The following is a 112,706-nucleotide window of genomic DNA, read 5'->3' on the forward strand; positions in this document are numbered from 1 at the left end:
TCACCAGTTGAACAAAGGAGCAGATTAAGCCTACCTGAGTGGTGCTGGTACCCGGAGGGGTGTGGTGGGGAGATTTTGGCTGTCTGTGAGTGTGCAGCTCCCGACCATTGCACACCAGCCCTGCCCTGCTCCCTGGGGGTGAACAGAGAGCAGAACTACAGAATGGGTGTTCAGAAGGAAAAGGCATTTAACATCCCGTGTTCCTCATTTTAATACTACAGATGGCTCACTGTGAAACATCTTCCAGGGGAAAAAAAAAATAATAATAAAAAAATAAAACAAAAAAACAACCAAACAAACCAACCTCTGTGACCCACATCACTGCTGCAGTAGCAGAGCCAGAGCAGCAGCCTGTGCCCTCCCCTGCCATGGGGAAAGGTCCCTGTCCCACCAGATGGACAGGACTCTGACTGGCTCAGAGAAGTTCATGGCTGAAAGGGTCAGTGTCTGGTTACAGCCAGGGTCACAAAGCAGAGAGGTGCTCTCCCCAGGCTCAGTCCAAAATGCCACCAACAGAAGTGGACATCAGTGCACGCTCAATTCTGCTCCTCTGTGGACCAGGTCTCCCTCACCTTCCTCATTCCAGCTCCCTGCATGTGCTCCCTGGGCCCCACCACCTGAGGGGAGGAGGCAGCGTGCCAAAATATTGTCTTGAACACTGAACAGAAGCAGCAAAAGAGCTAAAAATAATTTGGGGAAGAACTGTGTTGAGCTCCAAATGAGGTTGATTGTTTATTCAGGAAATAGCATTTCAGGTAGAAAGCTGTAAGGAACCCTTCAGTGCCCTACCCTCTTCTAAAGTAATCTGAATGGAAAAATGGCCCAACTCTGACAAAACCAGTTGAATTCTACCTAAGCCTGTTTAAAAGTAAAATATCACAGCATATGGAAAGATTTGTTTGGAAAGGGAGGGACACAGAAGTCCATGACAATGACAGAAATCTCTGTCACTGATGGATGACATGAGGTGTTTGAGCCAGGCTCCTGAGCTTTATGTGCAGTTCCAGCCCGTCCCTCCTGTCCGCTGCTAAAGGCTTGCCATAAAAACATTGCTTTTATCTGCCTGTCTTACAGAATCCTTTTTGCTTTGGACATTATCTGACTATGCCAGGGTCTGATCAAACCCTCATTACCTGCTACTTCTAGGAACTGGATCTGTCATATCTGCCAGTCAGTCAGCAGGCACAAGGGATGGCCATAAGATTTTGGAGTGAGCAGATGCTGTGTTATATCCCTACACGGTTCCCTGTGGATGCACCATCCTATAGGCATCCAAAAATATCACTTCACTTCCACATTTTGGCTAAAGATGAGAGAATGTGATGCCCTCTTGCTAACTAAAGGTCAAATATTATTAGAGTAAATGCAGACAAAGACTCTATCATCATTCAGTGCATTGCTCTAGTTCATATTGTGCTTTATATAATTCTCCACTTTTATTTTCTTTGCAGTTTGGGGTGCAGCTTTGGCCATGTCCAACCCTGGACCTTGCTCATCAGGTAGTTCTGCAAGAGCCACGCTGAGCTGTCTGTGACAAAAGCATCCAACCCTGGCCACGGCTGTGAGAACCATCAGACCTGTGCGAGGAGCTATGGGCCAAGGAGATGCGCAGATCATTTCTGAATTTGAGATCTTCACACGTACAACTGACACCATGCTACCACTTTATCCAAGTGATTGATATTTAGTTCTAGAAGTATGAGAAAAACTAGCTGAAGACTGCAAATGGTGGTTGTATCTTTGACAAATACTGCAGGCCAAATTCATTAGTATGCTTTCAGAGAGAATTGTTTAATTTTCCCATCATAAGTAAACAAAGAAATAGCATTTCTATCACCTCATTTCAGAATGTACCTGCTGGTTCTGGGGGTAATTATCATGTTTTTTCTGTGATGGAAAATAGCCCTAAAGCATCTTAACTACAAAATTTGGTTTTCAGGAAAGAACGGTTTTCTGAGGACATAAAAATGTGTTTCATTCTTACTAAGTAATTGGTTTATATTTGAATATAAATAAATGAGAAGCAAGTATGCCACCTATTTCATAGCATTTGATGTACAATCATTTATACAGTGGGACCATATGCATAATATTTCTTTTGTGTTATTAAAAATACTGATAAAACACTAGACATTCATTTGTTACACCACTTCCAAGTGCACGGGAGGATGAACAAATGTGTTTTCATTATAAGAGGTAATAATAATTAAGAGTGACAGAACCTTATCCTCAGGATCTGCCTCCCAGCAGCAGTTTGGCTGATAAAAAACCAGAAGTTAAGATAAGGCAGCAATTATTAAGACAAATCTTTTGAAGGGCTGTTTGAACTCCTGTGTCCAGCAGATAATCTGATTTTACAAGGTACTCCGAGGCGGGGGAGGCTGCATGGGAAGCAGTACCCAGGTGCAGGCCTTTAGCCCCTTGCACCGGCATTTTTACCTCTAGCCATTTCCCTGATCTCTTCTTCTTTTGTTTGCTACAGCTGTGGCACATAAATCAGTCTCCATTCTGTCTCACTAACACCAAAGAGAAACAGAACACAAACAATGCACAACAGCAAGCCCCAAATGTATTAATTTTTTTTTTTTTTTTTTTCCCTTTTTTTGTGATCTCTTTCACCTATTTTTTGGGTGGAGATTCAAAAATGGCTATGGGCAACTCTAATTCTTCCTTCATGAATATTAGATGTACACAGAGCATGAATATTTGAGTAGCTAATTCTGACTTAGGTGAATCCAATTGCTAATGGCAATTCATTTTTCCTTAGTGACATTCCACCAATAACCAGTGTGAGTGGAACAGGATGATGCAGTTTAGAGCTGGAAAGCAAAGGGGAACGAAACTAGGAGTAAAAACTGCTTTATTGATCTAGCCCTCAGGTGGGACTTGGGGCTGTGCCTCCTCCCTTACCCTGGGGAGAGTTTGAGCAGGGAGATTTGTGCTCAGCAGTTACGTGTGGATCTTTATGAACAAAATAGGGGAAAAGCTTTTAAACTGATTTTTATTATGTCACTGAGATTATTCCACTTGATGTGCTGTGCCCTTTGTGGTGTCACGTGCCTTGTGCAAACTGCAGTGGGAGAGGCTCAGTGGTGCCAGCACTCTGCCCCTGGGATACCCCCTGTCCTCACTGCTGGGCAAGGCCTCTTAGGGATGGGGAATGGCCTGTTTCTCCAGTAGGTGATCCCACCTTGCTGCACAAGGGCTACAGGGATATGCTGAAATGGCATGGGGGAAATAGGGCTGTCCCATTTGGTGATACTGGATTATATGGAAAGCTGCATGCTTAGACAGAAATTGTGACTTGATGTCCAAGGCATAGAAAAGAAATGTGGTGTGTCTGGACCTAGGGAATGGCAATGAGTAATCAGATGTCACCAGACCAAACCTCAGCTGAGGTTCCATGTTTATGTTTATATGGCCCAAGACACACCAGCAAGTATCTGACATTTTATATTAGTCTCGAATTTGCCATTACAAGATGGATACTTTATAATCAATTGCTAATACTTACACACTTTGGTCTGCTTTAGCACAAGGCTGCCCTTGCATGCACTTTGCACAGGAAAGATCCCACTGGGTCTCTGAAATCACCACGGAGCAGCTCCTCTCTCTGCCAGGGCTGGGTTTGGGTTGCCTCCCTGTGTCTGGGCAGCCAGGGCGTGTGACAGTCTGTCACCATCCTGACAGAACAGCTCTCACCCTGCAGGGGCCAAAAACCAGTGCAAAAGGAGCCTCTGCCATCCCCCATGCTATATCCCTCCACCAGGCAGCCTGGGCTCCAGTTCCACAGCACTAAAACCACTGAGGCATTGGTCAGCTGTCCCTGTCCCTCGCGCCTGCGAGGACACTGGCGCCAGCCCCAGCTCACAGAAAACACACTCTCAGTCTGCAAAAGCAAAGAAAGAACTGAACACTGAGAGAAAGTCCTGCTTAGTTTACAGGTTGCTTTTATTTACAAATATACTGAAGTGTAATCTCTCTCTTTTTTTTTCTTTTTCTGTTTTTGTTTAGACTATGTGTGTGTGTATTGTGTGTGTGTGTGTGTGTGTGTGCACGTGCACATACACGTGGGAAAGAACATGATGCATGAGAAACTCATGGATCTTAATTGCCAGAAATGGTGGCAGGAAAAAAACCAAAGTGAAATGAAATTTAAAAACACTAATAAATAATTTAATAATGACAAATAATTAAATTAAAAAAAAAATCCAATCTACATACATTATGGTGGTTTGTTTCCAACACGGAGGGAAAGAAGCAGCGAATCTACAGTGAAAGGAGCTGGTTAAGTATGAGAGAGCACAGTCATATTTTTTACAAGTTAAACAAATTGTAACAGACAGCTACAAAATACTACATTTCAATAACATAAATACAGAATATATAAATATACAAGTAATACAGCCATACACAGCTAAAAAATAGGGTGTTCACCTAAAAACAGAGTTCCCAATGCAAAGTATCTGGCAGCCCCTTCACTGCTGCTGCTGAACAAAACCAGAGTGCACTGAGCCAAGGTGATCCAGGCTGCAGCCACCAGGAGGGAAACAGCCACCAGCATAGTCAGATCGGCCTCAGAGAAGCAAGACCGTGTTGAAAGCCCACCAAAGCAAAAAGACTTGAGGCAAGCCAGTGCCCCAGCATGTCCCTAAGCAAGGAGCACAGGTGCCTAAAGCCCTGCCCTGTGCTCCCAGGTCATAGAGAGGGGCTGTGGAGAGACCTGCATGCTGGGAGCAGCTACTGGTCACAAATCCAAAATCCATGGGGTGGCTTGGGCACGGGGCTGTGTAAAGCATGATCTGAAACACTGAGACTCTGGGTACTGTGGCTCCAGCTCCCACAGCCCTGCTGTGCTTCAGCTGCCTCTGTCCTTTCACTGCTGTGACCGAGCTCCAGCTTGTGAGAATCCTTCCCTTCCTCATGATTCCGCTGCTTGTTTCTAGTAACTTTCAGGGAGAACCAGAGTACTTATGACAGGGTTCAGAGAGGTGCTCTTGTAAACCCAAGCTTGCAGCATCCCAGCAGCATCTCAGAGCTGGGTTCACTGGAGTACCTGGGGCAGTGGCTTGGGATATACCTCTGACCCTTAAGGAAACTGGAAGGGAATCCTGAGCACAGGAGGAAGAGGGAAGTTCACATCATCTCTGGAAGGTTTGCTGGCATGAAGGACCTTCCCCACGACATAAAGCACAGCGAGCTGGCTGAGCAATGACCCTTCAAAGGACCTGGTAATGATCATCCGAGTTCTGCAGGGTGGATTTGAAAAATCCACTCAGCAGCCACTGTGTAACCAACATGTGCCACATCTCAGGAACGGGCAACTGCGCCTGGGCCAAGTGATCTGCAGATCTTTGATGACACAGTTTAAAGAAGAAAAGGAGATCAAAATGCCCAGGATCGTGTTTCAATATAAGTGAGTGCAACCACCACCATTTATTTACAGCAACATAATTGTCTCAAATACTGTGACTGAAAGCCCAGGGTTTGCCCGAGAGTGCCGTGGCAAGGAGGGTCTGCAGACAGCAGTGCATGACCAGAGTCATCCCCTCAGCAGCCAGCCGTGCCAGGGGAAGGTGCTGCTGTCCCAGAGCCCAGCTGGGACCCAGCACCAGGGAGCTCAGAAATCCTTCATGCGTGCTGGGAACTCTCTGCCACCATCACAGGCCTGCAGCTGCACCAGAAGGACCTCCGAGCTCGTACCCAGCAGATTCATTCTGATCTCACAATCACCTTTTTTATACATTATTGAGCACACTGAAACCTAATCAATCATCTTTCACTTAATTGCATCTTGTCACCACTTTAGCTGCACATGTATTCCTTGATTAGCCAAAACAATATGATGGAAACACTGTGAAGAGCTCACTTGATGCATTTCTATTAGAGAGGGGTTAATTTCCTAGGGAAAATGATCAGTGTAAGGTGTATGTAATAAACTGCTGTCATGACCTCTAGCCTTTGAGCTCCCACATGAGCAATCATTGTTTGTGGTTTCCGTGGAAGTGCCAGATGCTAAGAATTTTTGGCAAGAGTTTATCAATTTGACTCAATGTAAGATATTGCTGTGATATGGCCCATTAAACGTTTTCCTTTCGCCTGATCAGGGACATTCCCTTGACAACAGAAGAGTAAAGCAGAAATCAAAGAGGTCAGAGGTTGCTGTATAATCTTTTACTGTGAGGTCCCAGGTTAAAACCACAATGATCACACTCCAGTAGGATAATTTATTCCACAAAAAGAAAGTGACATTTATTTTGCTTTAATGAACTTTGGCCTTTGCCAGCAATCGCAGGTCCACTGGAAATCCTGCCTATGCACCTTCCCTGGACCAGCAGCAGCCCACCATGGCATGGAAAATGTCACACACGCCAAGGGCCCGAATGTGTGTGTGTATGTGGCTCCAAAGGTGGCAGAACACGGGGCAACAAACAGCTAAGGCATCATCATACGACACACCAAGCGGGAGGAGATAGTATGTACAAGCATGAAAAAAAAAGGTGGCAAACAGTCATCCAAAAAATCAGCAAATTATACTTCAGCTATAAAATGGGATGTCTGATTTTTTCCTTGGAGATGGATTATTTTTCAACATCCATCCCAGATGCAGAGGTAGAGTTGGGACAAGGCAGTTCTCCAAACTGTAGGTCATGTTATAATTCTCATAATAGTCCCTGTAAACACCAAAAATGCCATTTTTGATCCTGCCAGTAATGAGATAGGAAGCAAGGCTGTGCCTGTGTGAGGAGTCTACAAACTGGTACATCTGAGAAGCGTTTCTATGACTGTGAAGTAGCACAGCAGAAGGGAGAGGAGGGAAATGATGAATCCATTGGGATCGGTGGTGACAAATGACAAATGTTTATATGTGCCATATGAAACCTGCTTGCTTCTGCCCTGCAAGCAGTGAGGATCACCTGAGTTCTTTATAGATGCTTGCTATCACGCGGAGAGAAAGGAAATTGTCATTTATTTTAATACACAAGGAAAGGGTAAAAATACTTGAACAGGATGGGTAAGAAAAGAAAGTCCTTTCAATTTCAAAATATGTCCAGGAGCTCACAATGCTCACTGAAACCACATCCTTGCCAGAAAGCAGGGAATGGTCACCAGGCAAAGCATATGGACACAACAGACCCACCTTCCTGGGGATGGCAGTGCTTGGAACTGACATGGACAGAGACAGGGACAGGGACATGGACAGGGACAATGATGTTCCTGGGAACCCTCACAGAGCCACCAGCCCCTTCTCTGACCAAGGCCGTGTGTGACACTCGGGCTCGGCACCGCCGGCAGTGGGAGGGCGGCCCTTGGGCTGTGCTCTGCCCCTGCACTGCGTGTGCACACAGACAGACACACGGACACACAGACGGACACACACACACAGATGGACACATGGACACACACACATGGACACACACACACAGATGGACACACGGACACACACATGGACACACACACACACACACAGATGGACACACACACAGAGACACAGACACATAGAGACAGAGACACACACATGGACACACGGACATACACACGGATACACAGACACGCACAGAGACGGACACACAGACACCCACGCACAGACACACAGACACACAGAGACACACAGACACACAGACACACACATGGACACACAGAGACACACACACAGACACATGGACACGGACACAGACACATGGACACACTGAGACACATGGACACAGACAAACTCACACACACAGAGCCACACACAGACACATGTGCACACACAGACATACACACAGAGCCACACACAGACACAGACACACAGACACACACAGAGCCTCATCCATGGTGCTCCCATCACCTCCGGAGTGAGAACCTATGCACTTACCCTGCAGATAAAACTTGGCTTTCTCAAGAAACCTCCAGCATGTTCAGTGCACACTTCCATGCTGGGGGAAAATGGTATTTTTTCCTTTGGACCCATCATCCTGTCCTTCCCAGCTGTGCCTCCGGAATGCCAGGAAGGCTCCATCAGCTCCCAGCAGGACTCCCCAGGGCTGAGGCTGCAGCTCCCCCAGCAGGGCTGCTCCCTCCCTGGGTGCTGAGGTACTGGGATCCTGCTCTGGCCTCCCCCTCCATGGGAGACCCACATCCCACAGAAGATGCCAAGCCCCACAGGGACACTGCAATGCTGGCCTGGTACCAGTCCTCAGCCTGGAGGAGTTAGATTAACCAAAGCTTTGGACTTGTTTTTCAGCTATTATGGTCAATATATTAAAGGTATTTATTTAAGAAGGTGCCTATCCTGCCAATCTTTCCCTATAAGCTCTATTTTGAACACACCCTATAATTACTGATATTACCCTGGCAAATATTCCTCATGAAGTTTTCTCCACTGAGAGCCATGACTGTACTTGTCTGCTTCTCCACATTATAATTATCACCAGGCAATATTTATAGCTATACTATTATTATTTATGATATTTTATGCCCTACAAAAATCTATATGACAAATGCTCAAACTTCAGCTTCATAGACAGCCTTCAGCTGGGCCATCCCCTTCTGTTGGTGCACCTGTTCTGGCACTGATCAGTCTGCTGGCACCACAGCAACGAGCCCTGGCAGGGGGGGGATCTGCAGGCTGTGGTAAAAATCTCAGCTCAACATACCTGAATGTCATTTCTTTCATAGTTTCCTGTTCCTGGCTGGTGCACATTTCAGGACTTCTGGTGTTTCAGGCTAGAACTGTGTATCCTTGATTCTTGCTGAGGCAAGGTAACTAAAGGAGTGCTTGATTATTCCAGATGGACAATAGAGAACAGCACGTTTATGCCTCATGCAAAACAAATAAACAGAACAGAATGAAAAACACTTGTTTGCCAATCATGGTCTAGACTTGAAATTTGGCACTGCAATACTTACAAACAAATGTAAATGTATTAATCTCACACATCAGAAAAAATTAAATAAATCTGCCTTGTAAGCACCTTTAATTTTAATTATTTAAGATTAATGCTAACCTAAATGCCTCTGCCCCTAACATGCATCTCTTCTCTGGGGTCATAGACCTTTCTTACTCTGAAAGCACTGGCTTTCTCACAAATACTGTTAACCAGTTTCCTCAGTATCATATGCATTAGGGCTATAAACTAATGAGCAGATCTAGGTTATGTAGAAAAAGTGTAGAAAGGAAACAAATGTTGAACGTCACATTTACATTAACTTCTCACAGTTCAAATGGCAATTTATCCACAACATAGTATGAATCATGCAGTAAGAAAAGGAGGAATCTCCAGTTTCTTTGATTTATTTGTCATATGGTTGACTGATGTCAGTATCAGTGGCTTAAAAAAAAAAAAGTTTAAACATCCAAAAGAAGGAGGAGAGAGAGGAGGAAAAGGTCTAGCTTTCCACAAAATCCATTTCCTTTAAGATGATGAGCTCAAACCAAACCAGATCAAAGGCTGAGGACGAGCAGGTTCTTCTGTTCCTTCTGTGCTTGTCTCGTGGTCTGGCACCAGATGGGAACCAAGGGAATGGGACGGGTGGATGTGTTTTGTGTCTCTATATATGTATGTATGTAGGTATTAAAATATATATACATACATACACATATATGCAAACAGAGACAGTCTTCCTAAAAAATCGCTCTTTGCAGTCCAGAGGCAGCAGAGTCACTATGAAGGAAGAGCTGGGCAACATATGGCTGTAGAGTCTGCACTGGAAAAGTCACTGGCTAAACACACGCCGGCTGTTAGTTCTCTTTATTTTCATGAGGCGAAATAGGAGCTCTGCATAGAGTACAGCCTGTCAATGGGGTTTCCTACTCTAGCCTGCATGGAGTTAACTTCGGAAGAGGCAAGAAAACAGTCGCTCAAGCTAGTTAAAGAGGTATCACTGTCGATATCATGAAAAATGGAGTCGTTTCCTGCAAATGAAATGTACACGTTAAGCTGGATGCTGCGTGGCCAGGGGAGGACACAGTACACACGGCTGCTCACATGCTGCATGCTGCAGCCACCAGGAACACTCCTGCTTCTGTGCTCACAGGTTAACCTTGGCTCTGAGGGTCTGACCTACAAGGAGGAGGGTTTGAAATCAGCCCACAGGGGTCAGCTGGCAGCAATGCGCCCAAACCTGCCAGCATTTGTTTTCAATTTCAGTCAGCAGCACAAAACTGAGTCTTGGCTGATCACAGGAGTTGGGTGCTGGGGAGGAGCAAGTCCACAATTTCTCCATAGGCTCTGGCACTCATGGGAGCACCGGGACTGTTGAGAAAGGTGGGACCAGATATTGAGTGCCCATGAGAGGGAAGCATGGTCTAAGAGCCATAATCATACTGGTCTTCATATGCACACAAGGTAAAAATTCTACCAGTGGGACAGGACCCAGTAAGAGACCCAGCTTCCCTGGCCTCAGGTGAGCTACAGCTGTAAACATGCTCTCCTTTCAGAAAATTCCACTCTTGTAGGGCTGGTTTGGAACGGCACCTTTTAACTCTCTTAGAAACTAAGATTTCAGCTTACTTTAACACTGAGGGTACCAGAAAAAGCTCTAGCTCAAGTCCTGGGGGCTCTGCAAAAGTGTTAGTCTGGTACTTTTCCCCACACGCTCATTCAAAACGGCTTTGTGCCATCCCCTGCTTCCTGAGGAGTTTTACTCAGAAAGCCAAGCAAACCAACAAAATCATGAGCCACCTAATGGTCAAGGGCATTTCATATGTCCTCAGCTCCTTACAGGACCTCCCAAACTTCCCGGTGTGCACCATGGACTTGTCTCAGTGGCAAAAGTACGGACACAGAGCCCAAGCAGATTTCCTGTTGGCCTGTGCCTGCTGTGCTTGGGACAGTGATGAGCCTGTGAGCCTCTACAGTGAGGTGAGTGAAGTGCTCCTGGTCAGCAGAAAGGAGTCTGAAACAGCCCCTTCAGAATCACAGTCTGAAAAATCCTCTGACATTCTTTTTAAATGCCACACTGCAATTGTCCAGAATCAATAACTGAGCGTTTAGTGCTTGTAATGCGTTTGATATGTGGTCAAGCAATCGTGAGAGCAGACCGTCATCTTGATTTGGGACAGAGAATAAAACTATGCAGGAGAAATGTCCTGTGGTAACCCATCTCTTAGGAGCTCAAGACTGTTCTTTAACAAATCCACGCATCCAATCTGAGTGGTCTTACAGGGCTGCTTATTCATTTTGTAATGAATAGATTACTTCTCTTTATTGAAGGCACTTTTTCCTCAAAGCTTCTAAGAAAAAAGGAAAAATTTGTGAGGGAGCTAGATTTTGGTACTGTTTATTTTTCAGTGTCTTGGACAGTGGTTTAAAAAAAATGGAGCTTGGAGAGGTGATATTGCTTGCTTATCATTTATCAGAATTATACTGTGAAATAGTTTTGAAAGGTGTCCAGAGCTTGAGATGACCTCTGTTCTACCCCCTTATGTGTACAAGAAAATACACACATAAAACTGACTGGTACAAATTCCCTGGTACAAATCCCAGAAAAAATATACTAAAAGCCAGTAAAGCTGCTGCCCCTGTGGTATGTGATCCAGCACATGGACTCAGCTACTCGGGATGTGGCAGAATGAGGCATGCCTTACCATAGGGGTTCATGTGGTCGCCTGGCATTTGTGGAGGGGTAAGACCCTGCTGAAATGGGTCTGTGCCATAACTGCTTTGCTCCATTGCTACAATCTGCTGCTGTGGTGGTGCAAGTGGTGTGTAAGATGTCATCATCCCTTCCATTCGGTTGGACATTACTTCTACAAAGCAAAGAAGAGGCACAGTTACTGCTGGGGAACAGGGCAGAATCAGTGGCAACAATGAACCCTAGCAAATGCAGTCAGGGGTATCCAGTCAGTCAGAGAAACTTTCCAAATTTTGTCTGAGCATAGAACCCTGAGCAATAAGCTGAAAGACTTGTAATTTCTGACTACATAATTTTTGGAGTTCCTAGGTCCTGGACTCTATCCTCCCAAAGTCTGTATACTCTGTATGACAGAGTATTTTCTAATTTCTGTTAGAAGTTATTTTCTAGTTTCTGCTCTGGGTAAAGTGGAGGATTTGAGGCTGCAAGGTCTTGGGAGCTGGAGATACTCAGGAGTACCCACAGAGCAGCACAGCAAGTCCCAGTGCCTCTGAGCTGTGCCTGCCTCGGGGGCCAGACCCTTGTGGGGGCATGGGGGGGCTCTCCATGCCTTGGCTGAGGCAGCAATGCTGATGTCTGTGCAGGTTCCAGCTGAGCACTGTGCCCCCCTACTGCAGAAGAAAACAAACTGGAGGATCTCTCTGGAGTCAGCCTCCTGGAGATTTCCTCCAGTGCAAACACCTCCACATGACACATTTCTACTAGAAATGAGGTAACAGCTTCTGCACGAGCACCTCTGGGGTCTGATCCCACCAGGAGAATTTGGAGTAACCTGGTGTGGGCACTCAGGCCCTTCCACTGCTGATGGACTGATGGACTCTGCTTTCTCTCCCACAGACCTGCATGTGCTCTGAATTGCTGTGCTGAAGTATCACGTGGGAATGGCACTTTCAGACAACTACAGATTGTTTCTCTCTCACTTTGCTTTTTCACAAATCCCCTACCTTGTCCTAGTCGCTGCGAGTTCTGTTGCTCCTGCTGCTGTTGGTGCCTTCGTGCTAGCTTTTTCATCTGATAAAAGCAGAAGAACAGAACAATCTCGTAGCTCCAAATGCAACAATTTTGTTTCCTTACAAAACTCTGTGAACACGTTGTCAGTTAACACAGACCATTTATACTTATGCACACACTGTTGCAGGTTCGGTTTCAATACTAACATTTAAACACTTCAGTTTCCAGTCCAGATTTGCATGCAAAATTTACTCCCAACCCTGAGTTGCTTTGAGCATATGAATTTAATGTCTGTGTTTGGAAGTTGCCTTTCTAGTGTGGATGTAGAGAGCAGAGCAGGCAGAACACGCAGAGCTCAGCCGTGGGACTTCTGCAGTGAGAGCTGCAGCCAGGGCAAGAGCCCTTGTTGAGGCACAGCCTGCATTTGACTTTTGAGAATGTGACAAACAGCCTACCTTTGCTCTTTGGTTTTGAAACCAGACCTGGACGACTCGCACGCTGAGCCCTGTTTCAGCTGCCAATGTTTCTCTGACCTGCAGGAGGAAATGCTTAATGATGCAATTTTTCATAAGTTAAACCCCCGCCCCCCCCCAAAACACTAATCAGTTTTGTTAGAAGGAACATTTGTATTAACAACAAAAAATTGCATGTATGGAATTTCTTTTAAAAATTCATCCTATTTTTGCATAGTGTTGTCAAATTCTGTCCCTGATGGCACTACCAGTTCTGTAACTACTGAACAAACAGTCTGAGTTGAAGAAAATGACACTAAATTTTACCCATAAAAGACTTCTGTGCAAAAAGAGTGCTCTGCTCTCACTCCAGAAGAACTGCTCTTGCCCCAAGGAGGGGGCAGGGCTGTCTGGGGCTGTGGTGGCCTGGTGTCCCTGGTGAAGCACCCACCTTTCTGCAGGGCTTAGAAGACACTTCAAAGGACGCTTTGAATGCTCGTCTCTGCTGTGTTGTCAGTATTGTCCTTGGTCGTTTGGGTCTTCTTGGGTCCTTCCCATCATCGCTTCCTTTTCCTTGGGTTACTTGGCCTTTGGTGGGCTTAACATCTCCATCTTCATCATCACTTTTGACTGGTGAAAAAAGGACATATAATTGCACTTGTTCCACCAAGAAAACAGGGTGTTTGAGAACTGCTCTTCAGCCAACACGTTCAACTATTGCCCCATGGTTATTTGAATGCTAAAGTAGCCGTGGGCAGGAAGAGACTATCTTAGATCTGTGTGCTCTGCCTAAATCAAATGCCACAAAAGCATAAAAATGTTTTCAATTTTTAATTGAGGACATGGCACTGATCAGGGGATGGAAACTTGGAACATGCTTCTGTATTTCCAGGAATTGGGCACAGAGAGACTTTGTGCCCTTCCAGCATCTCTTGGTCCCATGTGCTCACCTGCTCCAATCTCACCACCAGATAAACACCTTTACCTTCACAGCTGAACTCCAGCTCCTCCTGAAGCATTATCTGCAGACAGGTACTACTACCTGCACTGCTATGGCAGCAAAACAGCATAAAGCAAGTATCACACAAGTATCTCAAAGCCCATCTAACTTAATATAAGGCAGATTCCAGTTATTGAATACTGCTTTGAATGTTTTGAAGCTCCAGAGATAATATTAAATATAATCTTTTTCATCTCATTTCCACTTCCCACAGAAAACATCAGTAGTCTTCCTCTGTGCATTAAAATGTGTCTGTATGTACAAGGACAAACTCCTCTTTCTCCGTAAATACATACAAGTATCTATGTGCTTGCGTGGACCAAAGAGATTCTTTGTATTTTCTATAATTAAATTCTGAATACTCATACAATCTGGTGATATTACATGTTAGTATATTGTCTGGGAAATCCCAAGCATAGTGGCAAAGGTTGAGGGGTAAATACACATTTGATTGTGAAAATCAGTTTTTCAACTCAGCATATTTTATTTGACCAGACTACTGTTTTTTCTTCCAGAAAAACAGTATCACATTATTACAGGGACTTCAACATGAAGAAACACACTGAAATTTTGCATTCTGAAAGACTATATTTTGGGAATCAACAAATTAGACTTTAATTCATCTTAGGATGTGATTATTATGCACCTAGCAGTCTAATCACCTTTTACTTTAATAAGCATCTTTGGCCTAATGATTAAAGAGAAGTTCAGTCATTTTAATAACCATGACATTATTAATTTTCCAGTATGCCATTTCTAAGGAAAGGTGTGTGAGGATTAATATTGCTCATTGGAGAGTTACTTTTGTGTCCAGTGGATAAATATTTGACTGAAGCAGGACACATTCTCAGCCAGGCTCTGCAGATCGTGTGCTCTCACGCAGACCCCTGGGAGATCAGTGTTTTCACTGTGTTAGACAATGGGAGACAAACAACTTGTTTAATTTGTCAGCTTGTTTTTCAGGTTTGGGTTTGGCTAACAGAGAATAATGAGGGGAAAGAAAGCATCTCCAGGAGTTAGAAACTCCCCTTTGTGCCAAAGGGAAATGAAATTGAAACCAAGACTGGTTTGTGCTACTGTGGTAGCTCCTCACTGCAGATCTCAAGCCAGATCTCGTCCTGAAGAGGAGCCCACCCTGCTCAAAGCTGGTGCCAAAGGCAGCTGCCAGCACGGGTTGTGCGAGTGGGGACGGCAGAGGGGGAAGATGCCTGTGACCACCCCCAGCTCGGGGACAGCCTCGCAGGCACAGCTGCTCAGGGGTTTGGAGGACAGGAGGCAGGAGCACAGTGCGGGGCAAGGGATGCTGATGGTCAAGGAGGAAACTCAGGTGCCTCAAGCACATTCACCAAAAGCCCAGACCCAGCACTTGGGGTCCTGCAAAGGCAGCGTGACAATGACCAAAACACTGCTCCAAGAATGGCCCTGGTCCCACGCACTGCCGAGGCTGCAGAGACCCTTGTCTTCAGGCATTCCTGATGTGGAAATACAGTCTTTGGCCATGTAGAGAATATGACTCTCAGATTAGAGATTAAGAATAATTTCTGCTCCCAGTTAAAATGGAGTAACACATTTTCCCATAAACCAGAGGCAAAAATGTCATTTGTACATGTAATGGAATGGTAACTGTTGATTTTCTTACATATTTTCTTGGGAAACAAGTGTGCAATTATGATGGCACAAACCCACATCTCAGATTCTCTTCAGTACTTCTGTGTTGCTCTTGCAACCTTTCTTAAAGGTACTATTTGTAATTGGCAGAGAGATTCCTCTAGAAAATCGTATTACTGCTGCGCCCATTTTCCTAGTTGAGTGCTGAAATTTTATGTGCAGAAGATCTCCTGAAAAATATTTTAAGTGGATGGAAGAATGCCTATGGAGAACAGCATGCTGATGCCCCACTTTAGTGAGACCTCAGGTAGCTAAAGTCAGTCTGGTTCATGCTTTATGATCTTATAGAAAAACACTTCAATGAAAGCAAAAAGATTTTGTCTTTTACTAAGCAGGAAGTTAAGGAAGAGAGTTAGTTTAGGGAAAGCAGACTGCCAGTAGGAATGTTTTCAGCTGTGCCTGCAAATTTGCATAGGTGGCACAGGCATATAGATGAAGTGGATGTGAAAATGGATGTACTTCTCTACACGAAGCTCTACAGACCTATGCAACTTTTCCAGTCAGAGCAGTGTGGGAAAAACTCACCTGAGTCTGAGTCGTCTGGGCTGACCGAGCTCAACAAGTCTTTCTCTTTCTCATAGTCACTTTTGCAGAGCAGCTGCCCTTCCTTGAGGACAAACTCATCCCCTTTCCTCAGCTGCCGCTCACACACGCAGCAGCAGAAGCAGCTCAGGTGGTAGACACACTCCAGGGCTCGCATCACGAACTCAGTCGGGGCGATCTTCTCCATGCAGCCGCTGCACTTGGCAGCGAACAGCCTGCAAGGGAGAGGCGGCACAATCAAGGGGAGCAAAAATCCTGCAGGGATCTAAATCCAGCAATGTCTCACAGATCAGCCTGGCTCGTGCTCCTGCACACTACAAGACTCACATCCTTAGGCTTGGAAACATCATAGGCATGCAATTCTTTTAACTCTCAATCCCTTTGGTCTCAAGATTCCCTAAATCACCTTTCCTGGACAAAGCCCACTAAGATCGGTCCTTATCTCCATGCTTTTTTTCCTTTTCAAAATGAGAAACAAAAGGGAGCTCCCAGAGTTGGATAACTGCTTAAACCCAAATGTACTTTAATTCACCTTTTAGAGAAAGGACAAGCTCAGGCTTTGTTTTATGCAGGGTCTCTGGTTTCAGCACTTAAGCCCTATTCTGAACAGATTTCATGACTTTCCATTTTTGGTACTGTCTGTCTCTGAGGAGGCTGATAAACACAGAAATGAGCATGAAAACTTTGTGCTTTTGCTGAGGCAAAGTCACCACTTGTGCATACACACAATTCTACACATGCAATCAATAAAGAGAGGAGTGAAATAACACAGCTTTTCTTTGGATGTTGAGTTATTCCAGAACAACCTGTCTCTGAAGGAAGTACTGTGCATTGTAAATGGTGTGAAACATCCTTTGGCAGAGATAGGCAGTGATACAATCTGTCAAATTACCAGTATAATCACAGACCTTAGAACACACACTGTATCCAGACTAGTTCTTGTTAATGCTCTATGAACCCTGTCTTTCATCCATCATTAATTTTCTAGGTTTAAGTTAGAATTATTCAGATTAATTTTATTTTGCTTTTTTAATGGCAACTGGGAATCTCCCTAAGTGAGATTTCAGAAAAGGGCTGCCTCAGATAAAGATGAATTGCTGTTACATCTCTGTGTCACATGGTGTGCTGGTGATTTGAAATTCAGTGTCTTTCATGGCAATACATCACAGTGCAAGGTGCATGAACATTTACATTTCAGCAAGGAAATAAACACCATTGCTCCAGTGTGCTCACTGAAAAAAAAAATAAAATAATAATAAAAAAATCTGCCTTTTAGCATGGGGTATGCTGACTTTTTTCTATCATCAAAATTATAATTTTTCACAAAAAAAGAGGACAATTCTCTCTGATTTTAGAAGGCTAAGGCTGTGGTAGTGATTCATTCCTCCAGAGCCTCCATTTTGTCTGAGCTGAGAAGTGCAGGAAAATGGCAGTAGGAGCCCTCGGCGAGGGGCTGGAGCCAGAGCGGGCAGGAGGGAAAGGCAAATGTCAATATGGTCACACAGAGCATCACAAACCGGCCGAGGGACGGACTGGGCTGTTCCCCAGCAGTGACTGCTCAGTGCACACTCTGCACACCACACCCTCCAGGGGACAGCGGTGCCAGGTGGGCTCAGTGGCTCTTTCTCAGGTGTGCAATCAATTAAATCTGTCAAAAGGGAGCTGATGCCACACAGGACCCTGGGCACTGCCATGAGCAGAACGGCTCATTCCATAGGCTCACTTTGCTTCGCCCGCAAGCTTTTCCTTACAACACTTCAGCCAGCAAATTCCTAAGCAGAGAATGTTTTTATCTCTACACAATTTTATACCCCAAAGGATTATCACGCTAAGAAGGGGGGGGGGGGGGGGGGGGGAGGTGCACTGAAAAAAAAAGTTGTTTCTATTTATCTGGTTAAATCTATTTGACTCATTTAAGCAAGCCTGCAAGCCTGGCCTCTGTTTCCGAGGACGGGGAGAGCTCAGGAGCGGCAGAGAGTGAAACAGTGACACAAAGATAACTTTGTCCTGTAGAGCGTGTTGTTTCCCTGACCTGCACCTTTAGTGACTTGCTGCCTTTAGTGAGTGTTTGTGTTTTTTCTTTTTTTTTTTTTTTCGAAATAAATATATCTAACATGAACGGAAAATACGTTGTGTTATTTACTGGCAACCGACTATTCCCGTAAAGATGGTGCTTTTGCAACAGTGCTTCCCAAGGCAGCCTTTTAGTTAGAACAAATCACACTGTCATCAGTGTATATTAACTCGTTCAAATGAACATTACATTGCCCTGACTGCACGGACTTCATATCCTGAATTTAACTCTTGCCAAGAAAATTCTCTCCCCCCTGTACACAGGTACTCTGTATTGTAACATCCATTCACACAAATACACACACACACACAGAGCAGTGTGTTGGGTTGAATTCTGAGATTATAAAATCTTCATAAAACCTATCTTATAGGGTGTTTATAGGTATTTTTTCAGCTTCCCAAGAGGAACACAAGGTTATGCACTCTTTTTGCACAAGGCAATCTCACAACAGGAAACTAATCTTGACAAATGAGCAGACTTTGATAGCTGTGATCTAAACCACTGCTCGTTAGACTGTTCATTTTATAAACGAATGGTAATAAACCTGTTGGGAAGTGTAGGATAGCAGGAATACTTTACAGATCACCCCTTTACAGGTTTCAACCAAAGCCATAAATTTGAAGGGGAACACATAGATATTCTGTGCTGAGACAAAGACTCTGTCCCACACCAACCACATTTAAAGGAATAATTTTTTGCTCTCTATATATTTTACAAATAATTTGCATAACTCTGGCTTTTTACCCCCATGGCTGATTATCTCCAGCTATCTTAAGCTAATGTCAAACCTCAAAATCCTTGGATGTGTTAAAGTATGTGAAGATTGGAAATCAGATGCCTTTATTAGAAGCCGCAGGAAATCTCCGACTCCTAAGCACAGTGAAAACATTCCAGAGAAAACTGTTCAAAGAGGACAAAGAAGAAAAGCAGAACAAGAAAACCTTGTTTTGAATAAATGATTGTGGAGTTTTATAAATAAGTTCTGTTGCCTGGACAATTTTGAAAGACAACTCAATAGGTTTAGGAGTTTTTAAGTGTGTTTGCCTCTATGCCTGGAACACTTGGGGGACTCAGCCAAGCTAAAGCTCAGAACAATGGCTTGTCTGTCCATCAGACTATTTACAATAAATGCTGTGAAGCAACTTTACAGTACTAGATAATCAAAAAGTCTTTGCCAGCTAAAACTGTGTGAACTTAAATTAATTTTGTATATGTATAAGGGGCAATGCAAATGCCTGATTTTAACCAGTAGATGAAAATGTTCACCAGCGGAAGAGCCCATAAAGATTTTATTTGTTAGGATATCCCTGTGAAGGCAGACTGAATCAGTAATCCTTAGAAACAACCACAGTTACATGATCCACTGTGCCTTCCTGCATGGCACAGCCATCTGGAGTGCAATACGGACCCTGATTTATTGTATCCCGCGCAGTTATCTCACAGTAAGTTTGACCCTGCTCTGCTCCTGAGAATCACAGCTCTGCTGTTTACTCTCCTGGTGCCCTGACAACCCACCCTTTACCTTTCTGTGGCTGAACCAGGTCCCTCATTTCCTCCTGTCTGTGGGCAAATAGATTTTAATTGTTTTATTATAACTAATTTAATCTGTGCTGAGAGATGTCCATGTGCGGTGTGAAATTTGCTGTTCACATTAAGTGTGGTTCAAGAGGTTTGTTATACAGAAAAAAGGTAGAAAAATAGACTAATTCAGTCAGGTTGTTTATTTACTGGGCCTCTGCCATGAAGCAGTAAATAAGAAGTTATTAAGCTGTGTTTGATGTATGCAAGAGGACAGATGCTGCTTCCTACCGATCAGAGACTTTCAGTCATCCCCCTTTCTCTGTAATTCTGACATTGTATGTTGTAGCAACCACAGCAGATACCTGGGTTTTCTTTATTAAATAAATATGCAAAGGTAGTGGTCACAGCTTTTGTAAGTAGTTGTGGTGCAGTCTGTACATGTGATGCTTTTCCCTGTGCTCACACCCTGGGACAGCCCTGCTGGCCTGCTCTGATGCTGGGAGTTCACTGCACACTCCTGAGCTATGAAACAGGGTAGAGACAGAGTAAAATACAGTATGTTTTTCACACAACTGAATTTTATTAAGAGAAGAAATTAAATCACTAATGAAAGACATCTGTTCCTTGTTCTTTGGGATAAATTTTGTGACTTCTTTCTTTAGATGACATAGGATTGAAAAAACAGTACGCATAGGGTTTTTCCAGTGCAGGACTTGAATATTTCTTGTGGTATCTTACAGCTTGTGGGTGCTTATAAAGTGGAAAAACTGTTGCTTGATTGCACTCAATTCAGAATATACAAAACATCCTGAATGCAGTAATGCAAAACAAGAATATTATAAATTTATGATTTGAAACCCCCCCCACCCTTAAAAAAGGAAAAAAAATCAATTCAAAATATTTTCCCTGCAGAAGAAATAATTACACAGTTTATTAAAGCAAATTTCATAGCTGAAACTTCAGTATAAGAAAGATAATTCCCTTTCATCGAGTAGTAATAAAATGTGCAAAATTTAAAAGTTTCTAGAAAAAAAACCTCTAATATTTAGAGAGAAACTAAAACAAGGAAACCTTTTTCTTATTCAGGGAGAGCTGAAGAAAATATTTATTAACCCTTATCCACAGGTGCTGTAATATGAACACCAGCTACTGGTGAAAGCTTGTGTTAAATCTGCACAACGTAGACTTAGACTCACACATTACATACTGCCCAGCTTGGTCATGAGTGACTTTTTCTTCATGTAAATATTTTACCTGTATTTCCATGAGGAGTGCTGTGCTCCCCCGGCCAAGAGGAGCTGATGGCTAAAATAGCAATAGGAACCATGTATTATCCCATGCCAAATATGGCTCTGGAGAGGGTGGGACTTTGACCATGGGCACAGTCAGAGAGCCACCAGCACCCACTGTCACTGTGCCCCTGCACCCATTGTCACTGTGCCCCAGCACCCACTGTCAGAGAGCCACCAGCACGCACTGTCACTGTGCCCCTGCACCCACTGTCACTGTGCCCCTGCACCCATTGTCACTGTGCCCCAGCACCCACTGTCACTGTGCCCACCGGCACCCACTGTCACTGTGCCCCTGCACCCATTGTCACTGTGCCCCAGCACCCACTGTCACTGTGCCCACCGGCACCCACTGTCACTGTGCCCCTGCACCCATTGTCACTGTGCCCCTGCACCCATTGTCACTGTGCCCCTGCACCCACGTCACTGTGCCCATCAACACCCACTGTCACTGTGCCCACCAGCACCCACTGTCACTGTGCCCCAGCACCCATTGTCACTGTGCCCCTGCACCCACTGTCACTGTGCCCACCAGCACCCACTGTCACTGTGCCCCAGCACCCACTGTCACTGTGCCCCAGCACCCACTGTCACTGTGCCCACCAGCACCCACTGTCACTGTGCCCCAGCACCCACTGTCACTGTGCCCCAGCACCCATTGTCACTGTGCCCCTGCACCCACTGTCACTGTGCCCCTGCACCCACTGGCCACCTCAGACCTGTGGGCACCAGCAGCTCTGGGCTGGAACTGGGATACTTGAAGAAAAGCACAAAGACACACAGAATTTAAAGCTTACAGCCTAGTGCAACTTGCTCAAGTGGGACCAGAATGACCTAAATAGTTACATCTCCCTTAACTATGAAGTACAACATAAAATGCAAAGTGCAGAGCAGTTTCTGGCTTTGAGCAGAATGTGACAGAATGAATTCTTCTCTTTGCTTAATTTTCATCCCCTAATTGACCACTTTGTTCAACTGTCTTCCATCAATGCCATGCTGTTCTATTTTATAGCATTTTTCCATACAACACTTTGATGGAAAAATTTATGAAGAATAGAATTATTGCTGTTAGAAGGGAATTAAAACAATTTTTCATTTACTAAGTCACTGATATTGCTCTACTGTGCTCCACCTTTGGGAATCCAATTGCTCTTCTCAGCTACTCCCATTCCTCTTTATAGCACAGCAATTGCACTGTACAGATTATGGCTGCAATTTTCTCCTAATCTTTTCTGTAGAACAGAAACTGTTATAAAAGTTAAGGGCACCAATTGAATTGATAAAGCTGGGGCTGCAATTAAGAAGACTTAATGAATTAACAAAGTATGATGATTTCGTTAGAATTATATTTCTAGGCAGTGCAAACATTTGTGAAATAATGTTATTTTTGTCAGTGAGTTTCCAAGAGGCTAAATGGGCTTCTGCTGCCGTGGTTTTTGCATTCTCCAAATCCCACTGGTGGGCTGTAAAAGCATCGTGTTTGTTGGGGCATTTGTGCTTCTGGCACAGCTCACCCAGTTGGGGGGCGTTGGTCACCAAACAAACCCGGCACTCCTTTTTTTTTTTTTTTTTTTTTTTTTTTTTTTTAATTTTTTTTTTTTTTTTTTTTTTTTTTTTTATTCTTTTTTATTTTACACAAATTAAATTAAATCCACCTTCATCTTCTCCCTTTGTGCCCTTGCCAGTATCCAATGGATGAAGTGTCCTGTGGAACAGCCCTGCCCAGGGCCGGGATGATGGCCCTGCTCTGACAGACATCTTATCCCTCTTGTTCACTAAATCACACACTGGATTTACATCACCAACAACACACGGACAGTCTTCTAATGCAATTTTTATATGAGATTTCACCTTAAAGGACCCATAAGCAGGGAAATTGTACTGTTGTGATTCACTGGCCCAGTCTTCAATTTTACAGAAAAAAATAATCGTGTCAAAGCAATTCAAATGTAATTTCTAAGTTATTTCTTGGTTGGCAAGAATGACTTAGGGAAAGAATTTACACAAGGCTTTCCTCGAAACGAAGAGAGGAAGAAACGTTATTTGCTAGTATAAAACAAAATCACTTCCTGTGCCTGCTGCAGTGATGCTGGTGGAGAGCTAGTGCCCCAACTCATCAGCGCAGCCAATTTAGCAACTGATTTGCAAGGGAAAGATACCTTAGTCCTGTGGTGTTAATGTCTTTGCAGTGGGGGGTCTATTGCCAGCTTCTCCAAACTCATCAACACAATCTATTATTAATACCCAGAAAGGCTTTATAGTATCTTTATAGCACAAGGCAATGAAAGCTCTGTGGTGTAATCTGTTATCTATATTGCAAAAACATGTGAAATAAAGCAAAACATAGACACTTCATAAACAAAATGTTTCATCTATTATATCTCTCTGCCTCCCCTGTATATAAAGCAGTGGGGTGCAGGAAAGGCATTCAGAGAGATTTGCTGTTAGATGTGGCCCTGGCCCCTTTTAAAATTCTATTTGTATTGTGACAAATTTTACACTGAATAAAAATTTCTGCTTCCTTCACTGAGATGGAAATATGCGAATATTTGCAAAATTAGGCCATGTTTTGTCAGTAGAGAAAAAGGGGGTTAGGAGCAAAATACAGCTTCTGAATTCCTACAGGAAAACTCCTGGAGGCAGGGATGAGCTGGCAGAGCCGGAGTGAGGAGGATTCAGCTGCAGCAGAGAGAGGAGGGCGTCCAGCCTGGGGCAGGGCCAGGTAGAGTGTCAGGGCATTGCCATGGCACGAGCTAAAGGATTTGTCTCCAGTAAGCAGCAGCAAAACCAAGTGCCCGCTAGAGGCAGTTATTTCTCCGGAAAACATTCAAGAACAGAATTTGAGCAGAGCTGGAGCCTTTCTTCTACTATTGATATGCATGACAATATTTAATGTTAAAAGCCCAGAATTACCCTACCTTTAGTCCCTAGGAACAAACACAGTTGGATCATCTAACAGCAAATAAATAAACAAACACACAGTTTAAAACCCAAGAAGGTTTTGTTTCAAATAAACAGATTGTGACAAAGGTGGAACTGAAAAGGAGGCATGAAGCAGTTTTGTGTATTTGGTGCATGTATTTTTGCAATACAGTAAGAAGCAAAAAAAGTCCTCAACATAGAGTGTCTTATTTCCCAGATGCCTTTTTATGTTCTTTGCCTGTTGAAAGTAAATTGTTTTTTTGTAGTGTTTGTCTTTTCAGTCCAACTGTCAGCTATTATTTTTCTATTTCCTCTTTTTGTCACTTTGCATTATTTTTGGTGCTGTAATTCCCATTTGTTCCCACTCCTATCTTCCTGTCTCCCATTGTTCCATTTTTTAATCCCCAGTTTTGCTCTTCTTTGGCTCTTTTTTGGCCCATTCTCAGTAGGGTTTGAGAGAATACCCAGGCGTGACTCCCTGCTATAGCAACCACACCTCCCCAGGAAAGCCACAACAATCTCTTCGGGAGGAGGAAAGTCTTTCTCAAGCTGGCAGCAAAAGTAAATCCTTCTTCAAGGAACAAGAAGGATTAGCAGGGAGCAGTGGGCTGCAGACTTAACCCTACCCTTCATTTCTTTAAAGCACCAGTCACTCAGAACCCTGCTGTGATGTACAATTAAACAGAACCCAAAAAAATCCTGAATGACACAAGAGCAGGATTGTGTAAAGGTTTAATTCCACTTTAATACCTTTCCAAGTTCAGAACTCAAAGACAGCAATTTAACCCAAGAATCCCCATCTGAGTATGAAAAGTTGTTGCTTGTCTTACAAAAGTTCCAGCTATATTCTGCTCTAAATCGTGCTCTTTTAGGCTGACCCTTAATGGATGAAATTTTTCTCCCCCAGTCATCTCACATGGTTTCTCTTTATAGTCCTTCTTTCACAAACTTTGTGCTTCTGATAAAAACAGGAGACTCTTACCAGAGGCACGGAGCTTTGTATAAAGGACCACGGAAAAAAGGAAACTAAAGAACCCCTACTCAAACCCCCAAAACTCAGGTAACCAAAGGTGTCTGCTGCAATGCCTAAGAATGATAATTTATTCTTGTAACATGAAGTGACTCTTATTAAGCTTATGTCAATTACTTACTATTAATATTAGGATGGAAAAGAAATATTCCTCAATACAGTGGTTTTTAAAGATTTGAAACATCTGATTCATCTTTTTAAAATTAAAGAACAGATGAGCCTGCTCGTTCTGATGTGGATGACTACTAAAGTTGCTCTATAAAACTGAATTTTTATGATTAGACACAGAACTATGAAAACCCCCTGGCTTCTGTAAAGCCAAATATGGTTGACAGAGTCCTAAGACTCAGCTATCAGCATCTGTGTTTGTATTCAGGCTTTAGTAAACTAGATGCTCTAAACCCATACAAAGAGATTTATCAGTAAGCAGGGCCCTACAGCACGCCCAGACCCTTCTCCTGCCTCCAGTGTCTGCACAGGTTTTAAGTTATTCCAGCAGTCAAACATTTATAACACAGGACACTTCCACATGTGTGAAAATGAAATCCCATCAGACACCAACAACATTATTAGGCATGCAAAGAGGATTATTCCTTTAAGCTCACAAGACTGAAAGGTTTGTCTAAACATTTTATTAACTTTTTCAGATTTTTTTTAAATTAAATGAAAAGTTGTAAGTAGGTCAAAGCTGAAATACTTAAATTAAATACTACTTAACTTTTGGTTAAGTGTATGTATATATACTATACACACACACACAGAATAAAATCAGATACCTGTTAGAGAAAAAGTGTACAAAATCCCCTCATATCTTATCAGCACATTCCTTTCTTTCAGCAAGAAAATTTATATGGCTTGGAATTGTTCTATACATAGTGTTGCTCAGGGTTCCATATATATTTCCAAAAATGAGATGCTTTGTTGAATATCTGGTTGAAGGGAAATCCTTCTCTGATTGCAATGTCCTTTTTACAGAGTTGAGAAAGCCCTTTTTTTCCAAACACAGTATTTGCTGAAATGCATCAAAGTTTGCTCACCAAGAGCTCTGATGTTCTTAAGATGATCCGTTACAGAAAAACAAGGGAGGAGAAGCTGTGTCAGCTCTTGCCCCAAGTGAGATGTAAAACTCCTTAGGGAGCACCAGGACCAGGACTGGGTCCTCACTCACAGGGAAGATGACTTTAGGAACGACCAGCTCCATCGGCAGTTCGGCCCTACATTTTGGCATTTAAGGGTTGTTCACGTTATCTCAATTTGTTATTGTGTTATAAATGTGTATTATAAATTGGCTTTTCGCAAGATGTGTGCTATATGATTAATAACATAGTAAGGATATAGGATATAAGTTTATTTCTGCTATTGGTAAAAGAAGATTAGATATAATGAGAGTAGTTGATGTAAGGATGCTTAAACTGTCTGTTTGGTTGGGATAACATCCAGTGAACATGTAAAGAAGACTCTGCTACTGATACACCAACTATCAGCATCTCCCACCTGAAGAAAGTCTGGACCAAGGCCCAGGCTGGAGGCGATAATGAAGACACAGCCCAGAAACACAAATGCTCTAAAAAGGCGGACCCAAGGAGGGACCATGCAAAACAGTTCCTAGAATATGGAAACTAGTTTATGGAATTCATAAACTATTGAGATAAGAAGGGTATTTAAAAAAATGTCTCTGAGATAGCAAGGTGTGGACATGGCTGAGTGCAGAGTCACCCGGCCGGCCGTACTTGGCTTTTTTTATCTCCTAATTGTCTTAATTATTTTATTAAACATATTTCTTAAAATTTACCAAAAAGTGAACCTCGTTTTTCACAGAAAACAATTCTCGTTTTTGATCTCACACGTCCCAGGCCCCAGAAGAGCCTGCCCTGGGAGCTGAGCCGTAGGCAAATGCAGCACACGCCGGTCCGTGCTGGTCACCGTGCACAGGCAGGGCTGACCCGCACATCGCTCCTGTCACTTCACTGACAATAGGCGTTAAAATATTTAAGATTTGCTTCCAACACTGCATGGAGCAGGCAGGAAATGTAGAAGCTTGGGTGTACAAGTTAATGAAATATGGTTGGGTGAACATAAGCTCTTAATTTAGACAATAACAGTTACCGCCACAGTGTCTTTGTGTCCGCTTTATGAAAATCGTAAACTCTCCAAAGAAAAGCGGGAGCTATTTCACTCTGACGGTCTTTGACTCCCTCTCACTACCTGCTGGCACAGTTAGAAAGTATCAACTGCCTTTGAACAGATTAGGACCAAGTTAAAGTGTGACAACATCTTAAGCTTTCCCCGCATGTTGCCAATGATTTCCAACTAAAGATGTTACCCTCATCACTTCTGCCACAACGATAAGAATCTATAGCCGGCTCACTTGAGGAGATAAAGGCAGTTTAGCAGGAAGTATAAAGTACTCCAGCTTGCTAAGCTAAGTGGCTGGCCGTCCCAAACTAGCTGAATTTTTTCCTCAACAAAGCACAAAATCCTTATCATTAGGGACTTAAGCTGCTTTTTATTTTGAGACAAAAAGAATACTGTTTATTGGCATCCAACTCAAACCAGCTGTAAACAGTTGCTTTGATGAAGAAGCAGCTACAACTTCAGTGTGCCCGAAGGCACAAACCCACTGCATGTCAATCATTAAAGGAAGAATGTAAGGTGTATATAGGGTCAAAAGAAGGCCAAGGAACATTTGCAACCTCAGGGATCTTGGATAGCTCACTTCGCCTTTAGAACCAGGGGAGGAATTGAAGCTATTCTGCTGTGTGACCCCTATTTCGAGCTCTGGGCTCAGCTCAGAGTTTCCCCACAGGAGCAGCAGACCTGCAGTGTAAGGCTTTTCTCCCCAGCACGACTACGGGAGCCACGTTGTGAATTTTGATTTGACAGAGCCTGGATGGCTCCAGGATGCTCCACCCCGTGCCACCCATGCAGGACCCACGCAGAAGGCTCTGGCAGCAGGAGTCCTGCTGGTGTCCATAGATATTTGAATCGCTGATGTGCAGGTAATTTTAATTCTTCTTGTCATTTACTTCTTTCATCGAGAAACACTTTACTGGTTGCAACAACTATTTAAATTAAGATGCCCAACCAACAATTTTGGTGTCACAGCCAGACTGATGTGGACCCTTACAAAGTTAAATGCCAGCTGCTCTGGGCAGCCCAGGAGGGTGGGCTGGCATCCACTGCTGGCCCTCCTACCATCCTTCTTCCTCCTCACCCCTCTGCCTAGCAGATACTGATGTCTCTCAGTTCTTCCAGGCTTCCTCCCACTCCCCATGCCTGGCACAGCATCAAAGCTTTCCCAGAAAGAGCAGCAGCACAAAGGGTTTCAGCATGGAATGGCAGTGCTGGCTGGTGGGGCATGGGGTTCCTGCCCTTTGTAAGTTCAGAGTGGCTTTTCAGTGAGCAGTGAAACGCTGAGTGAACTCAGCTACCAGGTAGCACATGCAAACCAGCTCTCGCTCCTGCCATATGGGCTGGGATGTTTTATAGGGGCGTGTTTCTGTAGAAGGCCCTGGTGCCACTAGAGATGTGGCTTCTCCAGGTACAGGCTTAGCAGCTCCTCCTTCTCCTCCCAGTGCTCAGCAGATACACACCAGCATTACCGGTTCCTCGGGCAGGCACGGGGTGCATCTCCCTGCCCACATCCTCACAGACACCACAGACCACCTTTGTTTGGGGCACTCAGCCCAAAGTGGGTGCCCGGGTTTGGAGCCCTCTCCCAGGCTCCTGCAACCCTGCCAGCCTCTTCCTTGGCCACACCTGCACCCCTCACTCCTGCTGCCCTCTGACACGGCCACGCTGGGAGCCAGGCTGCTGCTGCTGCTGGACCCCTCTCTGCCCCCACAGCCTGGGTAACATCTCTGCCCTTGCTGGTCCCCTCAGCTCCGAGCAGCTGTGAAATGCAGCGGCTCCTCCCAAGTGCTCCAACATAACTGGAATTGCAGGTATTATTTTGGGCTCACTTGACAGGCAAAAGGCAGTAGAAGGTTTGCGGTGCTGCTGGATTATACAACATTACATACATAATACAAAAAGAGTGAGTCTTTGTAATTTATTCTATATAAAAGATTTTTTTTTTAAAGAGATAGTGGTTCATCTTTATTGTCACATTGATATCTTTATAAACTTACTCTAGTGATCTACAGGAAAAGCAAACCAGACAGCTCTATATTTATGGGCATATTTTAAAAGCCTCTTATATTTAACAACTGCATTTAGCTGTGTTAACTGTGAGTTGCAGTAATAAAGGCTCTGCACACTTCGATGCTAAATTAAAAAAAGTTCTGCTGTTCAATATTACATAGATGCTGTTTTTTTCATTACTCTTTAATATCATTTCCATTTAGTTTATAAATAATTGTAGCTAGCTAATGAAACGAAATAAAACCTGCCTCCAACCCATTCCCTAGAGCAAACTAAACTCCTCTTTTTAGAGCTTCTTAATCACCGCCCAGTTCTTACAAAATTAGCATAGTAATGGGCTTTAAATTGAGCCTCTTTGTTTTTTAATTAAGCTCCCAGCAGGTAAAAATAAAACAGATTATTGAAGAATATGCCAACCCTAATAGCCTGCAACTCTTTTGACAATTAAAAAGATCCCATGTTAACCCTTTTGAGGAACGCTGCATGCTAATTAGTCACTCCGAGGCCCAAATCCATCAATATTCCATCCAGACACCTTGTACAGTTGAGATGGCTGGTCCGTGTCCCTCCCTGCCCCGTTCCCCACAAAAGGTGAGGATGAGCCCTCGGTGGTGGCCAGTTCCATGGGCAGCTGTGTGCCAGGGCAGGATGGCACTGGAGCGGATGGAGCTGCCACCCAGCTCAGCTGGGCAGTGCCTACTGAGCACCCAGCCCTGCACAGGGCTGTCCCCAGCTGTGCCCAGAGAGCCCCTGAGCCCACCCTGTGGACTCCAGCACCCTTTGGCAATGCCTCCTTCTGTACAGCAAAAGGCATGGGGTGCCAGCAGAGCAGCCCCCAGCCCAGCCCCAGCAGCACCAGTGCCCCAGACATGCCACACACACAATGACCCTGTTTTCTTAGCAACTCTGAGCTGCCTCAGAGGCAAGGTAAATCCTGAGCAGAACAAGGAGGTGAGGAAAGTGCAATGTTGGAGCCATGTGGACAGCAGCAATTCTCTGGGAGAATTTACTGGACACTGCTGGCAGCTGGAAATAGGAAGAGCACTGTGCTTCCCTAGTAGTTCTCTGTCAAATATTTAGAAAGCTCTGCCCAAGTCCCAGGCTTTATCTTCAGTCTGCTCTGAGCATCAGTGCAAAGTGCTGGCTGCCTTCCACTCGCATCCAGCCAGGATGATGAATCGCCACGGCTGGAAGTGTTGTGTCCATCCAGAAATGAAATCATCAGCATGAAAAGCCCATTCATTTCCACAGACGCTGATCACTTTGCATCCTTCAGAGACTCCCAGCAAATGGGGCTGAATGCCCTTGTGTACCCAGTAAGGCCCTGCCACGTCCTGGCAGCTGCAGGAACTACTGTTAGTTGCTGCTTTATATTACACCTTAGAGTGCCAGGGTCACTGTGATGGAGTTAGGAGCCCACAGAGAATGGGATCAGTTTTAAGGGCAGACTCCGGCCATGAATATATGCTCCCTTCCTTCACTGAAGCATCTAGGAGCCTCTACATGTACTAATATTGCATTTTCAAAGATAAATGACATTTTCTGTGTCTCTCAACTGCTATCAGAAAATGTGGAGAAAGCAGGATGCACCTTGCTTACAATTAATAGAAATTTATTAGACAAAGACCTTCATTTACTCTCTGTGCAGGGGCAGGCCTTACTTACTTTACAGGGCATCTCTGGACAATGCCCTGTTACAAATAAAAATTGCCAGCAGATGTGGCAATGATGGATGTGGATCTATCACAAAAGAATTCACTTCCCCTGAGCTATGCTGGAGGGGATCACAATGTACATCAGAGCTGGAGAGGCTGGACTGTGAGATAGTGATGAAGACTTGAGGTTTCTCAGGTGGGATCCTCAGTACCACAGTCCCCACCACTCACTGCTCCCCTGGGCCTGATGGACAGACAGCTGATATGTACAAAGATGCTGATTCCTCCTGGGACCATTTCAATCACAGGAATCTCTCCAGGGATATATTTAGTTTAAAACCAAAAGCTACAATGTTCAGAATAAGCTTGCAATATTCTCAGGACAACTTGTTGAGAACAGCTGGAGAGGCAATATTGGGTACAAACTTCTCTATCCCTGGCTTGTGGTTTGTCAGCTGTTGGGGCTGCAAAGTGGCTGCAGAAGAGCAGCAACTTGTGACGGTTTTGTTTCCCAAATTCCAAAAAACTGACTTAGAGAATGCAGTATCCCCTGCACCAAACAATTGCACCTCCACCATTTCATGCTGAAATCTTCCCAGAAAACTGAGGACAAGAATTCCCTATGTATACAAGATTCATATGACAGATTTCAAGCTGAAAAAGGATGCTTTTACATTGTCCATTACATACCTCGTGCCATGTCACATTAAACAATATTCTTTGAAACTCTGCTGCCAAAAACAGTTTAGAAATGTGCATTCACCCCAATGCATCTTGAGAATACAGAATGGTGCATTTAAAAATGCTTCTGCCTTTTTTTTAGGATTTTTACTAAGCTCAAAGACATCCCTTACTACATGAGGAACTCCTCTAGCACAGCATCAGTCAAAATGGAAGAAAGTTTTTTCCGTGTCTGATCCTGACTGGTTTTCATCTGTGACTGCAGATGGAGCTAAAACAAGCCCACCACCTTCTGCTCTGTGTGCACAGGCTGTTACCTCCACCAGCTCTGACCTTTTGCAAATGTGATCCAAAGTGACCTTTTAGTATTATTGCAGCACTAAATGCAGTTTTTAAAGTAATCCTCACTGGAGCATGTTCGACATCAGTAGTTGGTATGCACTGGGAAATCCAACCTTTCTGCTGTGTGGGGTTTATTATCATGGCCATGTCTGTGGAGCTGTACAATTTTATATGAACCTTATATGAACCTGGCACTACTACTGCCAAGCCACTGGCAAGCAACACCTTTGAATGGGCAGTGCAGCTGTCCAAACAGTGCCTGGTGTACCTGGACAGCATAGAGGTACTTGTTTACTCTCTTCCAAAATACACAGAGGTAATTCTTCTGGATTTCATCACTGTCCATTGTTTTATGCTTTATATTCAATCTCTCAGGAAATCAGAGGAAGACATTATGTCCTAACAATAAATAAAAAATATCTGTCATTTGATTGCAGCTGGCAGCCTCAGCCTCTCTCTGCACCCCAAATGTGGACTTTGGTTTAATGTCTCCTTGTCAGGAGTGTGTTTTATACTGGCAACATGTGATATGATTTCTTTTGCATAAAGAAAGCACCAGCGACAAAACTGCCTTCACCCACCCTTAAGGGTGAGGATAATCACACTTCCAGCAGACTGGGGAGCTTTGAGAAACAGTTTCCAGATATGTGCCTGCTGCAGCCATTGGCACTATTCATACGGGTAAGCAGATGAGAGCAATCCTGCACCATTAGCAGCTCCACTTCATGTTTTCTTGCCAAAAAATAAATGTATCTTGACAGCAGCAAGGAAAGGGATAGGTCAGGTGTCAATTCTTTTGGTCAGGAAGGCACTATCTCATAGCTGTATGCTAGGAAAACATGTGTTTGCTAATGCTAATGTGATTCAATTTTACCATTGACTAAATTTATAAGCTTAACTGAAATCTGATGCTTTCAGATGAGTGAATCGATACAAACAAAATCATTTCCCATAAAAATTCTAAGAACAAACACAACCAGTTCCCCTCCCACACTCTTTAGGACACACATCTAAGTGAGATGACCAGTGGGTTGAACCACTGGAGTTGGATTCACATTTGGAAAATATACATTAATTTTTATTTCCAAATTCTGTCAGAACTGGAAGGAAGACTGCAGGTTTGGTAGTTAACAGCAATGCAGAAATCAGCATTTTCCAAACAAGGCTCTAGACTGGTGTTGAAACATCAAGGCTGTGTGCAATAGTCCCCAGTAAGGAACTCCCAAAGTGGTCAGGAGAAGTTCATGTCTCTCTGTAGTAAGCACAGAGGAGCTGCCCCATCCCAGGTGCTCAGAGCTGCCCGCGGTTTGCCCGGCTTGGTGTGAACTGCTCTGGCAGCTCTGTCCGTTTGTGGAGATAACGGCAAAGGGCAGAACCTGCACAGGACACGGATAGCCCCCAGATAGCACCCAGCCCAGAGCTGTCATTTCCTTCTCCTTTGGGAGTTTCTCCTTCTCCCCACACATTCCAGTCTCTGACACCTCACAGAATGCATTGGCCACAACCACGACGGGAATTCCAGTAATCATCCCTTGGATAAGGGTGAATTCTGGCTCTGGTCATTTCAATTGAATCCAACCCTGAGAAAACCAACTACCTCCCAAGCTGTTATTTCTCACAGTGTCACCTTTTCTGCCAGCCCATGGAGCACACATGCTACATTCTCCAAGTCCATTTTCCACCTGACCCATGTCTTGGAATTCCAGCAGCTTTTGCAATTCCCATTAAAAAGACCAAACTCTGCGCAGTATTGCGCATAAGGCAGACTTCTATCTGGCAGTAACTGCAAACAATTCTGTAACTCTGAAAAATATCATTAAATTAAAAGCATGAAAATATTTGAAGACATTGTCTTCAAATTTTTTCTCTTATTTTTTAAGCAGTATTTTCCAATTTAATTTTTGTCTATCTCAAATTGTCTGAAAGTGAGAGAAGCCACCATGAATATTTTATTAGGCTTGGAATTACGCAAATTAGAGAAGTTTGGACTTAACTGTAAATTACCTCTCAGCCCCTAGAGGACTGTTTCTATGATTTCCCACCTACTAAACACTGACCCTCAGCATTCTTCTGCTCTGGAGAAGCTCAGTGCAATTCCTGATTTGACCCTGTATGGATAGAGAGAGTGAGGTAGGTTGGGACTTTAGGAGCCAGCCTGGAGAGCAGAGCTCCTGCGGCTGCTAATAGAAGTGCAATTGTTTTTAAAAACCTTCCAGTGTAAGTGACAAACAGCAAAGAGGCAGAAACACTCTGCACAAATCCCACACTGAAGCAGTGCTATTAATTGGGCTCATAGCACTGTGGTGGTTACTTCAGCAATTCTCACCACTCATCTCACAACTAGTAGGGAAATCCATGATTAAAGGGCTATTGAAATGATGAATTCCAAATCTTCTGACTCCTGGTTCCTCCCTGGCGATGTCAAATCCGAATTGGAGCAGCACCTCTGTGCAAGCATAGCCCTGCAGTAACCATCAGCCTCCTGATCCAACAAGGGAAGGAAACAGCAAGGTATTTCTTAGGGAAATGATCATTACATATAATGCACAGTTTATTTGCAACTACCAAATGCTCCAGGCTGGATGAATCTCCAAGCTCTTCTTTTTGTAACCCCACCCCCAGAATTAGAGGTATGATCTGCTTAATTTAAACCATATTTCTCCAACCTCTAAGTGCTTTAACAGAGCTGAAAAGTTCATCTTTCCATAGAAAACAATTTAATGTCATTTTTCTATCAAAAATTCACAAGCGCTAATAACTAAACTGAAAAACTAGGTTATGAATGCATTTGTACCAATGCATATATTCTTCCTTTCACCCACATTTTCCTGAGCTCATAGCAGACTTTCTAACAGCACATTGCAGCATAGCAAGATGCATTTGCTACAGGTATGTAACTTAAAACTGTTTGTAAGAAACATCCTAAACATGTCCCTTGCTGTAAATGTGACATCTTTACAGCATATGCTTAGTAAATGAAAGCCTTGGGAAAAGGAGGAAAGTCAGGATACCTCCCATATAACTGATTGTAAATTCTTGGGCACCAGGTTTATATTCTTAATAACCTACTAGTTAGACTTAGTGTGTCTGTTCCATCTAAGTCAATTTAAATGAGGTGTACCAGATACAGTACATAAAGTGTTTCATACTCGTGGAGATATGTTTAAGTATTGTTTCTTTAGGAAAATCTAATAGCTAGCTCCAGTTAATCACTGTCAGATGTTCTACATGCTGCAAGTGGTAACTTCCTTGACACAAACTGCTTTTAATCAGGAATCTCCAGCATATCTTGCACACATCTCAGACTGACTTTTGTGATACATTAAAGAAGTCTTTATAGCGTTTAGGTTTTGTTCATGTTACCTTGCTCTACTCTTTGCTTTTCTGTGTAGGAAAACCCCTACAAGATAACTTCTTCTTTCCCTGGAAAAGGAGATAAATTCCACAGGGTTTCATAAAAATTAAACCACAAATGCAGCCCCCCTGCCTCCCCCTCCCAACGGCACTCACCACACGGAGCTGGAGTCAGGGTTATACAACCAGGGCTGTGAGAGCAGTGCCAAGCCCAGCCATGGGCCCAGGGCAGCATTCCTGCTTCCCCCACCCCCTTCCCAGCCCTTGTTTGTAAACACATCTCGGCTGAGAGCACGAGGATGGAGCACTGATAATAAGAGTCTTCAAACTATGTTCTTTAACTTCTCTGACTCTAAAAAGGCAATCAAAGCCACCCCATAATGTGTGATTAAATATACGCAGGGGATAATCTCTCCTTCGAAAAGCTGGAGAAAAGGTGGTGTTGAGACTGGTTTGAAGTGGTCTCCTTAATAGAAAAGGACGGTCCCTTTCTGTGTACATCATGATTTGCTTTGGGATTTCTGTTGTGCCCTGTAAGCCTACAGGATATTACAGCAGCTTTTGTGTTGCTGGTGACCCAGCTGTTCATTATTGAAAAATTCCACTGCTTGATGCTAAGGGCAGGAAGGCTGACCCCTCATCTTATGGACGTTACTATCTTTCAAAAGATACAGGATTAAAGAGCCGAGCAAAATCTGGAGGAAAGCTATGTCTGGTTTTCTGTGTTTTCATTGTCTTTTGCTATATTGGCCTGGAGAGGGATGTTTGTACAGGATTTAATTAGTTGGAATCAGGCTGAGATTATTGTTGAGACTATTTACTCAGCAAATCTCCAGTCTGAGCTGGAGCTTGAAATGAGTCTGAATAAGAAAATCGAGGAGTGCTCATCCTTACTGCTCATATTCTGTAAGGAGCAGCGAGACAGACATGAAGGGTCTGCTTGTGTGAGGTGCTGAATGCCCTTCATTCCCACTGGGATCAATAAACTGTGGGGGGATCTATCATTATATCACATGATAGAGCCCTAATCAGCTATACATCACAAGTGAGAAGATCACAAAGGCCATCAAGGTTTAAGAACTTTTCCTACATTCTCTTGGGGAGCTACAGCACCAGTGCATGATGCAGCACAGGAGGCAAAAATAGGCATGTTGTTATCACTACTGCAGTTGTGGGCCTCCATAATTTCATACAGAGCAAATTTTGTAATAAAAAGGTTAGAAATAGATTTAAAATTTTTACATACTTATTTTTTAACTTAAAGCATCAAGATTTGGACGTAAGACTTGACCCATCAGGTCCAGTGGAAAAGAAGACATTGCTTCTGGTAGGTACAAGTAAGGTAGCTAGAAGAGGGAGAAAGTAAGGAATACTGTTCTGTGGCATGACATGACATCTCTGGGAACACAACACATTCACTGCCTCCCCTAGTTCAGGGAAAAAGATTTCTGGCAGGAGATTCCCTGGGATTCATATCCTAAATTCTCCAGTGATTCCAGACCCTTTGCTCTCTGCATTTCAAGGGGTGGGTAGTAATTCTTAGAGAAGATTCGTACAGGTCCATAAGCTGCTGTTCACACTTTGTACAATTAACACTGGTGCTTCAGGCCTGTGTGCAAACACAGCAATACTGACCAGGGTCCTCTGGAGTTCTGCTGGGGGCAGAAGTGGCTCCTCCACCTGCTCTTCCAGCACTGCTCTTCTGGGCAGTGCTTAGGTGGGAACCATGGTGATACAAGGTCCCATGTCTCCATTCCCTTGCAGGAGGACCTCTACCAAAATCACAAATAGCTGCTTGCAGACACAAGCAGTCACTGGCCAGTGATTAGAGGAGGCATTTAGATTGCTGAGAGAAGAAAAATGTGTGCGGTCAGCTCCCCTTAGACAGGTACAACACTCATCAAAAAGTGCCCCCTCTGATTTATTATGCTGGAAAATTTCCTGGTGAGCTAGTCACCAAGACGTTGAACAATAAAGCAGCCCAGCAGTGTTGGTGGAGCAGCACCCCGGGGCTGGCTGCAGGGCAGGGGAATCAGAGGGTTCTGGCAGGGATGTCTCAGGTGAGGCTCAGAGCCCTGGGCAGGGCTGGGGGCTCTGAGGCACTTTGGGCTGCAGATGCTGCCGTTCACAGAGCTGCCCTCTGCTGAGGGGACGTGCCCTTCCTGCAGCCTGGAGGCCCCTTGTTGCCTGGCTGTGCTATTTCAGTCCAAATAATATTGTTTTAAACTTTCTAAATTGAAGAGTAAGTGATACAGAGAGAGCAAACATAGAGCCACAGTGGATTCTCACCACATCAGACACCAGTGACTGCCAGCTCCAAAGGACAAAAGCAGGTTCTTAGCCAGGCTCAGAGCAGGAGGCAGGAGGCATACTGAACGTCTCCTCAGTCCCAGAAAATTAAGATCAAGCAAGGAAGTAGAATTCAGTGCTGGTCTTAGGTCCCAGCTGTGACTTTTTACCAGGTTTGAGCAAATTCTTGGCACTGGCTCAAAAGGCTTTTTGTGAGCAAGCATGTTGTCAGCATTTTTCTTTAAAGACATATAACCTAAGGTAAAAGAATAAAGCTAGACTGAGATTTATGCTGCAGCTTTCTTCCCCTCCCCTGCCCCTCACTATGGTAAATTACTGATGTTGCTGCATCAGTCAGCTCTGCAAGCTGTGGGCGTGACTTCAAAGGCAGAGGTTTTCCCTTCCAGGAAAGAAGACGGGATGAACCCTTCCAGAGCCAGGGGTGTGGATCCTGCAGCTGACCAAGGCAGAAAGGCATCTTATCTGTAGCTGCTGTGCAGCAGTGGGAACTTCCCAGAGCCTTGCCAACTGCTCTAAACACGCCGGATGGATCACAGGGCCCAAGGAAATCATTGCCATGTTTATATTACATGGTTATTCTATCTGCTTGCAGAAACCACAGCCCCTTTGTGCACTCAGACTCTTCCCCCTAAAGAAAGGAAGAAAATTTGAATAGAATAGAGCCTGAATAGCAAGGAGATGCAGCTGACAATGAACACAAAACCCTCTTTCAAATATTTTGCTGGTGATTTTGTGTGAAACAGCAAATCTGCGTTCCTCCCTGAAATGCACTGTGAGCTTTCATAAACAAGGATTTTTCTGAAAGTTCAGATTTTTCTAAAACTCATAGTAAGGAGGAAGAGCTGCCCAGCTCAGCTCCCAACCAGCGCTTGGGGAAAATGATCCAGCTCTGCAGCCCAAAGCCAGGCACAGGAACAGCCCAAAGCCAGGCACAGGAACAGACACAGGCACAGCCCAAAGCCAGGCACAGGCACAGACACAGGCACAGACACAGACACAGACACAGACACAGGAACAGCCCAAAGCCAGGCACAGACACAGGCACAGACACAGGCACAGGCACAGGCACAGGCCAGGGGCAGTGCCATGCTCGGCCCATGGCAGGGGGTGCCCTGCACATCCAGACACACAGAGCTCATGAACCAGGTTTGGGAGAGCCCTTCCCCCTCTGCCGCCCCCCCCCCCCTCGCCCCCTTCTCTTCACAAAGGGCGAGGGGATGGTTAAAAAGCCCTGATCTGATAGCTCTGTCCAGGCTGCATCTGGAGAGAATGGACATCCAAGCTGCTGACAGCCCTATCAACTCATCCTCCCGTGGACAGCAATCGGGGACAACACTTTTGGTGATTTATAAAGAAAACTGTTTTCACAGACACAACGTGAAAGACACAAACTCTAGATTACCACCAAGATTAGCATGCAAAAATGTATTTGAATTTCTGATCAGCAGGAGGCTTCAAAGGGTCCAGGCTCAGATTAGCAGGTGTTACGTGAAAAGGGAGAGAGAGCTTTTGTGCTACAAAGTTGCACCAGTAAAACAAATATGTCTTTCACTTTGAAGAGCTGGGGAGGAATTTGTGGCCATTGCCATGGAAACTCAACAGGCCTTACGCTGCAAAGCCAGATTTTGGAGACAGAACTGCTCTTATGTCTGAATGCTGCTGAATACAACATGTCTTTATCAGAAGGCTGCTGAGGAAAATGAAATGCCAATGTGACACCATTATAACACCTCTGTTTGGTTCAGATGAATTTCCATTATTTAGAAAAGGAAAGAGCACAGCCAGCACTCGCTTTCAACAGTGGATCCCTGGAAACTGTATTTTTTAGAGGAAAAAAAAAATAGAATTCAGAGGACCTTGATTCTAACTAACATCTAACTAAATTTTCTGGGACAATATAATCCCACCCCAAACCAGTGTAGGTCAGTCTTTGGCTGTACATTTTAAAATTCATTTTCCATTTCTTTTTCCATCCATCCTGTCTCTGCATCATAAGTGAATGGCCTCCACTTGAAGCACAAGACCCTGACTAAATACCAGTGACCTTCAACCAAACCAAAGCAGGCTGGAGAGGATGCTGTGGTTGTTCTCAACGCCCTCAGTGACCTCACTGGAGTTGTGACGAGCCCACCTCCTCAAGCTCTCCAGATGACGCCAAGTGGACAGGTAACTCCACAGGGCTGTCCTCATCCACTGGGACCTGAGGGCCACGAGCGGTTGAAATGCCTCCAAAAGGACATTTGGGGAGACAAGTCCTCCTCAGGGTAGCAGGGAACAGGAGCAAAGGGTGGTGCAGTGAAGGCAGGAGACAGTGGGAAAGGCCCTTTCCAATGGGCAGCAGCACTGCAGGCTCTGGAGCTGCTCCTGCCCGTGGGTGTCTTCCTTTGGCTGCCCTGTGTACCTGACCCTGGTTATAGGTGTTGTTTTATAAACAGAACACATCCACAATTAACCAGTTACTCCGCACTAACTCATCACCATCAGCACAGTTAAAATGCACAATTCAATAATCGATGCCAAGATATTGCACTGAAAGGTCACAGTATCTCCCCTCTTCCTCTTCAGTTCAGCCCTGGATCATCCGGCAGCATGGCAGGGCAAGGATGGGGACCCTGCCTGAAAACCCTGCTGTGGGGCACAGACCCCACTGCCACAGCCCCAGAGCTGTGCCCAGAGCCACCAGCCAGGGGACACAGAGCCTCCATCCCCGAGGGCACCCAGCTGAGGTCCTACAGCCACAGGAGGTCTCTTCATGCCTTCTGCAAAGCAAGGAGGCAGTGAAGGCAGAGGCTTCCTGCAGGGAAAGGCAGAGGCTTCCTGCAGGGAAAGGCGTGGCTTCTGACATTGCCACCTGTGACTGTCCCCACGGCAGGTGAGCAATGACTGCTCAGAGCACATGCAAGCACCTCACACAGGGTGCAACACATGAAGGCAAAGAACACTGGAAGACTCAGAGCCACCTCAGGCCAGGGTCGGCGGGATCACGGCAGAGGATTCTTCCTCCAGGCACCTCTGAAGGTGTTCAAGGTGTGATCCTCCCAAAGGACAGGTTCCCCTGGATGCTCTAGCTTTAGGGGGCTGAAGGGCAGGCACAGGGCAATAATTCTTAGCTTTGCTCCACTTGCACCTGGCCTTTCTAGAACACCTCAGGCAGAAGGATCCTGGCAGCACGTCAGACACGGAGCCATCTCACAAAGTCCTGCTCACACACTGGGCAATGCTGCTTTTATTGCTCCCACACAGGACTATCAGAAGGCACTTATTGGATGCACCAGGTTTTGGTTAGTTTCTTCCTGTTGAAAATTTGAATTGTTATTTAAAATAATAATCGACTGATGTCTAAGTGAGCCTCATGCAAACCTTAAAAGGCCCTGCTGCATTAAATAAGAACGCATTCTGTGAGAGGCAAAGCAGCAGCAATGTCCAGACATTAAGATATCCACTACCAGTGGAAAGAAACGAGTGTAACAATAGTGTAACGGGTGTAACAAAGAAACCGGGAGCACTTGAAACCCAGTATACTTGCTAGAACATGTATTCACTGTTTTAGATCTCATTTTTAGCTTCCACAACTCCTTGCATAAGAATACCAACTTCCTCTCCAGGCTGCCCTACCTTTGCCGGCTTCATTCACGTTTGCAAGAATGCATTTTGCCCCGAGAAATCTGGCAGAAAATGGAACTCCTGTCCTGCTCTCCTTGCTGGCTACTTATGAAAAGACTTACAGTATTAAAAGCTAAAGAACTGGTTCCACAGAATTCCACAGAGATAAACACACAATTTGGTGCAGATACTGCCTGACTTTCAGTGCCATTTGCATTCAGCTAAGAGGGAGCAAAGACTTCTGCTTTTCATCACTAACCAGTTATATCCCTGGATACACAAAGTAAAAGGCAAATAATACTTGCATGTGAAAAAAGAAGCACCCTTTAAAATATTCATCCTTGAAGCCTATTTCATATGGACCAAGCACTTTTAAACTAATTAGGTACATTCGAGGTTTTTTTTGAAAGCTGGTAAGGCAATATTTAGACCTTCCTCCATGCCGTGGGTTTAGGAAAAAGTATTCCTTCAAGTGTAAGCATACAAGAAATATGCAAACGCATATTTTATCTAAATGAAATTTTAAAATGCAATCCTTACATTTAAAGCCTGTTTACATTTCTAATTAAAAGTATTTAAATTAATATTTAAGTACAAGATATATATGACATAATAAATAGAATCAAACCAAATTAAAATAATTTCAGCGTATGAGTTGGAGATGCTCAAAGATTTTTCTGAATGAAGGAAGAAAGAAATTTTATGATAGAGATCTAGAAGTTGAGAGAATAACTTACAGTCAAATGCCAAGGTTTTACACTGTCAGTTATGTAAAACAGCATAAGACAAGGCAGCTGAATTTGTAACTCACAAAACCCTGACAAGTGTGGTCAACCTCCTGAAAGCAGTAATTTATTATCAGAAATGTCACGCCTACACAATAGCCTTATTGTTGATTCATTAGGTAATTTCCCTTGAAGACCAGCTGTTTCTAGTGTGGTGGGATGAATAATGAGAAAGATATTTAATGTTCAGGGTACAAATGACAGACATAAGGAGGTTCTAACACCACCAGCGTCTCACTGCCTACGGCACCAGCTCTGTTCCAGGGGGTAAAGGTCCTACACCTCCCACTTGCACAGAAAACCTCCCAGGTGTCAGATATGCTCAGAGGGCAGGTTGCTGTGCAATACCTTCAATAGAATCAGGAGACCCATGTGATATGGCCAAGCAGGCCTTGGGCTCATTGTCACCTTCTATTTCCATTGACATGCCCCAGGGGTAGATACTTTCCCCTCCCAGCAGACTCAATTTATTCCCAGGTGCTTCTCTGAATGTCTGCCACCAGGGCAGCCTGCAAAAGCCAGTCCCTATGGCTGTGCTCCAGGCAAGCTTTCATCCTGCTTTCCAGAAGTGCCTCTTTTTTAACCTTAAGCCAAGTATTATCTAGATAATAATTATTAAACTATAATTTACTACAGCTAGTAGTACTATCTTCTAGTTGTTTGGTTTATTTTTTTTAATTTTACACAAATACATTATTTGTCCCTCAAATGATCCCTCTGAGGGCTGCTTCTCCATCATGTTAAGTAACACTGCAATTAAAGTGAGTTAAATTCACCAATAAGCAGACAAGCACCATGTGCTGTATGGCTGGTGTTCATTATGCTCAGTACATTAATGCCAACAGTTTGTCACTGCTTCTCCTGTTACAGCCACCTAAACTGCAAGAACCAAAAGAAAAGAAAAAGAGGAAAATTTGTCTAAAGGCTGTGATTGATCAGCCTTTAATGTGATCCTGGGATACAAAAATCAGGTGGAACCATTTCTTTGCCTTTCAGAACGTGTTTGTTTGGAAATTCAAGTGCATGCCAAGCCAGACCAGAGTGCTGCCTGGAGCAGGCTTTGAGGGCAGCCACAGTGGCTTTGGTTGTGTTCCCAGAGCTGCAGAGGATGGAGTTGGATGCTGACACGCTGGCAGCAGAGTCAGGAAACAACAGTGTGCTGATACAGGGCACAGAACTTTCACTGAAATTTCAATAAAAAGGAAAATAACCACTCTCTACCTTGACTAATGATAGCTTAAGCTTTGAGATGATGGAAGGACAGTTAAAGTTCTAAAGGCCAATCACTTGCGAGTGTCCCTATTTCTGCTACATTTTGCCTTAAGTTGCAATTATATCAACACTTTCAATTAGACATGGCTTTAGGAAAACGAACAGAAACACCAGACAGTAAACACACCTTCAATATTTCTTTCTGAGGCCAGCTGCACTGACGTGGCTCTTCAAACATGATTGTTTTTCAGTGACAGCGCTATATGAGGTAAATAATTTAGTAAATATCTTCCTCTCAGATCTTACTTGTGCTGCAGCTGAGATCAAAATCAAGTTATTGTCCTTCTCTACCTATGGGGGGAGTGTAATAAAAACCTGGATTTATAGTTAATCAGATCTGCTGACTTTGTGACTTCTGTCTGCATTTTAGTACTGCACCACTGCTGAGTAGCTCTGTATCCTTTGACACCAGAGGAGGTGTCCTCTGTCATCTCAACCACACTGTAGAAATTCTGTTGCTTTTAAAACTGTTCCCCTAAATGCTTTAATTGAATATAAATCATATTAAATATTTTTATTATCAGAAGAAAGGATCTCTGAAAACCTTTCTCCCCTTGCACATGGGAACACTCTCCCTCAGTGCAAGCTCCCCACTCTCGAGCTCTGTCTTATCCCACAGAAAGGTGCCCATTGATTTGGGTGTTTGGGCCTCCCTTGGCAGGCTTGAAACCTTCCTCCATGATTGCAGTCTCCTGTTTTTAAGAGGGGTTCCTGTGATCCTTTAAACCCTCCATAAGTCACAGCCTGATGCTACTCTCCATGGTAGGGGTTTAAATTTGGAGTCACTAATTATCTAAATATAAATAGAGCTGAGAGAACGGTTTGGGATTTATATTGCAGAATCTAGCCTGCACATTCCCTTCAGCATGACTCTTTAAAACATGGATATAGATCCTGGTTTCCTTCGGTCACCAGGAAAAAAAACAGGTCCTCATGAGAGGGTGGCACTGCAGCTCCAGGTGTGCCCCAGGGGTTCAGGTCTCCATACCCTCCACTCCAGGGAGGATGGGAATGTGGAGCTCCAGAAGCATGGCAGGGTCAGTGCTGTGGGCACTGCCCACTCTCATCTCAATGTAATCTTATTGCAATTACCATTTCATCATGTACTTCTTTCTATCAGACACTTATGATCACCAAAAACCCAACCCGTGGAACCTGTCTGCCCTTCTGAGACACCTCCCATGGCAGAATCATTCCTTTTGTCCTGGTGCAACAGTCCTCTCCAGGGATGATGGAGTGTGCTGCATTAGGATCTGCACACATTAGGAACCAACAAGGGCTGGAGAACCCCTCCCTTGGCTCAGCAGTCCTGGGGGGCACAAGCCATGACACCAACTACTGAGATTTCACCATGCTTGAAGGAGGGGATGAGACCTCTTTTCCTATTTTTTGACCCATTAGACTTTCAAGTCCAAACATGGAGATGTGCTCAGTGCAATTTCTCCATAAGGAAATTCATAAACTGTGCCCCATGACAGAGTTCTGCCAGCAGAAGAGGTTTCACAATTAGCAAAACCCTGTTCACTGCTCTGTTTTAGAATCTGATTATTGCTCTACATTTATCTTAAGCAAAGTGGCTGACAAATAACTGCAAAATAATGTGATAAAAACCATTTATAATGCCAGGTTATTCCAGGTCTTTCTCCCTAACTATTTATGACAAGGTAATAATGCTGGTTATGCATTTGTCTGACTTTAAATTGGTTACTAACAGCCATGATGGATGAGGGGAAGGATCGCCTTATTTGGAATAGCAGCTCCTGATTTCTGATCTCATTCTTGCAGGTAATGAATTATATCTAATTAGTAGGTTCCAAATCTAATCAAGAGGTTGTGATGTTGACCCAGAGCAGCAAAAGAGGGTGAGGAGGCCTCCTTTTATGTTTTTTGCTTATCTTAAATAAAGAATACTTCGCAAATACAGTGTTCTGGAGAGCACTGACTACACTGGATAAAGATGGAATCAATTCTAAAAGTCACTGTTTCAGTTAACAGTTTAATGAAACTCATCTCCACAGATGTATTCTTTCCATTGGGAATGTAAACTCCTTATTCCCCATTATGGTCTATTTATTTTATTATTTAGGAAAAATATGAGAAATTGTTGTTGTAAAGCAAATCAAACTCCAACTGAAAGAAATTATTTTTCATTAAAAAATTCTGACTTAAGAAAAATTTCCATCAGAATTCTTGAGAAATAAACAATAATTTTTTTAAAAAAGCTGCTGGAATGGAAAAAATAGCACAAGGAATAGACAGATTAAAAAATGTTTTTCAGTTTTTATCATAATATCTGCAAAGCAAACAGAGCTCCACTTCTAATCACATTTTGGTCTTATAAGTACAATTTTCCCCACTAGAGACAGTGAATATAGGAGAATAAAATCTACCCTGCAATTCAGTCAGCAAGTCATGTCTGTTACTCTTTGGCTTTCACACTTGACCCAGGCCCACTATTTAACATCTAAACAGGTTTAAAGGTACCTGTGCAATGTAAAACCTATGCTGCAATTAATCCCCTGCCCAGCCTGCTTCTGCCAGTGATGGGCCTGCAGGAGGATCCATTGAGCCCTGAAATGCCCAAGGACCTTTCACAGCTTCTCTTATTTTCCTTTTACGAATATTTTTATATTCTCTCTTAAGGTCTTTTAATAAGTCTCAGTTATGAAAATAAAATGAGCATTTAAAAGACAAATATCTTCTGAATTAGTAATTCAGGGGCAGGGAGCAGGAGGAACTTTAGGTCCTTCACCTGGACCCACATCTTCTGCTGCACATCCCAGGGATGGCTTGGCTTCACTCAGCTGGGACCTTCTGCTCTGTGGATAAAATGATTCCTCAGAGAATGATTTTGAGGGCAGCAGCTACACGGGATTGTAAAAAGGGCTAGACCCCAAGTGCAGCTCCACACATGCTGGGCTGTGCTGTTCCTGCAGGGAGGGCTTTGGACTAACAAATCTCCAGGTTTCCTCGCCTCACAGGGATCACAGGATGCTCAAGGAGAAAGCTGAGGCAAAGAACTTCTGGTTCATTCCAGCATAACTTTTCTACAGCAATACAGATTTGGACTCAAAGCCATAAAGCAGACAGAGGTGGTCTGGATCCCTGTGTTTGTGTGGGGACACTGTGAGCACAGAGCAGCTCAGAGGACACAAACTCCTCCTGTGACCTGGGCAGCAGGAGTGAGGAGTGCACCAGTCTCAGAACTGCTGACTGACCTTCACTTTCCCAGGAACAAGCAGAATTTGTTGTGATCAATTGTAAGTGACATAATCAGAAGTCTTCTTGTATTTTTACCTGCTGGAGTCAGCATATAACTCTTATTTCTTGTTTTGATCATAATTTCAGAATCTCTTCAGTGATTCAGATCACTGCCCTTTTCAAGGACGTTGTGCCAAGCCACAAACCAGCTTTGTGCAGTCAAACAACACTTAAAACCCCTAATGATGGCAAAGGAAGAGTTGAACGGAGCCACCCGGTGCCCCCGTTTACGTTTAACACTGCCCAGACAATGGCACAGCTTGATTAACGTGTTACCAGGAGGAGCCCGACTTTATTGCTTTGTGCTGCAGCACCCTCGCTCCCAGGTATCAAGTCTGGCCAGCTCACCTTGTTCCAGGGCACTGCAAACAGGTATTGTTTGGGAAGAGGAGCATTTGCTTGCCAGGCAGACTAGTAAAATGATGGATTTATAGTGCTCTGCCTTTCATCTAATGAGGTTAAGTGACCAGTTCCAACTACACCTGTTTCTCAGGCAATACCAGTTTTAAGAGCTCATTTTTAAAGCCAGACAACTCTACTTTGTGTATTTACTTATTTATTTATGCATTTCCGAAGATCACCACAATATTTACTCTGTTATTAAACTCTGTGTCAGGCACTAATGGCCTGTAATTATCTTTGAAATTGGATTTGATGTTGCGAAGTTACATAGTACAGACAAGTGCCCTACTGATGTCAGAGTTTCATCATGAGAAACTGTTCTGATTCTGCAATTTACTTAGAAAACACACCTGCCATGCAGAGCATATTAAAGCAGATCAACAATGAGCCTGACTCAAGAACTAAACCAGAGCCCAAATATCCCAAATCTGTGTGTCAATCCACTTCAAAATGGCCAGAAAAAAACCACAGTTACCCCTGCTCATATTCTGCTACTTGTACGTCCCTGCACAAGCCTACACGAACACATCACTACTTTTTTCCTTATTTAACAAAATAATTAACAACATAATTCCGCAAAATCAACATAAAAACAAATGTTTGTGAGTGGTATTTTCTTTGTTCCTTTGAGCCTGGCCGAACTAGCATATTCTGTGTCATTCTTTCTTGTGAACAAATATCTGAGAGCTATCGCCTCTAATTCCCCATTAAAGCCCTCACCCTCACTCATTCTGTCTGCAGAGAGACCAGAACCCCCCCAGCAGCAGAACCCGCTGCCATTAATTCAGTTACCCAGGGAATTTCACACCTTTGCCAGGCCCTTTACGGTTCTCATTTTAGCACAACCTAATCTCCAATGGATGCAGAAAGCTGTGAAGAAGGGCAGCTCAAGCTGAAGGCAGCAATTAAATGATAATTAGGGCTTTACTTCGTCTTGTGATTGATAGAGGTTCACTGGACCCAAACTGCATCTTGTCATGTGCTAATAGGCCTGGCAAGATACTCCACTGCATCTGAAGGATTTTGCCTTATCTCAAGAGAGATAATCTACTCAACAAGTAATCTCCTGCCTGTGGTAAAGTGCCACTGTATATTTACCAGGCCAGTACTCTTCGTGGCTCAGCTCTGAACGAGCCCTGGGACTTCCTCAGGAGCAGGGAAGCCAAGGCTTTCCTTTCCTCTTTCCAGGCTGCTGGGAGCCCAGCTCGGGGCTCTCCTTTAAGCACATCCCTCACCAGCACAGACCCTCACAGGAGCCACCATCTCGGAATCCAGGCCACGGAGAACTTTTGAAGCCTTTTTAGTGTATTTACTGCTCCTGAGGAAGGGAACTGTCCTGCAGCCCTGAGCCAGCAGTGGCCCGCGGGAGGCAGGAGCCAGTGCCCGGGTCCAGGGCTGCAGCTCCCACTCTCCTCTGCGTCTTTTGGGCCTTTGTCAGCCCAATTACTTATTATAAACAATACAGTTTATCTTTATCAGAATCATTATCTAAATTGGCTACATGACACATGCTGTTCTCCTAACTGCACTCCCGGGAAATTGTGCTATAAAATCTGTGATTTTGTACTTTGTAATTATCCCTCTATGGGCTATAAAGCATTACTCTGGTGTTTAAAATAGGTATAGCTAGCATTTTCCACTCCTCAGAGCAGAACATTTATTCTACCCCAGAAAATAAAATGCAGCACAATATTTGGTGCAATCAAGCAGAGGATTGCTGCAGCCACGTCCTGACTGCTGAGCTGACTCCACACACAAAGGAGTTTCTCATGACGTGCTCCATTTTTATTATGGAGTTTCTTTTTCTCCGAGCAAGACAAAGATGACCTAAGATAGTGTGAAGTGAAACATGGCCTTTGCTGGCATTTTAGTCTGGAAATTATGAGGTGTCAACAATAATGGTTAACAGGATCATACTCCCAGTGCCATTAATTTTCTCTTTTCAGTATCCTCCACATTTCCTGTTGTAAAAATGCTGGCCAATTCTTCCCTGTTGCTGACTTTTGTTTTCCTTACTGTTTTGAGAAATTCCTCCTTCCTCAGGATTTCTAAATCTATTTCACACAGTGCCAAGCCAGCAGCTCTCCCCATGATTAAAACAAAACACTTTAGTTCTAAGGAGCAAAGACCTCACCTCCCATCTTGCACAACATGAGGTGTCCCTGGCCTCCCTTTTTAGCCGATTCTGCTTGCTCAATGCACTTTCAGAAGTTCAGTAACTAGCAGTGGAGGGGTCATGTTTGTCCTCAAGTTGCTGCTTTTCATGCTTGACATGTTTTTCTACTGTCCAGTCCCTTAGCTGCAACAGGGTCAAGAGGATGGAGGGAAGGGTGGGGGTTACAGAAAGGGTATTGTATTACACAAACCCCAAAAGGTTTCAGTTACAGAACGTATATTGTCCATGTCTGTTGGGCTTGTGAAGAAGTATCAAGTTCACCACATTCTCATTTAGGGACTTTGATCCTTTCAGTTAAAAAGAAGCTACTGAGAATTACTCTGCAGAGCAAAGAAATGAATCAGTTGTACTCTCTCACCCGGCACTGAGGAATGCCAATATTTCTGTTAGCCAGCCCAATCCTAGGGAGATTTACCCAGCTGCAAAGAGGCTGGAAGGGGCTTAAGTCTATCAACACAACCACAGGCTCCCCCTCCTTTCAGAAGGGCTCAACCACCTCTTGTGCTGCCTGACTTTCAGTGATGTGGAGCCCTTTACATGTCTCTGGGTTTGAGTATTTTTTTGCTCCTTCTGCAGCTAAAGCAGCCATAGGAACAGCAGCCATGACTCTTCACTCCTGATCTCTCCTTCTTTAGGTTATCCATGATTACCCAGGTATTCCTGCCTAGGTAATTTATGGGTCAGATAAAAATATAGCTGGAATCACCACTGCAGTTGTCTCTGCTGCTCTTTCCTAATGCCCTGAGAAAGGCTGACACATCTCAATGGCTTTCATTCTCCCAGAAAGTATGAAATTCTGTAATTGTCTTTTCCCATAGGAGTCTCTGTATTTTTTACCTGACACATATTTATGCATATACTGACAATGCTTGTTTTGGGGCTTTTTTCCTTGCATTTACATTGGTAATCTTTGTTAATCTAATTTTTACAGCCTGGCTAGCTGTGATGTGCATGCTGGCATTGCTATGTCAGATCTTACATCTCTCTATATGAGGCTTTTGTCTGCATGTGCTAAAATAAGGGAGACCAGGAGCCAGTGGCTGTTTCAGGGTCCATGCCTGAGCATTATCCTGAAGGCAGAACCTACTGATGACCTAGACAGGGACAGAAACTGCCAGAATACAGACCATGGGAGTGTTGGAAACTGGCTTTCCTTTTGCTGTGAAACAGTCTGTTTCCTCTGGGCTCCCCCTGACCAGGACACAGGTCTGAGCTTTGCTGCATTTCCCAGTGCAGTGTTTGGACTGAGTTTCAGAGATACCTTTCAGTATTCCAGGATCCCAGGGAGCAGCCACATGGAGCTCAACTCTTCTGTGTGAAGTGATACTCCCATGAATGGGGTCAGAAAGGACCCAGAAAGGCATCATGAGGCGTTAGCTGATATTTCAAGGGGCTCTGTTTCATTGCATTAGCAATTTTCTACAGCATTAAGCAGTTTCATGGTACATTGTACCAGGCCAGAGATGGGATACAGACTATTTTCAGCCCAGAGAGGTGACAGATTTTAGACATCAAACATCACACTGGACTGGGAGACCAGTACCAGAGCAGCAGCCATCTGCCATGGGCTTTCCAGCTCACCAGACCTGGTCTCCCTTCTCAGATCTGCAGTCCCATCAGAGCCCTGCTCCAGCCTCTTGGCAAGCTGCTGCCTCAGTGCCTGGGAAAGTCCACATCTTCATTAGTCACTACCTGGGCCCGTCTAACCTGTTCTCTCACCTTGCTCCTTTCCTTCATCCTTTCCCTTCTTTCTTCCTTCTTTCCTTTTCTCTTTAGACAGTCTTCATCTTCTTCTTCTCAGGGAAATTATCCAGAGATGCTAACAACAAATAGAATAGCTTAGACAAGAGCTTCCCTTTTTATGTGACAAATACATGTATTTCGATCACTATTTCCATTTAAATTTAGATTTCCACTTGTCTCTTGAGTCCTGTCACTGGTCATGAGAGCAGAGAGATTGGTACCTGCCCCATGGATGGAGCCCCATCCATGCCAGCCTGAGGTCACTCCAGCCACTGTAACTCCTTGTCCCTGATCCATGAGCCAGTTGCTCACCCATCACATCCCATGGTTATCCAGCTGTGAGGGGGACAGTTTGTCCAGAAGGATAATGTGAGAGTATCAAAAGCTTTGCTAAAATGCCAACAGATTACATCTACTGGCTTTCCCTGGTCATCTAAGTGGGCTATCCTGTCATAGAAGGAAATTTGACAAGCAGGACTTTCCCCTCATGAAGCTGTGCTAGCTGTGACTGCTGACTGCATTGTGCTCCATGTGTTTTTCAATACCTTCCATAATAATCTTTGCCATGATTTTACCAGTAAATGCTACAGAGCAGTAGAAGGTTGCCTTTTTTGTTAATCTACAAAAATTTTCATAAATTGTCAAAGGACGTAACAGGCAGCCCACCCTTCTCAGCCAGATAAAATCTCAATAAAAGAATACATTACAAGTCATAGAAAGGCATATGTGTGAAGGAAGAGCTGTTCGCTGAAAAGGGACACAGATAAAAAATCCCTGGAAATGTCATAATGCCGTGTTTGTAGATACAGCTGCAGCCCTATCTCTAAATTACAAGTGATAATGAGGTGTAAAGATTTTATCAGATACCTGACCGGCTCAGAGACCTTTATGTGTTGGCTGGTGTAGTCTCATATTAGGTGGTAGGAATTCTGTTTTCTTTTCTAAGTGGAACATCAGATTACACAGGTCTTATTTCACTGCTGATTGCAGTCACCCACTTAACATCTTGACAGATATTCAAGAATGGAGCAAAGCTGGTGGTGCTGCTGAGTGAGGTGCACATCCATCCATCATCTGCTAGCAGATCACTTGGAGGGCCAGGCCTCACGTCGTTAGCCTGCAGCACAACTTGGTGGCTTTTTTTTTTTTTTTTTTTTTTTTTTTTTTTTTAAACTCCTGCTGACTAGGTTTCTCAACAATTTTGGGAGGCCCTGTTAGCTGTCACTCCTACAAACAAAAACATCAGCTGAAACATCCTAGGGCAGATCTTGAGTAGCACAGTGGGGATTTGATATATTTTCTGGAGATTACACAGTTGTGTGATGTTTTAGCCTATTTGCATTTGCACAGTCTGTGTATCCTCGAGCAGCCTCCCAAGGCTTTGTTTCCTTTTCACAGCAGCAGGATTCCTGTCACCCACTGTGCCATCCCCTGAGCTCCCATCCCAGCCTGCCCTGCCCCTCCTGGGGAAGAGGATGGATTCCCAGCTGAGTGCATGGCTCCTCTGAGGACACAGCAGAGAGGATGAGGGCAGGACAGAGCTCCCAGAGCCCTGCTGAGGCCGTGCCACTGCTCCCATCTGCAGGACAGAGCTCCCAGCACCCTGCTGAGCCGTGCCACTGCTCCCATCTGCAGGACAGAGCTCCCAGCACCCTGCTGAGCCGTGCCACTGCTCCCATCTGCAGGACAGAGCTCCCAGCACCCTGCTGAGGCCGTGCCACTGCTCCCATCTGCAGGACAGTGCTCCCAGCGCCCTGCTGAGGCCGTGCCACTGCTCCCATCTGCAGGACAGTGCTCCCAGCGCCCTGCTGAGGCCAGGCCACTGCTCCCATCTGCAGGACAGTGCTCCCAGAGCCCTGCTGAGGCCGTGCCACTGCTCCCATCTGCAGGACAGTGCTCCCAGCACCCTGCTGAGCCACTGCTCTCCTCTGCTCTTCAGCAAAGGTGCCCCAACGAGAGCCACTGCCTGTGGTCTGATCCCCTCTGAGCCCTGACTGGTATCCCTGCAAAGCTGCTTTCCAGAAGGGTCTGCCTGAGGATATTTCTGACTCCAGGTGACCTCCACAGCACCTCTCCTGGCACCAGCAAACCAAGTGCCCAACAGTGCTGTGACCCAGCCGTGCTTCAAACCAGGCCAGGACAAAACAAGGACCTGAGAAGGACTTTTGGCCCACTGAAAGAAATATGGCACATGACAGTTTCTCCTCTAGATGATGACCTGTGCTCTTGTCACTCAATAAATTCAGAGCAAAATCGGGGTTTTTTTTCAAGGAAAATTTATTTAGGGGAAAGATTCGAGATGAGTTACAAATGTAATCGACATTTGCCAGCACAGCCGAGTAGGGCACAAGTGGCAGGAGCACCTCTGTTACCGTGCTGTGAGAGGCACTGGAAACCTCTGCATCAGTAGGAACCTCATCCAGAAAACAAACAGGTCGGCCAGCCCAACACAAGCGTTTTGTGAAACACAAAGCTGAATGTTCTATATTCATTCATTACTGCTTTTGGCACCTCATTCGCTCTCCTTTGTGACTCCTTTGTCATCTTTTCTCCTTGGTTACATTAAAAGAACTCCCTTCAACTTCTTTAATGTTCTTAAACTCATAAACCACAAAGCATATTCTAGTTCTGCCAGCCTGTCAGATGTGTTACACAAACTGGACTTGTGTTCACTTCTGTTGAAAGACAGAAACAAATTCTTCAGCACTCAAGAAAAAGAACCATTTCTTGTCAACATGCCACTGTGAAGTTTGGCTTCACTGGACAACGCAGGAGAGTGAGTTTCTCTCTAATACTGTTTTCTGTGGAATAGTCTCTAACAACAAGGAGTGGATCTATATGCCATCTGCCCAGGTGAAATGGTTATCACCCTGTCTGCTTTCATCTAACAGTGCAAAATGTGTTTGCTTCTATTTGGGAAACACTCAGTGAAAACATTAAAAACCATGGATGAAACCATATAAAACAGATCTGTACTTTCTTGTCCCAGAATACTTGACATAACAAAGGGGATATACTCCTTAATGTAAATAGATCACACTTGCACAACACTATTCTAAATAAATCTGGGGCTAATGTAGTTTATGAGATACACTGAGGAGGTTAAATTGTTTCTGAGTAGGTGGTTAATTAAAGGATTTATTTTGCAGTTGCAGAGGACCCATAACTCATGAGTTACTGCACAATAAAAGTGTTGTAGATGTGTAAAATAACACCATGATTAACTCCCCCAAGCCACTCCACCCCACACAGTTTTGTGTGCCCCTTCATTCTGCCAATGGCTCCAACCCAAAACTCAACCACACTGTGGCTTGGGATTGGGATTGCTGGTAGTGGTGGGCCTGGGTTTTGTTTTGGTTTGGTTTTTTTTTTTTAATTGAAATAGATGTATCTGCTCAAGTGGTTGGCTCAGGACTCCTGTGAGCTACAAAAGAGGAAAAAATATACATGGAGGATTAATTATCAATCACAAGTGGTCTGTAACAGAAGAGAGAAACAGCCAGGAAAGACTTTTTAATATAACAACTCTCATTCTGTTTCTCTCTCAAAAGGCTCCTGAGGAGCCATGAGCTGCATGGTGAAGCTTCCATCATACAACACACTGCACTTGTGTTTTGTTTGGTAAGGTCAAGCATCTGTTTTACCATTTCCTCAAAGTAATCTTAATATTTAATGGAAAGTGACAAAGAGGAAGTGTGAAAAAATACAACATGGCTTTACTTTTAGTTAAAACTCTGTTCATTTTGGTCCATATTAAAAAAATGACTTTCCTATATATTTAGCCCTCTAAAATCCATGCCATTCGGCTACCAGCATTAATGATGTTAGGATGAATTATACAGAGAAATCAAATTTTCCGTAGCATTTGAACGCCATTAAAATGCCAAACAATAAACTACCAGACTGCAAATTAGATCACTGGAAATATCAAACACATTGCGGTATAAAATCCATAATTGCATTTAGCGCTTTGGCTCCCAGGGGACAGGCTGCTAAAGATCATCACCGTGCCACATATGAGAAGCTATTGACAGAACGATAAAAATCGACAGGCTAACCAAATAAACACTGCAGGCTTCATTAAATATTCAGCAACTGAAATTTGACTATCATGTGCCTTTTTTCCCACTAGATGTGTCGTGCTGCAGCGCCCAGGGTTCCACGGCGACAGCGACGTGGGCGGCTGTGCCCCGCAGGGCTCGCAGGGCACAGGCAGCACCAGCAGGTCCTGGCGCCATCAATAAACACACTGCAGCCCAGACAGGGTGATTATTCTCCTGAATACATTATTAGTCTTGGCCCCAGGAATACCTCTGAAGACTTTAATTAGAGGAAGCGTAATATCTGCAAAAGTTGAGCGCTCCTGCTTGGAGAACAGGGACAATTTGTCCCTGATGGAGCTGAGCACTAAATGACCTCCTCTCTATCCCCTTTCTGCAGGTGGGTGCCTCAGCAACTGCAGGAGCCTGCACACCCTGAGACAGGAACACACCCAGCTGTTCAGGCTGGCCAGGACTGCAGTGGGCACCTGTGTCTGAGGAGCACAGGGCGTGGTGGCCACCCCAACAGCTTGGGCCTGAGGCCAGAAGGCACCATGGGCAAAGGCTCTGGGATGCTCCTCTCTGCCTGGCTCTGACCTGGGGAAGGGCGATCTGCCTTGTGTAGCTCTGTATTTTACATGGTAGGAGGGACACAAAAGAAATGAGTGCCCCTGGCAGAAGTCACAATGGTATTAATTTTAAATTTTACTAACCACTTATTTTCTGCTGCTTTCTTTTTCTTTTCTTTCTGCTGGATCACTTGCTGGCAGGAAGAGTGCTTTTGTAGCTCAAACACTCATTCTTTCTGGTGACAGTGCAAGAAATAGAGCTACAGGAGAGTTGCTACAGGAAGAGGGCACAGAGCCACACCATGTGCTTGTGGAAGAAAAAGGAACCCAAGTAAACCCAGTGTGCCTCAAGGAGTTCTAGAGCCCAACAGAACTTGCTGCTTGGGGACCCAGCCTGGCCAAAATGGTGAGAGACTGGGACCTGGAACAGAGCTTGTATACTACATTGTTTAAAATATTTAAAACATAGTGTTGTATTCTTGAAATTACATTGAACGTTTCAACTCCTGGAATTAGTTCCCACAACCCTGTCAAGACACATTTTTGCCTGCTTGCATGCTCACGCATGCAGAGTGGCACGCTTACTGCTGCAAGAGAAAAGAAAACAACAAAAAGGCTGCACGTTTCCTCACTCTGTTCCTACAGGCCTTGAGTGTGAAATTAGAACAAATAAAATGTATAATGCATGCTCTGGAAGCACCCAATAGGGTTATAAGCAGCCATTCCCTCTTCATGGAGAAAAAGTTTATGTAAATGACTGATGACAGTGTTATTGTGTGAGGAATATCAATGGAGTAATTACAGTTACATAGCTTGCTGCTGCACTGCTGCTCTAAGCCTGTGTTAATTTTTCACACCACTCCCCTGGGAAGGATCGCAGTGTGCTCCTAAGAGCAGAGCTAATAATCGGAGCTCTGAGCCACTGCCGCTGAAACTAGCCCCAAGGTCTTTCTGAGCAGACTGCTAAACACTGCCTGTCTCCCCAGAGAGAAGAGAACAGAGATAAAATGATTAAAAACTGCCAAATTGGACTGGCAATCACTTGGCTGTACTGTCAGCCCAAGACAAGACAAATCTCAGTTATTTTTCCTTTTGTGAGCTGGAGAACAAGGCCAGCACAAAGCAGCACGGCTGCGAGCAGAGCAGTGGGCTGACCACGTTCCAGGTCCTCTCCTCTTCTGTGTCAACATCTACAGGCTCAAATGATCCGTTACTGATTTTATTTAACACCAACACAAACCCAGAATCTGAGAAAAACAAGTTCTATTTAGGCCTACTGGGACACTTACTAGAAGTCAATTCCACTTGTTTGATCCCAGGAATAATTTCAGAACTGAGCAGATCACACCCAATAACTACATCTTTCCCCATATGAGCTGTTCTTTGAGGTAGGATACTGCTGATAGCATTTGTCCTGACTTTTTAGAGAAATGACAGATTCCTTCCAGCTCTACACAGGGAGAGGCAGCACAAGGATTAAGTGACAGAATACATGTTAAATGTGTAAATTAAAGTAAACACACTTTTAAAGACTCAGGTGAGGTGTCCACACCTCAGCTGTGTGAACACTGTGAGACAGCCTTAAGCTGCAGCTGATGATCAGTAACACAAGGTATCACTTCCTACAGGCTTGGAAGAAATACTCCGCACCAAAAATGAAAAGTAGCCACAATTAGCCTGTCAACCAGAAACCAGCAGCCCAAGCTTGCAGTCCTGACAAAAACCATCTCACAACGGTGCAAACGCCATTCTTGGCGAGAACAACAGCCAGAATGGCTGTGGAGAATCCCACTGACTTTATGCATAGCTGGTCCATAAGCCCTGGGCAAGCTAAATTTCGTGTGTGAAACCCATCAAAATCGGTCAACATCGCTTCATCCCTGTAAAGGGGCAAAAGTGTGATGGCTAGGGACCTCTTCTACTGCCCATCACAGTATTTTTAGCTTGAGTTCACAGCATGAAATCGTAAGTGCAGGTGTCAGCATTTGTGTAACCACCTAGCCAGATCCTTTTCCAGAGTCCAATTGTCAAGCGGCTCATGCATATTAATGACAAAAGTTACACCAGTCTGAACCTGGGGCTCCCCAGCCCCCCCCCATCCATCCACAGAGGGGAATTGACACCGGGGCTTTTCTCCTATACCCCACCAATTTTTCAAACATTTGTTTGTGATTAAACCATTTGTTTGTTATTAAAAATACTTTAGCTAATACCCTTTTGAAGCAAGAAGAAGAAATCTGGCAAGACTGAACACTAGCAGCTGGCTGGAATAAACGGGCTACAGGAGGCAACTTGCTCCGATAAATCCTCCCATTTTTGCAGTTTTCACTGAAACATCAATTGCCACGCCTGCTCCCCGGATATCTCATTTACAGGACAACAACTGGAGTTTCACAGGGATTTAAATGACCTCTCTATTTCTCTATAGGTGTGTGGCAGTGGCCCTGGGGCACCCACATGTGCCTGGGGACCCCAGCCCCTGCAGTGAGGGAGCAAACCCTGCACCTGGGGCTCTGCCAGGCTCCAAACCCTGCCTGAAGCTGTGCCCAAAACAAGTCTCATGCACGAGCAAACCGGGGTTTGGTCCTCTACATCCCAACAGAGATTTGGAAACAGGGCATTTAAAAACCTGCAGGTGAAGGAGGGAGGGATGCAAAGCACCCCCAGCCCGGGAATTATTTTACTGTTTCCATTTCACAATGGTCCTGTTAAAATGCTTTTGCTTTCATCTCTCCATCATGTCTGGGGATTCATGCTAAACCAAGTGGAATGCCTGTATCAAGCCCTCCTTTCTCCATCCCTGAGAGGGAGTCCATCAGAGCCATCCCCAGGGCTGCCTGAGCTGGGGGACACTTGGGGCTAGAACCCCCCACACGAGGGATCACTGCACTGCTGAATCAACACCACATCTGAGGCAGAGTACCCTCCACTATTGAATAGGTTTTAGTTTATTTCACTGATAGCTCGTTTTTAGCTGATTGTTTCTGACCTATCTCGGTGTCTCATCTGATGTGCCCTGTAGTTCTACCACGGCTCACTCCGGCTGTGTTGGAAAAGCCCCATCCCTCTGCAGAGCTTCAGTTTTCATCAGACTAAGGTAAATTGAATCCTTTTCACCTGTTCCAAAACCGATCTTGCACAGAGACCAGGCACCATGACACCAAGCTCTGCAAAATCACATTTGTTACCTCCCAGTTATCCATCAGTTAAAACAATTATTTCCTCTGCAAAGAAGCTGTTGGGAAAAGTCTCTAAAGTACAGCCAGGAATGATATGGCCACATCTACAACCCCTTTACCCTCAGCTGGACACACTGCTATTCAATTAAAGAGAAAATATTCAATTATGGGTATCTAAAAAGGCACGTACTTGCAGCCTGGAAAAGTTTAAGTTGCTGGAGCTGCCTGCAGGGCCTTTGTGCATTGGGTATGCTTTGGGCTGCTGCAGCTCAAGGATAGTAATGCCAGTCTGTGTGGATGTGACACAGCCCAGATGGACACCCCTCACCTCCTTGTCTTCAATGTAACAAACATTGCAGCCAGCTGACAGACATTTTCCAGTGTTAACAACGTGGGCTTGCTTACTGTGTTTGTTTCCTCATTTCCAATCCTAAAAAAAAAAAATCACTATAATCTTAACGCTGTTACACAAAAACACACCTTTTTTCACACACTAAATACGTAGCCAAAGCACAACAGAGGCATTTCACTTAGTTATTGTGAGCAGAGAGTCCTATTGTAAACAGAAAAACAACTTTCTACTTCAGCTGCTCTAGATCCAGATGCTTTCTCTGTTCTGCAACATTCCAGACACTTATGATTAAACAGAACATACCAGGTATTACAACTATTAAACTGTTAGATACAATTTACAATGGCAATAACCCCCTTGTCGTTGGTCCTTCCTAAAGTTAACCAGAAGTTTGTCAGATATTTAACAGCTCATGGAGCAAACCGAGCTTGTGACTTGTTTCACAGAAGTTTGGTCAGTTATTTCTTAAAATCATCAGCTTTTGGTTTAACTCGGTTTGTCCAAGAAGGCAGCAGACTGGCCAAAGTGAGGTACTTCCCTGGCCTCAACTGCTCCAGAAGATGCAGGGCACAGCTTTGGCACAGGATAAGGTGGTCAAGGGTGGCAGGACTAGCCAAACAAAGAGGAGAACAAGCAATCAGTGGTGTCCTCATTTTATAAGAAATGCAATAACTTTGCTAGAGAAGTTCAAACCAGGAAAGCTGACAGTGCTCATTCACTGAAAGTAATAAGGTTTGACAGATTTTTCTCAAGGATCACAGGTTATAAGGCTCCCCTACTCATCAGAAGCAAGATGTTGTCAGGGTGGGTGTCTATCTTTCCCAGAAAATATGAACAATTTAAACAAGTGAGAGCATGTTGAAGTCATCATAAAGTTACTGTCATTTCTATCCCTGCTAGGGTGAGCACTGAAAATGCAAACCAGCCTGGCCTCAGGACACCCACCAGCATGATGCAGCCCTGGGAAGGATCAGCAAAAGCTGAAGATGAGAAAATGATCAGATTAACATTTTCTCACTACGTGTCCCCAAGCTGAGCATGTTGCCTGCCACCTCTGGATAAATTCACCCGGAATTTTGCCCCGAGCTTCCCTGGATTTTTAGTTTAGCAAAGGATCCCTGGGCTTAGTAACTCCACCAGATGATAAGAGTAGTTTACAAAGTGTCTTAGCTTTTCTATTTCTGGAGAGCTGATAATTTAGGGCTTGACACCACGTGCAGGTCTTGCCTGAGCAGGAACCCTGCGTGGGGCAATCGTTTCCTGCTGCGAGGGCACAGTGTCTGCACCGAGGCTCACAGCTGACACCAGGCTGGATGAGACACCTCTCCCTGCCTTTGGCACACTCCTGCAACCATTCCTCACCAGCTCACTTTCTCTTTCAGTGGCATGAGTGGTGTCAGTGTATGAGCCGGGTATTTTGACTTTGCAATGATCTGGGAGGTGCAGATTTTATTATGCTAATGAAATAAGAACACAATAGTCCTCTGGAGCATGCAAGCCAGAGGCCAGAGGCAGTGCTAAAAACTTCTCCCACAGGAAAAACAGATACAAGCCTGGCTTTGAGAGTGGGCGTCTTCTACACTAACCACTGCATTGTCAGAAACCACAGCTGTCCACCACATGAGCAAGCTCAGACAGGCTGCCTCGAGCGTGCTGACAGGTCAGTGCCTGCAGCCTGCTGCTCCCCTGCAGCACAGGGCAGCTCCCCAGGCTCTGAGCTGGCAGCTCTGCAGCCCAGCACCCCTGGGGACATCAAGCTGGTGTCCCTGACACCAGTCAGGGCACCGAGCTGAGCTGTGCCAGAGCTGCCCTGCCTTCCTAAAGGCAAAGGGCTGAAAGACCTCCCTGGGCCTTTCAAACGCTGGCATTTCCACACACTCGCTTCTGTTTGCCACTTTTACATGTGGCAGTTTGTACTGGTGCCTGTCTTGCAGCACAGCATCAACGTCAGTCTGCAGAGCAAACCCCCAGCTGAGCACTGCACAGTCCCCTGGCTGGCCCAGCTTTTGGGGGGCTGTGCATGACCCTTCTCTCAACCCACTCTTTGCCCTGTCATGCTCTTACAGTACATGCAGAACAGCTTGGGTCTTCCAGGAGAAAAAAACACACAACAAGCCATTATTAAAATTAGTTTAGTAAACAATAATCAGAGGAATAGTTAATAAGAACAGCTTTGCTGTGTTAAGTAGGAAATTAGATCCACTGCCCCATTACTATTTTGAGTGAGAAAGCAATGATGCCTTTAATTATGCATAGTCTGCTTTATTTGAACTGTGTTGGCTGCTGTGAAGGAAATAATCAATGTAAACGCCTCCTGAGGTCGCTCCTGAGGCAGCCGTGAAATGAACTAAGTGAGCAGAGCCGTGTGTATAATCATATCAAGCAAATCCCCAGGTACCAGCCTGAGAAACACACATATGATTTATACACTCTCCACAACTCAACACTGACACCCCGAGCCATTTTAACAGCAGAGCCTGCACGTTGCTCTCAATTCTTACCTACACATGACAAGTTAAATTTTTGAAGCTGGAATTAATCCTGTGCATTTTAAAATTAACACAGCCTACCCTGAACTCTTTGGGAATCCTACTTGATTAGAGATTGTGGAACTCAAATCATGTTTAAAACCAGTTGGTATTCTAGGGACCTTAAGCAGAACTCCCCAAAGAATTTCTGCACACTAAAGTTAATCTTCAGGAGAAGCCTAACATGAAATAAAGTTTAGAACCAAACTCTACTGCAGTGAGAGGGGCAAGATTCAGGCTGGAGGAATTAACTTTTAATTTCTGTATTTATTTAATAGCAAACTTTTATTTGAATTTATTTACAAAGCTAATCCAAATTTTTGTTTGTTGTTTTTCACATTTTTGAGTTCAAGCAAACATTTTAATAATTTTAATTACAAGTATCCATCTTTAGAGTTAATTGGCAGAACCTGCGTTATACCACGAAGGAGAGAACACAACACCCAAAAGAGACTTTTGTGTAGCCTCCTTCACCAATCCCCTTTCTGTGACTGAGGTGCTGTGCTAGTGTCACATCTCACCCCATCCCTGCCCATGTTTCACTTCTTGAAAGCTGCACCAAGAAACTTACTTTAAAAAAAAAAAAAAAAAAAAAAAAAAAAAAAAAAAAAAAGGAGAAGAAGAAAAAGGGGGAAAAAGGGACATTGTGTTGTGATTCAGAGGATCACAGCTTGCAGGAAAATCCCAGTGTACACATCACACCCAGGAACAAGGGCTGGAGCCTCTTGCCGTGCTCTACCTCCTCAATGCTCCCCCTGTGTGACACCTGCATCCTCACATATCTCTGTCCTGCTGAACTCCCACATTGCTGTTGCCCTCCACAGAATAAAGTTCCTCAGCTGGCTCATGCAAGGTCTCCTGCTCCAAAAAGCCCAGAGGGAAGAGTTTTTCCTCACAGTTAAACTGCCAGGGTTTGTTCAGCACAGTTCCCTGACATCTTGTCACTGCCGGGGCAGGAACCACGTCACAGGCACACAGAGGTGTCCCAGTTCTGAGAGGGGAACTGGGAAACTCCCCTGTTTGAGGGGCTGTGCACAGACATCTGCTCCCCACCCCACACATGGATTTCTGCAGGTCCCTCACTCGCCCTAAAGGGAGTTTGATCTTCCACTGAGACGTGCACTGGCATGAACTTCACCCTAAGGAGTTAAATCAGCTTTTGCTGTGGAAACTCACATGATAAAAATAGACCCTCCTGCTCTACAGGATCTGTAATGTGTGTGATTTAAGGGCCCCTACTGAACTACCCTGTGTGGGTTTTTTTGTTGCACAAAAATCGTATTTGTCAAAAATTTCTTTCTTTCCCCAAGATTCATTAGAATAGGTGATGCTGTATTGGTCACAGAGGAAAAATACAGCCTCTTTTTCCCAAACGTAAAAGGAAAGCTTATGCTTCTTAGCATTTTCTCTAAAAATAAGTTTTAAGGAGTAAGAGCATATGGTGGTTCATAATTTTTATACAACCCATCCCTAAGCATGCTACCATAAATCTTTTAACAGTAAGTAAGTCTGAATAGAGGTATCCAAGATCACAAAGTAGTATTTTGCGTGAGTTCAGACTTTTCAAGTCTACAATCAAAACAGCTATGTCCAAAACATGCTAAAAATTTCCAACAGGAGACTAGGGGCTATTGTTTGCATTCTTTGATGGATTTGCCTATTTAATGCTCTTAAAATTGAAACACTGTAATGGTGATTCTAAAAAATATATTCACCCTCATCTTTTTGGAGAGTTGGGTAGACACAGATTTAGGTACCAGGACCTTTTTTAGAGATTATTTGAAATATTGTTGATGAATTTTAGTTTGAAGGTTTTTTAAGAAGGCTGTTCTGGTCATCCAGAAAGGCACAGCATCCAGCCACTACAAGCAGGAAAAAAGCAGCTGGCATGAGCTCTGAGTGAGACTCAAAGCAATGACAGAGGGACTATCACCTTACTACCTGCCCAAGCAGCACTGTGCATTGAGGAGATCATCTTTTTGAATAGGAGGCAGACCATTTCTTGTCCCAGCCTCTGGCTTCACCCCTCTGTAACATGTACAAGACACAGAAGCCCTCTCTCAGCAGTTTCTGAGCACCATGGAGTGATGCTGGTGCTGGTCTGCCAGCAGGGCTGGGACCATGGGCTCTGCCTCTGTGTGCAGCCACAGAGCTGCCCCAGGAGCCCTGGATGGGTTTCTGTGCCACACACACTCAGCTGCAATAACCTGGAAGTGCTGTCCCCTCTCTTGAAATCACACGGAGCAGACGTGAACAAGATTCCCAGGGCGGGGTGTGCTGGAGAGGCCAGTCTGCCTGCAGGGACACAGCCACAGGCACTGCCACCCCCCTCACCTGTGGGGCTGCACTGCCCAGGGGCATGGGGCAGTCCTACAGACTTCCCCCTCAGGCAGAACTTGAGGATCCCACAGCCATGAGCACATGTGCACACAAACACATCTGCACACACTCACATTTTCCAGCCTCTTAAAGAAAATAAATCGCATGAGCGTCGTGCATATTTTAAACTGATACCCTGGGGGATTTTCAGACCAAAAATGCCTTAACCAGAACACTTCATGTTTTCCTTGCTCTCAAAAACTCAGAAGAATTCATATACAAACGATGACAAATGCTTCATTCAAACAGACAGTTACTCCCAGAGCAGAGGGAATAGGGCCAGCTCAAGTAGTTTGGATGGCTGCATGCAGCTAGGCCCTTTGCTTCAAGACCACAGGAATTGTTTATCACTGAGACTCTCCCAAGCTAATTGAAACCAGCCCTGACTTTTGAACCTGCCAGCACTAAAGAAACTTTAAGTGTTTTCTCCTACTGAGATTTGGCCTATGGGGACTGCTCATTGCTCACCCCTCAGTAATTTTCAGTTCTTTTCATTTGCACCTTGAATGAATCCTTGGACTAAAAGATGCTTAAGCAATTCTCTGGTAAAACACTTCATTTATATGACAATGACATTTTGACACCATGTTGCTCATTTTGCATCTTTAAGGACATTGAATCCAAGTTTGGATTCATCATTAAGGACTCCTATTATTAAAAACGGTTTCAATAGTTTGGTGCTTTTTGTGGTTTACAACTTACAAATGTAACTTATGTGAATGACATTTGCAGCATACAGCATGCCCTCACTTAGGATTTTCACAAGCTCTTGGTAGCAAAAATCTAAGTAAGGAGTTTGAAAAACAGTCCAGTTAACCTGAAGCTGGTTCTAAAAACAAGCTGAAAAACATTTCCATCCAAGGGCAGACCAGCCTGGTGTGTGCTGTACTAGACAGGTATGCTGGCCTGCCCTAGGCAAATGGGGAATTAATTTAATGAATGAATGTATGTATCTTTGTTAGGATGTTGTTATAGCAGGAACACCAGTGTCTAATGCTGCCCTCCAAAAAAGCATTTTAGAAAACATTGCAACCATGATGCTCTACTGCTAAAAAGCAATCCATAGCCTTATCATTCACAGAGAAACAGATACAGGTCATAGCACCAGATTCTGGCACCCTGACATCCCAAGCTTGCTTCCAGCCTTCCTAATTCCCCCAGGACACTGTTTGGTGCATCTTAGATTAAGTCAGGACAAGCAGGCAGGCAGCAGCACATTTATCTTCTCTGCAAACATCAGTTCCAAGAAAGATTCCACAGATAAGACAAGTTCATTCAAATTCATTCATCTGAGAATAGAAACCTAAGCCAAAACTAACATGCATTTTATGCTTATTTTCAGACCACCAGAGACTAAAGGATTCACCAAGAAATTCACAGGTACCTTGTCTGCAGCAGCAGCAAAATACCACAACTCATTCTCCTGGGAGGTTTCACCACACACCAGCCTGAAGTTCAGCCTTTCCCCACGGCTCTTCTCCTCCTGTGGTCCTGCTCTGGTGCTGAGCTGACCTTGGTCCATGCAGCAGCAAGGAGGGCACTCTGTGCCTGGTGCTGTCTGGACAGATGATCCACCTTGGTGCCACAGCAGTCAAACTGCTGCAAGCCCACAGGCCCTAAGAAACACTTGCAGCGGGATCACAAAAATAACTTCCCTGCACTCTTAGGCTTAAGCACATTTATCTGCCCAGAAACTCAGGGTGCCCTGAAGAGCAGCACCACCCTTGTGCCTGTAGCCAGTCCAGCCCAACCCCCAGGAAACAGCCAGGGTGGAGTTGCCATTTCCAAACTTCTAGGGAACTTGGCAGCAGGTGGAGACAGCAAAAAGGAACTGCTGCCCTCACCCGTGCCTCTTGGGAGGAGAGGCACAGAGGCTCAGGGAAAAGTAATAAAATGGTTAGGTGTTTGTCTCCAGCACGGTTCCAAGATGCACTCATGATACTCTGCTGGATCCCTTGTTTAAAGTCCCTGCAAAGATCAGCTCTATCCCTGACACTTTCTGTATGTGGTACATTCATTGCCCTGGTATATGGAATACAATTGATGGCTTGGAAAAAAGAGGCAAATAAAGTTTAAACTTTTGTGTCAGAGGAAGTTTGTGCTCACATGTGGCCAATTTATAAACAGTCAGTGGCCAGGTCATGGCATAAGTGAATAAGGTAGTGATGATGTCAGTGAACAAGGAAGAAAAAAGCATTTTCTCAGTGAACACGTCATGATCTTCTGTAGAGAAAAGGGCAAATAAAGTGCTCTTTTTCTTGTTCTGTACCCTTCTCCAACCTTGCCTCTTGAATGTGCAGCTGATAGTCCGAGGACCTCACCAAAAGAGGACACAGAGCAACCATACCTCTCCTCATGGGAAGGCCAGAGTAGAGTAAACAGCATATGACAGATGTAGTCATAGTGCTGACACACAGCAAGATGGGCCTGGAGATTCTAAACCCTGAGACATTTACCTGCTAACATCAGGAAGATGAGAGGACTGTGTGCCTTTGAACTCCACATGCCCTGCGACTCAGCCACTGCAACAGGGACTGCTGGAGCAGGACCTGGGGACACAAAACTGTCCACAGGTGTAACAGGGCTCCAGTGAAAAGGGGTGCATGGGCTGGGCCATGTTCAGCATGGATATGGCTGAACGAATGTCAGTCCTGTGTCCACAGTCAGGGTCCTGTCCTCTGCTCATGGGCACCAGCACACAGGTTCAGACAAGGAGGCTCTTGGCCATCCCACCTCATGAGCACCTCTCCAACAGGCTGCCAGCAGTGCTGGTGCACATCAGCAGGAATTACAACTTCCAGGAGCTCTCCAGACCACAGAACCAGTATTTTCTACACATGCCAATACTTTCCAAGTGTGGGTACTCCTTCTTGACAGGATTTGGGAATGCTTGGGGGCTTTGGATTCACTCCTGGAGCTGGAACAGCCATGTCAGCACGGCACTGTGCCCAGGCTGAGAAATGTGGGGGTGTAAGAGTCAAGTTTATCTGGAAGTGGGACAGGGGGTACAACAGCTTGGGAAATGCTGACAGAGGCTGTTTGACACTCAACCTGTCCTGAGGAAGCTTCAGGAATCCTGCTCAGTATCATGCAGGGATCAGCCTGGCAGGCTCACACGTGCACACCAGTTATTTCCCCCAGGACTGAAGCAGCAGCAGCAGCAACATCCCATCAGCTCGTGTGTGGGAACAGTCCCGGTGCCAGTGTTGATCCAAGCAGAGAGTCACCCCAGCTGGCACCAGGCCAGCCTGTGGAATTGTCTCCTCACCACCCCACGCATCCTCAGCCTTCAGGAAGGGAAGAGCTTTACAGAGCACTCCTGCACACTGCAGGTATCTGTGCTCAGCACAGGGCTGCCTGTGCAATATTTCACAAGGTGCAGCACACAGCCCTTCCTCTGCCAGGGGGATGTGGCACCTTCATACCCCGTGCAGACAGCTCCCCACAGACCTGAGAACTGTGCAAAGGGGCTGCTCATTCCTCCTCCGTGGGACACACATCAGTGTGTTATCTCACAACACTGCAAAGAGCAAGGGCTCAACTGCGTGGTCCTTTGGAGAGGCCTTCGCCTGCAGTCTGCAAAAATGACATTTTTAGACTGGAAGTTTGTGGGTTGAGGATGTAGGAGACATTACTAGCTCTCCCCTGCCATTGGGAGGTTCACACCTCTCACCAGCCCGGAGAACATCCTCCCCTGTGAGCCACGGGGTGACAGGCCAGGTCCCCCTGTCACCTGCCTGCACACAGGTGAGTGGCTGGGTGAGCATCAGGGTGTGCTGGGGTGGGCAGCAGCGAGGACCCCCACCAGCCCCAGGCTGCTGCCAGGGGAGCCAGCGAGCGCTGGGCTGCTGCAGGAGGGGGGAGAGGGGGCTGCACCACCGGCTCCTCCTCCGGCAGTGCTTTCAGAGAAGATTTTTGGCTGCCGCTGCGTTTTGTGCGAAACCTGATCTTGTCAGCGTGCGCGGTGAGCTCCTGCATGCCCTACCGCGGCGTTACCCCGCGGGCCCGGGCGCAGCAGGGCAGCGGCTCCCCTTGGCCAAAGCTCAGCTGGGAGCGGGCCAGCTGCTCTGGGAGCCCGATGGCCCCGGCACCCGCCGAGTCTGCCCTGGCACCCGCGGTGTCTGCCCTGGCACACACGGAGTCTGCCCTGGCACACACTGAGTCTGCCCTGGCACACACAGAGTCTGCCCCAGCGCTGCCCCAGAGCTCTCTCTGCAGCCTTGGCATAAGGGACCTTATGCCTTGTGCCTCTGGACCCAACCCGACACCTTTGGATCGGCCTTTGGAGCTGCTCACCGCCACCAAAACCTGTTCCTATTAATTTAAAACTATAACACAGCTTAATTATAGCTATTAAAAGCTAGTCTGTATTTATGCTTAACAGCATCTTTACTGGGGGCTGGAGAGTTCACACTCATCTGACAGCCCTGCTCTGGAAGGTCTGAGCTGGATGAAGTTGCATAAACTTTGCACTAGTTTTTGCTCTGCATCAAAATATATTTACATTACTGGCAGACAAAAATTTAGATGTAAAAATGGGAAATTACAAATCCAGCCTCTAAAAATCCCATCATAACACGAACTGAATTCAAACTCCTGGCACAAAATACTTTCTTTGAAAAATCCTTACATTTTTAAGCAAGAATCCATTCCAGCCCACGCGACTCTTGCTGGCAGCCAGCTTAGCACTGCTCCCTACTGTCAGTCCCAAACCCAACAGGAATTTACAGCCTTTCTCCCACTCAACATTGTCACTAAGCAAATTGCGGAAAATGAGCAGTGCTCCTCACCACAATTACTCTGTCCCTCTTCTGCACATTTTCCATGTTCTAACCCTAGTATTTGTTCTCTGGTCATTATCCACCATAAGCACTCTGCATCCATATGTTGCTTTAGACAACCTCTGTTCCCAACCATTCCAGCATTACTAAATGCACATTGTAAGATTAATTTTGAAGAATAAACAATAGTTTATTTGTTTTGCTTTTCACAAACACTTGTACAAGTAAAGCTTAACGGCCAGCCCACTTCAGAAACAGGATGCGAAAGCATATTGAAAACAACTGCTTTGAAATAAAAAGCCAAGGGAAATGTTTTCCCTGTTCCCCATTCACAGGGGACAGAGAGTGCTGCCCTAGCATCCTTCAGCAAGGGAGTCAGAATCAAGTCCCTGCCTCTGGCCACTTGCTTCCTTATGTTGCAAGTCTGCGACTTGTCTGGAGGAACAGAGATGGTAAGAAAAAGAGAGAAAATTGTGCCCAAGGTGACACAGAACAGCCAAAAGCTCACGTCTGCCTGCCCAGCCTCAGTGACACAGAGGATTCACTCCAAGGGGAGATCAAATCAGTTCCCACCTCTTGGTGCAGCAGCTGGCCAAATGTAGCATTATCCTGCACCTACCGAAGTTCTGCAGATCAGCTAACAGGACAGTGTACTCTTTGGGCAGGAAATGTGGCATCAACATTTTCTTTTTTTTTATTTTTTCCCCTCTGCAGTACCACAATTTGGGTGTTTCAGCAGCATTCCAGCCCCTGTTCCCTACCCAGTCATCTTGGCAGGAATGCTGGCAGAGCTAACACACCAGACAGTGCTGATCCTGAGCCGTGACTGACCCCAACTTGATAGTCCCATTTTTTTCACAGAGGATTAATTCATAAAAGATTCCACAGCTCCACCTAAAGCTCCTTCCTCTCTGAATTTCCTCATGATGCAATCCATTGAAGTTTCAGGATGGCCTTTATTACAGCATATGCTGAGGCTTCAAATGTAAAGCAACATTTCAAACAGGCAGCATCTGCCTGCAGGCAGAAAACCCCTTTTGTTGCCATATTGAACTCTTACACGTAGAAAGGGATGCAGTGCAAGCAGTAAACTCTTGATCTCCTCTCAAAAGTCTCTACTTTCACTTATCAGCCTGACATCTCACAGTGGGGCCACCTGAGCAGACGCTGGGGCTGGCTCCAGGGCTCGCAGACTGGAACCAGACCTTGGAGGGATGGAGGTGGCCAGCTCACCCCGGGACTCTCCAGCACAGTTCAAAGTGACATGTTTCAAACAGCCCTCTCCTCCATACCCCAGGGCCTTCAAAGCACAAACAGTTTTATTGCCTGGAGCACTTTGGGGATCTGCTCGGGGATGTGTGGCAGTCGGCGAGGAGGACGGAGAGCTCGGCAGGGACCTTTGCCTCCTGTGCTCCCAGGGCTGTTTGTAAACGAGTTTAAAGCTACTCCACTCTTTGATTTCTGATGTCCCATTTCTGCCAGATCTCTGCAGTTCTCTGTCAGAGCTCACGCACAAAGAATTTTAAGCAGAAATACAGTAAAACTTCCACATTTTTAAAAATTGAATAAATAGATAAATAGATAAATAAATAAAAGCTTCCCAGCAAATGGACTCTGAAGTTCAAGACAAAACTTCTCTGAAGTAGAAAATGAGTTAACATATAATTAGGGGTTTTCCCAAAGAGACTGAATAATTTATGGAAAGTTACTGACATGTTCCTGACATGTTTGGTCCAGTTACACCTTTGCACAATATTAAGCTGTGACATCACAGCACCAAAAGACAGTGTTTCCAAAAAAAAAAAAAAAAAAAAAAAAAAAAAAAAAAAAAAAAAAAAAAAATCAGGTATTGTCAAGCAAAGAGAGCAGAAGCTAAGGAAACTGCTAAACTGAAACCATTTCCCTAAATTGCTATAAGAGGAAGAGGAAAACATTCCTAGCTGTGTGCAATGTGTGAAGAAGTCACAGGATCCCACTTGTAACAACTTTCCTTCCCCTGTCACAGCTCAAATTAATGGCACTTGGGAGGCAGAACTGCAGTGCTCTGCCCAGCTTCTCCAGCAATTTCTCACACAAGCTCTTCCTAGAGCAGAGACCTACTCACCACTGGCCAAATATATCCAAATAGGCAAATATATATCCTATATCCAAACAGGCAAAATTTCCAACTCTGATAAACAGATTAATGGATCGTGCATTTTGCAGAGACCTGCAGGAAAACAACTGTCCTCAAACAATGTGAGGGTGCAGCTCTGTGTGAAGACACAGACACTGTTTATCTAATGGCTGGAAAGTTTACAAGAAAACAGCAAACTTCGTGCTGTGGTTGTTGAACTGAAGTAGTACTTTACTAGAACCAGGTTTTTTTGGTAATTTTGCGGTTGTAACAACTATTTTCTTTACATACTGCTATAGAAAAGGGACTCTTTTTAATTTAATTGAAGACACTATCAAGAATAAATATACTGGGGCTTTTAATAAAAACAGTATGAGGGGAACATTCAAAGCTAAATAATCAGAAGCAATTTGTGTTCATGAGCAGAATGATGTGTAATTTTTTTTTCCTTGCAATGCTCTGTACTGGATCAGTTCTGAGACTGTGGCAAACTTAAAACCTATCTTAAAATAATGAACAGCAGTGAGGGTTGAAGATAGTTTGAAAAATACACTGGAAAGAGAAAACATATGCCACAGAGTGTGGTGCAAAAGTCATATTTCATGCATGACTTTAGAGAATGTTAATAGGGATTAGAACCATACTTCAGCAGAATAACAATCAGTCAGAGAAGTGTAATTAATTTTTCTTTAGATCTCTGTTAGACAAAAATACAGGAGAGATAGTAAAGTTGCCTACAGATTTTTGATTCAGTGAAGAAAAAGAGCCCTTAAATACTTGTTGCAATTGTACACTATAACTACAGTGCAGTACATGACTCATTTGCTTTATAGTCGTTGATTTTATAATATAATGATTCCAAAAATATTTAATTTTTTTTCCCTTTGGCCAATAAATATGATTAAGATAATACATCCAAAAACATATGTAAACTGTGTATGTGAGACATATGGAAAGCAGATGTGTTCTTAATTTACATATGACCTAAAAAAATCAGCTGATTACCAGAGATGGTACTTTGTGGAGCTGTTTTGGAGGCAGAAGGATTGCTGCTAGCTCAGCACCATTTTAAAGTAGGCAGCTTGCTTCTCTTGTGTCTGAAACCCCAAAGTCAATGCAGCAGATTGCATCCCTGGAACAGTGATCATTTGGCTTCACACAGAACAGCCCAGAAATGGAAAACCAAGGTCATTTGTTTCTAAACACGATTGTTATTGAAAACCTCTTTTTAATATCTTAAGTATATGTTCCAGCATATGCTTACAAAACTCCAGTTATGCCTGTAACAATGCTCCTTCAACCATAATGACAATAAAGGCCACACTCAGATTCCATCGAAGCCCAACGCTGGATGCCAAAGTCAAAAGGCAAAACTGTGTCTGTCCCACTGGTGGGGAACCACACTGAGCTTGCAGACACCTCTTCAAAATTACAAAGTAAATTTTATCACAATCACAGATCATAGACGTGGCTTTTTAATTAAACCCCCTGTGACAGAAGTTCTCTGGGGGCGAAGTTCTGGTTTCATTCTTTTTAGCTATAGCCAGTAAGAAAACAATAACTTACCATCAGATACAAAAGGCCCAAAAAACTTGGCTCTCGATAGCAAACACAACCAAGAAGGCATGTTCCCATTCCAGTTAGCTTCAGAAGTCAAAGCTGGGCTGCAAAGGGGAGCACCAGAAACAAGCAGTTCCTAAAGTTTTTTAAAGCAAAACATTATCTAGTGTTTTCCTCAGCAGAGGCGGTTCAAATGGCAGGGGAGACTGCTGGAGCAATGAGACAACTTTTCCAAAGCTCAGACTAATTGAACGCACCACTGATAAATAAACACACACTTTTTCAGCCAGGCATTTGTCACAGTTAGGAAATTCTCACTCTTCTGCTAGGCTCCAGCTTGGCAGCGTCCATGGGAATTGTTCCAGGCAGAGTCCTCCTGGCAGCAGTGCCAGGATGCAAACCTGCTGCTGTTGCTGCCCTGCCTGACTCCACTGCAGCCCCTTCACCATCCTCTCCTGCTGGGGTGCAGGGCACGCTCTCCTCCCAGCAAGGCAGAGTCAGGAAAATCCTGACGAGCCTCTGCACTCTCCTAATCCAACAGGCAGTTGGCTTTTTTAAAAAACAAACAAACAAATACCCAGTATTGTTAAGCTCTGTATCCCGTTTTCTCACTGCAGATGTAATTTGAGATTTGCTGCTGCAGCAGTGGCTGCAGCACACACAGTGAGGGGAGCCCAGGCCCAGCCCCACTCTCACATACTCTGGCAGCAGCACGGGATGGGGCTTTCATCTTGGAATCAGGAAAAAGTGCCCATTGTCACTTCCAGCTGTGCTGGGATGGCTGGTGAGAGCATGAGGTACCTGCACCCATGCCCACCTTGGTGCTCAGGGTGGTCTCTTAGGCAGTTCACTGTGATTCCTATCTGGGAATGAAGCCATCCTTAAGCCCCAGAGCACCCCTGGTACCTAAACCCTGCACTGAGCTTGGGTAGGGACACATCTCTGAGCAGCAGAGACAGCAGCACACACCCAAGCACAACAAGACTGGGGTCTGCTGCTTCTCACCTAACGAGCATTAGGCCAGGGAGGATCAGGGTTTCTCCAACTTGGGCTCCACAGCCTACGCTGTTCTCCTGGTGCTTGAACATGTGTTCAGTACATAATTCTGGCCTCCTTTTTTCCAAACTTGGGTGTCAGACTCACACACCTCTTTGGCCCAGCAGTGATGCTGAGGATGCTTTGCCCTGGGTGCAGTTCAGGTTCAAATCCCTGTGGTGGGGCTAGGTCCAGAGCTCCTGTCCACAGGGTGGGTGCTGCCCCACTGGTTCTTCTCTACTCCTCCCAAGGGCAGGAGCACCAAGATCAACAGGCTGGGACTGGACAGAGCCAACATGGCCAGTGGTCAGTGCCTAGATGTTTAGCAGATCTACTGCTGAGTCAGGATCATGAATGATTTATCCTCCTCCTTCTCCTCCTCCATCAGTATTTTTCTTTCCTTGTTCCAGAACCTGTCCTCCTTCCAGGGAATCTCTGTCTATATCAGGAAAGACAATGGGACATACTGTTATTGTTGGATTCTTGCTCTTTGGGCTCACCTTCTCTCAGAGAACCATCCATGGGCCACTATCAGGGCTGGCAGCATACACAGCCCAGCCCCAGCACCACTGCCCTGGGTGCCCCTGCCACACCCATGGGGCAGAGCCATAACTCACTTCCCAGTGGGAAATTAAAATCCCACCCTGCTCATCAGAATTACCTAATGCAATAAGCACCAAGATTCTTCTGAGATAAACCCTAAAAATGCAATCCTGTGACATGTGACAACATTACACCAAGGAGAAAGGGCTGCAGAGAAGACCCCAGCCCAGAGGCTGTTAGGGGCATTTTCTTATCCTCAGGGACCTCATGATCTGAAACATCTGCATTGTCTTACACTGGTCATCAAACCCACTGTCCCTCTGAACTCCAAATGTTTCCCTTCTCTGCTGCTTGATGACTCCCTGGGTCACAGGACCTGGCTCACAAATCATTTCAGCCTTCAGAGGGGGCTGAGAGTAAGGCAGGGAGGCTCTGAAATTCAATCCCCAAAGGGGGGAGTTTTGTTGGGGGGTTTTTTTTGGTCCAAACAAACGTTATTTTTCTTTCAATGAGAATGCTGTAGCGTCAAGTGCTGCTAATGCAGGAACACCTGCCCAAACCCACTGTGGGTGGATGTTTTTTCCCTGTTTACTGATCCTATTGTGCACAGAAGGGCAGGACACATCAAGGAAAGCAAGGGGAGCTGTTCTGTGTAGCGTCGGGGCACACAGTGAGGCTTGGTTCCCTCTATTTCCTACACCTTTCTGCACCAGACGTGTTCAGTGTTAGGGCAGGACACCCCAGAGTGGCACCACAGCTGGAGGAGCTCCGACGGGAGTGGTAAACATCCCTCAGGTTCAAACCTGGGATACAGCAAGATCTCAGATGCTTTCTGAAGTCCCCTTCTCTGACATGGACACAGCTTCATCCCACATTGCTTCTGCTTGCATTCAACACTTCAGATCTGTTAAACACTCCGGTATTTTTCAGTAAGGCTTTTGCCAATGTTTAGATTCCCTTTACAGTTTTACTGAACCTTCTCCCCAAGCTCATCCTGACATCGCACTGTCTGCTCAATTCATCTATCAGTTAATTCACCTGAGAAGTTTACAGACATTTATGGACTGTGCCAGCCTCACAGATCTCCAGGGTACATAACACTCTGTTCAGCAGAGCACCTCCAACCCTGTCTGTGCAGAGGCCACAACAAACTGACACCAGATTGCACTCCCAGGATCCCAGCAGAGCTGGCTGTTCAAAGCCAACACGCTCTGCTGCAGGAAAGCCGCAGCCTTGCAGGTTCCTTTGCCTACTCTTTTTAAAAAATAAGGTCCTGTGTATGCTCCCTTTTGCACTTCATGTTGGCAGCCACTGGTGCTCACAGTAGAAAAACAAACACAGGCAAAGCAGCAGCGAATGGCTCCACACACCCAGACATGGGAACATTCCCGGCCCGGCTCCTGGGGCAGCCTGGTCCTAAGGAGACATGGGAAGAAATTGTGTGTCCTAGGGATGAGCGTGCCTGGGACAGGCCCCAGCCTGCAGGAACCCCAGGCAGGTCGCCCTGCAAAGGACTTTGACATCTGCTGGAGCAAAGTGCCACAAGAGATGAAGCATCTGCCCAGGATGGGATGTGAGCACCCACTGAGGAGCACCCACGAGGCTGCCAGGAGCCGGGGTGGGGGACAGGGAGGAGAAAGGGGAATTCCTGCAGGATGATTTCTTAGAACATTTAATTAGCACTGACTTTTTACATCTAAAATTACTTTTAAAATGTGCATAGAGATGAAAAATCAGAGGAGCTGCACACGCCTTCTCAAATGGGGACTGGTGAGTAGTGCTGACAGAACCAGCTCATAGCAGATGAGTTAGAGGAAGCTTGATACGGTTTCTCTGCCAGTGGTGCCAGGCTGGATGAAAAGAAAAAAACCTTAAAACTTTCCTATTCCACTGCTTTTGATTTCAGCTTGAAAAAATACTTCATGCAAGTAAAAAAGTAATTAATTGGACTATGCCCCAGAATGCAGCATTCTTTTAAAATTTCCCATACTTCTGTTTCAAAAAATCTCAGCAACCAGTATAAACTTCACAAATCCACTGAGGAGGCAACTTTTCAAATACCTGTGGTTTCCCACATTTTCCAAGGAAAACAAAAAGATTTATAGTTTCTCATGTTAAATCTGAGGGGCTAAACTTTGAAAGATGTACTTGCCCACCTGCTGTACATGTATTAGTTCTAGCTGAAAAGAAGTCAATAAAAATGGAGAAAGAAGAATTTGCAGAGCTGGTTAAGGTAATAAGATTTGTTTCAGAGCATCTGATCTTTAGACTAACAGACTTCCAAACAGTTGGACAAGTAAATAAAGCACCACAGGGAACCGCTATTTGCAATAGGTTACCGCAGGGATATGCACAAAGGAATTCCTACAACTAAGAAAGGGCTGGAGCTATGAAACTTATAATACCAGCACTGGGATCGATTGCTGACTTCTACAACATTGATCCTGTGGTTCTGAAAAGATAGGGGGTTTAGTTCCACTCACTCTAGTGCCTGGGTGCAAAGTTTGAAGAGGCTCAGTGAGACATTTCACTACATGATCTTACAGACACGACACAAAAGGAAGTATTTCCTTTAAAGGTCTTCAGAGCAATAAAAACAGAATAGAAGCAAAATCGGATAGCCTGTAAATCGTCCTGCCATCTCTCTGGGGCTCCCCTGCCCTGCAGACACAGTTTCCCCGGGCAGGGCAGTGCACGGCAGGGCAGTGCTGCGGGCAGCAGCGAACAAAGCGTCCCATGTCCCATGTCCATCCAGCACCAAGGGGGTGGAGGTGACACTCTTGTAAGATGCCATCTGATCAGAACTTCTTTTCTGTGCCTGACATGAATAAGGGGATTAGGACGGGGAGTTTCCGTGAGCTCACTCTATCGGACAAAAGGCCCCGAGGTTTAGTGTCACACTGCCTGATAAAAGTACAGGAGGCTGTCAATCACAGGCTCCTAGGTACTTGTGTCGGTGACATAATCTTATTAGAAGATAAACCAGTGAAATCCTTTTCATGATGAAAAGTTACGTTTAATTGCTCCTCGGCTTTTGTGCTTTTTCTCTTATTCATTTGTCCATTTAACTTTCTTAATGTTTGCTATTACAAGAATATAACAGCATACGGATGCCAGCCATCCCCACCACAGCCATGCTTCAAACACATGAACAGCCGGGGCTGCTGAGGGATGGTGGTGTCTGGGCAGGAACAGCACCAGTTGTGATCTTCTAAACAGAAGGTCAAAAGAGTTACTGAATTAATTAGCACAAGTGTTCATGCACAGGGATAAAGTTAAATGTTTTGTTACTTGATTTAATACCAAAGAAAGCTGACAAAAAGACTAAAACATGGTAAAGTTCAGTCTCTCTACAACAAAGGGACTTCTAACATCCTCTTGCAGGAGCAAATCCATACTAGCCTCAGTAATGTGACTGTTTCACTTTCAGATTGCTTCTTTTCAGTTTCACGAAGAGGCAGCTGATGCTGAGAGCGTGAATCACCTGAGGATGAATCAGGAGCAGCTTCAGAGAGCCGGGAGGGACAGTCTGGGGGGCGTCGGTGTCTGCACCCCCTGTGTGCCCTCCGCAGGCTCTGGCTATGCCAGGTCAGGGCTGGGCTGCAGCACACAGGACAGGGACCAGGGGAGCCCTGGCAGCACAGCACGGCGCTCCCACCCAGGGAAGGAGGGAGAGGACTCTGCATGGGACTCACTTCTAGGAGAGAGGAGGACAGGACAGGACAGGACAGGACAGGACAGGACAGGACAGGACAGGACAGGACAGACCTCGAAGCCCGGTGCAGAGGAGGAGGCTCCACTGCTGCTGTCCCTGGGGTCACTTGCATCTCTGTGCAGCCACTGCATGAGCCTGCACGTGCATCTGCCCTGGACAACAGGCAGGAACCGTGGGATATGGAGCTCTACCTGAACGTGACAAGAACTTCCTTACTGCGTGTGACCATGCACTGGAACAGATGGTCCAGACACAGTGTAGGGTCTCCCTCACTGAGAATATTCCAGAACTGTCTGGATGCAGTCCTGTACCGTGTGCTCTGGGATGACCCTGCTGGGGTGGGGAGGTTGGACCAGGTGACCCACTGTGGTCCCTTCCTGCCTTACCCATCCTGGGACTCTGTGAACAGCCAAACTCTTGCCAGTACAGGTTACTGTGCTCTAGACTGCCCCAGAAAATGCCCCTGGGAAGTGAGTGATCACTCACTACACAGCCTGGGCACCTGAAGGAGCACATTTCTTCAACCAGTTGTGTGTGTAACTTGCCTTGTAAATTGCACTCCAGGAGATTGAGAAGAATTAGCCAATTTCTGAATGTGGGAGCACAACCCAAGTCAGAAGCTTTGATTCTCAAAATAAAGATTTTTAAAGCATCATATAATTGTTACAATTAATAATCTACAAACATATTTCAGCAAACAACTAGTGCCATTTAGTGCTATGGAGTCCCACTAAAATCAGGTTTGTACAAAGCACCTGAGTGTCCATGTTATCCAAAAGATTTAGCTCCACAAATGTGAAGTGTTCAAAGAAAAAATGAATTCCATTCATTTTATACATACTGTTCTTTATTTTATCCAAGTGCCTGTTGAACTGAAAACAAACTAGCACAGGGAGCTGAACTGCTTTGAGAAATTAAATGTGTAACTCTCTCCCACAATTCAGATGATCTTAAAGGAAATAAGTCCTCCAGAGTTCTAGAAAACCACATTTTCATTTAAGGACTAACAAAAAAATCTGACAAATGCCTTAATACTTTGCTTGTTTAGTGAAAGTTCACGTGGAAAATTGTAAGAGAAGGATCAGAATGGCTGATGGCAGAACAAAACCAGCTGATAAATGTGATTTAACATCCGTTAAATTAGTGGTATTGGTGATTTAGCAAAGAGACAATTGTTGCCTTACTGTGGTACTGGTCACAGGCCACTGGCATTCCACAAACACTCTACCAGTAGAAATCCAACTCCAGCTTTTGGCAGGGCAATTTCAAAACAGTGCAACATCTCATAAATTAAATATCTTACTTACTATTTTCTCCCAAAACAACGGCTTCTATATCATGGATATTTACAAAACCCTTTGTTACATTTTTGGATATTTAATTACATTTCAGTTCTCTCAGTTCTATGTTTGACTCTAGAGACTCCCATTAGTACATCCAAAAGCTTGTCAAAAATATTTGCATACAGGTTATTTGCTCAGCACCCAAATTCCTCTGACATTTTTTCTGAAATCAACAGGAGATGTAGAACAAGTTCAGCCCCTATCCTGAAATGGGTCACCCCCATTTTAAGGTTGCAGGGTGATCCATGCACTCAAACTCCTACAAATGAGCATTTCAAAGGTTTTGAAGCAGCAGTGAGGAAAGAACGATGGGTGAGCTCCATGCAGAAATTTATTTTTACTGATTGAACTTAAGCAAATCCAAGGAACAATTAGGAAGTGCTGTCAACTAAAGCCTGAAATCTAAGCAAGTCACCATTCAAAGCACAGTAGGCCCTTATAAACAGTTAATCCACGCAGCTGCAGTAGTTAAAGCAAACACACTGCCCTTCACTGCGCCATCAATTACACCTTCCCAGAAAAAATTACACAAACTTTGCAGGATTTTTCAGAGAGAAGATGGATTCTTTTGGAGACTTGAGGTCAAGGCTGGACTGTTTAAAGTATATTATTAACAAATAAACATTTATTGCAAAAAAACCCTATAGGCCTTTGGGGAGGAAAATGGTGTTATTTTTGGCATCAAATGACACAAGCCATTTATGACATGAATGGCGATCACCAACAGACTGATGAAATGGCAAATGTCTCCCACTTAACTTCCCTTGGCTTCCTGAATAAACTTTTTCAAACACTTTTTTCCTTCTGAAATGGCAATAAACTCCATGTAATTTTGGTTTTCTCTCTGTTATAGCTGTTTCAAGATCTGTAGGTAGAAAGGGTTGAAGGTACTTCCAGATGGAAGCTGAAGACTCCCCAAAGACTGGTGAGGTGATGAAAATCACATTGTTGGGATCCAGGGCTGTGGATTGCCCTTGTTTGTATGTATTGCTGCCTGAGTGACAACGTCCAATTAGCTTTGGGATGGTTGGGTGAAAAACCTGAGGTTTAATTGTGGCATCCAACAAATTGAATGTTATAACTCTTGTCGTTGAATGTATTCTCTATGCACTCAGACAAACCCCTGCCAAAGCGTGAGCTGATCTTTTAAAGAAAAAAGCCACAAGTGGGACAGGCTTCAATTACACAAGACAACAAGTGTTCAAGGGACACGAAAGAAGCCAAGACAGCACACTTGGGCCTGTTCTCCAGCCTTTCTGCAAGACACATCAGCTGAGAGAGCCCCACAGCTGCTGGCACCCAGTCCAGGCACCCTGGGCCAGCTGTGGAGTGCAGGGGGACCACAGAGCTCCCTGCACTGCCTTTGTCACCGAGGATGCTGCAGCTCCAGCCCTGCAACACCCAGCCCTCCCCGCACTGCCTTTGTCACCAAGGATGCTGCAACACCCAGCCCTCCCGCCCCCTCCCTGGGGAACAGCAGCAGGACGGGAAGGACGCTGCACTGGGCAAGACTGCACTCCTTGTAATTGCTCTGGAATCCCTGGGGATTCTCCCACATTAAATTAATGCAGGCGCCATCATGGCTAATTTATTCTACACTCACAAAACCGTGCTGGGAACTAGCCCCAGCACGGGCTGAGAGGTGAGGCAAGCTCGGGGGAGCTGCAGGGAGCTGCACTCTCCGGAGAGTGCCAGCTCCCTGCAGCTCAGGACAGCCTCACAGGAGTTCAGCGACCCCAAAAAGGTCATGCCTGCCCCTGCAGCCTCAGTGCAAGGCATGAAGGAAAGCTGCTGCTGAAATACAAACTCTGCCTCCTCCGTGGAACTTTGTTCCCCAGCAGCTCCGGCCAGGAGCAGCCAGGGCGCAGCGGGAATCCCTGGTAGTAGGATCCGCCTGTTCCTCCATTACCGAAGGAGCTGTCAGTGCTATTAACACTTTCTGCTCCCATCAGCTGAATCACTTGTTTGTTGCAGCTCCAAACAGTGAGCCTGGTAGGTTCAAATGAATAATGCTGTGCAGAGAGTATTGCTGCAGGATTGCACTGCCATTTCTTCCCACAAATTGTTTACTCCATTTGTATTTTTGCACTGCTTGCACACTTAACAATAACTAGCCTCACTGCCAGTGCTAACATTCATGTAGGGTCCCACCACACTGTCTATATTGACCCCAGTGTGAGTGGGACCTGACCCCACAGGGTCAAACTCCATAGGGGAAACTTTTCTTATTGCCAGATGAAGCCCACCCCAAGATCCAACTCTGAAGACAACTCAGATGTTAAACTGTGACTTCTGCTTGGGCTAAGTGAAAAGCTTAGGCCTGTGAAAAGCCACATCCCCAAAAACTGTAGTGAGCAGCTCCACTGAGCCCTCCCCAGACACTTGCTGTCAGGTAAACTGACCTTGCATGACACTGCAAGCTGCTGCACGCCAGGGCAAGTGGCTTCCCTGGCACTGCTGGAGGCAGGATTTGCTGGCCCCAGCCCCTGCCTGGGGCCTGTCAGGGGCAGCGTCAGCCCCTCTGTGCAGGGAATGTCCCTGGCTGCTGAGGGCTGCTGGAGAATTAATTCCCTGGCAGCCCTGCAGGCTCATACCCACCGCACACACGGTATTGAGGGGGCTCACAGGGATGGCAGGCACTGACTCCAGCCTGCATGTACACACAAACCTTCATGGAACAGATATTTAGTCCAAAACCCATGATTATTAACAGTGGGGTGAAAGAGTGCAGAGGATTGACTCTTCCTCTTCTGGAAAGTCAGAAATGCTGGAAGACCGAATGCTGTACAGGTAACCTGCATGACCCCGCTCCACACAGGCAGAGGGAAGCAGCTTGTTCCCCCATGCCAGCTGCCATCCATCCACCACAGCCCATGCCTTTGGAACCTTGTGAGCCACCAGCCACACCACCACAGCTCCTGAGCACATCATCCTGCCAGGGTCTCACAGCTTAGATACAATTGTTCTGGGGGTGGGTGTTTGAGGAGAGCTTGGCCTTTCTCACTGATGAGCTTTGGTGGGTTTTGTGCCACAGCCCAAGGGTCCAGTCCCACTGAGCTGCCAGACCTTGGCTGCAGCTGTGCAGGCAGAGCCCAGCTCCCTGCCCAGCTCCTCTGCAGGGGCTGGAGAGCTGTCCCCATCACACTGTCCCCATCACACTGTCCCCATCCACAGGCTGCTCCCTCACTAACACACGAGGAATGCACCAGTGCCAGCCTCCAAAGAGCAGTGGTGCTTCTCTCTGTCATAGTAATCCCCGTCTGTGACCAAAAATGCTTTAAAACTATTTTCATAGTTTCTTCTGCAAATTCAAGTCTGCTTGCTCCCTATCATAATACCAACATGACGAAAGTAACAACTGCAAAAAAAATTACCGGTGCAGACAATTATTCTTTGTTTGGCTTTGTTTTGTTTTTGTCATCAGTGAATGGTGATTCAGGTTACACCAAGGAACAAACATGTGAAAGTAAACTTCCTGACAGCTACCAGGAGGATTTAGTCCTCAGCATGTGCACATAAATCCCATCAGCTCTTACTGGGAGAGTGCACGTGCACTCTTGTACATTATAAATAAAACACTGATTGCAGTAAAATCAAGAGCCAAATTCCCTCCTTTGATGAGCGAGGATGGCTCTCACTGAAGCCAACAGGAATTGCACGTTCACAAGTTCGTGTCAATGTTTGCAGAGGAAAATTTTGTGCATATTAAAGAAAATACTGTGTTTTGGAAGCAAAGAAATGACCTCCATGACAAGTGTTCTATTTGCCTGTTACAGGAGAATCAGAGCACAAACACTTATCAAGTCCCAAAGAAATGCGCTATACACATTATATGTTATTTATGCTGACATCAAGAGTATTTAATCAATCTGTGCTACAGCAGTTCTGCCATATCTGTGAGGAGGATCACTGTAAAATTTCAAACCCAAGAAAATAATGAACTGGAATTACTCATATTAACAATCCCTTTACTGTAATACAATCTCAAAAAAGCCTACTTGTTCACTGCCCACAGGCAAATAGTTTTTGAAAGGTAAAACCCCCATTCTGTGAGAGTGAGGTGATGAGCCATGCACAGGTGGGCTGGGCTGGGGCAACCAGACCCTGTGTGCCACTAGCAGTGCTGACCTCAACATTGCACCCTCCTGGGACAGCAGACACTTAATGCTGACTACAAATACTTCATTTTAAGGGTTTTGCTTCAAAATAATCTGCTGAGAACTGCACAACATACCACACATGGTGTTTCTACTTCTGAGGTGTGTTCAGCGCACAAAAAAGGGACGTGGCAGCACATCTATTCAGGGTAGTGTGTGCTGGTTATACGAGAGGAGAAAACAGTTACCGGTGATTTGTTTTTTAACAACCAGAGTCTCTTTTGCAAGATGACTGTTCTGAGAGCAGCCTGTTGAGGCCCAGGGGCAGGAGCCCTGGTCCTCCCACCCTGCTCCTGGCAGAGTCGCTGGGGCCAGAGGCTGTCCCTGGGCTCGAGGCTGCACAGCCACGGTGGAGGGGATGTGGCTCTCAGAGCAACTGCAGGTTTGGTGGAGAGCAAGGCAAGGGTAAGACAGCATTGTGTTTAAGAAGTGTAAGTCTAGCTAAAGCAAGTTCAGGAACGTAAAGTAAATGTAAGGTTGACATGTAAAAATATTTTTTTATATAAAAGAAAAAAAAAGTCAAGTATCTGTCTCAATTTTGTGTTGAATTTAAAGAGGCTTCTAGCACCAGGGAATAGTTTGCCTGAACAAGGCACTGAAGATTCAGATCTACATTAGCATGCATGTTAGAAACACTAACACTGCATTTCAAACAAAAACTCAGGCTCATTTTTCCTTATGAGGATTTTAATTTTTTTTTTTCTCTTTTATACTTTCTCCTCTCAGACTCGGAAGTCTAGCTGGACTTTCAACATTTATTTTAAGTTAGATGTGAAGCTGTTAATGTATTTTTTTACTAATGGAGAAAAGTGATGTCTCCTCCCCAATTGTAACCAGTGCTGTTAAGGCTTCACTGCTGCAAAATGAGGTTATCTCTCTGTTACATTTTATAAAATGCTGTAACTCAGAAAACACCTCTGCTTTCTAAATAAATTTGAATACTTTTTTATCAAAAAGATCAGTTTTCATTTATAGCTTTGGCTATACCAAACCACAACTACACAGTCCACAAGGTGGATATTCAATAAAAACTTCCTGCCCACTTCATTTAGTTATTTCAGTTCACCTGGAGAAAGGAAAATTTTGTTCCTAGTTGCACCCATTTATCTCGAGACTCCTCTAGTTCCCTGGTTTGGCTGCTGCAGACTCAGCTGTTGGGGCTCACAACACATTGCTACTTATAACTGATCTTGTCCTTTGTCTGAAAACAAATGTGGAATTTTCATGTTCTGCAATGAACAAGAAACTGTCATTTCATTATGAGTCAATCTTTGCCTTGTGAGTGATGTAATCATCCCAAATCATGCCAAAACCCCTTCCTACCACACCAAACCATCCCAGAGCAGTACCTGGTTTGTTTACCTTCACTGGGGATTGCTGATCAAGTCACTTCACCTTTTATTTATTCATTTGCTCGTTTCTTGAGCAATTAACTCACTTGAGCATTAACAAGAGTTATTACATGGGGGGAAAAAACTGTAGGTAAAGAGAAGAATTTTTTCTGTGTTTTGCAAGTCTCTCATTTGCCCTTGTGCCCCTTCACAGAGGACACAGACCGGCCTTTTTTCCATGGGGCTCGAAATCCACAGCCTTTCTCTGACTCTGCACTTTTAAGCAACTCGTGGCACGGTCCAAGCAGTGTAAAACCCTTTTTCTAATTTTGCCCCGAGACGCTGCTGTTGTATTTACAGTGCACGTTCTCCCCGAGCCCCGCGGAGCGCGGCGGGCTGTGCGCTCGGCCCGGCGGCGACAACAAACCCTTTCCCCGGCCCGAAATCGCCCAGCGGGGCTCGGCAACAGCGCCCGGGGGGGCCGGGGGTCCCTGCAGCGTTAGAGCGGCCCCGCCGAGGCTTCCATCACAGCCGCCGGGGCCCCACTGCCCCTCCAGCGCCGAATCTCCCAAACCCCGCCGGCCCCACACCGGCCCCAGCCCCAAAACATCCCAAACCCCGCCGGCCCCACACCGGCCCCAGCCCCAAAACATCCCAAACCCCGCCGGCCTCACACTGGCCCCAGCACAGAAACATCCCCAAACCCCGCCGGCCTCACACTGGCCCCAGCACAGAAACATCCCCAAACCCCGCCGGCCCCACACCGGCCCCGAAACATCCCAAACCCCGCCGGCCCCACACCGGCCTCAGCCCCAAAACCCCGCCGGCCCCACACCGGCCCCAGCCCCAAAACCCCCCAAACCCCGCCGGCCTCACACCGGCCCCAAAACATCCCAAACCCCGCCGGCCCCACACCGGCCCCAGCGCCCAAACCCCACAAACCCCGCCGGCCCCACACCGGCCCCAGCCCCGAAACATCCCCAAACCCCGCCGGCCCCACACCGGCCCCAAAACATCCCCAAACCCCGCCGGCCCCACACCGGCCCCAGCCCCAAAACATCCCAAACCCCGCCGGCCCCACACCGGCCCCAGCCCCAAAACATCCCAAACCCCGCCGGCCCCACACCGGCCCCAGCCCCAAACCCCCCAAACCCCGCCGGCCGCAGAGCGAGCGCGCAGGGGGCTCAGGGCTCCTCTAAACAATCCCTTTATCTGCTGCACTCGCCATTCCAGAGGAAAAAGGTATTGAATAAAATTAATCAATTTACTGTTACTGCAAGAAATTTGCTATTTGGTGAAAATCCAGATTTAGTATAAATCCAAATTTTGTCTGGATTTTTTCTTAAAAAAAAAAAAAAAAAGGAAGAAAGGAAGGAAGGAAGGAAAAAAAAAATCCCATCTGCGTTAGGAAAAGCATATTCCTTTTTCTCCCGAATATTTCTGCCCAGATATCTGACCAAATGGCTGAATTTGCCCCTCCACTCTGAGGCTCACCAGAGCAGTGAGCACTCCAGGAGATACCGGGCTTTACAGGCTTCTCCCGAGGGAAGTGACAGGGGGGGGTATTTACCACTGAAATACACTAATAACATAATTCGTTTAAAAAGAGACATTATAATCCAGATGTTTTATAATGATATATTGATAGCTGGAAAGGGGATGTGTGTCTTTGAACCGCTTCAAATATTTAGACCAAAAAATACCAGACTCAGTTTCTAAACAGAATGTAAAATATTCCCGTTTGTTCTAATAACTGAAGAAATTTTTGCAATGCGTTTCACGTCTATGATTATTTTCTTTCTCGGGGTAGAAGTAAAGCATTATAAATTATACTCCTGTTAATTTAATTACATATTGCCTGCACTGCACAAAGACCTTCCCTGTCGTTCTCTGTCGGGGATCAGCGCAAATCGCGCCTTTCCATCGCAATTATTTTGTCCGACGTTACAGTGATCGCAGCAGCGAACCAAAATGTCTCCCCAAATCCTGGAAACACAACATTCCAGCCCAGATCCCCGGCCCGGCGGGGGGCCCGAGGACAGCGCTGCTCCCCTGGGGCCACTGTCACCCGCGGGGACAGAGGGGACACAGCCCTGAGAGAGGGGACAGAGCCCGGGAGAGGGGACAGGGAGAGGGGGCAGAACCCAGGACAGGGGACAGAGCCCTAAGAGAGGGGACAGAGCCCTGAGAGAGGGGACGGAGCCCCGGGAGAGGGGACAGGGAGAGGGGACAGAGCCCGGGACAGGGGACAGAGCCCAGGAGAGGGGACAGAGCCCGGGAGAGGGGACAGAGCCCCGGGGACAGAGGGGACACAGCCCCGGAGAGGGGACACAGCCCCGGGGACAGAAGGGACACAGCCCCGAGGACAGAGGGGACACAGCCCCGGGGACAGAGGGGACACAGCCCCGGAGAGGGGACAGAGCCCCCAAAGCGGTGACCGCCGGCTGACGTCACGGCTGCAATCACAGCCACATTTCCTCCGCGCTCCCGCTTCGAGATGCCACAAAAGTCTGATCCTACAGAGGGATTTTTTTTTTTTTTTTTTAATGGGGCTGATGAGACCGACGGTGCAGGGCCGGTGGGATTTTCAGAAAAAAACGCCAGAGTATTGCAGTGACTTGGAAAAGCATTTTTAGCGGATGACATAACCCTAATCATTCCTCCATGTCCTGAGCTGTGTGTGCCCGGGCTGCTCCCGTCCCTGAGTTTCACCTGGTTTCTGTGTCGTGTCCCAGCGAGCCGCGGGCAAGGACCGGTGCCCGTCCAGCACAGGGCGAGGGCAGCTGGAGGAATCCCCGGTCCACACGGCTCTGCTGAGCTGCACCGCGAGCCGAACAGCCCCTCCGTTAAAAATAAACCGGGAACACTGCGGACACACCAAAGCCTGCCGTGAGCACATCGCTATTGTCCACCCCGAGCTCCGGTCCCCCCTGCCCCGGGCTCCTGCCACATCCCGCACACCGCGCCCTGCGAGAAACCACCACAGCCACGACCCGGAGACACCGGCGGGGAGCTTTGGTTGTATTTTGAATCTAAAACGCGACTGAAGTGAGAAACATCAGCCTGAGCGTGAAAGCATTGCCAAAATGTGGGGAGGGCAAGGCTTCCCCGCAGCACCGAGGCTCCATGGGGTTCCCTTCCCTTCCCTTCCCCTCCTGCCAGGGACGTGCTGCTCCGCGCTGACTGCACAGCCCAGCCCAGCCCAGACACCCACAGCAAAGGGCTCAGGGATGGAGAACACAAATAGATGGTGGGTCTTTTTAAACAGCATCCGAAAGGGATGCTAAAACAATACCTGACACATCTAAAAGAACAAAAGCCTGAATGTTTCTCTTTCTCGCCCTAAGCAAAAGTTAGAATGGATTAATGGAAATTTATGAAATAGCAACTGTGGGTATTTGCTACGTGATCCCTTGAATAAAAAACATCTTTTAGAGCCTTTATTTCCGAAACCAAAACGGGAATACAGATCTTTCTATAAATTATATGCATTGCTTACATATGAAATACATATCCTGGAAGAGCTATTTTTTATAACATATCTTTTTTTACTATCAGCAAGAACTAGGGCAAATCGTTATATAACGCTGGGTAGTGAGAGAAAAACAAACCAAAAAAGCACCATCAAAAAAAAATTAAAAAAAAAAAAGAAAAAAAAAGAAATACACAAATGGAAAAGTATAGAAAAATGTAGTATTTATAAATACTGACGCTTTGTAGTAGAAATCACTGTTATGAGTGATACAATAAGTAAATTCATTTAAGCAAAGAACCAAAATACAACTACCATAAGCCTTCTATTTTTAAAAAAAACACCCAATAATTCAGAGGGTTTGTTTGTCAGAAAGAAAACTTCTTTTAAAGAAAAAAAAAAAACCAAAAAAACCCCAAACAAACAAACAAAACAAACAAACAAACAAACAAACAAACAAACAAAAAAAAAACCCCACAGTGTAAGTGTAAGGTTCCAAAAGTGCAGCAATTTGGCAAAGTTAAAATCAAAGAAATTCTGCTTGACTGAGGCTTGTGAAAGCCAGTCTTCCCTGGTTCCAACGTACTGGGATTTTTGTGGGGTTTTTGTTTGTTTGTTTGGGATTTTTTTGCTGTTTTGTTTTTTGGTGTTTGGTTTTTTGGTTTGTTTTTTTTTTTTTTTTTCTTAAAAACTTTGCCATCAAATGCACCTGACCCTCAAAATCCTAAATTTTAGTAAAATAAGTATTTTGCATTAACTCAAAACATCAGTAAGTACTCGTGCAAGAATGTGCAAGGAATTTTTTATTCCTTCTTTAAAAAGAGACCAAAATACATGCCCAGTTTATCCCACTGACATCCTGATGATATTTTTGTGATAAATTACATTTATCAGGCACCTCTGACTACTCCATACTGGGCTTGGGCCACTAATCCACCTCCCCCAGGACTTGCTGTAACATTCCAAGCACAAGGGTAGCTTCACACAGCCAACATTTTTCTTTAAAAAATAAAAAGAAAAACTGTTTTCGCCCTTCCCCCTAACGTGAAATACTCTCATCCAAGGATGGGCAGCAATCATTCCTGACCCAGGGAAAGGTGTAAGGTCTGATATCTGACCCATCAGAAGCTTGCTTTCATTAGAAAGATGAGACACCATTTTCCCAAAGATATATACACAGCACTTGATTATAGTCCTGGGAGTTCTGGAGAAATCTGACCTTTAAAATTACATTACTACAGACAGAGAAATCTATTTAAGGCAAATTTCAGGAACTGGGATATTTAAGTAAACTTTATTCTCCTTTTTTTTTTTTTTTAATTTTTTTAATTGTTATTTTTCCCAGGTATGTGTAAATAGGACTGGGGATAACAAAAAGCATCTAATATTCCTGATCCCTATCTTGCACCGTGCCATTTCTGTTCCCTGTCAGCACCCCAAGGCGCTCTCCCTGAGCACACAGGGACTCCCCATCCGTGTTCCAGCCCCGGCTCTGTCCCCTCGCTGTGGGGCCTCTCTCAGCTCGCTCCTGGCTCCAGTCCCTCCAATGTGCTGGGTAAAGCTGCCCCTCTGTCCTGCCCAGCCCAGGGCCACTCGCACGGACACGCGGCTATTTTTATCCTCCAGCTCCCATCAATGAATATTTCCCCAGCTCCGAAAGGGCACGCAATCCGCGTCGGCACAGTTTCACATGTTCGCTCTTTCGGGCTAATAAAATCTCCGAGAAAACAAATTTTGATGTGCCGTGTCTCCCCTCCCCTGTCAGTCCTCGGGGGCACACACAGCAGGGCACCATGTCCTGTCACACCGAGTGCTGCGATCCAACAAAGCCCAACATGTTGATATCTTTTTATTGCTCGGCAGCCTGCTTACCCCATTTTCCCCCTCCACAACTGGACGCTTTTGGTAATACGGGAAGTTCTGAAGCGGCAACAATTCTGTTTGCAGTCAGAAAAGTATTTTTTTTGTTTTACAAAGCGATAGCGTCCGATCTTGCTTTTTAGGTCACTAAGTACAACTCTTTATTTTACAGAAACTAAAGTTGGGAACTTAGACGGTACATTTATTTGCAATTAATGGAAATATTTACATTGCCAAATCACTTTTTTTTTTTTTTTTTTTTTTTTTTTTTTTTTTTTTTTTTTTTTTTAGGTAGTCTGAAGACTATTTGACACTCTTTACTAATTAACAAAAAAATACGTAAGGCGTTACTACCTACAGAAAAAGGAGTTTCACCGATCCACATCTACAGCTACCACAGGGCGGTTTATTTTGTGTAGAAACGAAAAGCAAAGGCCGTGGGCAGGATCCCTAAAGCGGGCACGAGAAAAGGCCACGGGAAGCCCCGAGTTATTCCCATGCACAGCGCCCGGGCCACGGACAGGACTCTCCGGGAGCCAGCCAGGGCTGCAGCATGAAATAACACGTTTTGTTGTAATTCCTAAACAAGGGGACATTTATCTGGGCCATTTATACAAGAGTTATAACCCTCACAATATTTATACTCAGCATGTCATGTTAGCATTTACTACCCGTTTCCATGGAGATGGATTTTCATGCTGTAGCTATGAAATGCACATTGTTGCCACTAAGCCACTTCAGGCCTTTCTGGATGCCTGCTGAATGCCTGACAAAAGTTGATGCAAACCAATAGTTGTTGTTCTTTGTTTGTTGCCAGACTTCTAGCAGAGCCATATTATGTCCCAGTGATTGAAATGCCCATGTTCGCCCCCCTCCCGGCACAAAAAGGATCCTCAATTTAGGTGACAAGCATGAAGTGGGTTCGCGCAGGGGAGGGCGGCCGGGCTCATCCCTGCGCGGGGCCGGGCCCGGGGCGCGGCGGGGGCCGCTCCCGACAGCGCCCGACGTTCGGGGATAAAGCCGGGATGGGAGAGAGCGCGGGCAGCGCCGGGCCGGGCCGGGCCGGGCCGCTCCCCCTCCGTGCCCCGAGCCGTTCACCGAGCCGGGCCCGCGGCGGCGGAGCGCTGCCCCCGAGCCGAGCCCCGGGCCCCGCCGAGCCGTGACACCGCCCGTTCCGCCCTTCTGTGAGCGGGGCCCTCGGAGCGGCTCCGGGCGGCGGGACGGGGCTCGGTGCGGGCCGGGGAGCGCCCCGAGCCGGCCCCGAGCGCGGCCCCAACCGGGCCGGGCCGCCCCATCGCCGTCCCCTCCGACGGCGCCGCGCGGGTCCGGACCGCGGCGGGCCCGGGGCGGGCGGCGGCGGCTCCGGTGTCTCCGGTCCCGTCCGTGCCCCCCGCGCAGCCCGTGCCGGGTCCCCGCCGGCCGTGAGCCCTTCAGGCCGCCCCGCTCCGCCGGGAACGCGCCCGGAGCCCGCAGAGCGCCCCGGAACGGGCCGGGCCGCCCCGGCGGGACCCCCGCCGCCCCCCGCGCCCTTACTGTTGGTAGTCCTGCTTGCAGTAGAGTTTGCGGTCCCGGAAGTAGCAGCTGGTGGTGAGCGCCTGCTGGCACGCGGCGCACTGCAGACACTCCTCGTGCCAGGAGGACTCGTTCACCCGCATCAGGAACCGGTCCGAGATGGGCCGCTGGCAGCCCTCGCACACGGCCTGGTGCTGGCACTCCGACCCTGCAACGACAGACGGCGGCGTCAGGGCCGGCCCCGGCCCCGCCTGGCCCCGCTCCCGGCCCCGGCACAGCCCCGCTCCCCGCTCCCCGCTCCCCGCTCCCCGCTCCCCGTCCCCGCACGGCCGCTCACACCGAGCCCGACGGCTGCCGCCGGCCCCGCGCCCCGCACACGCCTCGGTCGGGGCAGCCCGCACGGCCCGGCCTCTCGAAGCGCAGCCCCGGGCACGGAGCGCGGAGCGGGGCCGCTCCCGGCACAGTCCAGAAGCGCCCGGCAACTCACCCAGCAGCACTCCCAGCGTGGCCGGCCCCGAGCGCAGCGGGTGCTCTTCCATTTTAATGCCGTCCAGCATCTTGGCGCAGTCCGGCGGGCCCCGCGGGAAGCACCTCTCCAAGGACTCGGGGCCCGTGGCGATGTCCATGGGCGGCGGAGAAGCGCGGCCGGCTCAGCGCCGCGTCGGGCCGGGCGCGGGGACGCTCTGCGGCCGGGAGGAAGGAGTCGCTTTTATTTTTATCTGGAAGACATGAGGAGCGTTTCCTGCCCGGGCTTCCAGAGACGGGGGGCAGAGGCAGGAGCCGGCGCCGCCGCCCATGGGGCCGCCCCGCTACTCGGGCGCGCACATGCGGCGCGCACGGCGCCGGGCAGCCGCGCTGTCACCTGCCGGCCGGACCCACGCCCCGCTCGGCGCGGAGGGCCCTCCCGGGGCAGGGCAGGGCAGGGCAGGGCAGGGCAGGGCGGGCCGGGCCGGGCCGGGCGGGGCGCGGGGCTCCCGGCGCTCCCAGCCCAGAGCCGAGCGGGGCCCGAGGAGCCGCGCCGTTTAGAGCAGGGGCCGCGGCGGAGGAACACACCCCCCGGCGCCTCACCCCTCCTCAAACTTGCTGACATTTGAACTCCATTGGTGCGCGGCGTATCGCTGCGCCGCGGTGATCCGTCTCCTCGACGTCAAATAGTGCCCCGGCCCCGCCGGGCCCCCGCGGGCCCTGCAGCGCGGCGGGGCCGGGGCGGCGGGTCCCAGCACCCCGGGGCGGCGGGTCCCAGCACCCCGGGGCGGCCCGGGGCCGGGGGACGGAGCCGCGGCCCCGGCGGGAGAGGAGGGGACGGAGATCCCGGTACCGGGGGTGGCGGATGAGCGGGTCCCGGCCGCTCCGCGCCCCGCGGTGCTCCCGGCCCGACGGCGGCTCCTGCCCTGCCCTGCCCTGCCCGGCCCGGCCCGGCCCGGCCCGGGGTAGGTACCAGCGCGTCCGGCGCCGGGCCGCGGGCAGGGGGCGGCGGGACCGGCCCTCGGGGCTCCCGGGGACGGCGGGGACGCGGCTCTGCCCCGCGGGCGGGCGGGGGACGGGGCACCGGGGATGGATCGCTCCGGGGGCGGCGGCCCGAGCGCTGCGGGCGGTTCTGTGGCGGCGGAATCTGTGCCCGGTCCCGCTCGGGTTCTCGCCGGGGCTTTGGAGGGCGCGGGGTCGGTGCGGGGTGCGGGACCGGCCCGTCCGGGATTCCCCCGCAGGAAAAACCGACGGGAAAAGCGATCCCGCATGGAACCCGCGCCGCCCGCTCCCCTTCCGTGCTTCTTTTTTTTTTTTTTTTTTTTTTTTTTTTTTTTTTTTTTTTTTTTTTTTTAATATTATTATTATTATTATTATTATTATTTTTGTTTTGTTTGTTTTAATTTTTTTGGTGTCTGCTCGTTTTTGTTCCTATTTTTTTTTGTGTGTGTTGTGTGATTCCCCCCCCCCGATACCGTTAAAAATCTAAATATGAGGAAATGAAAATCCAGAAAAGATTCTTTTGCCGAGATTCTTAATGTGAGCCGTGATGTGGCACGACCCTGCCGAAAGAAGGAGTTTATTTTGTAATGTTCCCAAAATATTGATACTTAATGAGCAGGACGAGTGTTAACTTGAATTACTTGATGCTTCTGTTTTGTGAGTCTTAAGATAAAACTTCTTTTTATGCCGTTTTCGTACGGAAAAAAATATCTTTGAAAGAAGTTCTTCACTGTGATTTAGTAAATTATTTTGGGAAAGGTTTTCGGTACAAGAGCTTGTTTGGTTTTGTTCTGGACAGCAGAAATCGGAAAATCTTTGTCGTTAATGCTGAAAAAATAATATATATTGAATTCTGGGATTATTTAATGATTATTTAATTCTGAGATCAAGATAAAGGCTGCTGAAATTTCACAGCTCAATCAGCGGCGCAAAAGCTGCTTGTTCACATTAATTTTTTATGCCCCTTTACTATTTTCGGGTCAAGATTCGGAGTTCTCCATCACACTTCCATCAAATTACCTTCTACAATTACGCGGAAAATCAAAGCCCCTGTTTCTGCAGGAGTTTTCATAAATTCTCGCTATAAAAGAACGAAAAAAACCCCCAAAAGCTCCAAAGCCAACGCAAAGGCAGCGCGGAGCGGCGGGACCGGGGAGCAGAAGGAGAACCCCCAGCCCCGCAGCCGCGGCAGCAATTCCAGCTTTGTCCCTGGGCTTTTACTGCAAATATTGCACCGCAGGTTTGTTGTTTCTCTCCGTGTGCGGGTGCGATGGCCGCGCCGGGGGATGGTTATCCCGCTCCTGCCCCGAGAAGGATCCCATGAGGTGTTACACGGGTTTGTACAGCGCTTTTAACCAAAAACGAAACGCAATTAAAACACCCACGCGCAAAACCATCACAGGGAAAAAAAAAAAAACCCAAAGCAGACCGAGCGGCCCCACCTCCCCGCGGCTTCCTTCGGATTGTCCTTGTATTTGCGAGGCAAATCTCTTTGTTTTGAGTTAAATTCGGGAGTCGAGCGAGGGGCGCAGCCGGTCCCAAAGGAGGCGGGAGGAAGGAACTGCCGGGATACCCAACCCCGGCCGGCCCTGGGGATACCCGACCCCGGGGATACCCGACCCCGGACGGGCCCTGGGGATACCCGACCCCGGGGATACCCGACCCCGGACGGGCCCTGGGGATACCCGACCCCGGGGATACCCGACCCCGGCCGGGCCCTGGGGATAACCAGCCCCGCCCGGCCCGGCCCGGCCCCGCTCCCGGCCCGCGGTCCCGCCCGGTGCCCACGCCCGCGGGGAGAGAACGGGACAGGCCTGGAGAGGGGCCCGGGAGAGCTGCGGGAGTGTCCGCACAGGGGAGCGGAGGCTCCGCGCTCTCTCCTCACAGGCGCGCTGTGCCGGGGGACGCGGGGGGGTGTCTGTGCACAGCCCGGCTGCCCACGCGCGTTTTCCCCGGTACCGACGGGCACCGGGCGCTGTCCCGGTGAGGCGGGCACTGCCGGGGGAGCAGGGGAGGGATGCCCGGCGCTCCGCGGGCCGCGGGTCGGGGCCACCCCGCGCTCCGGCCGGGCCGAGCTGCCCCCGGCAGGGCCCGGTACCCCGGCACAGCCTGCCCCCTGCCGGCCAGCGCCGGAACCGCAGCCCCGGGGACAGCCGGGGTCAGCCGGGGGAGCGGCGGGGGAACGGCGGGGATGGAGAGAGCGGCGGGGCCGGGGCGAGCGGGGCCGGCCAGAGCGGGCGCTGTGCAGAGCGGACACAGCGGCGCTCCCCACGCCCGGACGGGCCGGACGGGCCCCCAGCCCGGCGTGTCCGGCCGCCCGCCCCAGCTCTGCTCTGGGGCGTGGGGGGAGCCCCTGAGCAGCCGCCGCCGCCGGCTCACCGTGTCCTGTTTTCCTCCACCCACAGCCGGAGCCCGCGGCTCAGCTCCCCCGAGGAGCCCCGGCCGCCCCCGCTGGCCGTGGGCCGGTGCACAGAGCAGTGCCCGCGGCCGGAGGGCTCGGCAACAGAAGCACCGGGCTACGGGCACGGCGGAAAGGCTGCCGAGCCCCGGCACCGGCACAGACCGCGGGGCAGCCCCAGGACCGGCCGCACTGCCTCGGTGGCCCTCGCTGGCCCTCGGTGGCCTCAAGGGAGCGGCCCCGGCCCGGGAGGAGCGGCCGCCGCTGGCGCACGACGGTGACAGACCCAGCCCGCGCTCCCCCCTCGGAAGGATGGATGTGAACGAGCTACTAAGTGTAGTTACTAATAACAATAACAATAAATTATCCGACTGTTGCTCGGTAATGCAAACAAATGTCTCGCGCACCAAGCGGAGTCTCCCCGGGCCCGGCAGCCCCAGCGGGACTGGCCCGGCTGTGCCCGGCCCGGGGAATCCACCCCGCCCTCCCGACGGCCCCACGGAGCGGGGACGGGGCAGGGACCGGGCCAGGGCCAGCCCGGGCAGCCCACGGGGCACAATCCGCCTGGAGGCCGCGCCGGGTGAGAAGCGGCGAGCCCCGAGCCGGGGTTTTAATTAAGCGAGACCTCTTTGGTACAGGCCGCTCGATGCTATCTATCTGTGCGGCGTTTGGGCAGGAGAATCGCCGAGCGCCGGGGCCGGGGGGAGGCGGAAAGCCCCGGGGGGAGGCGGAAAGCCCCGGGAGCGGCGGGGGCCGCACAGCCCCGGCCCCGCCGTGAGTCCTTTCGGGGGGCCCGCAGGAACGGGAGCCAATTTACCGTGATTAAAGGCACAGGCGGGGAGGCGCCGCGCATTTGCATGCGCCTTCATCTTCCCTAAGTGGATTTTTGAGGGCAGCGCGGCAGACAAGCTCGGGCTCCGCGTTCTCCCCGCCGGCGGAGCGCCCGTCGGGGCGGCCTGGTGGGACGGGGTGCTCGGGGTCCCGCCCGCCCCTGGGAGCCGCGGGGCCGGGCTCTGACCCACAGCAGCTCCGCCACCCGGCCCGGGCCCTGCTGCGGCTCCGTGCTGTGCCGGGGCTGGGCACGACCTGCGGGGGCCGCGCCCGGGGCGGCGCCTCTTCCTCAGCCTCCTCAGGCCCCTGGCTCTCTGTGCCCGCCGGCACAGCTCCGCTCGGGTTAACCGTGTTCCCGGCATAGCCCTGTCCCTCTGTCCCTCACCCCGCGGCCGGGCTCCCCCCGGGGGCAGGGACCCGACGGGGCGGGCCGGGCCCGGCTGGCAGCAGCGTGTGCAGCACATGTGCCCCCGAGGCCAGCGCTGCCAGGTGCGGGGCTGGGGGCAGAGTTTACGGCCGGTCCCTGACGGCTCCGCGGGTTCCCCAGCCCAGGGGGTGTGGGAGGGGTCCTTCCCCAGTTCAGGGCAAATACCTTCGTTTCACTGGGAAATTCAACCTCTCCGCGGAGCTGGATCCATTATACGGGTTTAATATCCGCTCTTTTACAGCTCGCTGTTGTAAAAGGCAGCAGCCAGGTCTGTGAACTCTGACATGTGCAGCCGGGGGGGTTTGGGGGGGACGGCAGGACCCGACGGCGCGGGGAACGCCCGCGAGCCCGGCCTTTCATCTGCCGGGCCTCCGGAGCGGGACGGGCCGGGCCGGGCCGGGGGCGCCCCCCATCCCCGCGCTGCCCCCGGGGCCCCTCCGCGCCCGCGGGCTTCGGCAGCCCCCGAGGCGGTGTGGGGGCTCTGGCGGTTCCCCGCTGTTCCCGGGGGGCAGCGGGGGCTGTGCCCGCCCCGGGGCCTTCCCGGCACGGCCAGGGCTCGGCAGGTGCCCCGGAGGGCGGGCGGGGGCCCAGAGGAGCCGCGGGCCGGGCGGGCGCTGCTGGCCCGGGCTGAGCCTCCTGGGCTGGCCTGAGCGGGGCAGGGGGACGGGAAAGGACCGGGCCACCCCAATCTTCTGCTTTTTCTCCCTAGAACTGCCAGGTGCGTGGAGCAGCCCGAGAGGGGGCCCCGGGCCGGGGCTGGCCGTGGGGTGCGGCGAGAACGGGGCGGGAGCCGCTCCCCCGGTCCGGCGGCTGCTCCGGGCGGCCCGAGAGGAGCCCGGCTGGATCCCGGCTGGATCCCGGCTCGATCCCGCGGGCCCGCCCCCCTGAGCTGTGTCCCGGGTTCCCGGGGCAGGAGCGCTGCCCGGGCCGGGGGGCGCTGGGCCGTGGGGCCGGGGGGCGCTGGGGCTGTGGGGCCGGGGCGCTGGGCCGGGGGCGCTGGGCCGTGGGGCCGGGGGGCGCTGGGCCGGGGGCGCTGGGCCGTGGGGCCGGGGGGCGCTGGGCCGGGGGCGCTGGGCCGGGGGGCCGGGGGGCGCTGGGCCGATGGACGCGGCTCTGTCAGAGGAGGAGGGACTGCCCGCTCCTCCGCTTCCCCGAGGCGCTGCGGGATCCTTTCTGTAGATTTAATCGAGGAACCTGAATACAGCTCGATTTTCAGGTGGGGAAAAAAACAACAACAACAACAACAACAAGGAGAAATCTTCTCTTTTTGGTCCTGGTAGGCCTCTCCGCTATGATTAACGTTTCCCCCGCCGTGCCGAGGGCAGCAGCCCGGAGCTCCCGGAGAGGGGCCGGGGCAGCCCCTGGGCCGGGCAGGGCCGCTCGGGCATCGCTTCACTGCGCCCCCGCTCCGCTGGAAAACAGACAGGAAAAAACGCGTTGGGGAGGAAGAGGAGAGGAGAAGAGAGGAGAGGAGAGGACTCTGCCTGCAGACGACGGCTCTTTCACGTACAGACACGAACAGCGGGAGCTGCAGTCGGGGCTGACGGCGCTGGCGCTCCCTGAGCCGCCTCTGTCGGTAGAAAACCATCACCTACGAGCGGGAAATATCAGAAGCAGCGCTGCCCCGAGCGGAGCGCTCCGCTCTGGTTTTTATTAGCCATTATTGTGCTGTCATTGAGGAATGCAGGGCTGGAAGGATTCGCTTCGGGACCCGAAACACGCGCGGTTCGAGAGAGAAGCGAAAGGCTGCAGCCCGTGCGCCGCGCAGAACGCGGGGACAGCGCCGGGCAAAGCCAGAGAGAGGCTCAGAGGGAGCCGGGGGAGGCCGTCCCTCCCTCCCAGCCCCGGGCCCGCTCCTGTCCCGCTGCCCTCAGAGCCTCCTGCCCTCCATCCCCTCGCTCCCGGCAGCGCTGATGCGATTCCCGGCGTGGGATCCCTCACCTGCCGCCAGCTGGTCGCTCACAGACGCGCTGGAGGCTGCGGGCTCTCCTGGCAGCGTCCCCTCGTTCTGTCTCCTTTCCTCGCCTCAGTTCCCTGACACGCCGGGTGCCGGCCTGGGGAGACCTGGAGCGGCTCTGGGAGAGCTCAGGGTGCTCTCAGCCCTGCCCCGCTTCAATTTCCCTCCCGTTATCAATAACACCAGCTTATTGCTCACTATTTCTATTTATGTCTAGACGTAAATTAATGTAAACTCAGCTGTGGTATCGAATTGTTGAGGAATTCCTTTCTTTCCCAAGGTCTTTTCCTGAAAAAACTCCTCTCCTCCTGCGGGTAAAAAGTTTTCCTGGACAATGAGCGCTTTCAGCCTCCGTTAGTACAGGTCAGACGAGCCCCTATAATAACATCCCTTTTCCCGACACAGACCTGCTCATCCCAAAACGAGGGACCCGCAGTTTTCCCGTTTGGGTCGCGGTCACCGATTCTGCCTCGATCGAGGCGTTTGAGAGTCTCGAGGCTTCGCTTGTGAAAACGGGAAAAAAGAGTCAAAAGGCGGTTGAGGAGGGTCCCCGCTCCCGGAGCAGTTTTGCCTTTGCTCTTTCCGTGGGGATTCCCTGGATGTTTCTGGGAACAGCCACATTTACTGCAGATCGGAGCGTCCTTCCAACCTGGAAGGGTGACAGGGACCGTAAAGAGAGAGAGTTGAAATATTGGATGGAGGATTCCAAAGTGAGATTTTCGATGTGGATATGAACACATTCACCTTTTCAGTCTCGGGCACCCAAAAGCTCGGTCGGGGTCAGAGCACCACCCTGGCGGGAATGATTTTATGCTTTACACAAAGCGAGTTCCGTCGCGAAAACTCTGATTTGTTCAATCGCTTGACCACATAGAACGAGTTCCGTGCACGCTCGACTCCTCATCGTTGCTTAAGCCCAATTTAGAATACAAAAAAAACCAAACCAAAACAAAACAAACCAAAAAACCAACCCAAAAAAAACCCGAAAGCCCAATTTAGAATAAAAAAAAAAAACCAAAACAAAAAAAAAAAACCCAAACAAACCCCCCCCCCAAAAAAAAAAAACCCACAACCCCCCCCCAAAAAAAAAACAAAAGAAAAGAAAAGAAAACAAAAAACCCCAAAAAAACCCAAAACAAAAAACCCAAAAAAAACCACAAAAAAAAAACCCAACCCGAAAGCCCAATTTAGAATAAAAAAAAAAAAAACCCCGAAAGCCCGATTTAGAACACAAAAAACCCCCGAAAGCCCAATTTAGAACACAAAAAAACCCCGACCCCTCAGTCCCGAGCAGCCCATCATATAAAACGATCCATTAATGCATTTTCCCAGCCGACTGCGGCTGCGGCAGCGGGGTTGATGCAGAGGGGCGGCACAGCAGAGGTTCCCTCCTGAGCCACCTCCAGCACACACCGGCCGTGCAGCGCCTTCAGCATTTCCTTCCTCACACCTTTTTTTCGCTAAAAAAATCTTTCCCCTGCCTTTGTGTGAGAAATAGGAGTTGCGGTCAAAAATGCTAAGAAAAAAATTAGTAAAATAATACATTTAAACAAGCCGTTAATGAGGTATATGAAATTATTGATAAGATTTTAAAATGCTAGTCTTAAATGGGAATAAAAAAACAACCCCAGGTGTGAAGTTTGCGAGATTTTGAATTTTCAAGCTCAATTCCACAAAGCAAATGGAGAAACATCGCACGTTAACGTTTTGTTGGGGGGTCCTAAAGCATCTCTGCTGCCAGAGAAGGAGGGAGAGAGGGCAGAAGGAGGAATTTTCAGGGTAACATTTTGTTTCCTTGTGGCAGGTGAAAGACGTACGGAGCCGTCGCTATTGGCGGTTGGAGTTTTCAGCGCTGTGAGATATGGAGCTGAAAGCATCGTATCCTCGAGCAAGGATGTGTACTTCGAAAATATAATTACGTTGGGAAAAACAGCATTTTAATTTCAATTACAGTTGTTCTACCAGAGACAGATGTGAACTGCTAAAATGTTTATAATGTAGCTCAACAATAAAAAAAGAGATATTGAAGAAATACGTGTCGCTGATGGGATTTGATTGGCATGCTGTATTAATTACAAGACTTTCACCTCTGAGACTGCCGTTCCAATCCCGATAGTGTCCAAGGAAACTAATTTAAGGTTTGTTTATATATTCTAAAATTATATAAATCAAGTAGGCATCTTTAAAAAAAAATTAAAAAAATAAAAAAAAATAAAAAAGGGGGAAAAAAGAAGAAAAAAAGGATGAATTTCACTACAGTGAAACACTTAAAAAGGAGCATCTGCTAACACACAGATTTTGGTCACCATCCTACAACACCAATCTGGAATATTTACAGTTGCTAGTACCTGCAAATTGTATCTGTTGGATCCCTAATTAGGAATGAAGCGAAAGATGTCACCTACATTTCTCTCACATGAGACACTGAGACCTGCACGTCTCCAGCAGGTGGAGGCAGGAATGCTGCTCATCGTTCATGAATTAATAGAAATAAAATAATCACTGAGGGGAAGCCTGTTCCGGTAGCACTAAACCAAGGTGCTCAAAACCCATCACTTACCTTTAGAGAGCTTATAGGAGCAGTTTAAAAGCACGGGATCTTAAACCAGCCTTTATTTTCATTCCTAGTGGCTAAAGCAGAGGGTCCTTTCTGGCCACATTTGTAAGTTTTCTTTGCAGCCAGAAAAAGAATTTTCTTAACCTTAAAGCATTGCTCAGGATGTGCCTGTGTGTAGGGAAAGGGCAAACTTTTCTCCACTGAGCATCCCAAGTGAATTCTGCACAGATCGAGTGGAGACATCCCTGACCACAGAGCCAGAACCAGCGTTAATACCTTACCTGCACTTCCAGGGTGTATCTACCTGTTAATAGCTGCATTTCCAAGGTGTACCTGCTGTTAATACCTAAATTTCCAGGGCTTTAGCGGGGTCCCCATCCCCTCCATCCTATCCCAGCAGGGAGGTGCTGGGGTTTTCTCCCTCCCGCGCTGGGAAGTGCAGACCCACAGACTGCAGGAGAGGAGAGCGTTCAAACCCTTTCCACAAGTAAGGGATGGAAACAAAGAGAGGATAAGCAATTTATTTAGGGCCTGAAGTTCTTCAAAGAATCTCTTTGGCCCTGAAGCTTCCACCAAGTGTTGGGGTCCCCTGTCCACAGGAGCGGAGCAGAATGAGGTGGCATTTCCCACCAGAAGTGTCACTGTCACAGTGCAGGGGTGACAGCCAGCACGGGCACCCCAGCCCTGCAGCCAGCCCCTCCCCACGGCCTCTGCCCTCTCCCTGCCATCAACACCATGACAGGTCACATCAGATGCCCGGGGAGGAATCCTGTGTGACATCTCAAGGGATCTGCATCCCCTGGGTGCTGATTTAGGTAAATGAAGACCATCAGTGTGCAAAGAGCAAAGGTGTGTTTGCAGGAGAAACACCAACATCTGCAGCACCACCTCAATGTAACAAACAGCCCCCATGTCAAAATGGGAGTGGTAATAAGCAAATCTGCACTAGGGTAATATTTTGAAGCGTAACCCCCATTTTAGTCTGTTCTACATATTCTATGGCTCAGCATTTTATGTGATTTGAATACAACTCTGCTGGTACATTAAAGTTTATGGGCCTTGAAAACAATGGCTGCATCACTACTGATAGAAGACTTGGTGTTACACTGTCAGTGCATATTTTACTTGATCTCAGTCTTAAATAAAACTCAGACCTTTGGACTCCATACTGAGTTGGACTTCAGCCTTTTCCTGTAATTATCTCGTGTCTTGTTAACATTTTATGAGCACATCTGCTTAAATAAACTTACTTGATGTGCATTTGTTTTGGCTGTAGCCTTCTTCATAGGATGGATGTGCTTTTTCTTTGTCTTTTAAAAGAAATCAAAATAAAGCTGAACAATGGGACTGCAAGGGGGATAAATTTAAATGTAGTGTTTGTTTCGTTTAACAACAATACAATACAGTTGAAATCAAATAGATCTGAAAACATTATTTATGAGGATTTAACATTTATTTGCTAAGTGTAGAACGCTTAGATAGTTACAACTCCAAAGCATTGTTTTGTTTGCCAGTTGCACTGACTGATTGACATTGGAGCACCATGGGCACAATGTCTTTGTAGAAGTGGACTGTAGAAAAGGCTGGAGTTGTAAATCCTTTTAGAACTGCACTTCTATGTTTTTATTTGCCTTCTGAATACTTTTTGAAGAATAGATTTTTTTTTCCCCCTGATTGCATGAAAACAACTTACTCATTTGTTTCCATCTCTACATGGTCACAAGCATGTGGGGAAGTGTCACGGGAAGGAGGAGGCCTGGCCAGCCCTTCCCAGACACCTGCCCAGGGATCTGTGAGGGGAGAACACACTTCAGCCCTCCTGCTGCCATGGTTCTCCTCCCCAAGATCTCCTGCAACCAAGGGGCCCCTCATACCCCCCCAAATACTGCCTCAAGTATTTATTAAACTGTGCAGATTGAGTGCTCTCGGTACCTCTTTAAAATACCTGATTCATCTCCTTTGGATCTGTTGGCACCTTTGACATGTACAACAATTGTTGTGTGAGAATCCAGGGCTGCCTGCCAGCCCTGCCTGCAGTGCCCTGCCTGGGGAGTGGTGCTGGCCTTGTCACACCCCCGGCAGCCCAGGAGGGGACAAGGACAGGTAACACCAAAGGGAAAAGGGAATAATGTTGGGCAATTTGTCTTTCTCAATTCTTCCCATACAAAGCATTCCTGCTAAGGATTTAAACCTCAGATGCTGAAAATAAAATAAATGCAGAAGCAGAAAGAACTGGACTAGATTACATCTTGTCTTTCTCCATCACCTTTCTCCATGTGATGTTTAATAGAACTTGGAGCACACAGAAATGTATTCATTAACCACTAGAATGCAGCAACTTCCAAATAATCAGCATCTTCATACAGCGACATTCAGCATGCGTTAAACCCAATTAAAACCGTTAAACAAGGGAATGGTTTATGAGAATTGCATGGAGTGTTCAATACGGTCTCATTTATCTTTTCCTGTTTCAGCTCCAGTACCTGCCCCTCACACAACCTGCTTGAGCTGCTTGTGGCATGCAGGTGCTGATTGTCCCTGCTCTGCTCAGCCAACTCCTGCTCCCAGGGCCAGGACAAGTCCCACCTGGCACAGGATCACTGGGACAGAAGGTAAATGCTCTCCTTGGTTCTGCTGAGCTCTCACCTGGACATTCACCCGCCCCAGTGCCAGAGCTCCAGAGCTGGCTGAGACAAAGCAGCCAGCACAAGATGGGGCAGCCCCGGGTGGGGGCAGTTCTGCCCCCTGGAGTGAGGAGCAGCCCAGGCAGAGCAATTCTGAGCAGGCACCAGGTCGGTCAGTAACTATCCTGCACCAAGAGGCTGTTGTGAGCACTCGACTTGAGGTTTTTTCCATTTCCCCTTCTTAGCAAAGTGTTTCCCCCCAGAACACAGATCTAAATTATCTCACACCAAGCCAGCACATATTCTAGAATGTGCCTTGGGGAAAATGTCATTGTTCCAGCATTCATTGCAGCAGAGTTTGCTGAGCACACACCACCTCCACAGCTCAGAGAAGTGCGTGGCCCATGGTTAGAGAAGGCAGCCTCACACTCACCGGTGAGCTCAGAGCAGAGGGCGCCAGAAGAGCCCAGCACAGAGCAGGAATGTCACCTTTCATGTACCTCCCACTGCTGCCGACAGTGTTTCTGGGGGAGCCCTGGGCAATGGGTGATGGCAGCAGTGCTGCACCCTCTCTGAACCTGCTGCCTGCAACAACATCCCCAGTGCAGCCTTGGGCCTGCTGAGGATAACTCCTGCCCAGCTGAGTGACTTTTCAGGACTCACAGAAGAGAGAGGAATATCCCAGTGCTCAAAACCCTATTGCCACCCTCCCAGATTACTCTCTTCATCCCTCAACTTCCCCCCAAAATAATACAAATATCCTCTCCCCCTTTCACTACATACTTTAAACTATATATATATATATATACACCCTCAAACCGCCTCCAACTTGTTACTTTTTTAAAAAAATCACTGTTTTCCACTGGGTATTGTGCTGGCAGAGCTACACATAATTATTCCCTGTTTTACCTTCAAAGCGTCAGGAACTAAATGAATTTTTTTTTTTTTCTTAATCGAGTTAAGTCGAGCGCTAAACCTGCACCGTGGGAGAAATGCTGCACTCCTCAAATCTTTCCTTTCTCGCTTGGCTCCATCTACTGCTGCCGCCGCAGATTGCACACGACTGAGGCACCAAGAATCCTTTAAAGGTTAATTCTTCAAGAGATTAGGAAAAAAAAATCTGCTATGAAGGGAAAGACAAGTGTTTGTGCGTGTTTACCCTGCGGGGTTTTTACATCAGAAGTGTGAAGCAGGATAATCCAGCGGAAAGTGAGCTGCTTCTCGCTGAAAAGCATTTTGGAGCCAGTTTAATAACCCACTATGAGACCACACATCAGAATTGTATTTATTTAGGGAGCTAATTGAAACGGAGCCGGTAAGGAGGAGCCGACATCAGAAGCGAGATGCAGCAAGATCAGAGGGCGGGCGGCGTTTGCGGGCAGGAAGGAACAGCGGGGCCGGGGCTGGTGCCCTCAGCAGGCAGCGCTCCCACTGGGTGGGGTGGGGTGGGCTCTCAGGAGCGGCTTTGGCAGGGGAAGGCTTGTTGGCTCAAGCCTCTGGTAATTTCCCTGAGCACCGACACAGCTCTGCTTCCACCAGGGCTGGCGCTTTGCTCCTGCTCCTTCCAAACGCGCTCCCTGTTGTGCCTGAGTGCAGAGCCGGGCTGTGCCCCCTCCCAGCAGCACCGAGCACAGCAGGGATGGCATCTCACATCTGCCTTGGCTGAACAAATGATTGGGATTGTTTGATCGGCTTTTTTTGGTCCGTGCTGGGGGACATCGTGAGATTGGTTTTACCAAAGGAAACAAAGGGAAAGTCAGATTGGAAAAGCCTCTCGTCATATAAATTCCAAAAAGCATTTTTGGGCGAAATGCTGAAATTCTTGTTCAGCAAAAAAGCTTCAAACCAGGTTCTTAAAATCCACTCAGGTGGCTTAAAACCATTAATGTCAATAAATAAAGTTTGAGTTCCTGCTGCCTTCAGAGCACTGTCAGCCCTGTGCAAGGACTGGGATCTCCGAGCAGGGAATCTCACTGAGGGCTCCTGGGGTGGCAGTTCTAAAGCCTGTATTGAATGCCATGTGATAAAACCCCAGTGCTGTATATAGTGGAATCACAGTCATATCTAAGAAAAGACTGAGTAAAAGTGCCATGAGACAAACAGCTGCATTTTGCTTTTATTTTCACTTTGGAACAGCATTTTGAGGCTCATATTTTGGAGAATTTAGTTTAAAACCTTTGAGATGGGGCAGCCAGTGCCAGTCAGTTCCTTCCACTGTGGTCCCCTCCTCCTAAGCATGGGGCATATATTCCAAGGTAAAACTTGCTCTACTTATGTTAAACTGATAGTGCAAGTGGAGAAGTCTTTTCCCTTTTGGTTTAAATGAATCCTTGCCACTTAAGTTCATGTTTATTTTTATAATGTGGACTCTCTGTCATTTATTGCTCCCAAAGCGACTCCAAATACCATGCTGGTTATGAGTGAACTTGGGAATATACTCCTGAATTGCTTGTGATTTATCCTGGTTCTGATGCACGTAATAACACAGCTCTTCTGAAGCCTCTTCAAGGCTATTAATTATTAATTTCTGTACTTTGTGTTGCACCACATGACAGTTATTGTGGCTGTGTGTAGGAATTACTGTGTCTGTATTCCCCAGCAATGGCACGGTCATTGGGAATTTCATGTTTCAGGCTAACTGCTGAATGGCTTTGGAAGAACTTTAACCTGTCCCCAGCAAGGGGATACATGGCATTTAAAACAAGATCCTTTGCAGGATCAGGATGCTGGGGAATGCAGAGCCCGAGGGGGAAGGTGAGACCATCAGCAACTGTGAAGACACATGGCAGAAGCAGATGGGAACTTGCTCTGCAAAGGTGCAGCGTTCACTTTTGGGGTGGCTTCGGATCTTGCTGTGCCTCCTGCTAAAGACAACACGGGAGAATGACCCTACACACAAGCAGTTTTTCATCCCTCAGTGCCAGTTGCCAACAGCTTTAACCTCATGTGACTCATTGGAGCAGCTAACAGATCCAAACAGGTCTGAGGGTGTCCCACAGGGGTGCCCACCTGTGTTGGGAGACAAGCAGTGTCCCCAGGGAGCCCCGGGCCCCACCAGCAGCACAGAGCCCTTGCTGTGGCAGGGTCTGCACTGCCCCATGTGCTAAAATGGATCTGTGGCTCTGTCCTGCTCTGCCTTGTGCAGCCAGATTCCCTCAGGAGAGTCAGGGATTTTCCCACCCTGGACGTGCATTCTGCATTCTGTGGGACTGGACCCCTGCACCAAGAGTCCTGCAGAAGTGGCTCCATGCACAGGACCTTCAAGCAGTGACCAGAGAAGAGTCTTCCCTCCCCCCTTCCTCCTCAGTTACTAAATCTGTTTAAACTAGAGGAGAGGGGTGAGGAAGTGAGACCTTTTGGAGAAGTCACATAGAGTTTGTTTTCCTTGGGGGTTTATATCAACATTGGTCTTGACATTTTGCCTCTTATTATGTGTGGCTCTTTAAAAGGTGAAATAATATTTTCTTTTGCTTGAGAAAAGGACAAAGTTCAGACAAGGCTCTCAACCCCAAATAATTTTCTTCTTTCCCAACAGTTTACATATTGTCTATGCTCTGGTTGTGCATAAAGCACCTCTCTGCAGACAGGAGAGGGCAGGGAGACCCAGCTCCACCCAGCCCACCTGTCCTGGCACCCTGCACTGCCCCATGGGCAGGGACACACCACAAGCCTGCCCCAGAGAGCAGGGGGCTGGGTAGAGCTGGTCTGACTGTGCCTGCCCACAGAGGCTGCTCTCAGCTGGCAGGAGCCCTTTCCCAGAGCAGGCAATGGTTTGTGTGTGTGTGTACCCACAGTGGGGCCCAGCCCCAGCAGCACCAGCCGTGCACCCTGCCCAGCAAGAACCTCCTCTGCCTTTCTCTGGCAGGGAAGCAGCAGCAGTTTTCTGACAGAGATGAGTCAGCCATGAAATTACTGCTCCTGTCAGGAGTCCCAGGATCAGGAAGAAGCCTACCTTACCCACACTGACGTTCAATCTAACTCATGTAGGTCTTCTGGGTTTTTAGTGGTTCACCTCTTCTAAACCCACTGGAAACTCATCAGTGCTGATGCTTGGGGAAATAATATATTTTCTACTTGGATTCTTAGTAGTGTAAAGTCGTAGTTCATTTTTGGATTAGACAAAGTTCATCACTTCTACTGCCCTTTGCAGTATTTTTCATATATATTTAACGAAAGATGATAGAATTTTGGATTGATTACATTCAGTAGAAAGTAAATATAATACTTAAGTTGTAACATACTAATTGCTATAGATACAGATCGTAAGGTTATAAGCTCAGTAAATCACTCATTTGCAGAATTATTTTGTCTCAATATTTAATTGTAACCTAATAAATCTGCATCATGTGAAATCAAGTGAAAACAGACCTAAATAATAATCTGCAAACTTCTGGTAGTAAAATGGGATTTTTCTGTAACAACATTTCTATTTTAAACAGGTTTTTTCAGTGTTCTCTTCAGAAATATATTTTACAGACAGACACCCTTCAAGCAATGTTAGCCCATAAAACACGAAGCAACAAAAAGTTTGTAAATGTGTCCTAGAGTCACACAACTGCTGGTGATAGGGAATCAACCCTGAGCAGCACTGTGCTCCTGAGGTGGGATGGAGAGGTCACCCACAGTGATGTAACCTGCCCAGGTTAGGATGTGGGCTGCTCTGAGGCACTGACACACCACCAGTACCTCAAACCAGCTGTTCAAATGCTGTAGGACATGCCATGGACCTCTGACCCACAGGTGAAGAGGGAAGGAATGCAAATCACAATCCCCCGATTATTTGGAGGTGAAACGTGACACTGGAGTTAGTGCTCACCAATCAGGTTAACAAGTTAGCTGAAACTTTATCTTTCTGTACTTAAATTACTGGGAAATCATCTCGCTGCCCTGATGGAAGAGATACCAATCATCCCCTGCTTTCCCAAGGGCTGCGGGCTCGGCCACTCTCTGGGACCAGGCGCTGCACGGCCCCGGTGCCCGCAGCTCTGCCACAGCTCCTGCTGGTCCTGCGGGCTCCTGCCTCGCCCCCGGGGGCTGGGGAAATAGAGCAACCCCCTGCTCTTGCAAACACCTGAGCCATCGTGTCTATCACACACTTGCCTACAGACAACGAGTAGCCTGGTGCCAGGAGGGAGGCTGAGGAGGAGTGAGGAGCTCTCCACGTCCCCAACGCCGCAGGTGCAGGACGGCCAGCTGTGCTCAGGGGGACACTGGGAGGGCTGCCCGAGTGTCCAGAGCTGGCACAGACCCTGCCCACCCCAAACCCTGGTGAGCACAGCCATGTCCCCAGAGCACAGCCCGGCACAGCCCGGCACAGCCCAGCCATGCCCCCACAGCACAGCACAGCTCAGCTCAGCACAGCCATGCCCCCACAGCACAGCACAGCTCAGCTCAGCACAGCCATGCCCCCACAGCACAGCACAGCTCAGCACAGCTCAGCACAGCCCAGATGAACCCAAACTGTGTCCAGGGATATGCCAGAGCTCAGCACAGCCCAGCCATGTCCCCACAGCACAGCCCGGCACAGCCCAGCCATGCCCCCCCAGCACAGCTCAGCACAGCCCAGCTGACCCAAACTGTCCAGGGATATGCCAGAGCTCAGCACAGCCCAGCCCAGCCCAGCCTAGCCCATCCCAACCCCTGGTGAGCATGGCCATGTTCCACAACACAGCATGGCCCAGCCCAGCCCAGGTCAGCACAGCTGATCCAAAGTGTCCAGGGATATCCCAGAGCTCAGCATAGCCCAGCCATGTCCCCACAGCACAGCTCAGCACAGCTCAGCCATGTCCCCACAGCACAGCACAGCTCAGCACAGCCCAGCTGACCCAAACTGTACCCAGGGGTATCCCAGAGCACAGCACAGCCCAGCCATGAACCCACAGCACAGCACAGCTCAGCACAGCCCAGCCCATCCCAACCCCCGGTGAGCATGGCCATGTTCCACAACACAGCATGGCCCAGCCCAGCCCAGGTCAGCACAGCTGATCCAAACTGTGCCCAGGGATATCCCAGAGCTCAGCCCAGCCCAGCCCAGCCCTGGGCAGAGCTGCCCTGGCACACCATGCTGCTCCCAGCACCTGCAGAGACACCTCTGCACCAGTAGCTGCTCAGGGGCCCTGTAAGAGCAGGGATGGTATTCCTGTGGAAGGTTGATGCTTCTGAATTTAACAGCTTATCATAAATACTGTGCGTGCTGTCAGGGTAAGATTTACCCTTTCATTCTGCCAGCTGTCAAACATGTTTGATTTTTCTTGAGCTTTGAGTGTTGCAGGAATTTAGCCAATAAATACAACTGATGATAATTTTCACTTTAGTTTCAAGCATCTGCCATTCATAGTGAAGCCTGATTAAAAATGTAAGAAGAGTATTTTTAGTTTTAAAATGTGTCAGCGGCTGGCTGCAAAAGATGGTGGAAGCCATGAGTAAGTAATTTTTTTAAAAAATCAAGGTATATCAAAGGCCTTAAAGCAAATGTGGGAATCCTCTCCAGAGCTGTGCCTTGGCTGTGATGTATCCAGTGTGCAGAGCAAGGTGTCACAGCTGTGCTGCCTGTGGGACAGCCAAGGCTTTGGTTTTCACTGAACTTCTGTGCTTTTATTGTTTCTTACTGGCAGTAAGTTACAAGTTAGTGACTCCCTGCCCTGTGAATGACTTCAGCAGAGGGTCAGAGCCTGCATATTCTTCAGAAAGCAATGGGGAAAATGCAGGACCAGCTCTCCAGGTGGTGGCAGGAGTAGACAGGACTGCTGAAATTCAGTTTTCTCTCTCTCCATGAGGTCCAGTGGCTGTGTGTGTGTGTGGAGAGCAGCTGCTGTCCCTGCTCATCTGGGGCTGTGGAGAGGCAGCTTCTGCATGGCACAACACTTATCAGCATCACACGGACACAGCCAGTGTGTTCCCAGGGGGAACCTTCCCCGAGCCTGCTGACATCTCCCCACAGCAATACTGGGGCTCAGGGATGTGTCCCTCCAGCTCCACGTGCACAGGGAAGGTGTTAAAAAGGCTTTTTACAGAAGCTGGGGCAGGCAGGGAGCTGTGCCATGGAGCAGGGACTGACTCCCTAACGCTCCATCTGTGCCAGAAGCCAGAGACAATCCTGAGGATGGGCATCCCCTGAGGGGACACAGGAGGTGCTGGGACAAGGCAGAGGAAGGTGACAGAACTGCAGGCCTGAAGCTGCTGGTGGCTGCTCTTGTGCCTCTCTTACTGTTAACTCCTGAGTGTTTTGGTGTCTTAAGTTTTCGCTTTCACATTTTTCAGATTCTGTACTGCATTAGTATATAACTCTGAACTTCATGGATATGGAGATGCAGACAAGGAGGATCAGTGGTTTTAGGAATTCACATGCTTTTACCCACATTAACCACCTCTAATCTCTTGGAGGGAATTGACATTGACAGGATTGAATTGTCTGATAATAAATTTATCAAGATATTAATGATCATCAGCTTTTCTGTGTACTACTTGGCAAAATCACTACAGGTCTTCCTAGAAGTTGGAGCTGCTATCCATTTAGGGCTTGCTTTGAAATTTTATCTTTCCATCTTGTTTTCTGTTTCCTCCTTTTTTTTTTTTTTTTTTTTTTTTTTTTTTAGAGACCTCATCTGTTTGCCAGCATTCTCTGATCAACATCTCTCATGTGTTTCCCATTAGGGCTATGATGTGTCTAGCCATTTTACTTCTCCTGCCCTTTTAAGTGGTGTCAGTCTTTATGCTTTGCTACTAGTTGCCTTTTATCTCTGCAGTCTCCAATTCTCAGCGCACATCATTACCTAACTCTTGAACTATCTTTTTCTTACTTGCTCTGACAAATCTCAGGGGCCTGTGGCAAGCCCTTGCAGGGTGTGGATAACAATGCCTGGCTGCCCATCAGGAGAGGTGGCTTTCCATGAAAACACCAAGCCCCTGTTTCTGTGGCCTCCCGCACACCTGTGCTGTCACTGCCACTCCCAGCTCCAAGGGACCTAAGAAACCTCCTCTTCCAGCATCTGGAACACCTCAACCACTTGTCATCTCACCTCTGTGCTGCCCACATCCCCTCAGGGGCTCACCAGGCTTTAGGATCCACAAACACTGAAGTGGTAACTGGAGGGAAGGCACAGAGCTGCTCCTTTTCTGGCTGGAAGAAAATCTACTCAGTACTCCTCAACAAAAGCCAAAGCTTTCTGTTTTTGTAAGAACAAGAGCAAGTGAAGCAGAGGGCAGCAGACAGTCTCTTTGCATGGCTGTCTTTAGTGGGCAAGTGCTCCTGAGTGTGCCATGCCTCTGGCATTCCTCACAAAATACCACGGGAAGGGCTGCACAGTGATACCAACAACACAAGAAATCACAAGACAGTCCTCATTTTTCAAGTGCAAAGTGAGTGATAACTGTTTAAGAATTCAGCCCTGTATGCTGAACCAGAAAGGTGTTCCAGCTCAGTTTTCCAGGGGGTATGAAAAGGATTTCCTGCAGTGTGGTTCATTCAATTCACTTTTCATAAGCTGGTTTTCAACAACATCATCCAAAAGCCATTAGTTTCATTGTATGTATCATGCAGGGGTATTTAGTAGGTCAGGAGGAAAATTTAAATGGACAGGTGCTTTAAATTACAAGATGGTGGAGGTGGTTAATAAAAAAAATTCTAGAAAACATTGGTAACCTTATTTCGGGCTTGAAGTGGGTTCTGTAACTGATGGGAAAATGGCTTGTAGAAACACTGAGACCTGTCAGAAGTGGTAGTTTCAAAATGCATTCAGGAAATCAAGCTGCTCCCCAGAGATCAGTGCGTGCTTCCCAGACATTATGCACCTTTAAAACTATTTATTTCCTCTTGGATATTTGCACGGTGGGTGCAATTAATTATATCGTGCAAATGTCCTGTATGTGTGACACAGAGAAACCTCAGAAGACTTGTATTTCTTGTCACAACCTGAATGGAAGGTGTGAGAACCACGATGGGCTGCCCCAGGTACTCAGCTGACCTGGGGAGAGGCTGAGCCTGCCCCTGCACTTCTGTGCTGCACAGACAAAAACAGGGAAGGGGAGGCTGTCTGGAGCTCAGGGTGTTTTGGCCATAACCTGTAGGCCAGCCCTACACTGCCTGGACCACAGCCTTGTGCTGGGGCTGTGTAATGGGTCCTGTGCAGAACCAAGAAAAGGCTTCAGGCAGCTGAGCATCTGTGGTGTGTGCTGGCC

General features: G+C 47.2%; 1 protein-coding gene across 1 annotated transcript; it reads right to left on the reverse strand.

The window, feature by feature from the left end:
• Nucleotides 1-4,215: 4,215 nt before the first annotated feature.
• Nucleotides 4,216-91,955, reverse strand: LMX1B (LIM homeobox transcription factor 1 beta). Its single transcript, XM_083875617.1, has 8 exons — nucleotides 91,756-91,955; nucleotides 91,290-91,476; nucleotides 16,216-16,448; nucleotides 13,474-13,652; nucleotides 13,026-13,103; nucleotides 12,564-12,630; nucleotides 11,573-11,734; nucleotides 4,216-9,898 (listed from the first exon to the last, which is right to left on the reverse strand). The coding sequence occupies exons 1-8, from the start codon at nucleotides 91,892-91,894 to the stop codon at nucleotides 9,741-9,743; spliced, it is 1,203 nt and encodes a 400-aa protein (XP_083731743.1). The 5' UTR covers nucleotides 91,895-91,955; the 3' UTR covers nucleotides 4,216-9,740.
• Between the last annotated feature and the right edge of the window lie 20,751 nt (nucleotides 91,956-112,706).

Source organism: Zosterops lateralis (genome assembly GCF_965231275.1).
Source record: "Zosterops lateralis genome assembly, chromosome: 20".
Lineage (NCBI taxonomy): Eukaryota > Metazoa > Chordata > Aves > Passeriformes > Zosteropidae > Zosterops > Zosterops lateralis.

Coding starts and splice junctions, on each gene's coding strand:
- LMX1B (XM_083875617.1), bottom strand. CDS start 91,894: ATGGACATCGCCACGGGCCCCGAGTCCTTGGAGAGGTGCTTCCCGCGG. Junction 16,449..91,289: donor TGCAAGCAGGACTACCAACA/GTAAGGGCGCGG, acceptor TCTCCCTTGCAG/GCTGTTCGCTGCCAAGTGCA. Junction 12,631..13,025: donor TTCAAAACCAAAGAGCAAAG/GTAGGCTGTTTG, acceptor TGCTTTTATCAG/ATGAAAAAGCTAGCACGAAG.